At 33.6% G+C, this 144,179-nt stretch overlaps 5 protein-coding genes, 1 long non-coding RNA gene, 1 other non-coding gene and 2 pseudogenes across 15 annotated transcripts; 7 read left to right on the forward strand and 2 right to left on the reverse strand.

The window, feature by feature from the left end:
• The first annotated feature begins 26,446 nt into the window (after window positions 1–26,446).
• On the forward strand, window positions 26,447–26,553 carry LOC121206863 (small nucleolar RNA R71). The gene has a single exon (XR_005902034.1). It is a non-coding gene; the product is annotated as a small nucleolar RNA R71 (small nucleolar RNA).
• Window positions 26,554–30,709: 4,156 nt separating this feature from the next.
• On the forward strand, window positions 30,710–31,971 carry LOC107888964 (uncharacterized). Of its 2 annotated transcripts, none has more exons than XR_005901793.1 (2): window positions 30,710–30,931; window positions 31,206–31,971. It is a non-coding gene; the product is annotated as an uncharacterized lncRNA (long non-coding RNA). The 2 variants fall into 2 exon arrangements; XR_001681583.2 differs by having other exon boundaries at window positions 30,710–30,896.
• Window positions 31,972–32,685: 714 nt separating this feature from the next.
• Window positions 32,686–36,002, forward strand: LOC107888965 (solute carrier family 25 member 44-like; annotated as a pseudogene).
• Window positions 36,003–40,659: 4,657 nt separating this feature from the next.
• On the forward strand, window positions 40,660–53,846 carry LOC107888966 (kinesin-like protein KIN-12C). 3 transcript variants are annotated; one of them, XM_016813242.2, is made up of 34 exons: window positions 40,660–41,318; window positions 41,411–41,566; window positions 41,674–41,757; window positions 41,864–41,983; window positions 42,068–42,181; window positions 42,270–42,362; window positions 42,467–42,627; window positions 42,708–42,782; window positions 43,500–43,587; window positions 43,676–43,734; window positions 43,826–43,889; window positions 44,005–44,070; window positions 44,143–44,304; window positions 44,393–44,497; window positions 44,630–44,865; window positions 44,936–45,005; window positions 45,083–45,136; window positions 45,233–45,291; window positions 45,742–45,808; window positions 45,897–45,956; window positions 46,250–48,158; window positions 48,253–48,314; window positions 48,452–49,744; window positions 49,823–49,930; window positions 50,151–50,314; window positions 50,397–50,484; window positions 50,597–50,671; window positions 51,207–51,446; window positions 51,705–51,803; window positions 51,898–51,972; window positions 52,054–52,112; window positions 52,263–52,374; window positions 53,224–53,322; window positions 53,400–53,846. In XM_016813242.2, the coding sequence occupies exons 1-34, from the start codon at window positions 40,818–40,820 to the stop codon at window positions 53,580–53,582; spliced, it is 6,960 nt and encodes a 2,319-aa protein (XP_016668731.2). In that variant the 5' UTR covers window positions 40,660–40,817; the 3' UTR covers window positions 53,583–53,846. The 3 variants fall into 3 exon arrangements, with proteins under 3 accessions (XP_016668731.2, XP_016668732.2, XP_040933677.1); XM_016813243.2 differs by having other exon boundaries at window positions 53,403–53,846; XM_041077743.1 differs by lacking the exons at window positions 40,660–41,318; window positions 41,411–41,566; window positions 41,674–41,757; window positions 41,864–41,983 and having other exon boundaries at window positions 42,088–42,181; window positions 42,275–42,362.
• A 5,569-nt stretch (window positions 53,847–59,415) lies between these two features.
• On the forward strand, window positions 59,416–67,429 carry LOC107888968 (protein GFS12). 2 transcript variants are annotated; one of them, XM_016813244.2, is made up of 15 exons: window positions 59,416–59,889; window positions 59,988–62,090; window positions 62,279–62,606; window positions 62,692–62,907; window positions 63,032–63,104; window positions 63,196–63,401; window positions 63,495–63,557; window positions 64,134–64,342; window positions 64,427–64,538; window positions 64,663–65,184; window positions 65,697–66,007; window positions 66,116–66,359; window positions 66,440–66,513; window positions 66,652–66,784; window positions 66,949–67,429. In XM_016813244.2, the coding sequence occupies exons 1-15, from the start codon at window positions 59,669–59,671 to the stop codon at window positions 67,096–67,098; spliced, it is 4,965 nt and encodes a 1,654-aa protein (XP_016668733.2). In that variant the 5' UTR covers window positions 59,416–59,668; the 3' UTR covers window positions 67,099–67,429. The 2 variants fall into 2 exon arrangements, 1 of the variants encoding a protein (XP_016668733.2); XR_001681584.2 differs by lacking the exons at window positions 66,652–66,784; window positions 66,949–67,429 and having other exon boundaries at window positions 59,474–59,889; window positions 66,136–66,359.
• A 1,555-nt stretch (window positions 67,430–68,984) lies between these two features.
• LOC107888969 (probable sugar phosphate/phosphate translocator At3g17430) lies at window positions 68,985–73,582 on the forward strand. Of its 5 annotated transcripts, none has more exons than XM_016813248.2 (11): window positions 68,985–69,313; window positions 69,430–69,527; window positions 69,660–69,761; window positions 70,044–70,151; window positions 70,538–70,569; window positions 70,666–70,716; window positions 71,766–71,827; window positions 71,916–72,177; window positions 72,397–72,662; window positions 72,757–72,851; window positions 73,084–73,582. In XM_016813248.2, the coding sequence occupies exons 3-11, from the start codon at window positions 69,678–69,680 to the stop codon at window positions 73,252–73,254; spliced, it is 1,131 nt and encodes a 376-aa protein (XP_016668737.1). In that variant the 5' UTR covers window positions 68,985–69,313; window positions 69,430–69,527; window positions 69,660–69,677; the 3' UTR covers window positions 73,255–73,582. The 5 variants fall into 5 exon arrangements, with proteins under 5 accessions (XP_016668737.1, XP_016668739.1, XP_016668734.1 ...); XM_016813250.2 differs by having other exon boundaries at window positions 69,666–69,761; XM_016813245.2 differs by having other exon boundaries at window positions 68,985–69,197.
• A 5,073-nt stretch (window positions 73,583–78,655) lies between these two features.
• Window positions 78,656–81,466, forward strand: LOC107888973 (mitochondrial outer membrane protein porin of 34 kDa-like; annotated as a pseudogene).
• Window positions 81,467–83,924: 2,458 nt separating this feature from the next.
• LOC107888972 (CBL-interacting serine/threonine-protein kinase 1) lies at window positions 83,925–90,777 on the reverse strand. The gene is made up of 12 exons (XM_016813252.2): window positions 90,094–90,777; window positions 89,884–89,946; window positions 86,824–86,895; window positions 86,609–86,716; window positions 86,416–86,496; window positions 86,146–86,325; window positions 85,854–86,066; window positions 85,651–85,755; window positions 85,440–85,556; window positions 84,531–84,593; window positions 84,353–84,427; window positions 83,925–84,262 (listed from the first exon to the last, which is right to left on the reverse strand). The coding sequence occupies exons 1-12, from the start codon at window positions 90,286–90,288 to the stop codon at window positions 84,194–84,196; spliced, it is 1,341 nt and encodes a 446-aa protein (XP_016668741.2). The 5' UTR covers window positions 90,289–90,777; the 3' UTR covers window positions 83,925–84,193.
• A 3,569-nt stretch (window positions 90,778–94,346) lies between these two features.
• On the reverse strand, window positions 94,347–102,346 carry LOC107888970 (enhancer of mRNA-decapping protein 4). Its single transcript, XM_016813251.2, has 12 exons — window positions 101,129–102,346; window positions 100,977–101,026; window positions 100,740–100,896; window positions 100,386–100,604; window positions 99,762–99,890; window positions 98,068–99,579; window positions 97,551–97,910; window positions 96,874–96,993; window positions 95,963–96,133; window positions 95,126–95,290; window positions 94,912–95,037; window positions 94,347–94,803 (listed from the first exon to the last, which is right to left on the reverse strand). The coding sequence occupies exons 1-12, from the start codon at window positions 101,918–101,920 to the stop codon at window positions 94,498–94,500; spliced, it is 4,107 nt and encodes a 1,368-aa protein (XP_016668740.2). The 5' UTR covers window positions 101,921–102,346; the 3' UTR covers window positions 94,347–94,497.
• Window positions 102,347–144,179: the final 41,833 nt, after the last annotated feature.

The following is a 144,179-nucleotide window of genomic DNA, read 5'->3' on the forward strand; positions in this document are numbered from 1 at the left end:
TAAGTTTTGGTATGAATTGATTTATGAATTGAGATTGGAACTTGTTGATAATGTTAAGTCATGCATAATGTATGTTCTGGTATTGAGATTTGCTGAAATTGGTGTGCAAATATGCTTGTTTTATTGCTTGTAGGTTTGACCCAATTGGGGTGGCAAGTTGGCTATTCCAATGGCCTATTTTTGTCCACACAGGTAGAGACACAAGCGTGTGTCTCAGCTGTGTGCAACACATGGCTATGTTGCACAGCCGTGTGTCCCCTAGGGTACCCTACAATTGTAAGTCAGGCTTGAGCACGGCCAAGGCACACGGGTGTGTGGCTAGCCGTGTGGCCCAAGTCAGTCTCGACCACGGCCAAGGCACACGGGCGTGTCTTGTGGCCGTGTGAGCAAGTCTGTATGTATGCCCTGTTTTAACACGGCCTAGACATATAGGCTTGTCTAATGCCGTGTAAGGCACACGGCCTGTTTACACGGGCGTGTGATCTTTACTTGTTTGAAAAATGTTTAAGTTTTGGAAAAATTTTGTATGTATTCGGTTTAGTCCCGACTCCTTTCTGATGTATGTTTAAGGTCTCGATGACCTATATAAGGGACTCTATTTTGATGTTGATCTCTTATGCTTTGAAGATTATGAAATGAAAGTTAAGTGTTCTGATTCGTCTAGTAATGCCTTTAACCCTAGTCCGGCGACGGATACGGGTTAGGGGTGTTACATCAAGTATATATATACTTTTGATGATTGATTTATAAGTGTTCATGAGTATGTGATATGGTCTTATTGTTATATACTATTAGTGAATGGTTATTCTATGGTGAAATGGACTTCAATGTTGAGTATAAGTAGTAAATTTATTAGGCGTTTATGTGTGATCATGAGATTTATGATTTGTAACTTGGTTGATTAATTGAATTATGGTGTCAATGAGGACACATTGGTTAGGCATTTAGGATGGATGTTTTGAGCTTGTTTAATCATGTTTTGAGTTGGTATAATTGATGGCAATTGTGTTGCTTGTTGTCCAAGTAGGTTAAATATGGTAAACTTGAATTTGAAGGCACATTGTAGAGCACACGGCCTAGGACATAAGATGTCACACGAAACTTACGGATTAACCACATTTAAGCAAAAAAACAAGCTAATTGATTTCTATATAGTCCTTATTCAGCTCACATTTATCAAAATTTCACAATAATTCCAATAGGTTTTACTCTTTTAACAATTTAATACTTTAATATTAAAATTACTAAAAATCACTTTACAAAATAGCCCTATTTATCAACCATGCTTAATAATCTACCACAAAACTCCACAAACACCTTAAACACATCAATGGCATATTCCAAGATGTTTAACATTTTTACAAATTAGTCTCTGGTTAGCTAGATTAAGCTAAAACGAACTCAAAAACATAAAAATCACTAAAAAAGACAATTTAAATACCATGCATCAAAGACAAGCTTGGCCGAATGTTCTTTAAGCTTCAATGGTGGTTTCAATTTTTATAGGCATAAAATGAAGAAGATTTTAACACCCCTAACCTGTATCCGTCACTGGAATAGGTTTACGAGGCATTATCGAAAATCACACACGATTCACATACATTTATACAATCATAATCAAAATCTATTCATATTGTTCTTGTAAGGTCCCACGAGACCTTAAAACATGCTTAGAAGTGGTTTGGGACTAAACTGATAACATTCACAAACTTTAAGAAACTTATAAAATTTTCTAACATTTAAGGGCCACACGCTCGTATGAACAGGCCACGTGCCTCATACAGACACCAGACACGCCCGTGTCACAGACTATGTGAAAACATGGCATACATACTGACTTGCACCACACGACCGAGGACACGCCCGTGTGCCAAGCCGTGTGAAATCTAAAGGGGTTACTGACCTGGGTCACACGGCTGACCACACGCTCATGTGCCAGCCCGTGTGCCACACACTACCAATAGATACGCCCGTGTGTTTAGGCCGCCGTGTCAAGACTGCAGGGTATACTGACTTAAAATCATGTGTCACACATGGTTGAGCCACACGCCCGTGTGCTCAGCCATGTAGAGTGAAAATAGACTTAGTTTAAGTCACATTTCTCACCCTCCTCAAGCATACCTAAACCACATCAAATTGCATCATTTCTAAACATATATATGTGCAATCAAAACATGCCAATTCACTACATATTATACCATCTAATATCAACCATTTCAATTACTCAATTCCACAACCAAAACATGCATATTTCAATCCACAATATCACCAATCAATTTCATATCAAAACCTTTAATGAAATTCAATATCATACCAAAACCTTACCATTTCAACTACCAAATCATACCAAGATGACCATTCACATAAAACTACATATATATATCAATTACATCATTTTTCCATCACATAGTCTATACCAAAATCAATTCCATAATCTCAATCATCTTTATGCCATATCACATGGCAAGAAATACACATAACACATATCATAGCATCACTAGCCTATACATGCCATACATTAATATTTACAATTTCAGAAAAACCAAAATATAGTTTAATAGTGTGACGACGATCCTTGACGATCCCCGAGCTCACGGTAGCTTTGGTAATCTATAAAACAATGAAAAACACACACAAAGTAAGCTTTCTAAAGATTAGTAAGCCATATACAAATAAACTTAACAAATAAGATAAACTTAAACCAATTCAATCCTAGCAAGATCATAAAAATCACAATTTCATTTCATAAATTACATTTAGCTCATTTGTTCATAGTTCACTTGCATATAATCACATTTCATTCTCTTACAATTCATATGTCATCATTTATAACATACTCACCTTTCATTCTTGAATAACATGTACATTTCATACGTACCTGGATCAGATATTCATTCACATATTAATTCCTTCCTCGATAATGCTCGTTGAACCGTTCAGAATTGATAAGGATACTCGGATAGCTCGTAAACTCATACAATGCCAACGTCCCAGACGAGGTCTTACATGTAATCAAATATTGATGTCACTGTCCCAAACAGGGTCTTGTACGAAATCATATACGATGCTAACTTCCCAGACATGGTCTTACACGTAAATCTCAAATCGATGCCAACGTCCCAAACGTGGTCTTACACGAAATCACATATCGGAATCCTATGTCATGACATATGTATCCTATTCCATTCCTATGGTTCGTACGGGACTTTCAGATGTCATATCACTGTCGATGCTTTCTCAGTTTCACATATTCATCTTCCATAGTCATACATTACGCTTCAATATCATATAAACATGAATACAACAATTCAAATACATTTATTTGTATATGAACTTACCTCGTAGTCGGAATAAATAGACAAAATCAACTACTTGTCAACTTTCGATTCCTCCGATCTAAATCTGATTTCTTTCTTTCTTTCAAGATCTATATGTATTCAAAATTAATCTCTTTAACCATCAATTCAAAAAATTTCATCCACAAATGCATAATTTAGCCAATTTTTACTTTGGCCTTAAACTTTTACATTTCTTTCAATTTAGTCCCTAATTCAAAACAACACAAAATACACAAAATTTCAATAAACTCATGTTAGGCCGAATTCTCTTTAGGTCCCTAGCAGCCTATAAATTTCATTTATTTCACAATCTAACCACACATTTTACAGTTTCCACGAATTAGTCCTTTTTATGCAATTTCACTAAAAATCACTTTAAAAAATATAGGTATCTATCATCAAGCTTTCATTTCATCATCAAACAATAAAATCTCAAGCTATCAATAATAGCAAATCACAAAGTCCACAACCAATTCAAAAATTCAAGCATGGGCTAGCTAGTATTCGAAGTGACGATCACAAAAACGTAGAAATCATCAAAAACCGAGGAAAATACATACCTCAATCAAGCAAAATGAGTGCCAAACTTTAAATACCCTAAAATGATTATTTTTCTCTTCAATGTTCGGCCAAATGATGAACAAGCATGGAAATTTTATGTTTTGTTTTATTTTAATAACTTTTATTTCATTAATTACTAATTTAACCTTAGTAATAAAATTAAAATTCCACTATCTCATGTCCATCTATGTCCATTCATTAAAATCATGGTCTAATTACATCATAAGGACCTCACATTTACTAAGACATAACAATGTAGCACTTTAACAAATAGCTAGCCACTTTTACATTTTACGCGATTAAGTTCCTTTATAAAATCAAGCACACAAACAATAAAATTTTCACACAAAATTTTGACACATATCACATATCATGTTATAAACACAAAAAATAATATTAAAATATTTTTCTGACTTAGATTTTTTTTCCCAAAACCACTGTTCCGACTAGAGTCTAGACCGGGCTGTTACAAAGATGATATTAAATTAAGCTTTTGTTTTGCTTAATTTTTGTTTAATTATCAAATTACAACTTTACCTTTTAAAAATTAAAAAAATTTCATGTTAATAGCCACCAAAACCATCTACTAAAAATCTAATTGGTATATTTACCATTTAAGTCTATAAATTTTCATTTCCATAACCATTTAACGCATTTAACTAATATAAACTAACTATTGTAACTTTTACGATTGAGTCCTTTTTACTTGATTAACTATCTAAATGTTAAAATTTCTTAATCGAATTTTAATACGACCTTATAGTAACCCTATAAATAATAAATAATTAATAAAATAATGACAAACTAATCAAAATTTTGGTCCCAAAACCACTATTTTTGACACCACTAAAAATAAGTTGTTACAAGATTTAGATAGCACACTTGTTTAAAGTGGTTTTACCTCTTTAAGATAATATGCTTCTTTAAAGCGAACTTAGATAGATAACATACATCTTTAAAGTGTTTTTAACTCTTTCAAGTAATACACCTCTTTAAAGCAAACTTTGATAGCACACTTCTTTGTAGTGCCTTTACCTCTTTAAGTTAATATGCTTATTTAAGGTGAACTTAAATAGCTCACTTTTTAAAAGTGGCTTGACCTCTTTAAGGTAATAATAAAATGTGTATATATATGTATGCATCTGATTGAGATTTATTTATAAGAATAAACATAATATTTATTTAAATGTCTCACATTCCATGTGCGAGGTACAACTTTATCATCTATCTCAGCTAATCTATAAGCCTCAAAGCCTAGGACCTCTATGACCTTGTATGGTCCTTCCCAAGTTGGTGTATTTTTTTCCTCTTTGTCCAGTTGATTTGCTTGCATCTAAATATTGCATCACCAAGCCTCCAACTTGGAATTTTTTTATTTCTCACTTTGGAATTATAATATCAGGCTATTTTTTTTATTCTTAGCCTCCAATCGAATCCTGATTTGCTCTTAGGTTTCCTATAGTATATCCAAATTGGTCCTCAATAACACATCATTTTTTACAACATTATAATGTATAACTCGATATGTTTGGAGTCTAATTTCTAGTGGTGTTATTTCTTTTGTGTCAAACATCAAATTAAATGGTGTTTCCCTTGTTTCACAACAACATAGTGTAGAATTTCTAAAATCATTGACAATATATTAAATAATTTTGTACCATTAATGACCATATGAAGTTATACCTTACTTGTCCCAATAGAAGATATGGTTTTTAAGGCTAACAATATACCTAACACTCCTTGAAGAATTTTCTTGTTGTTTACATCTACTTGTCCATTAGTTTGTGGAATTTTTTCATAGCTTTAACCCAGCTATATATGCAAATTAGAGCAAAAGCCCTTAAATTTTCCCTGAAACTATGTGCCATTTTCAATGATGATGAGGTTTAGACTTCTTTAATGATAAATAATAGACTTCCAGATAAAGTCTTCCATCTATTTTTCTGTGATTGTAGCTAGCACTTCAACTTCTATCCATTTAGTAAAGTACTCAATAACAACAACAATGAATTTCTTTTGAGCTATTGCCATTAGAAAAGGCCCAAAAATACCAATTCCCCAAGTTGAAAAGGGTCATAGATTAGTAATCAACTAAAGTGATTCTGCCGATTTTTGTGGAACTGATGAAAACCTTTGACATGGTTCACACTTGAGAACCAATTCTACGACATCCTTTTGAATAGGCATTTTCTCTACCCCTTCTTACCCTGAAAAAGCAGGGGCACCTTGCGTCCTTGAACCGATAACCATCTTTCGGCTAACCTAGCCTCCTCCGTCCCTCGGGACCAACAAGGGGTAGTACAGGAATATTCACCTGTTGTCCATCGACTACGCCTTTCGGCCTGATCTTAGGCCCTGACTCACCCTCCGTGGACGAACCTTGCGGAGGAACCCTTGGGTTTTCGGGGCATTGGATTCTCACCAATGTTTGCGTTACTCAAGCCGACATTCTCGCTTCCGCGGCCAATAGTATCATTGATTGAAAACCTTATAGGTCAATGCATGCAGACCTAGATAATGCCCGCATATCCCCTAATGTATCTCCCAAAGTATATAATTTGCTTCTGATGGGGTGAGGCATTTTAAGAGGGCTGGGAATAACCTTTTCTATATAAGGTACTATCTATTTAAATCTACCTGTGCATTATCTTATTACCAAACAAAAACTTATCATAACCATGAATTAAACAACTCAAAATATTTAAAGTTTATTATAGACATATTTGGTTGCTTTTTGTTGAAGTCTTCTTTGTTCTTTCATGTCGTTTGGGAATTCTCCTTTTGCCAGATATTTGAGTATAAGTGTCATCCAAGTCTTACAATCATCAATTTCAAAAAAAATTTGTGTAAGAGTGTAACTTGGATTCTCTTTATATTCCAATAAAAATTTCCCTTCACTTTGGATTTCTAATGGTGTTGCCTACTTGGAGAGAGCATCCGCTTGAACATTAGTTGTCCTTAGTACTTATTGTATCTTATAATATTTGAGTGTAGATAATAGCCCTGTAATACACTAAAAACTTACAAAGGTTAGTTGAATAGGGTTACTAGATATACAGTAACTAAAACGGTCTAGTTTCCAGTGGTGTCGAAAAAGACAATTTTGGGAACCTTGTTTCCGTAAATCGAGTTTATAAATAATTAATAGAGATAATTAATAGAGCAAAATCATAAATTAGCGTATGCTACAGGGACGATTTTGTTTGATCCTAAGCCGTACAGACGATTAATGGGTCGTTTGATTTATTTCACAGTGACCAGATCTAATTTGACATACTCAGTTCATGTCTTATCTTAGTTTATGCATAAGTCGAGGCAGAAGCATTGGGACGCGGCTCTACGTGTTGTATGGTACTTGAAAGGCTCTCCTAGGTAAATGATTCTTTTGAGATATGATAGTGATTTGTCCTTGATAAGGTGGGTGGTGTGATTCAAATTGGGTTACTTGTCCATTAACTCGGCGTTCGCTTACTGGCTGGCTTGTCTTTCTGGGACAATCTCCTATTTCTTGGAAAACTGAGAAACAACATATTGTTTTTTATTCTTTTACTGAGGCTGAGTATAGGTTTATAGCTTCCGTCACTTGTGAGCTCAAGTGGCTAAAGGCATTGCTATTGAGCTCAAGTAATCATCATCCTAAAGCAATTCCTTTATTTTGTGATAGCCAATCTACGTTGCGTATTACACAGAATCCCGTATTTCATGAGCGTACTAAACATATTGAAGTGGATTGTCACTTTGTTAAGGATGCAATCCAAGATGGGTTAATTGCACCTTATTGTATTCCAACCTTCGTTCAATTGGCTGACATTTTTACAAAGGCGTTTGGTAAACTGCAATTTGAATATCTTCTCAATAAGTTAGGCATTTATGATTTGCATGTTCCAACTTGAGCGAGGGTTAGGATATTATTATGGGATATTATCTTTTAGCAATTTGATTCCTAATGGGATATTATGAGATATTATTTTGGAATATTATCTTTTAACAATTTGATTTCTACGTAACTACTACTGTATAGATATATATATACCTTTGAGGTCTATTAATAAAATTTAAGAAATTACTCTATTCTTATCCTGTTGTTACTTAATGTACAAATAAATACATTTATTTCTAATTATTTTCTTTTTCAATAATTATTTTTTTGTGATGGAGAGAGTAAATGAGAGTAATCTAGGTTTCTAAAAAAAATATTAAAGTTGTTAATTTTATTTCACTATTATTCCATTCAATCTAATTATTTCTCTTTCTCTTGAACAGTTATTTTACAAAATTTTTGTGTTAATTATGACTTTTACTTTTTTTTTAGAGGTTATGGTTTTGTGCCTTAAAATTTAATAATTGAATTTATTGTGAATTAATTTCTGTTTGGAGGTTACAATATTGTATTAGTAAATTATTTTAGTGGTTACAATATTATGTTTTCTATAAAAAGTTATTATTTTATGTGTTGGATGTATGGCAACTTATTTCATTTATAACATTTGTTTATATTTTTTTTCATATTTTCGTACATGGTATATTAATTATTTTTATTTTTTATCAGTATCAATGTTTTCATGAGATTTTGTTTTACTTTTTCAATTTGAAGTATGTTCTATTAGTTGCATATATTTCGCAAGTATGACTAACTTCATATTATTAGGATTATTTGCTATTAATAATTTTTCATGATAAAAATAATTTTCCAGCATATATTATCAAAATGAGTAGAAATGATGTGAAATAAATTTTTTTTAGACAAATAAAAAACATATATATTTTCCAAAATGGGCTAGGTCTCGGGTAAGGTATTTTTAGTCCGGGCTTGGCCCGGCCCGAATCACTAAAGGACAAAAAAATCTGCACTTCTTTTATTTTTTAATGTTATTTTTTTGTTGTTTTCTCCTTATTTTGCTATCATTTTACTATTATGTTGCTACTATTTTGTTGTTATTATTTGGATATTGTATAAAACTTATTTTATTGTTAATTTTCTTAATATTTTAAAGGCATTTGTTAATTTTTTTATTATTTTAGAGGCATTTGCTTGTTAAGTTGTATTTATCTTAGTGTTATTTAAGTCTATATTTTTTTAAAATTTATTTTCAATTTCTTGGGAAATATTTATTTCGATGTTTTTAGTATTTTTGATGTATTATATATATTTAAAAATAATATAAAAATAATATAAAAAATTAATACGGGCAGGATAAGCCGAGCCCAGGTTTTAGTATTTTTATCAGGGTCGAGCTTGGGCAAAATTTTAGGCCTATTTTTTGGGCCCGACCTAGCCTGAGCCCAATAAATGGGCATGATTTTTTAGTTGAGCCCGACCCAAACCCGACCCGGCCCGGCCCATGAACATCTCTACTATCAAGTGAGTCTTTTTTTTTCAAAATATTATACCAACAAATTTAAGAAAAAAATTTAACAATGTTAACAATTGGACCTAAATTTTGAAATTTAAAAAATAAATGGACTAAATTCTTAAAAATAAAAATATAGATACAAAATTTCAGATTTATGAAGAATATAAATACTGACATATTTTAATCTTATTTAAATAGTAACATTTTTTAGTAACTTAATGTGTCAAGGAAAATACCATCCTACAAAAGATCCATGCTGGTTAAGATAACTATTTTGTTAAATTCTACTAATAGTCTTTGCACTTTGTGAAAGTTATGGATTTAGTCCTTGAATTTTAATTTGATCAATTTTAGCCTTTGTATTTTTTGAATTTCAAAATTTTAGTTCTGACCCAAATAGTAGCAATTAAATCTCATGTTGTTTGAATCAGACCGGACTGACGAGTTAGACTGGTTGAATTGGGAATCGGCCGGGGTACCGGTCTAAAGAGTAGCTTTAAACCAATTGAATCAGGAATCGATACAAACTGATTAAACTAGTTAAAAATTTATTGAATTGGTGATTGAACCAGTTAAAAACCAATTGAACTGGGATTTTTTATTTTTAATAAGTTTTAATTAGACTAGTTGGACCGGTCGAACCGGTTCGATCATTGGTCTGGTTTAAAAAATATTGATTAAATTCAATTACTAGTCTTGTACTATATGCGCACAATTGAAGATTTAGTCCATATTCTCCAATTGAATCATTCTAAGTCCCTATACTTTTTTTTTTGAAATTTCAGTCTTGACACAAATAATAGTTGTTAATCTAATAACTAGATTTTTATTGAGTAATATGTTAAAATAAAAAGCTAACATGACATTAGGCATATGATAATATATTTGCCTCAATGAATTTCGGAAATAACATAATGAATTTAACAATTATTGTTTGATGATGACTAAAATTTTAAATTTTAAAAAATAATTAAAATATAAAAATTAAATATACAAATTTTGTACAATATGGGGACTAAAAGCAGGATTTAACCTAAACATTTCCACTAAAACTTGTTGGCCTCTCATCATTTAAGTTCAGCACGTCAACATCTCTCTCTCCATTACTCATATTTCCATCATATGCCCATTCTTCTATTGCTTTTTTCAGCCTAAGCCTGGCAACGGGGTGGGCCGTGGGCGGACTGTTCCCCGTCCTGATTTTGGTTCCAAACTTCACCTCTATGCCCCGATCTCGTCTTATAAAGAAAACATTTCTCTAACCCGACCCGACAATTTTATAAAAGGTTCTATTTATTTATGAAATGCATTTGATATTGATAATCTTGCATATTTTGCAGACAAATTTTGTTATGCTTACAAAATATATATTATTATATTAGTTAGGATATAATTTTGAGAGAGCAAGCAGTACATGAGTTTATATTAGTATTTAAAGCTACTGATTACAATGTTGTGTTGACAATGTTGTGTTGTTAATCTAAGTGTATATTAGTATTAATTTAGTAATTAATAGGGACCAACCAAAAGTCCGATCGAAAAGTGAGAGGATTTGAGTAAAATTATAGTCTCAAAAAATGAGTTTTGATAAAAAAACAAAGTTTATTTAAAAATTGGGTCAAACATTGGGTAAAACTTTTTTACTTGAACTCGACCCGGCCCAAATTTGTTAAAAGAATTGTACTATTTTTTACTGTTTTGCTACTATTTTTTTGTTTTCTTACTATTTTTCTATCATTTCACTATTACGTTACTAGTATTTTTTTTGTTATTATTTGGATATTGTATAACTATTGTTTTATTCTTAATTTTGTTACTAATTTAGAGGTATTCACTTGCTAAGTTGTACTTATTTTAGTGTTATTTAAGTATACATATTTTTTTAATTTATTGAAAATTTTATTTTAATGTTTTTAGTATTTTGTATGTATTATATTTTTAAATATATATAATATAAAAAAATTAATATGAGTAGACCGTGTTGAATTTTACAAAATTTTAAACTCATTTTCAAGCAGGATCTAGATCTAAGAACCCGACCCGTTGACACCTTTAATAATATGATTGAAGACTCTATAAATTAAATCTAACTAATATATAAGCAAGAATAATATTATAAATATCTCAAATAAATTGAGGTAGATTTACCATAAACCTAACCCAATCCAACTATTTTTTAAAAATCAATTTAGTCCTGTCGAGTCGAATCGAAACTCATGGATTGGAAGGGTTTTTTTTCATCCTTAACTTGGCATCTTAATAACCCTTCTAAAGGCTCAGTCATGCCAAGTCCATTACGCACATCTCATAGATAATCAAATAAATAAGTTTGATTTTATACCCAAGTTTAAATATCAAAAGATTAGAGTTGAATGGCCCAAAGCCAAACCCATAATCAATTTTAAGTTATCAAAAAGAATTATTGACATCCTCCCTCTTTTCTGGTCAACTTTTTCCTCTTTTAAGTGATACTCTTTCTCTTTTCATATCATCAATTTTAATTTATTAAAAATCCCTTTTTTGTCTTTTCAAAAATGAATATCTTCTATTGACTGTATGCACAATGAACCTTTTGGTTGATATGAATTGTACTATAATATACCCTCACCCTTTGAACCTTGTTGCTAACTTATTTACTTACTTTTTGTCTTCAATTGACTAACAATTTCCCTTCTAAATGGAGCCTCGAGTGAATTTCTTGGTGGCTACAAATTTTGATTTTATAGACTTTTAAAGATATTTTTAATATATTCAAATACCGTATAAATATACGTAATACTTTTTGATTTGGTAATAATGTTTTGAGAGGTTAACCAAAGAATAAAACAAAAGTGTTTATCCTACCAATCCGTTTTTAAAGCAAAACAAATAATAACTTATTTCTCATAGTTGTTTGAACTATATCAAAATTTTTAGATCAAGATATTAGTTCAAAGACAGGTATTAGATTGGATAACTTGAGAATCAGTATAGGTCGGTTCAATCAATTATTTTATTATAAATTTTCTAATGATTTATTTAATTGATTTGAAAGGATTGGTCGAATCAACGAATCAGTAGCTAACCAGTTTAACTAACAATCCGAATATATGAAGATCTTACTTATAAACAAAAGTAAAGATATAGTAAAATTACACTTTGGCTTTTTAATTTTTTTTATTCATTTTTTACCTCAAAACATTTTTCTTGTCTTTACCTCTATTTTTAAGAATAGATTTCTAAGAATTGAAGCAAGAGATTGATCCCTTTAAGTGTAAGGATCAACTTTTCTTATATTAATGCAGCTTTTTCTAAAAACAACCCAACATTGAAAATATTTTTTATATAAAAATCATTCAAATAATAATAAAATTTTATAATATTTAATCTCTGTTTTTTCTTTCACAAATCACACTATTAAGATGTAAAATCATATGAACTAGATTTGAAGGAGCAAAAAGTGACCGAGAAGGGCAATCCAACCCGATGCAATTCTACAAACAAAACTGCATCTAAGGCTGAAAAGAAGATCGACGCGTAAGAAGGAGAAGCTCCGAAAAAACCCAATAAAAAGCCAACCAAAGCTATTGCCACAACTTAAAATGTCTCCCTATTGCTTGATTCATCGATGTGCTTATAATATTTTTTTATGCAATGTCTACTTCTATCTAGAAATCCTTCCAACCATTATCCTAATATTATCCTAATATTTTTTTGTCATGGAATTGAATGTTATTGTCAGCCAATAATATAGGAAAACAACATTATCTATAATGCACCAGCTTGAAATTTGATAATTCTTTTACCGTATTGATTTATTTTTATTTATTTCAATTATTTTTATTTTTATAAATATTTTTCAATGTTATAAAATATCATGTTAGCATGATATACATGTGGCGTACCACATGTATTTACCTACTTGCTATTTCTGTCACATTATCATTTAAATGTAAGAATTGATGATTTTTTTTTTGGTAGAAAGAACAACATTACGCGATTACAATATTAATCATAAACTAAATTATTGAAAGATTATTCATATCCCTTCGCAATAAATCACATATTGAACTTGGCGGCTCTTCATAGTATAGTAATCCTCATACTCCAATAGGAGCATATTTTGCCATGCGGTCTAGGAATATGATGAAATTGAACTTTCCAATTACGGGTTAGTAATTGATGAATTAGATGCAATTCCATCAAGTTACTATTAACGGTGCCACCAGATAAAAGAGTTTCTACAAGGAGTGCATTATCATATTTCATATCCATTTGCCTAAACTTCCTCTCCCAAGTTATGCGTAGCCCGTCTAAAATCGTTCTTGCTTCAACTCAAAACATGAAATCCTTGCCAATCATCATTGAAAACCCATATAATCAATTTTCATTCGAGTCTCTAAACACTCCTCCAATAGAAACATTAGCAACATTAAATGAACTTGCCCCATCTGTATTGAGCTTAACTCAACCACTATCACATGTAGACCGACAATTGCCCATTACCATAGGAATAGAATGTAATATACTGGTGTTCGATCCCATGTAACTCCTCGCCCATGCAACACCTCTATCCACAACCTCATGTATAAAATTGTGGCTATTACAAGAAAAAAATTATTCCGACTTCTCCAAAACAACCAGCACATTATGTGAAATTAGTTTGCCATTCGACATAATTGTTTCTATAATTCCCTTTATTTTGCATATTCCATAGGAACCAATCACTAGTTTGCATTGCAAAGAAAACATTATGAGCTAACCTCGGCACAAAAGATGCCCACATCAACTTTAAGAAAAGACAATCTCAAATTGCATGAATCTCAGATTCCATAGCATGACCACACATTGGGCAATGACTTTCATTAGACATGTTTCTCCTAACCCATTCTCCATTTGTCAATAATCTATTACTCCAGGAGCAACCAAACTCTTTGGGGGGTTAGCCTTCCAAATCAGCCTTCAAGTATTAGAATTTCCTTCATTAACACTAGGATAAAGGCACCTAAACGTTTCGGAAGTGGAAAATCGACCTGCAACCATCCATTTCCAGGCTAGATGATCCGATTTTGCATCTGTAATCGGTGGTATCATAGCTGTTATCTATGTAACAATGTTATCTAGCAATAAAGTCCTTAATATTGTTAAATCCCAAGCACTATTACCATCTGTTACATCACATACATGTAAAGTAACATCAAGTTGTACCATACCCTTATGAAAGGATTAAAGAGGGCCGACATGGCGAAGCCAAACATCATTCCAAAAATTCGTTAGATGTAACTCCCAAAAGACATTATCAATAACCTTATGCCAAACTTGCATCAAGGACCTCTAAATAAAGGAGCACTTACTTTTATTGATGGAGGTTGGCATCACTCCCTAAACATTTTACTTATTCCTCAAAACTCGAACCCACAATGCCTCCGTATTAGTGAGTGTCTGAAATCCCAATTTGAGTAGAAATATTTTATTTTGGTCAGCTAAGTTCCTCAGCCCAAGTCCTTCATTACCAGTCGATTGATAACAGATCTCCCAAGATAATAAAATTGGTTTCCTCGACTCCAAAGTAGAGCCCCAAATAAAATTACGAGCTATTTTTTCAACCTCCCAACACACCAATATAGGTATCGTACCGTGCACATGAAATAGTTAGGGATAGCTAAGAGCATAGATTTTACCAATGTTATTCTGCCCACTATTGACAATGTTTTGGTGTCCCATCTATTGAGTTTATTTCGAACTTTAGAGACTACAAATTCAAAAGTGTTTACCGACACTCTTTTATGGAAGAGAGGCATGCCAAGATACAAATCAAGATCCTCCACAAGTACGAAGCCCATTTCACTACAAATTCCTCTAACTAGATCATCCAGTGTATTAGGCAAAGTAGACTTGTGACTTACTTCAATTCACCTTTTGTCTCAAGAAATGACAGAAAGAACTCAAAATGTTATTAATCATACTCGATTGTTCTCTGTCCACTGGAACGACAAAAATGTGTAAGTATGCACAATCGCAACAAGTAATAAAGTGATAAGTAAATGTCGAGACTCACAGGGACTGTAAAAAGAATTATTTATGAATGCAATTTAAAACACTTTGGTGAAGAAAAATATTTTGATTTGAAGAGGTGATTAAAAACTAAAATTTTAACAAAGTAAAACGAATAAAATAAAATAAAGTTCCAATGTACGATTTCAAAAGATATATTTAATCAAGATGACATAATTGTGTTAGATTAATTACATTTCTTAACTTAGAATTATTAAACTCATGTTTACGTTGTTACGAATAAATTCACGGCAACTCGGTAATTTGCTAACTTATGAACATACTTACCTACCAAAATCCGTTTATCTCTTGACTATATCTTTATGTCAATTCAACCGATTAAACAGATTTTAGTAAACAAATGTGTTAATGCACATACATACTTATGAAATTAAAATAATCTCTTGTACATATCTCTATGCCAATTCAAACAATTAATTCAATCTCATAAGCACATAAAAGATTACGTGAGGTAACAATGTATTCCTACCTTGAAACAGTTTAATCACAATAATCTTACAAGTTATGCAAGGCAAATGTATCGTTAGATACCGTTGCTAATTTAACCCTCAGCTACCTTAGATGATTAAACATGTACTGGTCAAGTATTGTGTCAATTAATTACAATTTCAATCCGTTTAAATAATTATTCATTAGTTACCTTACAATTGTGATGCAAGAATAACTTAGTCGTGGTTTTACTTAATCAAACCGAGGCATATAACAACACAAACACAATTTTAATAAATTAAGTAGACGGAATGCAATCAACCTAACACGAATTAAATTTAAGCCATATCAATTAAATTAAACATTTCAACATCACAAATATTCACAGACATGGTCATCATAACAACAACAAAAATTAAGAGGATAGGGAACAAGAATCATATCCGGTGTTTTTCCGTGGCTTGACTGGTTTGCTCCACTCTTCATTCTCCGCTTCTTCTTGTCGAACCGAGGCTGCCACAAACACTTTAATACTACTCTAAATGGTGGATGAATGACTTTTTTTCAAGAGGTGAAATAGGCAAGACAATAAAGAAAAATGAATGGAAATAAAGAGAGAAAATTGAGAGAGAATAAATGAGATAAGAAAGTTGAGGTGTGTTTTAAATGAGCAACCAAGGGGGTTTTTATGGGTTGAGAGGGCTGCTAAAAATACCCAAAATCAGCAACCAAAGAGCCCTCCCTTGTCCAGCCACACATGTCGCAAGTTTGAAGTTTTCAAACTTGCTATGTTAAGGTAGGGGCAAATCTAGAAAGGCACAAATAGTGAAGGGGTTTGTTTGAAATTTGGAAAATTCTTCAAGGGCCATTTTGCAAGCTAATTAATCAGTCAAGCAAGCTGATTAGGTCAGCATGTGGGATGGTTTTGGGCTACCTAGTACTCGGTCAGTTCGATTTTCTCGGTTCAGCTCAACTAGGCCACTTTTTATAATTAATTAATAGTAATTTATTTAACCTAAATTAAATTGGATATAAATTAAAATTAATAATATTATGACTTAATACACATAATTTGGACCATCTTACGCTGGAAAATTAATTTGCTTTGATGCTTCAAAATTGTTTCTCGGTTTTGCGCTTCTAGCAGTGTTTGCCGAGCCATATTTCGCTCTTTGTGCAAATCTGTCAAAAATAATAAAAATTAATTATGTTAATAATTTAAGTACAAAATAATTATATATTTTTCGACAAGAATTTTATCGAACTTCCATGAATTTGAGTTAAAAAGGGCACGAAAAAGTGTGTATATTTTTGTGTTTCCATTCGCCTCACAGAAGATAAACAAGTCATCAACAAAGAAAAGATGAGATATGGTTGGTCCCTTTCTTGACATTAACGAAGGTTTCCAACTTTTTCGTTCGACAACTTCCTCAATAAAATGTCCCAAATGTTCCATACATAGCACAAACAGATAAGGCGAGAATAAATCCCTTTGTCTTATACCACAAGATGGTCGAAAAGATTCTCTAACTGTGCCACTCCATAGAACATAAAGTGAAGATGAAGATACACAATTTAAAATCACCGTGACCAACAAACATGGTATCCTAGCTTCAACCAAAGTGTCATCCAAATAGTCCTATCTAATCCTATCATAGGTTTTTTCAACATCAGTCTTCAAAGCCATTCCATCTTCCTACCTTTGAAATTCCACATAGAATGAACAACCTCTTGTGCAATTACAATGTTATCCGATATGCACTGCCAGGAACAAAACTTGCTTGGTTCTGTTTATTAAGCAATCCCATCAATGGCCTTAATCGATTAATAATCACCTTTGTGACAACCTTATACAACACCATACACAAGCTTATTAACCAAAATTGCGTAATTCTTTTCGGGCTCTAAACTTTTAGAATGAGTACTAGTAAGGTTTTGTTGATCCATGGGTTCAACTGATTCTCTTCTAAAACTTGCCTGACCGTACTACACACCGAAGCGCTAAGCATGTCCCATTGAACCTGATAAAATCTAGCATGAAACCCATCAAATCCTAATGCTTTCCATGGGGTCATAGCAAAAATTGCCTTGCGAACTTCCTCATCACCAATTCCCACTTCAAGATTAACTTTGTCTATTGAAGAAATCAAAGGAAATCGTCCCCACTAGGAAAAACTCCATTGACTGAATAATTTATGGAATAAAGTTCCTTAAAAAAATACACCAAATGTTGTTACAGGACTACCTCATCGAAACACCATTAACCAACATCTATCTTAAGACCTTTAACCTTTTTTTTTTTGCCTATCCATAGTACGACTATGAAAATACCTTGTATTTCTATCACCACTCATAAGCCATTTCCCTCTTGATTTTTGAAACCATAACAGCTCTTCAAATTTTAAAATGTCCTCAATTTTCAACCTTAGTTCTAACTCACGATCACGAAGCTTTTTCGAGTCTCTAAATTCTAGAATTCTTTGTACACGCTTAAGTTCTGAAATCAACCTCTGCTTACAAACAAAAATAACCCTGAAAACATGCTTGTTCCATTTCTTAACCTCTTTCAAAAAATGCTTTAAGTTCGTACACACATCCAATTCATTATTCCAGTTACTACTAATAAATCATTAAACTCCACATGAACTAACCAACTAGCCAAACAACAAAAGAGTCTTGTACCTCTACTTTACAACGAATTAAGGGAAACCAAAATCAACCGATTTACATGCATTATCAAACCCAAAAACTCCAAGTGAATCGAGGCCGCAAAAACCCAAGTCACAAAGACCATTATCAAATAGGAAAATTTGAAACCCTTGACATCCATTTCTCACGCTCATTGCACCACCTGCCTGTTCCGAGTGCTCAAGAATTAAATTGAAACCTCTTGCTAGAACTCATGATTCCACAATGGTTTTAGCTAGAGAATCCAAATACTCCCATAACTTCTGCCTCGTTGCTGGTTGTGGGCTAGCATATACTACTTAACACAAAAATTTAGAGGATCATTGTCTATTTCTCACCCTCATAAGAATCATTTGTGGATGCAAGTCCAGTATATCAAGGAGAACATTGTCACTCCAAAGAATTCAGATCCCACCAGAAAACCACCTTGCTTAAATTCTAAATGAATTCGTAAAACCAAGTCTTCCTATGATTTCATCCATATGAATACCACTGACCCATGTTTCAAAAAAATTCATTACATCTATGCAAAATTCTCTCCTATACTCATCCATAAAATTATGAAAATAGGGATGCCTTATTCCTCGATAATTATAGAAAAAGAGTTTTAAATCCATAATCTAAATAAAAAAAGACGCCAACAAGTCAACACAAGTTGTACATATAAACTTAACAGCAAATACCATTGTTACCAGAATCATCATCAACCATAACTTCCACAGATGAAAGTAGTACCTTTGTTCGAAGCTCAACATCGGATTCATACTCAATGAGTTGCACAATATCCTCCATTGTTATTGATAACTTGATGTGCGTGATAAGTTTTATATTTATGATTGATCATACATGAAAATTAACTATTATCACGATAAAGGCAAGCGTACCTATCGAACAGTAGTATAGCCTATAGCAAGACCGAAATTTCGAACCCACAGGAACTAAAAGTACTAGTATTAACCTTCTTTTTATTATCTAGCCTAAAAATAAGGGGATTTGTTTTATCTAAACTAATTAACTAAACTAAGAATGCACAGGAAGTAAATGGAGGAAATACTTTTGGGAAAACTGATTGATTTAGACAATACCCAAGGAAGAATCCACCTAGACTTCACTTGTTATTTGACTCTGAATTAGACGATTTATTCACTTGAATCGATCCATAGAAATCCCTAATTTATATTATTATCTCTCTCGAGACTAACAACGTCTAACCCTAAGTTGATTACTTGAAATCTCTTTCTAATTAAAACCCCTAGTGTTGTATTAACTCGATCTATGGATTCTCTTATTAGGTTTGACCCTAATTTGGCAGATTTATGTCGCCCTATGTCTAGGGGTGCAATCAACTCCGCTTAATTATGCTAGATCTACTCTTAGACAGAGACTTTTACTCCTCTGAATAAGCACATCAATACTTGAATCAATATCCTAGAATATTAAAGCAGGAATTAAGGACACATAATTAAGAACAAAGTAAGTGTTTATCATATAATTCAGAAAATAGTAATAAGATTTGTCTTAGGTTTCATCCCCCTTAGGTATTGAGGGAATTTAGTTCATATGTGTAAAAGAAAACATTTCAGAAGAATAATAATAACAAAAATAAAGAAACCCAAAAACCCCTAAAGGAAATTGAAGGGAGATCTTCAGTCTTGAAGGAGAATCCAGTTTCTGAGATGGATCAATCGGTTTTCTTCGAGTAATTCTTTGCCTCCAACTCCGTGTGTGTCCTCTAGATGCCTCATCGGGTGTTTATATAGGCTTTAGAATGCTTCAAAACCCTAAAAAATGGCCTTTTCCGAGTAGAACTACACTTGGGCTCGACAGGGACACAACCGTGTGCCACGCCCGTGTGGGGTGGCTTAGGCTATTTTAAAGTCTGCTAAATAGACAAGGGCATATGGTCTATCCGTGTGAGGAAGTCCAGGCCGTGTTAATTTCTCATGTTGACCCATTTTCTCCGTTTTGGCCTGTTTCTCGCTCTTTTTACTCTCCTATGCTTACTTAAGTATAAAACATGAAAGTAAAAGATTAGGAGCATCAAATTCCACATATCTAATGATAATTCATCCAAAAATGTGCTAAGCATAGGATAAAAATATGTATAAATTATGACTTATCAAATACCCCCACACTTAAGCGTTTGCTTGTCCTCAAGCAAAGTCCTCAATTCACAATTAAGAATTCATTTTTCTCAACTTATAATTCCTATCAATAATATCTCAAAATAATCCATAATTAATCATACATTAAGAATTCAACTAGAAGAACATCAAAGTTTCAAACATTCCAAGTTGAGCATTTTATCATGAAAACATAGGTGTCTCCCCTCATCTAAGTAATCACCTTTGATTCAAAATATTACAGAATTTAACATCCTCACTAAAGATTCACTCAAATCACTTGACGTGTTTAAGGGCAACAAATTTAGCACTCAACAGTCAATATGAAAAGTTATTACCATAGGTGTGCGTGAAAATCAAATCTCCACCACTATATATTGAGATGATACATCAATCAAAAGGTCTTTAGAGGGTTGTAACGTGGCCTTGGTTAAGGGGTGTGGCCACAAGCTGAAATAGAAGGTTAGAATCGAGATTGAATTGAGAAATTACCTAACTGGAAAAATACTAAAACTGACAAATTACGTTCCTGATTAGATGATCCTAGAATTGAGCTTTTCTTCATGGATAATATTGTTTTAATCCAAGCATTACATAATTTCGAAATATGCTAAACGATAAATCTCAATTGCAGTAACTTCAGGTTTTTTTTTTTTAGGAACAAATCAAGTAACATAGAACTTTGCTAACTATCAAAAATAAAACATAGCTAAGCAATTTATTCAAATCAAATCTTGACAAAAATAGGGACCAAATTAATTGAGGGGATTTCAACAAAAATAGGTTATGGGTTAATATTGAGGGTAAATCAATGAATGGCTTGTTAGGCTCAAGGGGGTTCACTAAAGGTTAATTATGAAGGTGGACTTTTATGGAGTGAGTGGGTTAAACCTAAGTGCCTTTATCATCTCAACATATCAAATCAATAGTGTGGTCTTGACATGCATAATCGAAGCAAGTTCTAGAATAACAAATCAATATTGACGCACTATAAAAATAATAAAAGTAAGCATGAAAGAAATAATATATGCTCTAAAGGCTCAAGATCTCACAAAATTTTGGCTTTTTGATGTTAATCCTATGAATTTCGACTTTAAGATAATACCTAAACTTGGGGAAATAACCTAGCAATTTTTAATTCTCAAAAATCAACTTATCATGCGTGATTCTCTAATTACTTAAATTTTAAACAATCAATGCATAAATGCCTATGTTTTAATTCAAGACATATCAATAAAAATCATAAATTAATCAAAATTCATTCTAATAATGATATGAGTGAGTCATGTAAAAATAAGACAAAATTTAGGAATTTTTCTGATAATGATATAAATAATCCCCCCACACTTAAGATGTACATTGTCCTCAAAATACAAAGATAGATTTACTAAAAAATATAGATATAAGATCATAAGATAGGGAGAGAAGTGAAACTTCCTGAATGTTAAATGGAATCCTTGAATTGGAGTCATGGAAAGTAATCGGCTAAGGCAAGGGTGAGATTGGAGAAGGATACTCCAGTGGTGGTAGAGGTTGTTAGTCCACAAGTGCTGTGCCAAAAGAATATTATAACTGGTAGTAGCTATAGTCGTGGTCGAGCAGGGCATAGCAATCGTGGAGGACCTTTTCCAATGGAGTTACAAATTCCTAAGTAATAGTGAGCTTTGGAGCTCGTTATAACTGCGATAGAATCAATAACTCTTTAGGAAATATAAAGTAGCATGATTACTTACAAAGAAATGGCCGAAAACATAAATTACTTAATATAAATTGTAAAACCTAAAGATGAAGTAAAAATAGTATTAAAGAGAAATAAAATAAAAAGTAATTTAAAAAGATAAATAAAGATAAAAGTAAAAAAATAAATAATAAATAAATAAAAGTCTTCAAAAATCTTCATCGCTAGATGGTTCACGAGGTGGGGGTGGCGATGAGATGTAAATGTGCTAACAAATCTGATGTAAGGTTGCATCAATGTGATCAAAGCGCTAAAAACATTGCAGCTCGAATCGAGTGAGACGGTCAGAGATGTCAGAGAGTGAAGTAGCCGCATGAACTGGACAATGAATAGGTGGTGGCTGAGATGGTGGATCTTCGTGAGGTGGAAAGACATCATCAGTAATGTCCTCTGGGTCCTCCAACTCGGCTGACTAGACGAGACAGTACTGAGGAGGATCAAATCCACGTCGTCGCTCGATCATCCTCATATGGAGCATACTCGAGATGTCATGTGGGGACATCTGACCGATGATGGTGAGGGAGGATGATTGCGCTGCCGTGTTGAGGAGACCAAAGTACCGCGCCAGGCGAGTCACATAAGAGCCGATGGAAATGACTCCCTTCCTATGCCACTCTGTCTGATGGCGAATGGTGAGGGTGATAAAATAAGCGAGGTTGAATACGTGCCCATACGCAATGCTCCAAAAAATAGGCGTCGTTAGTGTTGACGATACCGGTACTCTTTTGTCGTCCTGTCATGGTGTGGGCTAGGATGGCGTGTAAGTATCTCAGTGATGGAGCGAGGGTCGATGCCTTGGAGTAGCTAGGGTCATAAGTGGCCGAAGCAGGGACTAGGGCCTTCCAATAATTTGAAGGAGAATAGTGGATGTGGCGATGGAGACTGTCGAAGTCATCGTCGTTCACGAACTCCTCCGTATATATTCCTAATGCAACACCGAACTTAGGTACGCTCAACTGGCAAACAAAACCACCGAGACAGAACTGGACTATTCCAGAATCATCGAACTCTATCAAAACGGGTTGAAGGTGGAAGGTCGAACAGAATTCTAAAGTGAGCTCGAGATATGACGGCTCGACGATCTTGAAGAAGAGCCCCCACGAGTTAGTAGGCAAGAGAGCCCAGACTGCATCAGCGAGTTGGATCTGCTATAGGGTGGTCCAATCAATGCAACAACCCACATCTAGGGGCCGGGCCCGTAGTATCTGGAATAGTTCCTCTTGGGGTCCCGATGGAAATTAGAGGAATATGTGTCGTATCTCGGTGGTAGGACTCGGGGAGCATATTGCTTCTTTTCACTTTTTCGAGGAGGGGACGGAAGTCTTTTTCTCACGAGTATTTGCCATGGTATGCGATTGATGAATGATGGTGGTACTTGACAGAGGAGGGGTGCACGCGCGGTGTGGGTTGGATGACAGCGGTAGTGGTGCTAGTGCGACGATGGGGCTTTGTAGGGTGGAAAAAGAGAGAAGAATGAAGGAATATGTAAGGAAGGGAAGACAAGAGAGAAGATTTTGATGCTTATGGAGGAAAAGGGAGGAGAAATGATGGATTTTGGGGTGATTGTCGGAGCTTAGGTGGTGATGGAAGCGAAGAGAACGGCGGCTAGGGTTAGGGTATTAGAGAAGAGGGTGATCATTAGTGGGGGTTTATACAAATATTAAGGCACACGGCCGTGGGGCACGCCCGTGTCCCTTATTTCAACTCGTGTGTTTCGTGGTTTTCAAATTTGGGCGCGTCTGGAATTCAGCTCAGGCCTATGTTCTTTGGGCATGTTAGTGCACACGGCCGTGTCGCACAACCGTTTCCTGCTTCGTTCCCTTCTCTTACGCCCGTGTATATATGCATATGGCCTTGTTATAGTTTCGACCACGAGTGGTGGGCACAGACGTGTCGCACGCCCGTGTTAATTTGGCAAGATTGCCTACGACAATGTCGCACGACCGTGGCAACGTATCAAATCCCGTGTTTTGGGAAAAATTTTACTCTATTTTCACACGGTCGTATCCCAAGGCCGTGTCACCGCCCGTGGTATGAGCACGACCTAAGGCACGCCCGTGTGCCTAGTCGTGTGGATTTAAAAAACCTATTTTTAAGGATTCAGTTAATGATTTAGATGTTAAAAACTAAAATTTAAAGAAATCAACACCGTTAGTGCTCGGGTTACCTCCCGAGAAACGCTTATTTAGAGTTTAAGCTCGACTTACCTCTCTGTTGCGTGGTCATAGTGGTGCGAGGAGTTTAAACTCCTCTTTTCTGCTATCATTCTTAACAAAATAAGGTTTAAGTCGAGTACTGTTTACCTTGAAAGTACCGACTTTGGGATGTGTTACCTCGGCTCTTCCATTAGGTTCAAAAGTGGTAATACGAGGGTCTACTGCATCTAATAGTACTTTGTCTCCAACCTTAAGTTGATTTGTTAAAACATTAAGTCTTTCATGGCATGGTGTTGGTTTATCGTGTGTTCTCGATTTCTGTGTCCGCCATTCATCTAGTTCATCGATATGTAGCGTTTGTTCTTCATAGATGGGTCCTTTGTTGTTACTTGAACATGGCTCATGTATGCTCTTCGAACGTGTTTCCTGCAAAGAAAGTTGCACCACATGGTCAGTATTAGTAGCATGATTTATACAACCACCCTCAATATTTGATGTGTTACTCGAATTACGAGCTTGAAGAATGATTGCTTCATCACCCACATGAAATGTGAGTTCACCTGTACCAACATTAATAATAGTTCTAGCAGTTGCTAAAAAGGGCCTTCCTAAAATCAAAGGTATGTCACTATCATTTTCTATGTCTAGAACAACAAAATTAATTGGAAATATAAATTTATCGATTTTGACAAGTACGTCTTCAATGATACCCCTAGGAAATCTAATGGTTTTATCTCCTAACTGAATGTTCATCCTAGTTTGTTTGGGTTTCCCAAGACCTAGTTGTTTAAACATTTTATAGGGCATGACATTAATTTTTGCCCCTAAATCAGCCAATGCATTGTTGACATCTAAACTACCAATTACATAAGGAATCGTAAAACTCCCTGGATCTTTCAATTTGTTGGGTAGCTTATTCTGTAGAATGGCTGAGCAAACTGCGCTTAACTCCACATGCGACGCCTCATCCAATTTCCGTTTATTTGCTAAAAGCTCCTTTAAAAATTTAACTGCGTTCAGCATTTGTGAAAGAGCTTCAATAAATGGTAAGTTAATATGTAATTTCTTTAGTAATTTAAGGAATTTACCAAATTGTTCGTCTGTGTGGTCTTTCCTTATCGCAATAGGGTATGGCACACGAGGTTTATAATCTCTACTTACCAATTTTTGCTCACTGTGGTCCACCTCGCCCTTACCTTTACTTACCGCAATTTTTTACCTCAGTTCTGGTTCAGGTTCAACTAACCCTTCCTCATGTCGAACGGTAATCACATTAAGTTGTTCCCTTGGGTTAGATTCAGTATTACTCGGCAAGTTACCTTGTGCTCATTCAGAAATCAACTTAGCAAGCTAGCCTATCTGAGTTTCAAGCCCTTGGATCGAAGCTTGTTGATTCTTAAGTGCCGTTTCGGTATTCTAAAAATGAGTTTCTGACACCGAGATGAATTTCATTAACATCTCCTCAAGGTTCGGCTTCTTTTCCTGCTGATAAAGTGCTTGTTGAAAACCTGGGGGATGTTGTGGCCTTTGATTTCCTTAGCCACCCCACGGAAAGTTGGGATGGTTCCTCCAACCTGTATTATAAGTGTTACTGTGTGGGTTATTTTGAGATCTAGAATTATTATTACCCATATATTGAACTTGTTCCTCCTCGTTGCTAAGGTTGAAGGATTGATATTCTATTTGTACTCTTCCTCTATTTGAATCACACCTCATCATTGGATGTACCTGAGTAGAACTATACAAACTGTCAATCTTTTTATTTAAAAGTTCTATCTGGTTAGATATCATAGTAACCGCATAGAAGTTGAAAACACCGGTTGCTTTTGTTGGCTTTATTCTCATGACTTGCCACTGATAGTTATTCAGTGACATCTCTTCAATAAATTCATAAGCCTCTTTAGGTGTTTTGTTGTTTAAAGTTCCACTGGCGGCTGCGTCGATCAGTTGCCTTGTTGAGGAGTTCACACTGCTGTAAAAAGTCTGAACCTGTAACCATAAAGGTAACCCATGGTAAGCACACCTTCTCAATAGGTCCTTGTATCTGTCTCATGCATCATAAAGATTTTCTAGATCCATTTGCATAAAAGAAGAGATATCATTCCTCAATTTAGCCGTTTTAACCAGCGAAAAATATTTAAGTAAAAATTTTCAGTTATTTGTTCCCAAGTAGTGATTGAGCCTCATGGTAACGAGTTCAACCACTGTTTAGCCTTATTCTTTAATGAAAAGGGGAATAACTGAAGGTGAATGGCATCATCAGAAACGTCATTGATTTTAAATGTGTCGTAGAGTTCCAGAAAATTCGCTAAATGAGTGTTTGGATCCTCGTCCTACAAACCATCAAACTGAACAAACTGTTGTATCATTTGAATCGTGTTAAGTTTCAGTTCAAAATTATTTACAGCAACAGCAGGTCTAACTATACTCGATTCAGTTCCTTTCAAATTAGGTTTAGCATAATCATACATAGTACGAGGAGCAGGATTCTGATTTACTGGATCTGCAGCAGCCACAGGAGGTAGCGGATTATTATGATTATCAGCCATCTCCTCTATTGTGATTTGAATATCATCCTCTTGCCATTTCTCTATGTATCGTAGGCTTTGCCTTATCTCTCTTTGGTTTCTACGAGCTGTGCTTTCGATCTCACTATCAAAAAGTAGAGGTCCTGACGGGTTTCTTCTAGTCATAAACTATAAAAACCTGCTAGAAATATATAAAATAAAATTTAGCGATATAAACAAAATTAAAATAAAAATTAAATTGCAATAAAATAAATGGCTAAAGTAATAAAAATTAAGCGTTCCTAATACCTTAGTTCCCCTGCAACGGCGCCAAAAACTTGATGTGCGTGATAAATTTTATAGTTATGATTGATCGTACTTGAAAACTAACTATTATCAAGATAAAGGCAAGTGCACCTATCGAACAGTAGTATAGCTTATAGCAAGACCGAAATGTTGAATCCATAGGAACTAAAAGTACTAGTATTAACCTTCTTTTTATTATCTAGCCTAAAAATAAGTGGATTTGCTTTATCTAAACTAATTAACTAAACTAAGAATGCATAGGAAGTAAATAGGGGAAATACTTTTGGAAAAACTAATTGATTTAGACAATACCCAAGGAAAAATCCACCTAGACTTCACTTGTTTATTCACTTGACTTGATCTGTAGAAATCCCTAATTTATATTATTATCTCTCTCGAGACTAACAACGTCTAACCCTAAGTTGATTAATTGAAATCTCTTTCTAATTAAAACCCCTAGTGTTGCATTAACTCGATCTATGGATTCCTTTATTAGGTTTGACCCTAATCCAGCAGATTTATGTTGCCATATGTCTAGGGGTGCAATCAACTCCGCTTAATGATGCTAGATCTACTTTTAGACAGGGACTTTTACTCCTCTGAATAAGTACATCAATACTTGAACCAATATCCTGGAATATTAAAGCAAGAATTAAGGAACATAATTAAGAACAAATCAAGTATTTATCATATAATTCAGAAAATAGTAACAAGATTTGTCTTAAGTTTCATCCCCCTTAGGTATTGAGGGAATTTAGTTCATATGTGTAAAAGAAAACATCTCAGAAGAATTATAATAACAAAACATAAAGAAACCCAAAAACCCTTGAAGGAAATTGAACGGAGATCTTCAATCTTGAAGGAGAATCCGGCTTCTGAGATAGATCAATCGGCTTTCTTGGAGTAATTCCTTGCCTCTCACTCCGTGTGTGTCCTCTAGGTGCCTCATCGGGTGTTTATATAGGCTTGAGAATGCTTCAAAACCCTCAAAAGTGACTTTTTCCGAGTAGAACTAGACTTGGGCTCGACAAGGACACGGTCGTGTGCCATGCCCGTGTGGGGTGGCTTAGGCCGTGTTAAAGTATGCTAATAGACACAGATGTGTGGTCTACCCGTGTGAGGAAGTCCAAGCCATGTTGATTTCTCACGTTGACCCATTTTCTCTGTTTTTGGCCCGTTTCTTGCTCTTTTTACTCTCCTATGCTCACCTAAGTATAAAACATGAAATTAAAGGTTTAGGAGCATCAAATTCCAAAAATGTGTTAAGCATGGGATAAAAATATGTATAAATTACGACTTATCATAACTCCACCATTGAGTTCGTTGCAACTCTTTGTTCACAATTAGGAGGTTTATTTCGTTTCACATTACTGTTCTTATAATTTTGCACCATTATGTTTGAGCACCCAATACTCGACTCACCAAATTGAAAAACTCTATTTTCTTTACCTTTCGGAACATTAAATTCTCCAATTTCAATATCTGAATAGCCTCATGTTTATTTCTGTCCAATTTCAATTGGAAATACATAGGCAAAAAATTAAAGTTTCTATCCATAGGATTTTGGAAAAACGGACTTATTCCAGAACCATCATTAGACCCATTTCCCCCATTATTAGCAGATGACCCAATATTAGAATTAGTGGGCCTTTGTACATTTGGACTTGTTCTAAGCCTGCCTCAAATCACAATTCTTTTCCCAATATTTTTAGACGTCCCTTCTTTCCCCGCAAATGGATCTTTTTGATCAACTTTCCCAACCTTAGCCAAACTAGATCTCCTTAAATCACGCCCTTCAAACTAAACAGGTTGGCTTCCTCTTTCCATAGCATTGATTTCAGAATTTGATTCACCATGATCTGTCGTTAGGGATGAAAACCGTGATACCCCTGTTCCGTTCCCAATGCTGTAAAATTTTTTGTTTCTGTATTCCGACCCTTTCCTCTTTGCTATTTTTCACAAGCATTCATGGGTTATATGGTTCATCTTCCTCACCTCATTGATCATCCATTTTTTTTATTGTTGATTCTCGCCCGCCGACACCCTTTACACATATCAGAATTATGTCCAAATATCCCGCAATTAAAACAAACAATCGGAAGTGATTCATACTCAATTCTCTGAATATGACCATTGATCTTGATCTTCGACACTAGTGGTTTCCTTAAGTCCACACACACTGCCAACCTAACGAAGCGTCCTCGCCTTCCACTGCTCGTATGAACATCAAGCTTGACCACCAACCTTATGGCTTGACTAATAGCACGAAGTAATCAATTTGAGTAGTAGTTTTCTGACAGATTAAGTAATCTAACCCAAGCCACTTGAACATCCACTTTATTTTCCCATGTTGAAATATCTGGCAACCATGGCCGTACAGCCAAGTATTGGCCAAAAATCACCCAAGGACCCCTAACCAAGATAACTAGTATAGACTGGTTCGATCGAACAAATAATCGGATGATCTTGAGAGTCAGTACTGATTGGTTGAATTGAATTTTTAATATATATTATTTTTATGAATTTTTTAATGATTTATTTAACTGAACTAGACGGATCGATCGGACTAGTTGAATTGATGAATTGATAACTTGATTATTTCAACCACCGATCCATTTCTAAAATCTTAATTTTGAATGATTGGTTAAATAAGTTGAATTGGAAATAGCTTATCTGGTATGAATGGTATATAAGAATTCATTAATGTTGAACTAGTAAAAACTACGTAAAAATCAATAAAATTTTTGATTGAATGATTTAATCAGATGAATTGGAATTACACCAAGGTATATATGAATTCAATGAATGTTGAACAAATCAAAAATTGGTTTGGATTTCGGATTGAACAGTTCTAAGTGACACAAGTTCAATTGGTAAAAATCAGATTGGACTGATTTATATGCAATTGAAAATCAATGGAATTGTTCTATCTAATATAGATATGAATTGGTAAAAAAAACATGTTTAATATAAAAAGAAAATTGTATTGAACCAATAAATTATTTTCTTTTCAATTTCATTGGTGGGCTCCTTTAAGAAATGTTTTTGAAATGTGGTTGGATAGATAATCAATCAAAAACTCAACAATTAAAAAGTATATTGTCCCATATCAGGGTTTTATCTTTAGCTCTATGCAGAATCATATATGATTTATAGAGAGACACTTCAGTGGTACTTGCAAGATTAGGAAAATGTGTCAGTAATTTATTATAATTTATGTATAATTTAAAATAAAATAATATTAATCATCTATCGATTTTCAAACTATTTTTTAAAGAAGGTGAGTAGGAAAATGAAAGTTAAAAGAAAAAGAATTAAATTGATAAAAAGGAAAAAAATATAGGGATTAGATGTGAAATTTGACTTAAATTTATCAAAAGGAAAAAGTATGGGGAATTAAATACTATTTTTAAAATTTTTAACAAGGAAAAACAGTCAGACATTAAAGCGGCGTCGTTTCCATCTGTCTATTAAAGCCAAACCTGGCCGCATTCCTTTTCTATTTTATCAATCTTGCTTAGGGTTTTCATTCTCAGATTTGCTTTAATTTTGTTGTCCTACCGTTTGAAAACATGATTTCGAAGCGCTTTCCATTTTTTTACTATCTTTTCTGCTTGATTTGATGATGAAAGAAATGGACGGGTGATGATCTACGCTACGTTCTTTCTGATTCAAATGTTCTCTCTAATTCTTTTTCGATATTTCCTTTATTTTTTTTTAATCTTAATTTCCTAGTTGAATTTTTTTTTCCTTCTTTTCTTTATTCATTTGAACTTTTCTTTTTCATTTTCAGATTTTGAAAATATATGATGCATTTATGTAGAATGTGTTCTGAACTTAGTTTTTTTTTTTAATTTCAATCCCCAATAATTACATTTAGAATTTTTCCTTACATTAATAATAATCTTTCTTATACCCTCTTAACCTTTCAGTTTAATTTTTTTTTGAAAGATCCGAAACATGATCTTCAACGGTAGCAAGATCGGAAACATGATCTTCAACGGTAACAAGCTTGGCGGTGAAGTTTGAAATATACGAAGCATGATCTTCAACGGTAACAAGATCCGAAACATGATCTTCAGCGGTAACAAGCTTGGCGGTGAAGTTTGAAATATCCGAAGCATGATCTTCAACGGTAACAAGCTTGGCGGTGAAGCTCCAACGGCTAGATTTTGGGATACCCACTCCCATCTATCTATAAATAAGCATCACCGGTAGGTTCATCATCTATCTAAGCTTTTCAGCATCCTCTTCTCTGTCCTTTTGCTTTTAATTTTTTGTGCTTTGATTCATTCTTTAAACCATGGAATCAAATTCACGAAAGAGAAAGGGATTTCTCCACCCTTTGAGAAATCCCATTTCCAACTCCAGGGAATGGAGAGCTCGGAAGATGCAAGAAATTTCTCTAATGAAACCCATCTCTAATGGGGATCAATGGTGGGAATTAATCAGGGAGGATGATTTGCCAAGTCTCGACCAAGAGACAGATCCTGATCTGCTGCTGCTGCTCCTCAAATACAAGGTCCATATCTTGTTGGAGATGATGAAGCTTTTCACCAATGGCAGTCCGAAATAGCTCGTTTTGGTATTTAGGATATATAGGAGATTAGTATGATTTATCCTAAACTTAAGGATAATTTAGTTTTGTAATTTTCCATATTTTCTTTATATAGAAATTCAACTTTGTTAAATGGATAAGGAATGCTCTGTTTCTCTTTCTTAACGGCTCTGTTTCCAAGTTTAATTTTGCTTCCGCGGCTGCTCTATCATTCGCGCCTTCTTCTTCTTAACCCAGAATGGGTTTATGAGAAATTAAAATTTTAATAAAAAATGATATAACATGCAAAAACATTTAGGCATTGGAGGGGTTGAGACCCAAATATGAGCACTATAAACTTCGGTAATCTCTATTTTTATTAAATATGACTTCATCATTCACATCTATGATTTGTCAAATTTTAGGGCGATAATTTTTTTTTTAAAACAAATAACTAGGGTTAAGCTTATAATAATTCTGAATTTGAGATTTAATGCCCAATATTATTTTTAATAAAAAATTCAACTTTTTTTTTATGAACCTCTCAGTTATAACCTTTAATAAAAATGTTGGTCTAAACCTTTAATATATAAAAGTGGAATTTGACATGTGAAAAATAGTCTTATACTTTATATTTTAATTTACATGTTAAAAATTATTCTTATTAATTTTATTTTAATATACTAAATTTTTAATAAAATTTTTAATGAAATAATTAATTTAATTACTTTTGAAGTGAATGATAAAAAATACAATTAAAGGGATCTTAGTAATATTTAACTGCCGTGTACAATATTATTACCTCTAAAATTTAATCTTAAAAGGTGTGTTGCACCAAACCACTATTGATTCTAAATTGATTAAAATCAATCATAAGAAAGTGCGAGTGTTTTCTTTCCCACAAAATAAGAGGGAAACGGTGCAATATTTTGATTGCCCCCCGACCAGACCAGCGGACGTCAACGCTTCCACCTTCAAATCCAACATTTCTCGAAATTTCTACCCTTTTCCTTACGTTTCTCACTTCAAACCCATTAAAACCTCACCACTCTGCCATTGCCATTCATGTCCACTAATCCCACCAATGGCTTTGGAAACTGAGTCTGTCTCTCGGGACAAACTATCCCTTGCCGATACTGAGATCGATTGGGCCAGGTAAATTACAAAACACTTTCAACTATTCTCATTAATGAAACCCAAACAAAAATAAAAACTGGGTTTTCTTTTTCATCTTATATGTTGTTGTGGGTTATTCAGGTTGGACAAGACAATATTTCATATTATTGGGGCTGTCCTGTTTACTGTACAGCAAGCATTAATACATCCAACAGCGGTTGTTAAAACAAGAATGCAGGTAGCTGATTATCGGTTGGCTCATATGCCTGGAATGGTGGTCTTTAAGGATATATTGAGAAACGATGGTATCCCTGGGGTTTTTCGTGGTTTTGGAACTTCTGCTATTGGATCATTGCCTGGTAGGGTTCTGGCTTTGACGTCTCTTGAAATGTCGAAAGATATGATGTTGAAGTATACACAAGGTTTGAATATGCCTGAAACAACACGTATCGGTGTTGCTAATGGTGTGGCAGGCATGTTTTCGAACTTGATTTCTTCCTTGTACATTGTGCCATTGGAAGTGGTAAGTTATTTGATCCTTTTAGGCATCAAATGAGAATATAAATTTTGACTAATTTGTGTGTTTTTGTTAATTAATGTTGCATTCCTAGATATGCCAGAGACTTATAGTGCAAGGGCTGCCTGGTGCAACATTTTACACTGACCCTTTTGATGTTGCCCGTAAAGTGATAAAAGCCGAAGGATTTCGCGGACTGTATCGAGGTTTCGGATTAACAGCTTTGACTAACTCGCCGGCAGTTGCACTTTGGTGAGGGGCTTATGGTGCTGCCCAACGTATCATTTGGAGGTAAAAACTGAACATTGGAAAACAACCAGCATTAAGTTTTATATTGACTCTGTTTATGCCAACTGAAGTATTATTTTTTTGAAGTGTAACAAGTAAGTATAGTTTAAACTTTACAAACGGATTGTCCAAGTAACTATCAAGTAGAACCATACAATTACAGCACAAATGGATCAAACTAGGACTAACTGAACTAAAACTCTCAAATATGATAGGGCTCAAAGATCTATGCATATAATTGCACATGGTAGGTCTCGAACTTGGATACTTAAGACTCAGACCTTCCGCCTTTGCCAACTGAGCTGAGGCCTCGTTGGCACCAACTGAAGTATTATTAAATGAACACTCGTTGTTGGAGATTATAGAGAGTATTATTAAAAGAACTGACATTAACTATTATATTGACTAGCTTATGCCGACTGAAGTATTGTTGAATGAACTCTCATTTATAGGAGCCTTGGTTATAGAGATGACTCAGAGAAGAAGCCCTCTCATATGGAGATGATGGCCGTACAGGCCACTGCAGGAATGGTTGCTGGTGCTTGTTCCTCTGTTATCACCACCCCCATTGACACTGTAAAGACACGGCTGCAGGTAACGTTTTGTCTGCTTATATTGAATTGCTACATCCTTCAAAGGGAAATTAAGAGAGATATGAACTTTGTCTATCTTGGGTATATGATGCAACTGGCTTCTTTTTATTGAAATATTATGATGATTTTGGATATCAGTTATTAGTCCATTGGCCTTTTTTCTTATATCACCTCTCCTATTGATACTGTAAAGACACTCCCAATGCAAACATTTTGTCTATTTTTATCGAATCCCTACATCCTTTAGAGGGTAATTAAGAGAGATGTGAACTTTGTCTGTCTTGGCTATATGATGCAACTGGTTTCTTTTTATTGAAATATTATGACTGATTTTAGACATCGGTTATTTGTCCTTTGGCCCTTCTCTGTCCAAGGTCATTGATGATTATGGTGTTGCAAGACCATCAGTACTGAGGACTACAAAGATACTCTTGAAAGAAGATGGGTGGTGGGGCTTCTACAGGGGGTTCGGTCCCCGGTTCCTAAATATGTCCCTTTATGGAACTACAATGATTGTTACTTATGAACTGATAAGTATGTCAACCTTCCTATCATCTCTTTTTGATTATTTCCATTCCAGAACTCGACTGCAGGCATGTGTTTTCATTTTGCACCCTTCCATGTTATAGTAATTTGAAGCAACTTCATGTTTTATTGATAGAACTTGGCATTTTGAATATAAATCTAATATGGATATTGTTTCTACTGGGGTTACTTACAGCCCCCGGTTCCTAAATATGTCACTTTATGGAACTATAGTGACTGTTACTTGTGAACTGATAAGTATGTCAATATCCTTATTTTCAGTTTTTGATTATTAACACTCCAGAACTTGACTGCAAGCATGCATTTTTATTTTGCATCCTGTCATGTTACGGTAATATGAAGCAACTTCATGTTTTATTGATAAAAACTTGGCATTTTGAATGTCAATATATTATACATATTGTTTCTACAGGGGGTACAGCCCCCGGTTGCTAACTACATAAACTGTGTCAACTTTCTTATCATCACTTTTTGAATTTTGGCAATCCAGAACTTGATTGCATGCATGTGTTTTTGTTTTACTAACTGCCATGTTACAGTAATTTGAAGCAACTTCATGTTTTATCAATAATAACTCGGCATTTGAATATCAGGCTGTTATTGTTCCCGAGCTCTGTCCTTTTCTTCCTTAACCAAATTAATGGAAAGAGGAAAGGATGGTGAATTTTGTTTCTTATTGTTTCGGGAGTCGTTAGTTGTAATCAGCCCGTTGAAAGCATGTTTCGGCATTGGCTAATCTGTCTGTCTCTTTGTTTTTTTTAAATGTCATTTTAGCAGAGAGGTTATCTGTAAAGCACATTTGATGTTCTTCAACTGAGGAGGTACTAGTTTGATATATTTACTTCTCCAAACTCGGGGAATCTGATCCCACGGACTCCAATTTATTTAACATCAGACATGGAATCAAAGGTTAGTTTGTATTCTTTTGAATTACTTTCAATTTTTTGAGCTGACTTGTCATTGTATTGAAAAGAAAATCAAGCGGAATGGCAAATGATGGCAATACCATGAGTCTTTGGAATTTTGATGAGTTTGACAATGGAGCTCCAAATGATGCCATTAATATTATATCTGTTAGATCTAGTATTATATTTTTTTTTGTATATTTGTGTTTTTCGAATAAATTGGTTTAATAAAAATATTTATTGATTGCATTAATTCCTTTTATATATTATCCTCGATTATTTTTGCATGTAAAGCAAAATGGAAGCAAATATTAGCTCATTGGTTATCTAACGTTTAACTATAATAAGTGGTATTATGTGATTGGATCGTAATACGGATACATATTTTGTATTAGTAGGTGAACTTAAACATGTCCTTAGTTTAATCGAAAATGAGCAAATCGATTGAAAAATTAATATCTTTTGAGATATTAATTATAAGGTTAAAATAAAAGTTTAAAAATTCAAGGAATTAAAATGGGGATTTTACAAAATTTAAAGTGATTGGGTGCTTGCTAGTGCTCCTAAATTTGCCTCTATGTATAAGTATCTAATTCAACATAAGTATGTGTTCTGCTTGTAGGTAAAACAATAGAGTTGAGCCTCTGAACATTGGTGACGATTTCGATTTATCTATCAGTTTATGAGATGATAGGAAATGCTTGTGTAAGTTAAGCTTGTTATAATAAAAACAATTCTTGTCAAAATTCACTCATGAAAAAGACATCGCAACTTAAATAATTAATCAAGGAATATCATGAAACTAGACAATTTTCTTATAAAAGAATTTTAGTCTTAATAACAAAAGGGGATATTCAAGCTATAAAATGACCGTATTAATTGTATGATGTATCTATCCATCGCTACATCGTGAGGACCCATAGCCATGTTGAGATCATCTTTGAAGCTCATCTGCCATATTGAAAGGATTCTTAACCAGGGGAGGAGTTAGGATATTTTGATTATGTGGTCGAGTTTCGAAAAAAATAAAATATTTAAAAAAATTATATGAATTAATGCATATGATGATTAAAATTATATTATTAGTATTAGATTAATAGTAATTTATAAAGTTAAATCTTCTACTCAATAGGGACAAATAAATTCATTTTTTATGCATACTATTTTTATCACAAGAAGATCTCATTTTTGTAATTCTCGATGGTAGTTATAGGATAAATATAATTTCCTTCACAACAATGAAAGTTAGTTCAATATTTTTTGGTGCTATGAGAATGCAATATGTAAAATACAAAGATGCACAAAATCACATCAGTAATATACAAGATTAAACAAACAATCGAGCTTAATTTTTTCAAAGATTTGTATTAATGTTGTCTAAAAAATATAAATCGATCAAGATATCAATGATCTCATACAAAATCACTACCCCAAAATCATTCCATCAATAAAAACTTAATCTTACATAAAAATCATAATTTAGAACAAGTAAAGCCACAAATTTAATTTTTTAGAGATGAAAGCTTGAAAAGAAAGAAAAATAGTTACCTAATTAGATAAATCTACTTAAAAAGCATTGAAAGATTGATAATCTATTTTGCAAAAATTATGGAGAAAATGTGAGAGAATAAGAAAATTTTGAGGAAAAAAACTGATGAATGTTGAAAGAAAATAAGAAAAAATTAAAGATTTTTTATTTTTAGTTGGTGCTTTTCAAATAATTTTTGTGGGTCAATAACTCAACTTACTCCTTATATTTTTTTATAAAATAATTTTTTTGAAATTTTTTATTGGCCCCACAACCCAACACAGGACTCCGGCACTGTTTATAACCACGTTAATATCATCTTTGAGATCCCTTCTAAAGTTTATCTTTTATTTTGAGGAGGATCGTTATCTTTCTAAGATTATCTTGGATGTTCTCGTCATCTTAGAGATCATCTTCAGTATGTTTTTCCTTCACTCTCTCACTTATCGACATTTCTTCACTTTTGAGATCAATCACTCTCGATATTGTAGCTCAAAAACTTTTAAGTAGTTAACAAGATCATTTTTAAATTCGAATTGTTGACTTTTTATGATAAAATCAATTTAGTTAGATGAAAATAGTTTTAAGTTTAATCACAATCTTCCACTCTTTTAGCTAAAATTGCTGCTAAAGAAGGAAATTTAACTGTATAAGACGTTGAGATCATATTTTGGTGGCTTGGCAGATTCCATTTTCCAAATTGTGTAATTAAATTTGTGTGTAAAAATAGAAATTGATTGATGAAATTATAATTTTGTTTGCAAGAAGGGAAAAGAGGCGCGCCCTTTGTGATGATGAGGATGACCCACGTTTTTCAACTTTCCTACTACTCACTGTAATTATTCTATCCACTCCCAATACATTACAGTGAATTTTTTTTTAAATATTAACGTGTTAAGAAAAAAAGTTAATTTTTTTTAAAAAAGAAAGTATTAGAAAACTTTAAAAAAATCATAAATATATAAAATCCAAAAAAAATCTTAAAACCTAGAAAATTATAAAAAAATCACAATCCATTTCTGAAAATTATTAAAAATTAAAAATATATGTATATAAATAAACGAAACTTCAAAAATAAATTTTAGAAATTTCATAGTATTCAAAAAAATTTGTTTGTTTGGAATTTTAGGTTTTGTTAGAAATTTTAAAATTTTATGGCCTTTTTAGAAATTTGGTTTTTTTTTTTTGAAAATTTGGGATTTTTTTTGTAATTTTAATAGGTAAAATAACCTTGGTTGTTCTCTATTTTGAACCTGAGCAAATTGGTTCCTCTTAAAAAAATTGAACTAATTTAAGCCCATCAATATCGAAAGTGAGTAACTAATAACAGTTAAGCATGATGTTAATGTCTTCAATCAATTGTATGTAATTTTGATTGGTATAGCAACAAATTTAGCCTTTGATATTTACTTATTTTGTCATTTTAACCTTAATTTTAATAAATTTAATAAATTCAACCTCAACATTTATACATTTACACAAATGTTTGTGGGATAAAATTGTTAAATTATGACCAATTTGATAAAATGTGTAAAATTTGAAGGCTAAATTTGACAAATTAAAAAGGACTGGTGAGGTATTTTTACCATTTTTATGAGACTTTTGATATTTTTAAGGGACTTCGAAGTTTTTTTCCAGTGGCAGCATTTGCTTGGATGGAGTATTTTTTAACAGAGAAGATATATGTATACATGAAACTTTGATTTTGTTTCAATTGCAAAAAATTAAAGAAATAGATGCATACATTTATTTTCACATCGAATTAATGTAATTGTTAGTATATATGATATATCAATGTAAAATGATGCTAATTTGATAATGTTGTTAGTAATTTTATGATAATTGAATGAAATCAAAATTATATATATAAAATCACACAAAATCAAAGTTTATATATAACATTACACGTTGATCAAAATTTATGTATAATTTTTATATTTATCCATTTATAATAATCACACTTTAGACTCACTTATAAATTTTTTTTTATCATATCAGTAGTGTATAAAATAATAATATAAAGATAATTATTTGATTAACATAAATTGAAAATTTTTAATTCTAAAAAACTAAAACATCGGATTTATAAAATAAATAATATATATATATATATACCAAATAATCAATTGTTTTCAAATTCAATTAAGTATAATAATATTTTGAAAGGGTATACTCATAATTTGTTAGTACAGTAAGGCATCATCATTAACATCATCTTCAAAATTTAAACGCTAACTTTCATTCAAAATCAAAATCAAAACCAAATCGTAAGATATTGATTCCTTTTTTCATATGGTCTGATAGCAGGCATGCCCCATTTGGATTTTTTTAATTTTCATTCGCTTTTACCATTTGTTTTTTCACTAAAATTTATGGCCCATTTGGACCCATTCACACCAATTTAACATTCTCTTTTCAAACAAACTTCCCATTCCCAAGTTTGAATTTCATTTTTGGGATAAAATAACTTTTGCGCCCTAATTTTGGTATTCTTTTCAAGTTAGTCTCTTAATTTTTTTTGTCTACATTAATATTGAATTTGACAACTTTTTTTAATTTTTTATCCTTGTGAGTACATAACATCTGAGGTCGTGTCACGCCAAACCCTAATTTTTTATATAAATTATATATTTTTAGGTTATGGACAAAAATGAAAAAAATTGTTTAGTTTGAAGACTAATGTAGATAATTTTTTTTAAAGACTAAAGAAAAGTTATCAAGTTCAAGAATTAAATATTGCATTATTCATTTATTTTTTAAAAATAAATCTATTTTTCGAAGAATTAAATAGGAGTGATCATCCTAATACATAAAAATAAATTCTTCTAAATTCTAATGATTTGAGGAAAGAAAATTAGAGATATATATATCTTAGTTCAAAATTAGGCATTTTTTTTCAAATGTTTTATTTTCTTTCTTACCACGAAATCTTATAAAAAAATATTTTTCTATCTCTAATTTTTAACCTCTTTAATTTTCCAATCTTTCCAATAAAGCAAAGCCTAAATGTCTCAAATTATAAAACAAAATTTTAAAATGATGCTAAACATTTGAAGTGATTTCATCAGCATAGTCCATTTAATGTCGGTTTGGGTTTTACATGCTTAAAAAAATTTTTTTTTTAACCTATATGTGTTAAAAAAAACTTTATAAAATCCAAACTGGCATTTAACACAATGACTGAGGGCTGCTAAGCTGAAAAAGGAATTTGATTGGTAGGATACTTTAGTTAAAGGATTCAATTGAAATATTTTGAAGTTTAATATCAATATAGAATTTAACCCATAGTTTGAGGACGTCTATGCAATTGACTCAAAATCTTTTCAATTTCAAAAAACGAGCGGCACTTTTTTTTGTCTCCGTTTCAAGCTAAAGCAAAAGCTCAAGTTCAAGCTCAAGCAGCGTAGTCTTCTACTGTATCATTGATTATCACTGCGAATCCTAAATCCAGAGCCATGAATTCATCTTTTTATCTATTTTTGAGTGATTAAATCGTTTTCTTTTGTTGTAATTTTATCTTCCACGTTTCAACAATGTCGAGAGACGTTTCCAGCTTTGGTTTCATCTCTAAAAACGCAAACGAGAACGATTTCGAGACCTCCTCGAGTTCGGCTCATTTCCCTCCTCCAAGAACTCCGCTCAACTCAATTCCAGATCCATCACAATACCAGAAAGAATCGCGGAATCAAGATGAACAGGATGTTGTCGATTCCAAAGACAAATCGGAATCTCTCAGAGCACTTCATAAAACCCCGAGGGTTACAAATCGCCATGGGAGGTTACATTCAGAGTCCAACTCTGCTCAAAGTACTCCTTCAAGGACTGCTCCCCGGTTTTCGCTTGGCGGCGGCGCTGGACCTTGTTTTACCAGTAAAGTTACTCAAGGTTTCGGAGGAAGATGTGGATTGAGCTCCGCTTCTTCTTCAAGGGTTCCGAGAAGGGTTTCGATGATCGATGGTACCAATTTCTCGGTCGAAGCTCCACAGTTCGAGCTCGTTGAGGATCCTTCCTTTTGGAGAGATCGGAATGTGCAGGTATTTGTGCATGCATCTAATTGTTGTTTAATTTGGGAATAGTGCAATTACTATTTCCATTTGTTTATTCATGTTGAGTTGTTGACTCTCAGGTGCTGATAAGAATTCGGCCACTGAGTACGATGGAGAGGGTTTCACAAGGGTACGGTCGGTGTTTGAAGCAAGAGAGCGCTCAAACTTTACTGTGGCTTGGACATGCCGAGAGCAGATTTACCTTTGACCATGTAGCTTGCGAGACCATATCGCAGGTTCCATCTTAACATAAGAACTAGTAATCTCGTTTTGCTATCTAGAAGGAGAATTATGTATAATTTGCATGCAGAGTTATGTGGATATTTTCTTGAATTTGGTGTAGGAAAAGCTGTTCAGAGTAGTTGGAGTACCCATGGTGGAGAATTGCATGTCTGGGTATAATAGCTGTATGTTTGCTTATGGTCAGGTAAGTTACTATTATTTTATTTAAAGATTTTTCATAAAGTAATTGGCATTGGGGATGAATGAAAATTGGGATTTCTATTGTGCATGCTGAAAAATTTTACCTGCAGACTGGTAGTGGCAAAACATATACTATGATGGGCGACATATATGAGGTGGAAAGTCAGCTCAGTGAAGATTGTGGACTAACTCCTCGTATATTCGAATATTTATTTTCAAGGATTAGAATGGTGAGAATGTTATTCCTGATTCTGTTAAAATTACTTTCTTTTTATACTTTTGTAGGAAATGTTTGTTGAAATTTGTATTTGTAGGAAGAAGAGAGCAGGAAGGATGAGAAATTGAGGTTCAGTTGCAAATGTTCCTTTCTAGAAATATATAATGAGCAAATAACGGATCTTCTGGACCCTTCATCAACTAATCTGCAAGTAATTGAAATATTTTCTTATTGATTCATGTTTGAAATCCATATAAATTACACCATAATAGATCATAAAACTGATTTCCCTGCTGTAGCTCAGAGAAGACTTGAAGAAAGGCGTATATGTGGAAAACCTTATGGAGTATAATGTGCGGAATGTTGATGATGTTCTCAAGCTTCTATTGCAGGTAATAAATATATAATGGAAAATTGTACTTCTTCGCTATTTACCTTATATAGAGATTAGGACTATGAAAATAATTGCTTCTATTTTTTATTTTCCTACATACAGGGTGCTTCAAACAGAAGAATGGCAGCAACCAATATGAACAGTGAGAGCAGCCGATCCCATAGTGTTTTCACTTGTATCATCGAAAGCCATTGGGAGAAAGATTCTATGACACACTTCAGATTTGCAAGGTTAAATTTAGTGGATTTAGCTGGCTCTGAAAGGTAACATGCTCAAGGAATCCTTTTTTTTTTTTTTCAATTAAGTTGTTTTGAATACCTAGATAATTGGCTTGAAAATTTAGGCAGAAGAGCTCCGGTGCAGAAGGAGATCGTCTGAAAGAAGCAGCAAACATAAACAAATCTTTGTCTACTCTTGGGTAATTAACCTCAGTTCTTTTACTCAGTATAGTTGCTCTGAAGATGTTGCAGCTTCCTAACTTATTTGTTGCAACATATTCCATGCAATGCAATGTTATCTTTTCTACGCTTTATTTCATTCTTAGTCATTTTGGTCAGTGCAAAAAGGCATCACATTATGTGGTTCTTCTACTGCCTCTGAGGCAGCTTTAAACTAGCTTTCATGGGGACTCTTTTTGATATGGTTCTTAGGCCAGATCTTTACAAACTGCCACTCATGGATGTCTTTGTACAATATAATCCCACGAAAATTATTCTGCACACTGATGTTCTTGGTGATTGAAAGCGCAGTGGTATTCACAAAACATAAAACTACAATTTCCATTAGGGGACGATTCAGATTTTCACTGGTTAGCATATTCTTGACATTAGTTTTGATTGCCGAATTACCTTAAATGTATGGTAGACAGCAAGGAAGCAGTTAAGCTTCTCTCAAACACAATTTTTTACTTTTGGACAGTTGATCAATGAGTTTTCCCCAACCACCTTCTGGATTTGATCTTGACAGTAATAGTATATGTTGTATGAACGCCTAATTTTAGTATAAGATGGTTGCTTATCATGAACAAATCATATGTTCAAACTAAATCCAGAAGGGGTTATTTTATTTTATGTTTTGATGTATTCTAAACAGAAGGTGTGTTTGAAATGTATTTACTTCATGGTCTGCTGTTTAGCCTTGTAATAATGTCTCTGGTGGATCTGGCACATGGGAAACATAGACATGTTCCGTACAGAGATTCTCGGCTAACATTTCTGCTTCAGGTTAGATAATGAAAGCTCTCAATTGAGACAATTTCATTGTCTTGGTACCTTGCTTAAAGGTTTCACCTAACCATGATATGTAATGCAGGATTCCCTAGGTGGAAACTCAAAAACAACAATGATAGCAAATGTCAGCCCATCCATTTGGTCTGTTTAACAATTCATTTTTCTTTGTGATTTCATAAAACTTTTGTTGTTCAGCTTCTTACTTGACTTGGTTTTTTTTTGTTTCTCGCAGTGCTGCAAATGAAACTCTAAGCACACTGAAGTTTGCTCAGCGAGCCAAGCTTATTCAGAATAATGTATGTACTTTATATGCTTGCAACTAAAGAAATCAAAATTCCTCATATCTATTCATGTCTATCATGTAAAGTTACAAATTGTTGACGATCTTCTTAACCTTTTTATTTTTTCCAGGCAAAAGTGAATGAAGATGCTTCTGGTGATGTTAATGCACTGCAGCAACAAATCGAACAACTAAAGGTATGGACTAGCTGCAGTTGTCTTCCTCAATGCTCTAAAATTGTGAACCTGAATTGTTTACCATCTCAATAGGGCCAGTTGTCCTCCTTGTTGAAGCATCATAACTTCCCAAACTCTCCAAATAGCTGTGTGCCAAGTTATGAAGAACTGAAAATAGGAGACTACTCGAGGAAAAATGAATACACTAGTGAAAAGGTTGCAGATTGTAAGATACAAAACATCAATAGTAACAAGGTCACCTTTTATGGCCATTTTATTAACTTATGTTTGTGAGGGTAATATGAGAATTTGGTAGTTAATCATTGCTAATAAAGTCTAGCAGATGAGACGCATGGAGGCTACTTTAGCTGGTTCCTTGAGGAGAGAAAAGATGGCAGAAACTGCAAACCAGAAATTAGAGGCAGAAATTGAGCAAATGAACCGCTTGGTATGTCTAAGGATCAATTCTTAATTCTTTATATGGGATGGACTTCAAGAATTCTTTTATCAGTTCTGGTAAAGCAGTAACAATAAGAACTGTCTATATGGGGTTACTGAACACTCAAGTCGTTTCCGACAGGTTTGCCAAAAGGAAGAAGATGTTCAGCGTACTAAAATGATGCTTAGGTTTCGGGAGGAGAAGATAAAAAATCTTGAATCGTTGGCAACTGGTCTTGTATCAACTGAGGAGTATCTCATGGAGGAAAATCAAGCTTTGAAGGCAGAAATTCAATTGCTTCGGACAAAGATTGACAGAAATCCAGAATTGACACGTTTTGCTTTAGAGAATATTAGACTTATTGAACAGCTGCAAATGTAAACCTCTTATTGTCACTCTGTCCCCTCTTTTTATTCCAGTGACTGACTTTACATATTTTTATGCCAGATTTCAAAATTTTTATGAGCAAGGAGAGCGAGAAATATTGCTGGGTGAAATTTCAGAACTGCGGGACGAGGTTTGGGCAGCGTAATTTTATTGAAAATTTGATTTTGGGCTGTTGAAAACAGACTGAAACTTTTTCTTGACATGCAGCTTCAGGAAGTTCTTGAAGGAATGAACAGATTCTCCTCTAGATATGAGAATCAGGTTGGAATGCACTATCATATTATTTATGTTATGAATGGTACTACTGGTCTGTACTTTATCTTTTATAATTCCAAAATGATGATGCATGAATCACAGGATGGGAACACTGTGAAGGAGTTGGAAGATTGCAGGAATATGAATTCCAAGTTGATGAGGTATTTAATAAATTAATTCACTTTATTCTAGGTGTTGCTTTTTGGTTTGCAGTGCATGTGTGGGATTTTATTTTCTACTTGGCTCCTACTGGATTGAAAATGAAGCCTTTGGCAGCAACACTAATTTTATGTTCATGATATTTGAAAATGAAAAGGTTGAAAAGGAAAGGAAACAAATTACTTGTGGTTTTATCAGTTGAGCATGTGCAAATGGTACTCTTTTTAATGACTATTTGGGCATATGAGTTGTATCAGCCCTTTATATGATTTATGCAAGGTGGACCAATTGCCTCAACTTGTATCTACAGTTTTCACAGTGTTCTTTCTCTTCTATTTACTCTTTCTTATGAATTGAGTGGTGGCCTAAAATATGGCTTCTATTTGTCTTTTCTTTGAAGAAGTATTTCCTACTCTGTTGCATGGAATCTCAATAAAGGTTTTTGTCTTCAGGGAAGTAGAAGAGTTACAAATGGAACTGAGTAAATACTTGAACTGTAGTCATGGAGCATTTGATTCTGTAAGAACACCTATGAACTAGTGAATGAAGGGTTGAGATAGGTTAATGTATGTCCTAAGGTGGCTTATACAAGTTCCATCCTTTATAGGTTGGTGGTTTTCCCTCCAAGGATCACAAGGAATGCAGGCAAACAAATAAATGTTCATTGGTAAGAAAAATCCAGTTTTCTATTGCTCCATGTTAATTTATTAATGGTATATTTTGTTGCAAAATAGGTATCTTGCTATTGTATTTAGGTTCTGTTTCCTTCAGAGCTTAAGGTTATTCATACTGGTAGATGCATTAAAGAGAAAGGCCACAATAAGTTCTGTGTAAAGGAAAATCTGTACTCAGATGTAGAAGCATACACCAACATGAACAACAGAAGCATATAGATATGTATTATAAGTAACAAAATTTTTAACATTTAATATTTCTTTTCGAATGGAAACTATCTTACAGGTTGAAATTATATCAATCCATAGTGACTCTGGAGATGAGGTAGCATCCTGTTCAAGGGAGAATGATGTGGCGTTAGAAAATCAAAATGAGCAGAGTGTAAGTGTTGCTTCAGTTATGCAGCATAGTGCCACTGAAAAGGAGTTGATAGAAGCAAGATTGTTACTTAAGGCAATGGAAGCTGAGCATATCCATCTATTTAATGAGCTGCAGCATCTCCAGGAAGAGAACAGAAGATACATGGAAATGATAAGCAATGAAGGCAAGCTGGAAATTGAATCTGTTCATAAACTTAAAATTCATTGCCTTGAGCAAGATCACTTAGCATCTAAAAAGGAAGGCCAGATCATGGAGAGTGAACTAACTAATGTAAAGGGTTTACACGACAAGTTGGATATATTGACTAAAGACTTGGAGAATGCCAAATTACTTAATTGTCAATATCAACAGGTTCAAGCATCACAATTATCTTGTCAGCATGAGGCTGATTTAGTCCATGAACAGGTTGAAATGGAAACAGCTAGGACAATCCTTCATTTGCAGGAAGAGGTTGCTGCACTTCAGTTAGAACTTAATGAGAAACTAGCTTCCATTACTCAAGAAAATACAAGGCTAAGAGATACTATCACGGCTAAAGAGGAAGAAATGAAGTCAATTTGTGCCGATTGGGAAAGGGCAACTCTAGAACTCACTAGCTTCCTTCTAGACGGTTCTAAATCCCTCAAAGATGCCTCTCGGCTGGTAGAAAACATTTCTTGTTCATTTCCTCAAATTAATGTTTGGATTGGTGAAAATGTTGAGAGGGCTGCAAGAGTTTGCATTGAAAAAGAAGAAAGAATTCTACTTCTGCAGAGAAGCTTGGAAGACGCACAGAGAATGATAGTGGAAATGGAGATGAAGTTAAGTTCCTTGAAGGGAGCAACAATTGCTTTTAATGAGTTTCAGGATTCAGGTACTGATGTGGAAACAGAAGAGGCAGCCCATTTAAGCATCTTATTTAACGATGAGACAGATTTGCAAAAAGTTCTAGCAAATGAACTCAAAGTTAAGGAGGATCAGCTTATCATGGCAGAAAAAAGGGCCAATGCTGCTTTCTTGATTGCAAAATGGCTTGTAGATTGTGACAAGGTTGCTTATGGAGATCATGCTGAGATGGACATTCCAGTAGCCACTTCTGAGGGAATGCAAAGCAATGTAATGGCAGGAATGATGGCTCATATGAAGTTTCCAACAACAGATAATCTTAAGGCTCAAGTGGAGTTGGCAAAGTTAGTAATATTGGAGTCTGAGAATGTTATCAATACATCTTATGACGATGCAGAAGCCCATTTATCCACCCTCAAAACAGACATTTCTGAAACTTGTTCAGTTTTTAAGGAGTCACTTCAGGATTTGCAGAGAGAAATTCTTGACATAAAAGAGAACTGTAAAGGTTTTCAGACTTCTAGAACCGAACTGCAATCAGTGGCAGCAGCTAAGTCTTTGAAGTCTCACCTTCTTGATCAAATAAAATGTGAAATTGCTGATGCAAATCAAAGTCTTAAATCAATTAAAGATTGCATTAAAACAAAAGCTAGTATGCCTGTCCACCTGCCAGATGACGAAGATGCGATTGAAAAGGCCAGTTGGAGTTCTCTTTCTTTAACATCAAGCTCTGATTATTCAATAGAAAGTATTGCTTCTGGAAACAATTTGATTGGATCACACTGTTCTGTGAAGATGACTGAGGTGGTGGATGATACAAAACTTGAAGAAGTCTCACTTCAATCTGATTCAGGATTCTCAGAAAGTTCAGGCAAATTTGGCCTAAGAAACGAGTTGTGGATGCAATTGGATGTTTTCCATAAATTATACGTTTGGTTAACAACAATCCTCAATGAGAGTGATATTGGAGAACATTCTCATACTGAAGGTACAAATTTATCTGGATTTTATGTATGTAAAAGAAAAAACTTAATGAAATAAATATATACCTGAATATAAACCAACAAACTTAATGATGGCAGAGCTTCTTTCCTTGGGGTTGACAATGGAGATTTATGATGCAGCATCCCAGAATAATATAGAGGTATGCTTTACTAAACATTTTTTTGTTCCAATGGGAAAACTGGTGCATACGAAATGTCTTCATTAACTAAACATTATACTTTTTAAAACACGTGAAAATTTTATCTTTAATTTTAGGCAATGTTTTCTGATATGCAGGCACTTCCTGATGATACTAGTCCTGCCAAAAGTTTCTTTAAAAAATTTGAGGAAGCCCATGCTACCATGAAGGAAGCTGATTATGCATTAAAAGCACTGCTGAAAGCAAATGAAAATGCACAAGTTTTGAATAATATATGGAAGCAAGCGAGTGAAGAATTGATGGTAGAGAAATCAAACTTGATTGATGAACTTGAAAAGCTCAGATACTCAATCAGTTTGAAAGAAAGAGAGAATGAATTGTTGCAGGATCAAATACATTATACTTTGGTTGAAACAGCTGACTCAATATCTTTACTTGAAGGGTGTTTCAAGCAAATGCAAAGACAAATTGAGGACAAGTTTAAGGTTTTATACTCTGATGCCTTATCTATGAGTCAGGAGATGCTTTTCACGATTTGCAACTCAAGATCATCACTAGAAGATATTTGTTCTGAGGCGATAAAGAAAGAACTCTCTCTATTTGTTTTGTATCACTGCCATTTTGGAGACTTTGTCCACAAAACTTTAAACTTGAGCAGTGAATTATATTCTCATCCATCGCAAAGACCAGAACTTCACTCTGTTATAAATACTTTAGTAAAGAGTCCCTCCATTAGTCAAGGTGAAAATGTGGATCATCCTAAGAAAAGTACAGAGGGTGAAGATGGACGTAAGCAACTTAAACATTTAGAAGATCAAGATCAAGATCTCTCACAGAATGATTTGATATATGAAAATTTCTCTCTGAAGAAAGAATTGAAAAGGAAAGAAGATTTGTTGGAGGGTTTGCTTTTTGATCTTCACTTGTTGCAAGAATCAGCCTCCAATAGCCAGGAAATCAAAGATGAAAGTGAAAAGTTAATGTTGGGTTTGAAGGAAGTTTGCCATGAGCTAGAGATAAAAACAAATGAAGTTGATGACTTGTTGGTTCAGCACAGCAAACTTGAAAATCGTCTAAGTGATGCTGAAAATGCTCTGGAGCAGGCTAAACAAACAATAGATTCTCTCTTAGATGAAAATGCTGAGATGAGAATGCTTTTAGAAGACCTCTATCACAAGAAATCTGAGGCTGAAGAAGGACTGGAAGAACAGAAGGAGGTGGTGAAAGAATTGGAAAAAGAAATTCTTCATTTGAATTATTCATTGGAAAAGGACTTACTGTCATCCATTAAAGGCATTGAAGAGGACTTGAGAAAGGTCACTAGCGACAGAGATGAGCTCCGTGAAGAAATTTTCTCTCTAAATGATCAGCTTGAGATGGTCCGTGCACTGGCAGATGAAAATGAAGCTATCGCAGTTGAAGCTCGTCAGGTACATATTAGTTTATCATCTTATCAAATAATATAGGCAGTGTTCCTTATAGTTACCTTGGATTTTTCTTTTCTATAGGAGTCAGAAGCAAGTAAAATATATGCTGAACAAAAGGAGGAGGAGGTCAAGATCCTTGAGCATTCTGTTGAGGAACTTGAATCTACTGTAAATGTATTGGAGAAAAAGGTTAGGAATTTTTCACCTCTATATGAACTGACATTGCTGAATTAATAGGGATCAGATATTATATTGTCACTTAAGTATTTTCTTCCTTATAGCAAGTATGCAACTTGGCTTTGTAATAATCGTGTTCCATTTTGTTCCCTTAATGCCTTCTGCTGTCTTGGTTACTAAATAATCTTTTCCTACTGTAACTGAAAGGTCTGACTTGTTGCCTTACTCCTAGGTATATGAATTGGATGAGGAGGTAGAGAGGCATCGGTTCATCAGAATTTCATTGGAGCATGAACTCCAATTTCTTAGAGATAGATTATCAAAAGTAGATAGCTTTGTTGATGTTGTGCATTCAGTCAACTCAAAGGCTGAACAAACTAAAGATCTTTTTCCTAGGTCAAGACCACTATATGCTTTTTCATTGTGATTCGGGTTCTGCTGCTTTTCTTTAGTGATTCAGGAAAAGGTTTTGATGCAGGAAAATGCATGATAAGTTGCTCCAACTCCATGAGGCACACGATCAGATAAGGATTCTAGAGAGGGAAAAAGAAGAGCTGAGTATAGAGGTGGATTCCTATTGACTGCATTCAAATTGGATAAGTTTCTGAAAAGTAGAACATTTATTACAATTCATCCCCTTTTATTGTATTTTAATGGACTTTTTGAATTGCGTTGTAGATCAAACAATGCAAAGAGTACATCTCGGAAATTTTATTACATTCTGAAGCCCAGGCATCACAGTACCAACAGAAGGTATCACTTATACTCTTTGCTGTGAACACTAGTGTTTACAAATTGTATTGTGCCAGTTTGTATTATGCATAAGATTCTAAAGCAGGAGTCCACTTAGATAATTAATTCTGTGAGATTTTAAAGTGTTTACTTGGGATCTTTCATTCCTTAATATCATAATACTTGAGCAATTTGGAAATAGGAAATGCCGTATCATAAATTTCTATTAACCTCTCTCCACCGGAAAGAAAGGGATTATGACCTTTCAAAGGGGTAGAACACTTTTCCTGATATTTGGCACCAGTCTAATTCTCAAAACATATCATGCTTACAAGCCCAATACTTTTACGTCCTATCATCAATAAGAATTGCCATAACAAAAAAGAAAAACAACACCTGTTGCCTCATTTGCTTTAGACAAAATGTAATAACAGCCTCCTATTCTTATAAGTACTGTTAATCCTTATTGTCTTCTCCGTTCTTTTCTAATTATAGAATGTCTTCCATGTCAAACTTGTTATACTGCATCTTTTTCACCTTTTTTTTTCGGTAACAGTACAAGACGTTGGAAGCCATGATTCGTGAATTGAAAACAGATTTGCCAACTTCAACCTCAACAGTACCAATATCGGACAAAAATGAGAAGACATCAACAAGAAGCAGGGGTTCAAGCTCACCATTCCGGTGCATTTCAAGTTTGGTACAACAAATGAATTCGGAGAAGGATCAAGAATTATCAAATGCCAGACTTCGTATTGAAGAACTGGAAGCACTGTCAGCTAGTCGGCAAAAAGAGGTATTCTCATTTTGTGCCTTTTAAGGAGACTTTCTGACCCTATCATTGATGTACAGTGAGAAATAACATGTTTATGTCTACTTCAATCTTGCTAGCAATGTTGTCTTACACCGGTCTAGTCATTACTTCTATGGCATCTTTCCTTCTCACATCATGTGAAACAGGTGGCTAAGCCCACTTGCATACATCTTTCTCTGCTGGTAGTTGGATTACTTGTGACTAATCATTAAGTTTCTAACTTGTTCTTTACTGAATCAGATATATATGCTAAACGCTAGGCTAGCTGCAGCTGAAAGCATGACCCATGATGTCATCAGGGATTTACTTGGTGTCAAATTGGACATGACTAATTATGCGGTAAGACTCAGAAACTCTGATTACTGCGTAATTAAACATGAATATTTCAAGGCATATTGCTCATTTAAGTATTATACTTGCCTGCATGTTCCAGAACTTAATAGATCAGCACCAGGTTCAAAAATTGTTGAAGGAGGCTAATCAGCAAGCAGAAGAGTTCCTTGCAAAGGTATGCATGATTGAAAGTTATTCATAATTTTTCTGACTATACTTAGTAGTCTTAACGTAAATTTCATTTCATTTTTTTTAGGAGCAAGAAATTCTCAACTTAAGAAAGCTGGTCACTAATCTCATGGAGGAAAAAGAGAGGTTAGACTCCCCTTTTTTATGAGTAAAAGCACTATGTACAAGAGTAGAAAAATTGAAATGGTTGTGAAAAGATTATATTTTTGAAGATCTGCATCAGCTCTTTATGGATTTTCTCTTAATGTGTTGTTGAATATGTATTTTGTGCTTCAGTTGCTTGCAAGAAATAAATAAGAAAGATGCAGATATACTCAATGCACAACTGACTTTAGAGCAACTTCAACAAAGAGATCAGTTGCTTTCTGCACAGAATGAAATGTTAAAGGTAATTTCAGTCAAATTATACTCGACTAAGGATTTAGTCCTATACTTTGATTTGACATATTTTGGTACTCTTATTATTATTAGGTTAAAATATGCTATAGGTCCCTGTACTCTTTGTAAATTTGAAATTAGTCCTCTTACTTCTATTTCAAGGAATTTCAGTCAAATTATACTCGACTAAGGATTTAGTCCTATACTTTGATTTGACATATTTTGGTACTCTTATTATTATTAGGTTAAAATATGCTATAGGTCCCTGTACTCTTTGTAAATTTGAAATTAGTCCTCTTACTTCTATTTCAAGGAATTTAGTTCTACTTTTAGGATTTAAAAATACAAGTCCAATTGTTAAAACTATTAAAATTTTTCTGTTAAATTCAGGTTCGTTATGTCTTTTCTTTTGTTACATGACTATCAAGCAAGTATTTTTATATTTCAAAATGTCAAATCAGCAAATTTAATTGAAGAACTTTAATAGAATTAGCAATTGGACTTGAATTTTGAAATCTGAAAAATAAATGAATAAATTTCTAGAAATAAAAGTAGAGGGACTAAATTTCAAATATACAAAAGAGTACTGAGACTCTGAGCATATTTTAACCTTATTATTATTAATGATATTTAGTCGGGTAATGTACAATGTGTTGTAAGACATTTCATATTAGGACGTTGAGTTAATTTTTTTAATTATGAAAAATAACTATTTTAATAACCATAATAGTAGGAGGCAAATTAGGCCAAATTATTAAATCCCCAAATTGAGTATAATAGAGGAAGTAAACCGTCATTTGAGCAGTAATTTCTGATGATGTTTAAGTTTGTAATCAAGTTCTACTGTTTCTCCCCGCAGATGGATAAGAGCAATTTGATACAGAAGGTTGCAGAATTGGATGATTTGATAACAACATCAAGTAAAGAGAAGCAAATAAACCAGACATTACAGATTAAGGTTTGAGCTTTTGTATCATCAGTGCAAGTTTTTACTGCTTATAAATGTTAAAAGACTTAAAAAGACCCCATTTATAGCAGGAGAATGGTTCATTAAACCTTGGAAGTGTCAATTTGAACAATAAGAGGCTACCACATTCTGAAAGGCTTGTTTCTCGAATGAATAATGAAATGGGTCAATTTCGTAAAACTAATGGACGGCTTCAACATCATGATAAAACATGTGGATCAACACAAGGGTTTGATGCAAAATATAGGTAGGTAAGTGGTTGTGTTGGGTTTTGTCAGATTTTTATGATGAGAATTTAATTTGTGATTTTGGTTAATAGAAGGATTAGATCAATGTGCGTTAACATTGTGTGATTACATCAATTTGTTCTTTCCTGGGAAAAATCTACATTATATATTTGTATCGTTATTCCCGTTATTTATCTTTCCTGGGAAAATTCCACGGAGAGAGAGATTCATGTAAATTTAGTGAAGCCTTTGATTTTATTGTGTAAATAAATTTCGTTTTGTTTTGTTTGGATTGGATTTTTATCGCTCTGAATATTATGGACTGAAATGTTTGGTTTGCCTTTTTTTTTTCTTTTTTTTTAAATTTAAATTATTTTCAATATTTAAATTAATTTTTATAAATTTTAAATTGAAGGTTTATATTTCAATCATCATTTATTAGCATTTATGGATTTTTTTTATTTTTATGATTCTTTTGTCAAGTATTTTTGAAATTTTTAATTTTTTTTAAAAAGATTAATTTGAATTGAAATTAATTGTTTTCCCGATTCCATTATTGGTTTGGTTTTTAAAATATTTAATATTTTTAAATTTTTAAATTTTTTAAAAATTTTAATTTTGAATTAAGAATTGGTGGTCCGACTAATTTGATTATATTAAAAAATAGGTACTAATTATTACTATTTATACTTATAATATATTAAAAATTTGATTAAATTGATGCCACTAATAACTAAGTCTATTTAAATATTAAATTATCAAAAATTCATTTCAAAATATATGTGAACTCAAATATCATAAGTTTTGTTATTTTAATTTTGCTAAGTTATATTTAATTTTTATATAATTTCTTCTATAAATTTTGTTGGAATTCCTTAAATTAAGCAGATTTTTTACCTTAGTTTTAGGAATTTTTTTGTACTAGTAGTCATAATCTAATTACTATTTTTTAGGAATAGACTAATTTCTATAGATTATTTCCTTTTTTATTTCTCCTGCTATTCTTTAAAAGGATGTATTCAGATTAGAAGAAATAAGAATTATTATTCTTCTTAAATTTGTTCATGGTATCAGAGCATTTGGAATCCAGTTGATCCTACTCTTTCTTCTATTTTCTTGTTCTGTTTTCTCTGTTAGAAACCCTACTCCCATGGGTGACACCAAAAATTTCTCTGAGACTGAAATCTCACAAATAATTCAAAATCACAGCTAAGGAATCCCACAAGGTGATCTTAACTCTTCTCTTATAATCACAAATCATCAATTAGATGTAAAAAATTTCCTGCAATGGTCACAATCTGTCCTTATGGTTCTTCGTGGCCCAGGAAAAATTGGGTATATTAATGGACAAATTCCTCGACCAACATCAACAAACTCTGGTTATACGACTTGGGAGTTTAATAACTCAATGGTTATGGCTTGGCTTATAAATTCGATGGAAGGTCATATAATCCGAACGTATCTTTTTTTCAAAACTGCCAAAGGAATGTGAGATGCAATCAAGGAGAATTACTCGGATCTTGGAAATGCTTCCCCAGTATTCGAGTTCAAATTAAAGTTGAAAGATATTCGACAAGAAACACTTGAAGTCACTCAATATTACAACAACCTAAAGATCTTATGGCAAGAGTTAAACATGTATTATGAAGCTGATTAGGGTGAGGGCTCGGAACATACCAAATTTATGGATCATCTTAACAAAGAGCGTCTCTATGAGTTCCTAGCGGGACTAAATCGTGATCTTGATAAGGTCCGAGGACGAATACTAGGCAGAACCACACTGCCAACCATAGGAGAAGCATTTGCTGAAGTAAGGAGGGAAGAGACACGGCGTCTTATTATGTTGGGAGACACAAGAGAACTAAAACCATTGACCATAGCTAGTCATCGTCCTTCTGAGAACTCTGCCCTTATTTCAAGAGGCCCACAATCTAAAAGGTTCAAAGATAAAATTGATTCTGGTTCAAATAGGCCATGGTGTAGCCACTGTAATCGGGTTGGGCATACCAAGGAGAAATGCTTCAAACTCCATGGCTATCTTGAAAAAAAATAAGGAAAAACTCAGGGGCTTCGTGTATACTCTCGGAGACATCAGTTGCTCGAGACCGAAATAGCAGTGCCAATCCCATCTTTACCCAAGGACTGTCCTAAGGAAGAAGTTTCACCTTCTTCATTTTTCATCTATCTTACAATTCTAGTAAGAAAGGGTACTAGGAGCTGCACTCAACATCCCATTTTTCGGTTTGTATCCTATGGAAACTTGTTTAAATCCTACAATGCTTTTGTTTCTAATATTGACTCTATAAAAACTCCAAAGAACATAGAAAAGGCTCTTAAGTCAACCAAATGGGAGCAACCTGTGTTGGAAGAAATAAAGGCTCTTGAATACAATGGAACTTGGGAAATATCTACCTACTGGGAAGAAGACCGTGGGTTGTAAGTGGATTTTTACCACAAAATTTAAACCAGATGGGAGCATTGATCGATACAAGGCTAAACTTGTGGCCAGGGGTTTCACTCAAACATATGGGTTGGATTATGAGGAAACATTTGCACCAGTGGCCAAACTGAATACTATTCGAGTGCTTCTCTTAATTATTGTTAACTTAGAATGACCTTTGATCCAATTGGATGTAAAGAACGCTTTTCTTAATGGAGAATTAAACGAAGAAGTCTACATGGATTTTTCGCCTGGATTCGAAGGAAGCAAGGGCCAAGTATGCAAGTTGAAGAAGTCCTTGTATAGACTAAAGCAATCCCTTAGGGCTTGGTTTAATCGTTTTGCCAAAGCCATGACTAGTAGACATTATACTCAAGGTCAAGTTGATCACACCTTATTCTACAAACACTCGGATAATGGGAAGTGCTGTATTCTCATTGTCTATGTAAATGACATAATATTGACAGGGGATGATTCTATTGAAATTGAAAGACTAAAAGAGTTCTTAAGTCTTGAATTTCAACTTAAAGACTTGGGGAATCTTCGATATTTTCTTCGAATGGAGATAGCAAGGTCAAAGGCAGGTATTTCAATCTGTCAAAGAAAGTATGTTCTTGATCTACTTTCTGAAGTCGGACTGTTGGGTTGCAAACCAGCCAAGACTCCCATGGAACCCAACCTTAAATTAGGAACTGATAAGGATGGAGAAGAAGTAGACAGGGGGAGATATCAATTGTTAGTGGGAAAACTTATCTATCTTTCTTACACTCATCCAGGCATAGCTTTTGGAGTAAGTGTTATTAGTCAATTTATGCATGCTCCTAGGGAGAAACATTTGGAAGCTGCCTACAGGATATTGAGATACTTAAAAGGGACTCCTGGTAAGGGGTTGCATTTCAAGAAAGATGTAAATCGAAGCATAGAAGTCTACACTGATGCAAACTAGGCAGGGGCAGTTAATGACAGGTGCTCCACAAGCGGTTACTGCAGCTATGTTTGGGGTAATCTCGTGACATAGAGGAGTAAAAAGCAGTCTGTTGTGGCACACAGCAATGCTGAAGCTAAATATCGAGCTTTTTCCCACGGTATATGTGAAGGAATGTGGTTACAACGGCTAATGGGAGAACTAAACTTATCCTATACAAAACCTATAACATTATACTGTGACAACTAAGCATCAGTTAGCATAGCTCATAACCTTGTACAACATGACCGTACCAAGCATGTGGAAATAAATCGCCACTTTATTACGGAGAAAATTAACAAAGGGGAAGTTTGTGTTTCATATCTACTTACAAGACAACAAGTAGCAGACGTGTTAACCAAAAGCTTGAGCAAAAAAATGTTCAAAGAAATTATGGGCAAGCTGGGTTTGATTAATATCTACACTCTAGCTTGAGGGGGAGTGTTGGAATTCCTTAAATTAAGCAAATTTTCTACTTTAGTTCTAGGAATTTCCTTGTACTATTAGCCATAAAAAATAATAATTATTTTTTAGGGTTTGATTATTTCTTTTTTTATTTCTCCTGTTATTCTTTAAAAGGCTGTATTTAGATTAGAAGAAATAAGAATTATTCTTCTTCCTAAATTTGTTCAAATTTATTACAGAAGTTTTTTTTTTTATCTACGGCATAGTTGTGTATAAATCTCATATATAAAATCAAGATCAACTATTAAAAATAAAATTAGTTGTGGTTTACAAGGGAAGAAAAGAACAAAATAAAATAAAACTAATATGATTCTCACCCAAAGCGGTAAATATTTATTTTTTTGTTAATTAAGTTATTGTAGTATTTATATATTTAGAATTTAGTCTTTATATTTTTATTTCTAGAAATTTAGATTCTTTATTTTTCAAGTTTAAAAATGTAGATCGATTTTTTAATTTTGTTAAAATACATTTATTAAATTTTTTGGTGTGACAATTTAAAATTAAAAAGAATACTTACTTGGTATGCATGTAACACATTATAATGGACTTGAATTTATTAGAGAATTTTAATAGTGTTAACAATTCTTTAAAAAAATCATATAAATATTTTAATTGAAATAAAATATTTAAACTAACTAATATCATTATAAGAGTTGAGGTACTAAATTATTTCAAAATTAAAGTATATAAATTAAATAATTTGAACCAAGTATAAAAATCAAAGTTGAAAATTAACTATTCTTATATATCTAAAAATCAAAGTTGAAATTAACTATTCTTAAATTTTTGTACTTTTTACTACTTTAAAATTTGTATTTGTATTTTTATTTTTTAAAAAATAATTTTTTTATTTTAAAAAAGTAAGGTTAATATATTTAAAAAAATATCCTTAAACTAATACACCTTGTTTAAATGAGTCATTATACTTTTTTGTAGTTAAACAAGTCCCTAACCTATAATTTTTACCTATAACGATCCTTAATTTAATATTAAAGTAAAAATAATTTTTTTTAAAAAAGTAAAAATATTTTGAATTTTTAAGCTAATTTATATTTTATGCTAACATGAATTTGATGAGAATAATTTATTAAATAAAAATAAAATAATATTTTTTAAAATTAAAACAAAATAATAAATTTTTTTGACAATGCTTATATATATATATATATGATATACTTAAACACTCTTTTGATTTTTTTTAATTGTTATGTTAAATTCTATGTTGATGTTAAAAGTATATATGATTTATATTGTATCAATAAAAAATTAAGAAATTAAAAATAATTTTAATATTAAAAGCAAGGACTTCTACCGGTAAAATAATAGCATAGCAGCTTATTTAACTAAAAAAATCAGTTTAAGGGCTTGTTTAAACATGTAGTATTTCAAAGGCTTTTTTTAGTATATTAGCTAAAATGTAAACACAATAGTTTATATTATTTTTAGGCTTATATATTAAAAAACCCCCTTAAATAAGTAAGTCCTTAAAGTATTTTTGTATCTAAAGAAGCCCTTAAACTTTTTTTTACACCTAAATAAGCCCTTAAACTATAATGACTTGTTTAAATAAACCCTTAAATCCAGTTCATTCTTCCATAGTTTCATATATTTTTAAGCCTAGAAATTTTAAAGATGCATCTCAAGGTGTGTCAAAACTTAGAAAAACTTGTTACTAATTTTTTTTTTGAATATTAGGTTAAAATAATATTAATAAGCTCCATCCTTTACTGCCATTAGATTTGTGATCAAATTTAAAAATAAAGAATTTTTTTACTTATATGTTTATCTAAATCAACATCTTTTTTCATGTAATTTATTAATTTTAATTCCTTCTCATTAAAAAAAGTCCAAGTAAGGGCTTTTATGAGTAGAGAATAAAGAAAAGGGGCTCATTTAAATACAAAAATACTATAAGGGTTTATTTAAGCAAGTCATTATAGTTTGAGTGCTCTATAAATATATAAGCCTATTTTTTATTTCAAAATATTGTAGTAATAAATTGAACAAAATAAAAATAGAGGGAGTAAATTATAAATTTACGCAAGGCACAACTTTGAGTCGAAAGAGGCAAAGAGCGTAGCCATTTGTTATGCATAGCAGAGGCTATCTGTAGAAGACTATCAGCAAATCAATTGCCGAACCAAATTAGTTTCATCAACTAATCGCAACCAAAATCATAACCCATGGAGTAGATCGTTATTGAAACCAAAACAAACGCAAAAGGTAGAGATTTTGATTATGGAAGAAAAGGAAACGTGCTTTGAATGCCTTGAACGCCGAATCAAGTCTGATTGGTCGGATCAGCTACAGTTTTGTTATGGCATCTCCGATTCTCCTCTCCCCTTTGGCTCCTCCGCTATCGTTCAATTCTCTCTTTCTAATTCTTCACCTTCACCCACCTCTCAATTCATTTTGTCCTATCTACCCACTTATTCACACCATTGCTTCTCCAAAAACATGTAAGTTCATCAATTTCTTTATGTATTTTGCTTAATTTCTGGTGTTTCTCAGTTGATGATATAGAAATTAAAAGCTGTTTGATTTTGTGGCTTTTTAGAGATCAATATACTTTGCAAAATGGAGAAGAAACAGAGGTTAGTTCTGGAACTGGTACTGGCAGTACTTATTTATCAGATACTTTAATGGGTGAATCTCAGTTTTTGTCTAATGGAATGGGATATGAATGTTGTGCTTGTAACCGTTGTGGTAAATTCTCTTGTTTAAGAACAATTACTGCTTTGGCCCCTCTTGCTTATGTTGGTATTTCATCTTATTCTGGTTTTCGAGAACATGCTTCTAGTTTCCTATCTGGGACTTTGGAAGATCATATATTGTCCTCGATTAATCTTCTTATTCAAGGAAAAGCTTCTGGGAGAGATGCTGTTAATTATATGCGTCTACTTGGGGTTCCATCATTTGATGAGAATAGTATCCCAGGTTGTCTCAGGCATCCCAATATAGCACCTGTTCTTGGGTTATTGAAAACACCTGGATATATCAATTTGTTGCTCCCTAGAACTCCATATACTTTGGAGAATATTCTTCATTACAGCCCGAATGCTTTGAAGTCCGATTGGCATATCAGGTTTTTGATGTATCAGCTGCTGTCTGCCCTTACTTACTTGCATGGATTAGGGGTTCACCATGGTAATCTATGCCCATCAAATGTGATGCTTACTGATTCATGCTGGGCTTGGCTGCGCATTTGGGATTACCATAGGCTAGGATTCAATTTATGTTTCGAACATGGGAAATCCAACAGTAGCCATATTCCTTCTAGAGTAGCTTGCTCTGTAGAAGATTGTTCTTCTCAAGGATTATATGCTGATTTGAAGCTCTCCCCACCTTTAGATTGGAATTCTCAATTCAATAGGTGGTGGAGGGGAGAGCTGAGTAATTTTGAGTATTTGCTTTTCTTAAACAAACTGGTTGGCAGAAGGTGGGGGGATCACACCTTTCATCCAGTAATGCCATGGGTAATAGATTTTAGCACAAAACCAAATGAGGATTCTGATTCTGGGTGGCGGGATTTAAGCAAGAGTAAATGGAGGTTGGCAAAAGGTGATGAACAGTTGGATTTTACATATTCATCATCTGAAGTTCCACACCATGTCTCAGATGAGTGTCTATCAGAATTAGCTGTTTGCAGCTATAAAGCGAGGAGGTTGCCTTTAAGTGTTTTGCGGATGGCTGTTCGCTCTGTCTATGAACCTAATGAGTACCCTTCAACTATGCAAAGACTTTATCAATGGACACCTGATGAGTGCATCCCTGAATTTTACTGTGATCCTCGAATATTTTATTCTCAACATTCTGGTATGACTGATTTGGCTGTTCCATCATGGGCGGGTAGTCCTGAAGAATTCATTAAATTGCACCGAGAGGCTTTAGAGAGTAACCGAGTCTCATGTCAAATCCATCATTGGATTGATATAAACTTTGGATATAAAATGTCGGGGCCAGCAGCTGTTGCCGCAAAGAATGTTATGCTGTCTTCATCAGAGCCTGCAAAGCCAAGGTCAATTGGACGGCGCCAGCTCTTTACTAAACCACACCCTTCACGTCAAGTTTCTATGCAGGGAATACAAGACAGAATGAAAGAGTCAGCTGTTGGTCAGCACCAAGCACATGAAGTAGAAACTGAGAAATCTTTTCTCTATAAAAGTACCTGTTTACAAGAATTGGAACAAGCATCTTCATTTTCTGAACATGCCCAACATTTAAGTCCAGTCTATTATTGCCATGCCCAACAAAACCTTCTGAAGCAAAACCCTTTTTTCAAAGAGTCTCAAACTGAGAATCTGGAGAGAAGTGCTTCAAATCCACATGATATTAGCAATTACTGCAGGTTTTCACCCGATGTTGATTTGAATTATCTTCTTGAGCATATAGATATGCAGGATGACGATTCCACAGGCTATCAAGAATTATTGCTTTGGAGGAAGAAATCATGTTTATCAAGAACTTCCTCCAAAGAGGTTGCAGAGGACATATTTTCTGTTGGTTGTCTCTTGGCTGAACTTTACTTGAGGAGGCCACTTTTTTGTTCAACTTCATTAGGCATGTACTTGGAAAGTGGTGTTTTTCCTGGACTTATGCAGGAGCTTCCATCTCATATTAAAATACTAGTTGAAGCTTGTATTGAGAAGGACTCAACGAGGTATTGCTTTTCTTTTTTAGTTTTACGTTTCCTTTGATATTTTGTTCTAATTAAGTTGATTTAATTATGCTTCTATTGATTCCTTTTCTATGTTATTCTATTAATTTTGTTAGGTCTGTCCATCAACTATTTGCATTTGTTTAGCTAAACTACCTTTTTTTTCTTTATTTAAAACTTACAATAACCAGGAGGCCATCTGCCAAAAGTCTATTGGAATCTCCATTTTTTCCTTCAACAGTGAAATCAGTATACTTGTTTACTGCCCCGCTTCAACTTATGGCAACAAATGGATCCCGACTTCAATATGCAGCTAATTTTGCAAAGCAAGGGGCACTAAAAGCAATGGGAACTCTTGCAGCTGAAATGTGTGCTCCATACTGTTTGTCACTTGCTTCAGCTCCTTTATCTGATGCTGAAGCTGAATGGGCTTACTTACTGCTGAAAGAATTCATAAAATGTTTGACCCCAAAAGCAGTGAAGGCATCAGTTTTACCTGTTATCCAGAAGATTCTGCAGGCTAGTTACAAACTTTGTTCTTCTGCCCTTGCTTCCATATTAAAATACATATTTGACTCCATGCAGATGAACATGTTTGTTGCAGACCACAGGTTATTCTCATTTGAAAGTTTCTCTTCTTCAAGACTCATTTGTTCGAGAGATATGGAACCAAATTGGTAAACAAGCATATGTGGAAACGATACATTCTTTGGTCATATCAAATCTATATATTTCTCCTCACAAGATTTCAGCAGCTGCTGCTTCTGTGCTGCTTATTTGCTCAAGTGAAGAGCTTGGTGTGCCTATTACTGTTCATCAGGTTAACCTCTTTCCAAGGTTCTTGGTTTTGTTTAGAAGAAAATAAAGTTTGGCCATACGGTTTTGTGGGTAATAAATTCATTTCTCTTTGAGATTATAACAATGAAGTTTGATTCTTAATGTAGACAATCCTGCCTCTGATTCACTGCTTTGGGAAGGGACTATGCCCTGATGGAATTGATGTGCTGGTCAGGATTGGTAGTTACAGTTCATCGGGGTTTTTTGACTAATGTCTGTTATAGAAATGGCATGTTTACTATGAACTTACTGTCATTCTTTTACAATTCAGGTGGTCTTTTGGGAGAGACCTTTATTCTCAAACAGATGCTACCACTGCTTAAACATGTTGCTCATTCTTGTATTGGTGTTTCTTCTATGAATAAGCCTGAGCCTATGCATAGTTGGTGTAGTTCAGCACTTGTTGATTGTCTAATGACATTGGATGGTCTTGTAGCTTTCTTACCAAGGGAAGCTATTGTAAAAGACCTGATTGTGGTACGCACTTGGTTCTCAAATCACTGTTTCCCTGTGCTTTATATTCAATCTTGGATGTTGTTATTATTAAATGCATCTCCTATTATCGTGCAGGATCAGAGTTGTCTACATGTTCTGGCTCTTACGCAAACGAATTTAGAGATCACAGTGCTTCAGGTGATTTAAAATTTCTATTTTCACTTCACCGCATTGCAGTTAACCATATTCAGCATTGAAGAATTAAACACATAACAAAATAGAGTACACGTAGCAGGGAATAGGTTCTTACTGTTTATTATTTTTTGACGTCTAATATTATGGTTTTATAATTTTTGTCTTGCTAAAAGTGAAGTTTGTCTCTATACTGAAGCATCATGGATCTACATACTCATTATGAATCTACGTGAAAACACATTCTTCTAAGCACTTACAAGGAATAGGACAGCTTTTACTTGCACTATTTCTCTGCTAGTTGCCTTGTAATTTCGAAGCCTGCGTGAGTGTCTTAGAATGTGTAATCGGTCTTAATTAATTAGCAGGGGAAAAAAATAAAGCTTATTACCTCTATCATTTGTAACTAATTAGCAGGAAAAAGCTTAGTTGCTGTTGTTATTGTTGGCTGTCTTTTCATTTATGTTTAATAACAATTTTTGGTTCTAGGGCTAGTTGTATGTATCTTTTCTATGTCACACATCTCAAATTACAGCAAGGTATTTGAAGTTTTCTTAATTCCCTATGCGGTGTGCCGGTCAGGTTGCTGCTACAACTTTAATGGCAATTTGTCAGCGGATTGGACCGGAGTTGACCGCATTGCATGTCCTGCCACAACTCAAGGTTCTTTTTGATGAGCTGGCCTTCTCACAAGAAAGTTCCAATGGATCTGGTTCTCTTGGTAAAAGCTTGAAGGTTTCAAAATCAAAAGTTAATGGAGAGTTTCAATTAGAGAGTCGCATGGATCTTGTGTGGGTGATAATCTGTTCTCTCTAGGTAGAAACCAAGTTGGCATGAATTACTTTACCTCATCATATGTTCTTTCCTGAATTCAGGTTGCTTCTATATCCTTCTTTTTGTTCTCTGCTTGGAATAGAGAAACTTCGTCAGTGTTGCACTACATGGTTGCTTCTTGAGCAGTTTCTTTTACGGTTTCACAATTGGAAGGTATGGAGGCTTTGCTTTTGAAGAGTGGTGTGGTACTCATTTGTTTTTATGTGAAGATTCATCTCAATTGCTCTACCATGCAAACATTTTTGCATATCATTTTTCTGAACATATTGTTGTTCAGTGGGAATATACAGGGGAATCACCTCGAAGTGGTGTAGAGAATGTAATTGCTAAAGTGCCTTTATTGAGCAAGGGGTCAACATCTGATTACAGTCCTGCTAAACTGTTACTTAATGGTGTTGGCTGGTCAATTCCACAATCACAGGGAATTAGAAGCTCCAAAAACTTAATGCCTCAGAGACGTTTGGCCAATGCTCATCAGAGTTCTGTCCAAACATATGAATCAGCTTCAAACCATTTCAAGACTGAACCCTGGTTTTGGTTCCCAAGTCCAGCTGCCAGCTGGGATGGTTCCGACCACCTTGGACGCTTTGTGAGTCCTAAAGATGAATTTCCATGGAAGATAAGAGCATCTATTTTATCCTCAGTTCGTGCACATCAAGGGGCATTGAGATCATTAGCAGTTTGCCAAGATGAAAATACAGTTTTCACTGCAGGCATTGGTCCTGGGTTCAAAGGAACTGTTCAGAAATGGGACTTGACTAGAATAAATTGTGTATCTGGATATTATGGTCATGAGGAGGTTGGTTATTCTGTAATTATGTTCAAAGGACCTCATATATTCCCTGTTCTTTGTGTTAATATGTTGGTGTCTAGTAAGTTTTCTGATTGATATCCCTTATTTCGTCGCGTCTACAGGGATTTAATACTATATAAGAGATATGAGATAGAATGCATAGGTTTAGGTATAGGTTTAGCTAAATATCTACTGTAATACAGGCAATATACAGTCTTCATATCTAGTCATGCTATAGTATGCAAGTAATTTATTAATTTGTTAGGCTATCCTCTCTTTGAATGTGATGTTACCATTTTGCTATATTATACTGACCATGTTTTGATGAGTCATATTCAACTAACAATTGGTGAAAAAGCTGAAGAGACTAAGTTTCTATTACATTTCTATCTATATTCTTTGGCTAAGCTTGTTTTATTTTCACTCTTTACATGATACATTAATTAGCTAAGTGTGGCTATGCTTTAGGTACTAAGTGTGGTTATGCTGATTTCTGTAATTGCTTGTGGAACTTTCAGGTTGTAAATGACATATGCATCTTATCATTGAGCGGAAGAGTAGCATCTTGTGATGGAATGATACATGTTTGGGATAGCCAAACAGGGAAGCTGATATCCGTATTCTCAGAACCATCCACAGATTCCCTGCATCTTGTGAGCCCTTTATCTTCTGCAACAAAGATCGGTGCTGATCATGTTGACATGTTGAACTCAAACACTTCTTCAAGTGGAGTGCTTAGTAGTCCATTTGATGAAAGCTTGTACACTTGTATGCATTATTTAGAGGAGGTTGAAAAGCTCGTGGTTGGCACTGGAAATGGTTCTCTCAGGTAGCTACTTATAAATAAGAGTGAGACAGTCAATTGTTAAATCAAGCTTATTTATGCAAAGAATCTTGTTATAATGCCCTTCTTTTTGTGTACTACTACATGACACAGATTCCTTGATGTTTCTCAAGGTCGAAAGCTTCATTTATGGAAAGGTGAATTCAGTGAATCTGCTTTTCCTTCTCTTGTCTCTGCCATATGCTCATGTGGGTCTAACAAAGAGCAAGGGAACGGAGCTTCCGCTTCACCAAGTTGGATTGCCGCTGGATTAAGTTCCGGTCACTGTAGGTTATTTGATGTGAGGAGTGGATGTGTTACTGCTTGTTGGCGGGCCCATGATGGATATGTGACTAAGGTATATGTTCAATTCACCAAATTAGAGGGACAAAATAACTTAATATGTACTTACATTACATTACATTTACATACATGCAGTTGGCTGCCCCAGAAGATCATCTGCTAGTTTCAAGCTCTCTTGACAGGACTTTGAAAATCTGGGACTTGAGAAGGTAATTATTGAAATTGAAAATGAAAATTTATGAGTTAGAATACTCAAAATAGAAATGCATGAGGTTTTATAAGAAATGTTGTGCACTTGGGGTTAGTTATCCATGTATTTTGATAGTTTCCCTAATTGTTTCTTGTAGAAACATACCGACAGCTGTCACTTTCAAGGGACATACCGATGGAGTATCCAGTTTCTCAGTTTGGGGACAGGATGTTATTTCAATATCTAGAAATAAGATTGGACTTTCCTCGTTAGCTAATTCCGCTGATGAGGTATGTAAACAACAATATACTCTCATTTGCATAAGCGTTTGGTTTTTCTTGGATTGGTAGTGGATGCCTGCCTCCTCTTTGCCATATATCTCCTTGTTTGGTGCTATACATACATATGTGTATATATATATATTCCCATAGTGAAAGTGAAAAGCATGTGGCAGGATGGGCAACATCGGATTATACCTCAGAAACTGTATTCATCAGATCATGGAAGTCGAAACGTGTCGGTGCTGTCGAGCATAAGTATAATACCCTTCTCAAGACTGTTTCTAGTTGGGACCGAAGATGGTTATCTCAGAATCTGTTGTTAGATGGGAGATGCCTCCATGAATCATCAATGTCTGTAATTAGTGAGATGCAATGATGAATGTTTCATTCGAAAATGGTTCTTTTTGGCAGAATTTCTGGTGCCAGCTCTGAATTAAAGTTCCAAATTGTTAATCATGTTAGGTATAGGAGCACAAAAATTAGACAAATTACATATATATTTTTTGGGGGGCGGGGGGTATTCTTGTCATTGTGAGACACAGAGTTGCTAATTGTAACTAATGATAGTGTGTTGAGATTCATCACATTCATGTAATAGTAGTTATTTAAAGTCATAATATCAAATTTAGCCTCCAATGTTTATATTTTTGTCAATCAGGCTCTTGTCTTTTTTTAGCTAAATTTGTTTCTCAACATTTTAAAAAAAATTCAAATTCACCCATCAACATTTTAAAAATAGCTGAATTTAGGTTTTTTTAAACAGAAATATTGACTAAAATTAAAATCTTCAATTATGATAGCTTGCATTGCAATTTACATATATTTCATGTCAATTTTTTATTTTTTACTAAACTTTTTTTTTAAATTTCAAATTATTTGTTAATATAGCATATGAAATAACTAGTGTCATGTTAATATGAAGTACATGTGGATTATCACATGATTTGTTAAGCTAGTATTGCTAAAAATTAATGTTTTAATTGGGATTTATGTTAAAAAAGTGATTTGATTGTTTTTGAAAGGTTTATGGTCAAATTTAGCTAAAAAAATAGAGATCAAATTGATAAAAAATGTACATATTCAAGGCTAAAGTTGAAATTATGCCTTACTTAAAATTCATGATGAGTGGCAAAAGGGTATATAGTTGTCCCCTTCTTAAGTTAATAATTGGATCATATAATGACAAAAGAAAGCGTAAAGCCGCCTTTACCTTTTATGGCAAATTCCCCATGCAATTTGATAAAGTTGTTTTTTTTGGGGGTTAATTTTGAAATTTTAACAAAAAAATATTTTTTCCAATTTATTTTTTATCCTTAGTATTTTATAAATATAATAGTAATTTTTTATTTTAAAATATTTTTACATTTCCAAATTATTATTAATTTATATATATTTTAAAATAATTGGTGATCTAATTCATCAGATTGAATTTAACTCAAAAGTTGAATCAGATCAATATTTGATTCAATTTTTTCAAATTCTAACTATGATGTTAGCTTCAAGTTTAGACATAATTTTTGATAAAAATATAACTATAATTACAAGTAATATATGTCTAAAACACAATAGATCAAAAATTGAATTATATTCAAACTTAAATTAAAATAAATAAATAAAAACTAAAATATGAGAGAGAATGTACACATAATTTTGGTGCAATATAACCCAAACTTGAGAACTCCAAAACTAATTAACAATTTTGTTTTTATTTTCTCTCTTTTTCTGAATGTTGTTAGAATATAAAAGGACTGGTTGGTCAAGTCTATTAGATCAAAAATTGATTGAAATATCAATTCAAAAAAAGGTTTTAAACTGATTAATTCAAAAATTGATACAAAATGATTGGATCGAACAAAAAATTAATTAAAGTGGGCAGTTTAATAAGATTTATTTATTTATTTTTAAATAATTTTTTAATTGAACCAATTGAATTGATTAAACTAATCAAACCGACAATCTAATTTATTCGACTACCAATTTAATTTAAAAAAAATTAAAGTATTACTATTGATATTCGAATTGGACCGGTAAGAATACAGTAGTTTTCATTGGTTATCTCTATGCTATATATACATATTATCTGATCTATATTTTAGGTATTTGAGTGTGTTGATATCATTTATGGGAATTGTAAAATTAATAAAAAATGATATTGTTTTGAAAAATAATTTTATATATACTAAAAATATATATTAATTACAACTGGAACTCAATTAATTACAGCTCTTTGAATATTCAAATCCTTGTTCCTTCCTTCCTTCTTCAATCTTCTCTTTTTGGTCATTTCTTTTTCCGATCAAATTCATGCAATCACAAATACTCCACTTCCCTTAACCTAATTCCTTCACTTTGATCATCAATTCACCCAATTTAGCTATTTCAGTTTTGCAGGACACAACAGCTCCTTGCATTATATTGTATTGTAACAATTCTCTCCCTCCCTCCCTCTTTCCTTTTTTTTTTCTTATATCAGAACCGATCTCAGCCTCCCCCATTCTGTTCTTTTTATATTTATAAAGATTTTTTTTAGCTAATTAGGTCAAATACGATCTACTTCACTCTTTTTTCTTTCACTACGAACTTAGATTTAATTTATTATGAATGCTTTCTGCATTTTTTTTCGCTTTCTAATTTCTTGGATTTATCATTTTCAGGTAATAATGGTATACTACTATTAGCACTAATTGCTTTGGACGCACGCCCAACATAATTTGCATTGCTTTCTGATTTAGTACACCGCAAGCAAAAGCTAGTGAGTATTCTTATCTTTTTTTCGGCTTTTTATATATTCTCAGTGTTTAAGAACTTGGGATGATGATGGTTCGCTGAACAGTTAAAGAGTTCTTTTTTAAATAATAATTTTTTAAATTTATTTTGGTGAAAGGAACAGAAAGCAGCAGAAATGATAAACAAGCCGCTTGTATTGACTTATCTCTGCCTATTGATTTACGTTTTGCTTTCTTCCGGAGTTATACTGTACAACAAGGTACCGCCGCCTTCCTCCATTTCTCTGTTCTTTTCTCTGTTTGTCTATGTGTGTGTTTATTTATGTCAATGTAATTGTTGCTTGCTTTTTTGGTTTCTGTAATTTGTGAGTTGGAGTAGGTTTCAGTGGTATCATACTAAAAAACCCAAAATTGATCAAGCCTTTTTGAAACTTTTGTTGTAATGGTTAGGCTGCAACTGAAATAAACTATGAGTTTCCTGCTTAATTTTAGCAAGGGACCATTCATTTTTATGTAATTCGTCGGTTTCACTTTTACTGCAGTGGGTTCTCTCTCCCAAGTACTTCAATTTCCCGTTCCCTATAACGTTGACAATGTTTCACATGGCGTTCTCCGGACTCTTTGCGTTTTTTCTTATCCGTGTTTTCAAGGTATGACTAAATTCAGCGTTTCTCTCCTCGTCATTTCCCTCATCCATCTATTTTTCCTTTTTCTTCAAATGTTGCTAAGTATTCTATCCTAAGGAATATCTTAATGATAAACTGGTCAATTCTTAACTACACCCTCCACATCATCTCCCATCTCGTCATTATATGCAAATAACTATAGAAAAAGAAAACTAAGTAGTGTTTGTTGATGGCATTATCCTCATTTCTTGGAGATAGTAGCATCTCAATGTATTGGAATTGGACTATAGGTCCTTTCTTTTTAGTGGTTATGTTACTACAGACTATTATTATATTTCTTTGCAAGCTTCATTTTCATAGTTGTGCTTAGCTTGATAAAGAAGTTTCTTCTCTTCAATCTCGACATGCAGGTTGTAGCTCCTGTTAAAATGACATTTGAAATGTAAGTGCATTCTTTATCTGAATTTACATGATCATTCTTTATTCTTGCTACAGTGTTCATCTTTGCTTTCTTAAACAAATTTTCTTGGTGTTGCAGATATGCAACATGTGTAGTACCCATAAGTGCCTTCTTTGCATCAAGTCTTTGGTAAGCAGTTAATTATGATTGAACTTGTTTGTTGTGTGATATAGTGTTTTCCTCATTAAGATGGTATGATTTGTCTTGCGTAATTAGTCATTTCTATGGGTCACAAGCGCAAGCACATTGCTTGAGAACCCTGCTCATCATTTTTGAGTAATTTGTTCTAGGTATTTGTTATGCAGCTTGTATCATTGAGCTAGGGGTGAGCAAAATCCGATTCGATTCAAAAAACTTGATAAAAAATTCAAAATTTGAAGTAAATAGTTCGAGTTATTCAGATAAACTTAAATAATAAAAAAATCAAATTTTTTAGTTTAACTTGAATATGAATTACACAATTCAAATTATCCAAAAATCCAAATAAGAAAAGGCAAAACTACGTTGTTTTGATAAATGTTTACCTTTTCTAAAGTTAAAAGTCAAAACCATTAGTCGTTTTGATAAATGTTTACCTATGTAGTTAAATAATCTAGTACTTCGTCTACTAGTTAAATAATTAGTCCATGTAAATGCAACATTAAGTATAAATATTAGGATCCGTTAACTCAACTCGACTCGAAATTTTGACTCGATTTGAAAAAATTTCAAATTGAGTTCGATTGCTAAAATAAGATTCGTCAACTTGACTAACTCGAAATTTTTTTACTCGATTTGACTCGACTTAATTGAATGCTCACCCCTACATTGAGCAACCCCCTGTTTGATGTGTTAGACCTTTTTTTTATTATTAATATTATTGATCCAGAATGGATCTGTTTGCTTGTCTTTTCTAGAATTTGTCAAGGAGTTACCACAACTAAAGTAGTTAGGTTGATGTGAATTTGTTAGTATTCGAAGTTAAACTTTAACCCACTAAACCTAGATGATTAGTTTTTAGGTCATACACTTATTCTATTTAGTTTCCTAAAGGTTTCTGCTATAGACTGCAGATTGCTTAAAATAGAGCTTGTTGTAAGTTTGCTGTAAAGAATGTTGACAGCTTTCTTATGTTTCTTCACTCTGGATAGTGTTATGTATGTGCTCAGCATCACTTTTTCTTCCTATGGTCCATACAGGTTTGGCAACACTGCCTATTTGTATATATCTGTGGCTTTTATCCAGATGCTCAAAGCTCTAAGTAAGTTGAAACAAAGTGCATTATTTAATTTCACTGCACAAACTCACTCCAGTTCTAATGACTGGCTATTTGTGTTTCTATGTTACAGTGCCAGTGGCAACCTTTTCCATGGGTGTTCTGTGTGGCACTGACAAACCAAGGTGCGATGTGTTCTTAAACATGGTGCTGGTCAGCGTTGGAGTTGTCATTTCCTCATATGGGGAAATTCATTTTAATATAGTTGGCACAGTTTATCAGGTCACGGGCATCTTTGCTGAAGCTCTTAGGCTTGTCTTAACTCAAGTACTCCTGCAAAAGAAGGGCTTGACTCTAAATCCAATTACCAGTTTATATTACATTGCACCATGCAGGTACACTTATGTATTCCCCTTGTTTTTTTTCTATTTTTACTTTCACTATCTGCAACTTGTACTTCTTCCAAGAGACATGTTTTAGCACATGACTGACTTCCCTTACATATAATATTTAATGTTGGATATATGAGCAATTATTGCTCAACTGATGTTTTATGCATGACAGCAAGAGACGATATAAGATCCTTTTCTCTATTCTTTTTTTTCTTTTTGCAGTTTTGTATTTCTTTTTGTGCCTTGGTGTTTACTGGAGAAGCCTGGGATGGCAGTTTCACTGATACAGTTCAATTTTTGGATCTTCTTCTCCAATGCTCTTTGTGCTCTAGCTCTGAACTTGTCAACATTCTTAGTAATTGGAAGAACTGGAGCTGTCACCATCAGGGTGGCTGGTGTTCTAAAAGACTGGATACTGATTGCCCTTTCCACTGTTATTTTTCCAGAGTCTACCATAACTGGGCTCAATATAATTGGATATGCCATTGGTACTTCTCAACTCAGTATCATGCTGGTTTTTTTTTTTTTTTCGCTTTTTTTTAGCAGTTAGTTTAATGAAAACTCTTTTTGTTCTCTGCCCAGCTCTCTGTGGCGTTGTCATGTATAATTACATAAAGGTTAAGGATGGTCGTGCTTCTCAGCTACCTTCAGATAGTATCCCAGAGAGATTCACGAAGGTTAGTCGTCTCAAAAATCCTTGATATAATGCTTTATTTCTTGGGAGTAGAACCTATTCTAATAAAAGATAATACTAGTAAACCTACCTGCTTAAGCAATATGAAGTGCAGATTTGAGATTGAGATAAATGAGCAAGTTATAGAATAAAGATAATATTAAGTCAACAGTTTATAAGGTTAGAAAGAAAGAACATCTCACATCCATCATCTCTTTATATGCTGTTAAATAAAGGATCGGGATTGGAAGTTGGAGAAGAAATCATCAGCCATAATCAACCCCAATAGCAATGGTGATAGCAATGAGGGGAACTTCAATGGGTCAGAAATGAATGATGAAGAAGCGCCTCTAGTTTCATCAAGGCTATCACATTTTGGACGTTCATTCAGCAACCATACCAAATGAGTGACGACATGAAGGCTCTAGTCTAGTGCACCACCAACGAATGTGGAGAGCAAATTATTTGGACAGCAAAAGGATATGTGAAATTGAAGCAGTTGGCAAGGGCCTGCCTTTCTCACTTAAAAGGTAAGGTAAGGTAAGGTAAGGGAGATAATCCTTTTTTCAGAAGAGGTACTGATCATTTCGCATTAAAAGTGATTTTACAGTAATATAGCAGTTGATGCATATTTTGATAGAATTGCATTCTTTGACCTCTGTTCTGCTAATTGACAGACGGTGATGCTGAAACTTTCTATGGATTTAGAAATGGTAGCGATATTTATTATCTTCATCAAGTTGATAGTCTGTCTTTCCCTCTCTTTTTTCTTTTCCTTCAAAAAGAATCACTGTCATCTCATGCATGCATGATTAAAACTCCCATATCAATACTTTGTAGGCTCACCCACATTAGCAGATTTGGTTGTGATTATGGTTCATTTAGCAACTGAGATTGCAATTGCATGGCTTCTAACTGAAGAGATGGAAATTCATGCATAATGTGTGTATATATAAGGTGAAAATTATACTAAAAAGTCCCTAAACTCATTGTACATTTGAGTTTAGCCTCTCTATGATTATTTTCAAGAACTTAGTCCCTCTACTTTTCAAAATTTAAAATTCAGGTTTAATTGTTAACATTGTTAAAATTATCTGTTAAATATTTTGAAATAAATAAAATACTCTGTAGTCATGTAACAGAAAAATGTGACATTGTACTGAATTGCTTTTTTAAATCCGAAAAGTAGAGGGATTAAATTTCTTAAAATAAAAGGGATTGAATTTCAAATGTATGAAGAGTTCAGGCACTTGAGCATATTTTAACCTATATATAATATATCATATGTAACCCTATATTTCCTTCCACAATCTTTTCAGATTCTAAAATGATTGGTTACGAAAAACATTTGTAAAGGAACTTTCTGATTGTGGACTAATTTATATTTATAAGAAATTAGTAATCTATGCATTCTCCTTGGGTGGTTACATTATCACAAATAGTTGGATGGGACGGTTAAATTATCTGGCATGTCATTGTAATATAGGTTTTAGAGTAAATTAATGTCTACATTGACATTACAAAAAAGCCAGTATCTTAGTCTTTATATTTAGGTAAAACTTTAAACAATGTAATACATTTCAACATTAAAAAAACACTGATTTGTCATATTTTAAAATAATATGAAAAAGAAAGAAAAATAAAAAAATGTTTTTTTTAATCACAAATATAATTTGTTTTATGGTATAAGGTTTTTTATGCAACATAAAAACACAAGTCACGAGTATTTTTTATGGTACATTAAAATAGGGCTTTTCCTTTTATAAGAGTGAATTTTTAAAGGCAAACTAAGGGAAAAAAACCAAAAGGAAAAAAAAAAAGCATAAAAAGGTGAGGATCCAAACCCTTTCCGTGGGTAGAGTAATGTAAATTTTTTTAGGAGAAGGTATTATATTGCCTTAGATAAGTTTATTCTTATACGAGGATCACTAAATTTATCTTTTAAAAATAATCTTCTAGTATAATGAGGGAATATCAATAGTAGCTAGGGGAACATGTTCTTGCTAACCAACTAGCAGCCATGTTTCTTTCCTGTTCAAAAATTGAAATTGATAGACGCAAATTATCAAAACATTGTCTTTATTTTCCTGACAAGAGTTATTAAAGGTGTACTTTCCAATCAATCTCTAATTATTTGTTTCAATAATATCGTTGTTGTGGCCTCTAACCTATGCTATTTCTAAGCTACGTCGAGTTATTCGAATCATTCATAACTTTGAATTCACAGTGAATTTCATTCCAGTAAAGAGTAATTTAATTTTTGTTAATTTTAAAAGTGAACAATTAAAAATAATTAATCACAAAAATTAATGTTTCCCATTAATATATAATTTTGATTGATATAATAATGAATTTGGCCTTTAATATTTATATATTTTATCAATTGTCTTATTTTAAAAATTATTTGAAAAAATATATAAAAGAATTTCAAAAAGGATATGTATAAAAACTTTAGCTTCAAATATATGTATAATAGACAGAATGTATAAACTTTGATGGCTAAATTTGTTATTATATTAATTAAAATTATGTAAAATTGATGAAAAATATTAATGATATGATTAATTTTTCCTAGGGTACACTTTCAAAATTGAAAGAAATTAAATTGCTCCAATTTTTCTTAGAGAGACCAATTTACTAAAAATCGAAATTGAGAGAGATCAAAGAGGTTTTTTTTTACTAATTTAGATGCATAAGATTCTAAGCTATGTAAGTTAGAGGTTGCACTTAGGTATGTTTGGTACTTTCCTATAAAAAGATTTCAATGAAATGTGATTATCATATTATGATTCTAATAAAAGGTGATTGAAGGAAAAATTACTATTCAATGTTTGGTGTGCAATGAAAATTATTGATTTAAGTTTCATGAAAGTTGTTAACACATTGGGCTCACTAAATACTTTTTTGAGAATTTGATGATAATATATAAAAGGCTTAAGCTCTTCCTTTTTTTTTTCACTCAATTGAGCACTTGATCTTTCAAAATACATCAAAAAGATCCTCAAACTTCTTAAAAAAAAAACAAGTAAGTACATTTTTTTCACTAAATTCGGTACTTGAACTTTCAAAATGCATAAAAAAGACCCTCAAAATTTTTCAAAAAAGCAATTAAGCCATGATCTTATTAAAAATTAGAAAAAAAACTTATAAATAATAATAAATAATAAATTTTAGTATTATTAAATTTTAATAGAAATAAAAAATTTTAAAATTATATTTTTTTATAAAAAACGTAAAAAATAAAAAAATGTAAAATTTTATAAAAATAATAAAAAATTATAAAATGCAAAAAAAAAATATTTTTAACAATTAACTTTAACTATTGATTGTTAAAGTTAACGACCCCTAGTTTTTTTCAATTAAAGTCATCGCGTGTTGCAACATAGTGTGATATGTGGCAAAAAATGATAATAAAAAAATCAATAAAAGTTATAGAAAAATTATGAAATGGTTCTTTTGGTATGATAATTTTTATAAATTTTTTCTTAACAATTAGCTTTAATTGTTGATCGTTAAAGTTAATGACCTCTTTTTTTTAAAATTAAAGTCATCACGTGTCACAACATAGCGTGACATGTAGTGAAAAATGATAAAAAAAATAAAAATCAATAAAAGTTATAGAAAAATTGTAAAATTTTTTGGTACAATAATTTTTATAATTTTTTTACGAAATTTATATTTCTTTACATTTTCTATAATTTTCTTTCGACTTTATAAAATTTTATAATTTTTTTATATTTCTATATATTTTATAATCTTTTACGATTTTTATAAAAATTTACCATTTTTTATATTTTTCTAATTTTTAAGAAAATTTTAATATTTGAATTTTTTTTTAAAATTTAATAATATTTATAGATTTTAATTTTTTTATAAATTTTTTCTAATTTTTAATAAAATCAGGGTCTTAATTACTTTTTTTGAAAAAGTTTGAGGGTCTTTTTTGATACATTTTGAAAGTTCAAGTATCCAATTGAGTTAAAAAAAAGTAGTAATTACTTCTTTTTTAAAAATGTTTGAGGGTATTTTCGATGCATTTTGAAATTTCAAGTACCCAAATTAGTGCAAAAAAAAGGGACTTAATTGCTTTTTTCGAAACAATTTGAGGGGTTTTTTTCACCCTTAAGCTTTTATAAAATTATGGTTATTAATTAAAATATAATAATAATGTATTTTAATATTTTTAATAGTTTAATTATTAATAAATATTTGTATTAAATATATTTTAATTGATAATTTTAAAAATTATCAATTTAACTTTATAATTTTATTTGACAACATTTCTTTATCATTCTATTTTTCTTGCACGTGATAAATAAACATATGTATACTTTTTAAATATAACCATATATGTTTATATATTTTAAAAATAATGCAGAGTAATTTTGCCACTAATAATATTTTTAATTATTAAACTAAAGAAATTAATATTGTAAATAATTTTGCCAACTATATTTTTATTTACTTTTCATCTACGTGGAAAATGTGGAAAAGTAATTTTCCCATCTATTATCAAGAGAACTACTTTCCATTGTTTGTGAGAAATAACTCCAAAGGTAATGTTACATTCTAAGAAAAGCAAAGAAATTTTCACATTCCAACAAATTAAATTTGTTCAAAAGTTAAAATTTTTCTTCATATCAAACTCCTTTAAAGTCATGATCTATCTTGATCTTTTAATCGTTTATAGATCTCAACCACTAGAACTTGCGTATTGCGTTGGCAATGGTATTACTTGTTTTCACATGTAGAAAGATGAGCATATGTATAAACTATTTACATCATTAAGCACAATAACAAAAGAAAAAAATATTTAAGTAATATCTTCTCATAAAGCTGAAGACCCTCTTCTCCATAAAAAAAAAAACGTTAGATTTGCATCGAAGGCAATTCGAGTCTGCCCATCGTTCTCACTATCAAAGTCTAAAATTTTTCACTTTGCTTCATGAATTATGATGCAGATATGTTTTAATGCTTTATCATTTGGAATGGGTTTACGCTTAGTCCAACTGAGTTTCTTTATTTCATTCTTTTATATTTTATTTTGTAATACGTACTTGTCACCAATAATCTCCAATAGGGGAAGAGAGAGAGAGATGTTAATGTTTGAATGATGACAGGAAATATACACAAGTACTTTCAGTTATTCTAAAATTCTCCCTATTTTGTTTCTCCTTTCTTATTCTCTCAAAAATCATTCTGATTCTTCCTTTTGAAAAATATCCTACATCAAGTTGGTATCAGACAACAATCTTGACACCATCTCTGACAAAATTACAAAATGTTCATCAAACTCAGCAAGACCTAGCATGTCCCTAAATAGGCCTCAAACAACTTGATGAGAAGGTGAATGCTCTAAGGTTGAAGGTGAGGTCAAAGTTCAAGAAATATTTTAAGCTTATGACTAGTTGAATTCTAAGGGATTCATCTACCCATGAAGATTCCTCTCATGGCGGCTTGGGCAAAGAAACAATTATAATGAATAAGTTTTCTCCTACAATTGTAAGCCTAATCTATTCAAGTACCCATATTCCAGACCTTACAAATGGGAATGCATAAAATTTAACGATAGAGATTTCAAAGGATAACTAGTAAAAATTGAGCAATACTTTGTGAAAGAGAAGATACTTGAAAATTCTAACGTGAGAGTGTTGATGCTCCATAATATCCTATCCCCAATATAACAAACACTTACAACTGAGCCAATACCTTACACCTTTACTAATTGTTAGGAGACCCTTTTAAGGCAACTTCAACTACTTATCCTAAGCCAACCTCTAAAGGATTTAATAGTGCTAAAATGGAGGATAGAAGGAAACGCTGACTCTGTTATTGATGTGGAAAACAAGTCCATTGTCTTCCATTATTGTGTGAAATCACAATTATATCAATTTCTTACCGAACAAGATGAAGATGACAAGGAACATCAGGTGTTCTCTGATTGTGTTAAGCGTTTGGAAAAATTGATAGCTCATGACCATGTTCTTGAGCAACTCATTCTATATTTGAATGTTATGTTTGGCATTACAATATTTCAAACAATGAAGATCCAATGCACGACTGGCAAGCGTTCCCTAGAGCATGTTTGGTTGGGAGGAATAGGAATAGATTACAGCCCGATTCGATGGCCCCACCACCAAACTAATGTTTGGTTGGCTGTAATGCTTATTACGGCCTACATTGAATCTGTTCCCATTCAGGGAAGAGGCTGCTTAGTCATTCTCTTCCCTCACCACTGAATAGGCGTTGAATAGAATTTGTTTTTTTGCCTTTTCAATTTTTGCCCTCACCTTTACCTTCCTCCTTCAACCCAATAGCCTTTTTCAATTTCTAGATTCTCCTATTTATTTTATTCACCTCTATGGTTTTGAGCTTCATTTCTTTTTCCTTTCTTTATCACTGAAATTCGAAGCAAAAAACAAAATATCATGGGCAAGGGTCTTGGCCTTTACACTGAAAATCGGCAAGAAAGCCAGAGGTATAAAATTACCATTTTTTTTAAAACAAGAAAGCTTTAAAGTTGTAATATTTATGTCTAATTTTTTAATTTTTGGGATTTTATAGATCTTCTTTACAAGGATTATCAGACTGACCAAAAGTTCACTTTGACCACTAGCTCTCCCACTGGTGTGGTAAGTTTGGTTCATATTTTCTAGGTTTGTTTAATTTTTTTTTGTCTAGATTATTTTTTCTTTAATTATTATTAAAGAATACATTTGAGATGCTTTGTCCTGTGAAATTTAAGATTTGATTTTTGCCATATTTAATTTTATATAAAATGCATGTCTTATTGTAAAATTATGTTAATTACAAAAAAGAATGTTTAATTTAAGCTAAAATTAAAGGTAAGGTGTATGCTTTTCAAACATGTGTGTGTGTGTGTTCAATTTTTGAAGTATAATAACAGCTATTTTTCTTGAATTTCATCATGGTTATCTCAATCTTTTAACTGCAATGTATCATGGAAGATGTTCGATTTCTCAATCTGCTATGAGAACTTGAATTAATTTGGCCTTGTTTTGTTGTTTTTCCCTTTATTTTCAGGCAATTACCTCTGCCAGAACGAAGAAAGGTGATATTTTCTTGGCTGATGTTAATACCCAACTGAATTTTAGGAATGTTACAATTGTTTTGAAAGTGGACACCAGCTCCAATGTAAGTACTTCATTTGCTCCTTCTGTCGGTTTCTAGTTTTATGTATAAGTTTGAATTCTTGGTCGAAATTTCTCTTTTCAAGTTAGATACAATGCTCTTTCCTCCATTATATATTCTTTGGCCTTCATCCAACTTCTATTATAATAAAATTAGTAATCATGTCTTGTCCCCTCTATGTTTGAAACTCGAGCTTTAACTAGGAGAATTTCTGCTTGATAACATTGTTTAGAACATCATACTGCTTGGGACCTGTCCTATTTGGCAGAAATGCTTTTCAATTGAAGGATCTCTTTGGTTGAGTTCGTAATTCTTTTTTTACCTTCTTATATTCCTTTATTGTTGATATATATGTTTGCCATCTTTTGTAAGCCTTTTTGAAAATCGTTTGTTGTACTAAAGCACATTATGTTTATCAGTTATTTACCACCATAACAGTTGATGAACCTGCACCCGTGCTAAATGCAATCTTTGGCTTCAAAGTCCCTGATCAGAGGTCTGACAAGGTACAAAATTCTATCTCATATTTCAATTTGTATCCTTCAAAACTTCCTTCTTGTTTTGGCTTTTGTGACGAGAACATGTTACTTAGAATGTGTTTGAGATGCTGTTGGACATGTCTGTTTTTTCACTTTTGTGTATACCAGATTGAACTCCAGTAATTGCATGAGTATGTTGGGATAAGCTCAAGCATTAGATTGACTGTCAACCCGGTAGTTAACTTCTCAGGTGTGCTTGGAACAAATGTAATTGCACTAGGTACCAATATCTAATTCAACATGAAGACTGGGAATTTCACCAAATGCAACGCGTGATTGAGCTTCACCAATGCAGTCCTCATTGCTTCTTTGGCTTTGCATGTGGTTATGTTCTATATACCTATCTACAGTTGAACATTCCAAATGATATAATCTCAAGTTTAATACTTTGTTTGTCAATGCACGAATGAAAAGGGTGATGCAGTTAACACATCTTACTACCATATTGTAAATTCATCGACCAACACTGCTGTTGGTGCTAAGGTGACCCATAGCTTCTCTACCAATGTGAACATCATCACCGTGGGTACACAACATGCATTAGATCCATTAACCACAATCAAGGCACGGGTGAACAATGTTGACAACGCGAGCGCACTCATCTAGCACGAGTGGCACTCAAAATCCCTCTTTACCATTTCTGGAGAGGTTGATACAGAGTCCAACGATAAGAGCCCCAAGGTCGGCACTCAAGCCTTGAGAGCTTGAAAAAAAAAAAAAAGAAGAAGCTCATTTTAGTAAGATTATGGTAGGCTTAAAAAGATTTTTGAAGTTTTAGTTTGTTGTTGACTTTCATGGTGTTGCCATCTTCCCTTTTACGTCAATGGTTTTTCATTTTAAAAAACGAATAAAGTGAAAAAAAATGTGATAATTGTTTTTAGTCATTCCTTGTTTAATTGAAGTGAAGTACCTTTGGTTTGCCCCATAATTTTTTTTAGAGGCTCTCTTTGTTTTTTCATGGATTTGCTAATAAAGGAAAATAAGGGTTGTACCTTTTCTTTGTTGAGGACAATTTTTACTTGGTATAGAACTTGGTAACAGGTATAGGCATAAAGTCTAACATTGGACCGGCTTATAAAACTTGGCCATGGAAAGCTTTCATTATTGGTGGTGAGATTGCCTAAATGTAGAACTATCATGGAGGCTCTTATATTATGAGTCGGATTGTATTTTGATCTCTATTTAAGAAATAGACAAATTAGTATATTTATGTTAAAGTAAAGAGCAATTGTTTTTTTACGGCACAATTCGGAATAATGGTATTACAAAAGAGGACTAATACTTTAAAGAATTTAGTTTAAAAAGTGTTTATTTTGCTATCAAAAAGTAGTTTTGATAGATAAAATGTTTACTTTTGACGTGATGTTATGATATAAAATATGTATTTATATAATGTTTAAATTCATTAATATTATATTTTTTTAGTAAGGATACAAAAAAATAATTTATTATTGGCTCGTTATTAATATTTTGATATATAAAATATAAAATTTAAATTTTTTTAACAATTAATATTAATTATTTTTAAAAGCAAAAGGAAGGTGTAAATAGTAAGAATAAAATGTATATATTTTAAAAAAATAAAATTAGATTGAAAAAGGGATAAAGATATGAATTTTTCGAATCTAAAAATATTTTTAAAAATTTTGAATTCATTAATAATTAAGTTTTTAGAATGTATTTGTTGTCTATTAACTATAATGAACATAGAAGCAATGGATTCAAATAATAGTGTATTATTTTAAAATGTAGTAAATAAAATATTTTAAATATTTTAATATAATTTTATATCAAAATAAAAAATATTTAATATAATTTATTATAAAAGTAATTATATTAAGAATGTTATTAAATTATATTTGGTAATATATTAAAATATAATTAAAATATTTTTTATTTAATATTTAATAATAATCCTAATAAAATTTAATAACAATAAACATCTATCTAAAAAAATTCTATTGTATTCTGGTCATTTTAGCTTTTTTCTTATGCTATTAGAAATCTATTTCATTCAACCAAACACAAGAATACTATTACAATTCTATTCCATTCTATTCAACTAAACAATTTAATTATTAATTACAACTCTATTTCATTATAACTCTATTTTATTCCAATAAACCAAACCTACCATTAATGTTTTGGTTGACTCATGAAGCACCAATAACTTCATTGATAGGGACCTTGCTAAGGCACTAAGAAAAATACATCCCATGTGGCAAGGACGCAAGCTTAATGTTACCATTATGAGCGGAGGCATTCTTTATACTTAGGAAAAATGTCAGAATATTCCTTAGAAAGTGCACAAGTCCAACTATACGTTGTAAATTTATAGTGTAGTCTTTCACAGGGTGTGATTTAGTCCTAGGCATGCAATGGTTGGCTACCCTAGGACCCATCATGTGGGATTTTGTTAGTTCCAGCGGAATGGTGATGGCTTACTTGGCAGGGAATAAATCCTTATACAGCTCAACTAATTCCTTCCGAACAAGCTTCTCCATTGTTACTTGTCCTTAACGACTAGGAAGGAGCATAAACCTTGTGCAAAGGTTTTTAGAATTAAATCAGTAGTTTACTGATTAGGTCACTTATTCTCAGTCCAGTTTCAATTAAATAGATTATTGAAAAATTATAAAATATGGTTTAACCATCGGCTCAATCGATTTTTTTATTCCAGTTTAAAGTGGTTTATGATCCAACCAATTTAATCCCTTTGTTCGTGCTGGTATATCGATTGATTCTCGGTCTAACCGTTGGTCTGATTCCAACAACTATGGCCTTGTAATGATCCCCAACTCGGTTAGTAAACAAATTTCTACCACCATTGAAAGGGAATGCTACTAATTTAGATTAGTTGCTAGAGGAATTTAAGGAGCTGTTTCGAGCCACAAGGACTTTATACTAATAGGCCAAAAAACCAAAAAATTCGTTTGAAGGTTTATAAGAATTTTGACCCCATAAATATCCTGTCATACAAAATAATGAAATAGAAAGATTGGTTTAGAGAGATGGTCGGATTAGGGTTTAGGTCTTCTGCATCACCTACAGTAATGGTTAAGGAAGAGGATATGAGTTGCAGATTGTGTGTGAACTAATGACAACTCAATCAACTCACCATATCCCTCTAATAGGGCATGTCAATTATTTAAGTTCGGGCTACCATAAAAATCTAATGCATGAAGATAACAACTTTTAAAACACATTAAGGGCAGTATGAATTCTTGGTCATGCGCCCTTCAACCTTTCAAAGCTTAATATTTGAGGATGTTTATATTGGTGCTCTTCAACAATAAGTTGGCTTATTTAGCTACATGATTTTAAGAAAATTTATTAAACAAAAAAAAATATTTTATATAAAATTTTTCAAACATCAGAAAATAACCTTTTTCAAAAAATTGAAAATTATTTCCAATAAAACATAAGCAATCTAATATGAACATGCGGAAAGCAGTCTCTAGAGCATAAACTGCTGCTTCCTCGACATAAATACTATTACTTTGAATCTCTGTTTTGTGAAAGAAGTTCAAAATAAAAAGTAAAAAACATCACCTATACCATAAAATATATAGCCTAAATAAATTCATCCCCTCTAAGGCTCACAGATCTAACTGAGATCCTTAAATGTTGGTGGAGCCAACCCAACCTGTGTCACTCAAGCTTCTGTGGACACCAGGCCTTGGCCCTGAGGATCGCCTAAGTCATTAAATAGCTTTGTACATAACTGCAAATTATAAACATAATAAATGTCACATCTTAATTTTATTTAAATATGTGGTTAAAGCAGAGCAAAATACTGTATACTTTCGTGTACCTGTCTATAAACTGTAGAATCGCCATATGATTTTCTTAATTCAACTACGTACAATGACGGACTTATCTCAAACACCTGGCGTGCATAATTTAATCACATGATTACACTCTGATATAGTGAATTTTGAATCAAAAGCTCACAACGAATTTTGCTCGTATTTTAGCACGAGAATTTGTACCTCAGCTGCAACTGAAAGACTGGCAAGGCGTTTTTGGACCGTGTGCTCTTGCGTTGCTTTCAACTGAAATCAACATAAAATTTTATAGTGTTATTGTTGCCGTTACCATCAAGCATATATACCAAATTAGATTATAGCACATGTATGATTGGGTCAACCATAAAATTACATAATAAATATATTTATAAAAAAATTAATATAAATAATAATTAAAGTTTCGGTTAATCATAAGTATAAATGTAAAAAAACTAAAAAAATATAGATTCAAAATTCTATTATCTTTTTTAGTTTTCTTTTACAAGTTAAAATTATACTCTCTCTCAATTAAAAACTTTATAATAAATATAGGTATATGTAATATATGATTGAAGCTAGACCATCTAAGAGGTGTTTAATTTATATTGGAAAAAACATATGAAGTAGTACTTTTGGCTATCAAAATTCAAAAAAGTGCAGCCGAAGTATTAAACAAGATGAATTTATCATCCAAAACTCGTGCTTCTTGAACCAAAAGCAAAAGCTGTAAAAAGACGCGCTTTTTGCTGTTGACATAAAGACTTTTTGAATGTTTAATGATTTTTTATATTCATTAAATAATCACATGTTTAACTTTTGATGATAATATTAAAAACAAAAGAATTGTTAGAATGAAAGAATTTTTTAAAGAAAATCTAAAACTATATTTTTACATAAATTTTCACAACATATTTATATATTTATAATGCTAATAATTTATTCAATTACTATTAAAAATAATCTAATACAGTACCAGTTTTAACATAATGGTTCTTTTCAAACAATTTATATGTGCATTATCCACCAAACTAAGCCTCACAATTATGCATTTAATTTGTAAACAGAGAAATGCAGTGCATTAAGCAAAGCAACTATATAAATCAGTTTACTAACCTTTCCGTTTCTCATTTGGACTCGAAATCCCATCTCTGTCACCGTGTCTTGGATCTTTGCAAGCAAATCTTTACCCGAACGATTCGAGGTAAATCTGATCTTCCTTTCAGATACATCCTGCATATTCATAACAACTAGTTGCTATCAGATATAATTGCATGATACAATGCTTACATTAAAGAAAGGAGGCCTTAATTAGTTTGGCTGGTACCTCCTTCTCAAAGAAACCAGAAAGGTCTAGGCACGATGACATTCCTATCAACTGAAAAGCATTAATGAGAGTAGGTGATTCTTGAGTCCTACCTCCATCACAACCCTTCATCAAAATAGTGTTTCTCTCCGTTATGTTCAAAACTTGCAAACAAAGGACTCATCAAAGATTATATAGATTGAAGGGGGGGGGGTTGTACATACCACTTCACACATTGAGAAAGCTTCATCATCAATATATATATCTTCTTCCTCATCATCAGGTACAGCAGGAGTATAGTCTTGCTGGAACCATTCATCTTCCTTGATACCCGCCATTGTTATCCTGGTTTCAGGGTTTGGGTCAAGAATCCTTCTTATCATGTTCCGAGCCCCAGGTGACAACCATTTCGGGATCTGAGGATCCCCTTTGAAAATCTGAAATCCAAATCTCACAAAAGGGTTACCCATAAAGGAAATTAATATTTTTTTAAAGAAAAAAGCACAATCCGATTACCTTTTGATAAAGAACTGCAAGGTTTCTATCATCAAAAGGGAGATAACCGGTGAGAATGACATATAAGATGACACCACATGACCATATGTCTGAAGTGGCACCATCATACCCTCTATTTGCCAAAATCTCTGGCGCGACGTAGTTTGGACTTCCACATGTTGTATGCAGTAAGCCATCCCCCTGAAAATATTTTGAAAACGAAATTAAAAATAGAAGTATATCATTATTTTTGGGTGATTTTCATTTTTAGATGATGAGCACTTTACGTACCCTAATATGTTGAGGCAATGCACTAAGGCCAAAATCAGATATCTTTATGTTCCCTTTATCATCAATCAGAACATTTTCCAGCTGAAATAAATAAACATATATATTAATAATGGAAAGAAGAGGTGATGAAAGGACCTTTGTTTAATGCTTTAACAAATCAAATATATGATAGGTTTAGAGGTAATGAAAGGACCTTAAGATCCCTGTGGAAAACACCTTTGTTGTGACAATAACTAACACCATCAATTAATTGCTGGAAGAACTTTCTTCCTTCTGCTTCTGATAGCTTCCCTTTGGATGCCTGTACATGATACAAAAAAAGCAGCTAAGCAAAACAAATCAATGTAAACTAAATAATATTATTGCAGCAGAAAGGACCCCTAAAAGTAATTTCATCAAGTCCCTTACAATTCTGACAAACAATTCCCCTCCAGTTGCGTACTCTAGGACCATGTAAATCTTGGTTTTGCTTGCCAACACCTGCATGTTTATTATAAAGCAAAGGCATCATTACAGCATTAGGACAAATATCACATACATTGTCAACTCTAGAAGCAAAACATTAGGATTAAAGGGTCGGTTCTTTTCGATGATTTAACAAGTTGACCTTTTTCCCTTTCTTATTGACTAATGGAATAGCATGGAATACTTAGATTTTTACGTAAATCATATGAACCTAAATCACATTCTATGATTTTAGCATTGGTTTTGCAACAAATTAATCAATGAATTCTTATTGTTCTTCCTGGTGGAAATGTAAATAAAATAACAACATAGAGCCTAGGATATGTTGTAAAAATTAACCAAGAAAACAAGTGAAGAAAATGACACCCATTATGAAAAAGCCTACCACTTGCAAAATTGGTGAGTTCAAATACATAATTGCTGCCCCCAAAATTCGATTTAATGATTCTAATTATTTTGTTATTTACCGTGTAGACAAATAGAAATTGCCCAGAAAAAAAAAAGTGGTGGTTGTTGCGGGCTACCAGCTGGTGGGGGAATTTAAAAGGTGAAAATGAAGGGAAGCAGTTTGAAGTGTCTAATTATGAATCCACTATTGAGAAATTAATAGTATATTTTAATTTGTTTCATCCTCGTATTTTATAAAATTTAAAATGTTAATCCAATTATTGATAATATATGAATTCAACTGATGATATATTAATTTATTATATATAAATTATTGAAATACAATTTTTTACTAATTTAACAGTAAGATTTAGTGGTGTTACTTAAAGGGATTAATTTTTCAATTTTCGTAAAGTATGATATCAGATACTATTAATTAAGCTAATTGAGTCAATTGGCTCTGTTATTTTTACAACAAAAGGAAGAATATGGATTCAAATGTGTTTAAGTACATATTATCTTCTTATTTATGAGTAGTAATAGGAATTATATGAAAAATTTTCTAAAAAACAGAGTAGAAAAGTTTTATATAGAAAGTTTTGTAACTTATATTCAATACTTAATCTTTCAAGACTTAATAGTCAATTTAATTAAATCTATACTTTAATTGACCGATTAATTTAGATCTTAACTGATTTAACCAACCTGGTTTAATATTGATTAGTTAAATAAATTAAAAGTTGAATTTGAATTTTGATTAAAATTTTATATTTTATATATTTAAAAAAAATATGCATACATATTAAAAGTTAATCGGACCAGTTGATTCTATCATCTATTAGAAAATTTTATAATCAATAATTAATTTTAATTGTATACAAAACTTCCCTATATGGCATTTCAATTAAACTCCACTTCCCCCCCCCCCAACCAAAAAAAAATTCCAGTTAGACTCGTTTAGAATAAGTCTGAAATTGACCAGTAGTTGGCTAGTTTATGTTGCTACGAATGTATTGTACCAGATATTATTTACGCTGCTTTATATTTAAATACAAACAGTTCCATTAGAAGCTATTAAGAAATTTGATGTTTTCATAAAGTACAGGAATCAAAGTCATGAGAAAACGTGTAACTGGATATATGTGAAAATAATAATTATAACGAGAGAAATGGGCCCCACTTGACCTGCTGGCCATTCTCCTATTGGCTATTTCCTATTTAAAAATTAAAGAGTATTAATGTTGTTAGGTTTTAAATATGTGGCTAGCGCTTGCGTATCTCACCGTCACGTATTTGTGATTCATAGTAAAAACAGCGACGGTAGCAAAAAAAAATAATATAGATTAAAAAAATAGTAACTAACCGACCAGATTTTATGGGTATGAGGTTTAGATGAGACATGTAGTTCACGTGCATAACTAGAACGTGATGTAACTTGCTTTACACGTGGCTTAATTTGAGTGGGCGATAATTTTGTTTAGTTGGTCAGGGAAAAAAAAAAAGAAAAATGATCGTGTGGTAAAGTGGATTAAGACGGAAGAATGGTCCAATTTGATACCCCGTCAAATATAGTCGAGGCAATCCAATTCTTATTTGGTGCAGGTTGTGTGGTCAAGGCTTGTATCATATGAGTGCGATTGTTATGATTAGAAAAAATAAAATAAAAATCAAATCATAGGATTAGATTTTTATTTTTCTATTTAATTGATTTGATCGATGGATTAGAATGGTTTAATAAACTTTAGAAATTTAAAATATATATTAATAATAATTAAAAATAATAATTTTTTGAATAAAATAATCTAATAAGTTCAATCATTTAGACGAATTTGAAACATACATTAATAACGGGGTGTAAAAGGGGCAGGCAGGCCCCAAAAAAATTAAAACATCAAATTGATGTTCTTTAACTTTTCATTAAATAAAAGAATGACATTTTTAGTTTTTATGTAAAATTAATAATTTACTTTAAGCTATTTTAAGACATTTGTTTTTAATTTTATAATTATATCTACACGCTTTAAATGAAATTCCTAGTTTCACTTTGATTAATAATAATTTTAAAAAATCGACTTTAAAGTGGGAAAATTAAAACTTTCAACCATTTGGGAAAAAAAAATTGCATAAATGAATAATAATTATAAAATTTAATAATAAATAAATAAAAATCGGAAATTTTAATGAAAAAAAAAACCAATATGCAACTCAAATTCCTTTTGTCAAAAATTCCAAAATTCATAATAAAAGAAAAAACAAAGATGTTGATTATATCTATTTTTAACCGGTTCTTTAATTTTTTTATTAAATTTATATAACTTTATTGGACGGTCCATTTTTTATTTTTTTAAAATCCATGGTTCTGCATTTCCGGTTATAGGTGGTGGAAGTTGTTTGGATACAAACTTCAATACAAAATTGAAGTTTGAAAGCAGAGTACTAATGGATTCTTATCCATCAAAATTACGGCACAAAATCAGGAATTAATTTAATCTTTTTAACCACGTAATCAAAAGTCCAAACAAGAACATGCGTTTATCACAGAGAGTAAAATAATAAATTAATCGGCATTCAACAACACCACAAATGATTGAGATATGATAAACAAAAAGGACATACCTCGTGTAAGCGAACCACGTTAGGATGTTTGAGGAGTTTCAAAGTAGCGATTTCTCTCTTTATCTGCGCAAGTTCCCAGATTCAAGATTTTTCGAAATTTGTAATTTGAAAAATGCCATAAACAGAAATCATAGAACACAATCACAAGCAGAAATTAACCAAAACAAACATCAATCGGAAGGAAATTGAAAGAAAGGAGAAAAAAGGTACCTGATCGGCGATGCTGAGTTGAATGAGCTTAGACTTTTCGAGGATCTTAACGGCGAAAGTGAGGCCGGAATGGAGATTCTTAGCCAATTTAACTTTGCCGAAATTTCCTTCGCCGAGATTCCTCCCTAATTCGTAATTTCCTAATTGCAAAATTCCTTTCTTCTTGTTCTCCTCCGCTGTTCTCTTGCTGCCCATTCACTCCTCTTTTGATCTCTGTAAATCTAAATCTATAATAAAAAAACTATCAATCAATCAAAAATCTCTCTCTCTCTCTCTCTCTCTCTGTTTGTCTCTCGCACTGTTATCTAATTTCTTGTTATAAACGAACGTCTATGAGAAAAATGAATATATAAATGGAAAAAAAATACTGGTCTAAGCTACGAGTAGGAAAAGTAATACTGGTAAACGAAGGAAGCCTTGAAAGAGAAGATAATGGAGGAGAGAAAGGGGAAGAGGAGTTTAGACGCCAAAAATATTGTTCTTGTAACTTATGAAACCGTTGAAACCTTCCTTTTTATGCTTCCCCTCCTCGTTTAAAATATTCTATTACATCCTTAAACAAAACATTTTAATATAAAAGTATGTCTAATTCTGGTTTAGTCCTTCTACTATACTAAAATTTGAGTTCTGATCCCTCCATTTCCTTTAATTTATACAAAACCTAAACTCCATCCATGATGTTGCATGCTTAAGTGCACTCGAAGTCATAATCTTTATATTATTGTAACAGTAACAATGTCAGTTGAACTAATATTCAAATGACTAATCTCTACTTTAATTTGACATAATTTGGTTCCTGCCTCCTTTTTTTATGAGGGAAAGGGTAAGTATTTTCAAAACAGATTGAACTAAGGACCAATGATTTGATCAATTAAACTAGTGGTATATAACTAACTATAAAGTAAATTGCTATCAATTAGCAAAAATTGAAAATTGAGAAAAAAAATAGAGGGTTGAATCGATTTTTTATCTAATTATTGTTGAATAGGTGGTTTAATGGTGTAATTGTTCAACCATCACTTCGATCTTACAAAATTATTGTTCAATGATTAAATCCAAAATTAGTGTCAATTGAATACTTGGTATCAAGTCCTTCCCCACATCCACCCAACATTCAATAGATGATTCCTTTACTTCTATAACTTTACTAGTAGGTCCAATTTGATAGTATTGTTAATTGCTTTCATTAAAGTGTTGACATGGATTTTTTTAGAAAAAAAAGTATTTAACTGATATGTAAATTTATTAATAATTAAATACGGTTGATCAAGTTTTCATCTAACCCTGACTAAGATTGAATAAAAAAAATTTAAATTTTCAATTTAACTACGGGAACTAACAATACATTATAAACATAAAGGATCAAATTATGTCAAATTAAAATAGTAGAGTTAAATCCAAATTTTCAGTATAATAGAAGAATTAAAATCAGAATTAGACCATGGATATAGGACAAAAAGGCCAAGCCCACGTTTAAATGCTTGCTCACCGATTTTGGTAGCTTTTCAGCAACGGAAAGAACAACGGTGGTACTGTTACATAATAATTGCATACTTATCCTAATTATTCCAGCTTTTCGTCAATCACTTACCAAAAGATCAAACTTATATGCTATGCATTTGTTGTTGCTGTTGGAAAAAATAATATTGGGTCCGCAATTTTTGATCCATAGATATAGATTTGGATTTAATTTTAAATGATTTTATGGTCTATTTGGAGGAAAAAAAATATTGAATTTTGATTTACTAAATCAAAATTTTGTTTTGACGACAAAATAAAATTATAAAACGCAACAAACTAATATTCGGAATCAAACCAAAATAGATCTCAGGCGATGACCCACCTATAGTGGGATTTAAGCCGGGATAAATCTAGACATAATTTGTGTAGGATGGAAGTCAAACCTAGAGTATTTAGATTTTAGGACCTCAGCCATTATTGATAGTGCTAAGACCTCACAGACTATTTTGATGAGTTTGTGGATTTATGTTGTATTTATTTTTGTTATTCGGTGTTTTAATTATTTTCGTATGTTATATAATTACATTCAGGGGTGGCACCTGGAAAAATATTACATTCACCTATTTATATGTTATAAGGTTATAAATGAGTAAATAGATAAATTGTACTTTATCTTCAAAATTATAAAGAAATAAGCTAATAGAATGATAAAATTACATATTATCTCTTAAAAAAATACATAATTCAATTTCAACCTCCCAAAGATAATTTTTAACTTGGTCGCTAATTACATTATACCTGAAAATATAAAATTATTTGTCGATGGATTCATATTATTTTGCGTCATAATTGTTTTTAGGGTAAGATATTTATCTAAAATTTTAATAATTCCTTTTAAGTATATTTCAGCACATTTATTTATCCTTATCATACTTTAATTATTAAATGTTTGGCTTAAAATATTTCAAATTAAATACAAAAAGAAAAGGTTAGTATAAAAAAAAATAAAATAAAAACAGAGAATGAAGACACCTTGACCTGTGATATGGCCAAAAATGAATGAGACAATTAGACAAAGATTGGTGAGCAGCCAGCAGTTGGTGTGGCTGCTTAAGTTTATATTTGATAGACAAATGAAAATTGAGTGCACACAACTTAAAATATTGTCTATTAAAATCCTATTTTAGGTTGGCATTGCCCAAACCACCCTTAGCCATATCTTAATTTTTAAATTAATATTTAAACTATAATCTAATTTCACTTTTTTATTGACCACTGTTTTTTTAAATACCTCAAATACCATTATGAAAATTGGGTATAATTTGGAAATCAATTAGGTAATAAAGCGTTATTATTATTATTATTATTATTATTTGATCCATTATTGGTGCATACGTCTCATGTAGATACATTAGGAGTAAGCAAAATTCGATTCAATTCGAAAAATTAAAAAAATCGAATTTCGAGTTGATCAAGTTTTTCGATTTTTTTAAGTCAACTCGAGTTTGAGTTGAGTTGAGTTTTACAATTCGAGCAACAGATTGGTATTAATACCCTTTTAATCCCTAACAATTTTGAAAATGAGCAAATTAGTCTCTCTTACAAAAATTCAAAAAAAAGAAAGACAAAATAATTTTCAAAATTTCAAAATATTTATGAAAATTCTAAAATTTATATTTAAAAAAATATAAAAAACATTAATTTTTTAAAGAACATATAAAGAAAGTTAAAATTTTTAAAAATTTCTAAAACAATAATTTTGGAACCTAAATAAGTAAAGTAATGATTTCAAATTTCTAAAACAATAATTTTAGAACCTAAACAATATATATGGTTTCAAATTTATGTGCTCTAATATAAAGTTGGTTATATTGTAAGAAAATTTTAATTTGACATGCTTAATTTTTTAAATTTAACTCGAATAATTTCATTTGATTTGACTCAACTTGAATTTCATTTCACTCCACTTGATTCAAAAAAAGGATGATAAATAGGACTTGTTAACTCGATTAACTCAAATTTTTTTCACTTGATTTGATGGAACGCTCACCCTAGACACATCAATCATTAGAGTAAAATTTAAAAAAAAAAATTGAAGAACTTGAAAATAAATACATTTAGCTTTATTTACACATAATTTAATATTAATTATAATTATTTTATTTCTCTTTCGGGTTGTAGGATTGATTTAATATTTATTATTAATATTTATTTTCAAAATAAAGTTATTTATATTGATTTTTAAAGTCTTCAATATTTTTTATTCTATACCAGTAATGATGTATCATTTTATTATTAACTAACTAATGGTGCATAAAATCTATGCACTAATGGTGCATCAAATATTATTATATCAATGCATGTGCATAGGCCACATTTTATAACCAAACTGGATCAATCGGTTGAATGGCTCGAGAACCTATTAAGGTACAAATTTGAAATAAAAAGTTGGATCGACGAACCTACAAATTGATTGAACTAATTTGTCAAATCGATTAAATTGAGTTAAAAAAATCAATTAAACCAATAATCACACCCATTGAGCTGATTTTCTCTACTTTTTAAATATATATAATTTATTTAATTAGACAAATCAATCAAATTAGGAACCGATCATCTGCATCTGCCTAGTTTGGACACTAATTTACTTTTAAAACCTTGGCATAGACTTAATAGAATCCAAAAAAACCCAAATCCAAAAAAAGAAAGAACCTGAATCCTAAGCACGAAAAGAATCAAACCTGAGAAAATATCAAAACTCGAAAAAACTTGAACATGAAAAGGCCAGAATCTGAAAATTGATAAACAAATAAACTCAACTATTTCACACATTGAAACATACAACTGAATTTACGAAATATCCACCTTTTTCACCGTATGTTCCTAGATTTATATATGTAAAGGGGGAAAAAAGGGAAAATCTTGCAAAAATTAGCACAAAAATCATTTACAGTTCAACACACTGTTTATGACAAACTTAAGAATCCGGATGCTGCCGGTTTCTGAGGCAGATGTCGTGGACATGCTTTGTAAATGATCCACAATCTGAGACACCTGTCTAAATATTGGTACCACATGCATGGCTATTGTCGGATCAGAGGGGATTATGGCAACAGCTACATCAGTCATCCATACAAGCTTTCTACTAGTTTCCTTGTTGACATCAAAAGCCAGTTGCTGAAAAAGTGACAGCAATACTCCTTGGCTCAGTGGACATGGTTTCATTGACAATATCCCTTGCAGATTAACCTGGTTAATTTAGATCAGACCAATGTCAGGTCTCAAAGTAGTTTTCTTGTCATGCACAACAAGGGTTGTTGGAAAATAATGTCAAGAGTACTAGTTATTGGAACTTACCTGAGAACACAACCAGGAAACTATAGAGACATCGCTTCTATTCAGGGCTGAGGTGAATGCTTCTTCATATTTCTTTTCAGCTATCATTCTTGCTAACTCTTTAGTTGGATCTAAGTGTACCTCAGGCTGCGGTACACGTATAACATCGGAGTGAGGCAGATAAACATGAATAGTGATCGTCAGATTCATGAGAAACAGAGAGAGGGGAGCATACCATCTCATGCAGATGAGTCAGTGGTCCATTACTCAATTGTGAAACCAAGGGATTTCCTGCATTGGAGTTGCCACCTGCAGCTGCTCTAGCTAGAAGATTTCGTTGCGCGTTGGCCAGTTCGCCACTTAAGGTTTGTGTGATTGAAGTTGCAGATTTAATAGCTTCCTGCAAATATAAAGCAGGTCATCTTAAAAGAGTCAGCTGTACCAGCAAAGTCAGTAATACAGGCAAAAACTTTGCATAAATGGGAAAAGTTGCCTTTGTACATTTCATCATATTGGACGTCATTAAAGCTGGCTGGTAACAACATTATATTCCCGAAACAATCATCCATTAATGATGTAAAGTTCTTGGGAACAAAGAAGTCTAGTACCCTAAAGCCTAATTCTCTCCATAAATATTAAAGGCCATCCTTCTATGGTTCAGTTCTATGCATGTCAGTTTAAAAGAACCATGTTATGATACTATATTCCTAGAATCTCCCATTCAGAATTTATCTTGGTAGCACACATGGTTAAGCTGGCAATAAGATTTTCCCAAATTATGTTCGGTTAAAGGCACCTCTATTACTGTATGCAACTCATTATGCAAAATCATACAATCTTAGCTATAAAGAAAAAGGGCTAAAATACTCTCATGCAACTTGTCCAAGAAAAGATATTAAGTTGGCAACTGTAACCAAGCCCAGTAAAATTAGTATATAAAATCAGAAGGATATGTAATTATATTTTATCATAGTTATGCAACAAGAAAGGTAACCTTTGACATTTTTAATACATTAAAGTGGGAATTAAGTCACAATGAGAGAAACCACCGAACTGTCAACATCTACCATACCTGTAGAGCAGCAGCAAGGGAAGAATGTGAATTTTCAAATTGCTGCTGAGCAGTTGCTGTGTGTTCTATTAGCCCTTTATGAAATGTGACATCAATTTGCTCAAACATTGATTTGCATGACATCTCAAATGCTGGAATAACAGAAGTTTCCAGGCTAGATCTCAGTGCATCCTGTGGACAAGTCCAGAATTTCTCTAATCAGCAGAACAACATTATCCAACTTTAAATATTAAGATATATGAACATTCATTCCAATCAAAAAAGTTAGCAGAATGTCACTAAGGAGGATGACCATTAGAGACACTGAAAACAAAAAGAAATAACTAGAAAACTCAGCACAGTTTTTGGACATTCATCTGATGGATTCTAAAGCCAAAAAGTTTTCCGTAGGAGACACTAGGCAGGTATCTATTCCCCCACCCCACCCACCTCTCTTATCAACTATTCAACTTTAAATTCAGAGTAGTCTAAGTTCAACCACCTGTATCAACATAAACTAGAGGGAAAAATAGGAACAGGAATTTTATGCAGAATGGAATTTAGAGTTGCTAACAGTCCATAAGGGAAGCTCATACAATTAGTAAGGTAAAATTGATCTATTGAATTTGGTGATATTGGCCAGTACATGTAATTGCATTTTACAATAAAGGTAGACATCCCTATGAAAGTTTATGAATTACTTTTAGAACTGTCCATAAGAAATTTGAATGCTTATTTGCCAAACAAGAATACAGTCACCAATCCTATCGATCTAAATTCTTATAAATAAACCTTTATCATCTAGAAATAAATTATTCTTCATTATCAAGATAAAAAAGAGGGAAAAAGAAAAGCATGGCAAGGTTCAAATCAGCTTAATAATGAAAAACAACCAACTACATAAGAAAGAAAATAGTTGAACAAGAAATCACCTGAAGTGCTTGCTTTCCAGTAGTTTGAAATTGTGCTTGGATTTGCCTGGCCACTGTTGCTTCAAGTTTTGAACTGACTGACTTCTCCAGATGATTCACTGCCCTCTCCCCAATGCCTTTCTGCAAAATACCCAATTAAAAACCCCATTAATATAACAAACACAGTTTTAGTGGCTTAAGGCAATTGAATACCACATTTTACTGCATTTAGAACAAAATTCACTCTTATGAATGAAGCTGAAAGATGAACAGCAACATATTGTGTAGAAACATTTGAGGCTTCACCAAAATTTACCCAGAAACAAGGTAGAAGATAGGACAAGAAAGAACTTTACAGCATATTTTCAATAATAAGATCAGCTCTATTTAAGATCAGTTAAAGTGTTATTTAGCATGTGTTTCCCCAAACAAAAGAGTGTTTAGGTATATTTTACTTTAACGCATCAGTATCATCAAATTCAACAGAAAACAATATATTAAACACAAAATTCTTACTATAAATATCACATTGACCCATGCCAAAAGGCACCTGTTAACATTTCCCATAAGATATAATTGCTGCATTTCCTATCATGCCATCGTTTATAATGGTGCTCTGTCCAAATAAATGACCACTGCAGTCTTATGGGACACCAAACAATCGGATATGTCAACAGAATTTGGATTTTTGTTTTTACCTGGAATGACTCTGTAATAGCAGAAGATATACTTTTCTCCAGAGTGGGACTAATAGCACGAGCCACAACAGGGCCAACTGCAGCTATATCCTTCTTTAAGGATTTCTCAAACATGACTGGCAAGTCCTTATTTAAACAGTTGGTGATCAAATTTGTTATCTGCTGCATGCGGTCTCTCTCTAACTTCTCTTGTTTTGCATTTTCATCTTGGATACGGGCCCACAAAGCATCTGTGTTTGCCTTTACAGCTTTCTCAATGCTCCTGCCCAAGGATGCTTCCAGTCTTTTCCCTTCTTTGTAAACAGGAGCAGAGACAATTGCGTTCATCTGCTTCTGCATTTCCTTCTGCACGCTAAGGGACTGCTTGGTGCAACAAAAACATTATATTAAGAAGACTATACCACAAACATTAACACACACAAACAAGCGTGTATAAAGAGGAGATTCTTCAATTTTATTCTAAGAGAAACAATTCTTTCTTCGAAAAGTTGTTTATTGTATTTTTTTTAAAAACTACCTGCCCAAGCATATCCCGCATGGCCAGCAATTGGGGGAAATTAGCATCAGCTGACAGAGCCCCGGAACTGCAACCTGGTTCATTAGATGAATCCGTGGAATTATATGGGCTAGCTGAAGGGGAAGATGGGACAGATTCTTGAGAATTTTTCTTCTTCTGCTTTTTCCCTTTAGCAGAAGCGGGAGATGGGGAACCAGTGATGGCAGTGTCTGTTTCACCAACCTTTGGAGGGGCATTTTTAATCACATTCTGCTCATCCCCATCACCAGAATTAGTAAGTCTATCTGCTTGAACCAAAACACCCATGTGATTAGCTTGTTGAGCTCCCTCAACGCCATAAGTTTCTGCACAAAAATCTCTAGCCATCTGAACGCCAAGATCTGATGCCTGTGAGTAGAAGGCCTTTTCTTTGTTATCTCCAACTGTAGTATGAGAGCCTTGTGAATATTTAGTCTCACCAAGAACATCAACTTCTACCTCTACGCTTTCAGCATCATTCTTGACCACATCTTTGATTGTTGCCTCACCCTCATTAATAACCTGACTGATTTGTGCATTTTCTGTCGATGAAGACACGGTAGACAATATCTCTGATGGTGTTACCAGATGGGTTGGATGTTTGAACACTGCAATATCTTCAACTTTCTGCAAGTTCTCACCTGCATAGGACACTTCAACATTATTCTCTTTAACCGTGTCTACTTTGTGATCAACAGAATGATCAGGTGCTGAGCGGTTAACATGATCAACATTTGATGGATTTCCAAAACCAGAAGACTTCTGTGATAACCTTGGACTTAATGGAAGTGGAGGTGTTGCAGTGTGCACATTTTCAGCACTACTACCAGACAGCAAAGCACTTGGCTTACTTTCCATGCCAGACACAGCACTCTCAGATATGAATTTAACCTCTGAAGAAGCTACATTTTGTGGACAGCTTGCCATGGCAGCACTTTCAGAGCTACCGTAGTTTATAGTCTTCTCAGTTGGTTTATATCCATGAGATAATTCCTGAGAAGCAGAACCATCAGAGTTCATGGCATCAGAAACATGAGCAACATTGGAATCAGTTTTATCCAAGTCTGTGTTTTCCAGGGGTGGTGGCAGGCACTGAGACAAGTCCAAAGCATATTGCTGAATAGCCTGTGTTTGAACACAGTAGACTTGGACAGTATATTCTCCACCTGGCAAACTATCACTTGTTCCCGTGAGACTCAATATAGGCATTGTGACAGTAAATTCAGCTATGTAATCCATGCAGGTAGCTGCAGGATTAGGCCCATATTCTATGTGAACAGCATATATAGCATTCTTCTTGGCATTTGCAAGCAGAAACAGGCCTGCACGGGGCAGTGCCACAACTTGATTAAAGAATGCATTGTCAACCTCAGACTCAGCAGAACACCTCAATTCCAATGTCTGCATACACTGCCATGATTCACCATCACTGGGCAACAACCAGCCCTCTTCACCTGAAGAGGCCCATATCTTCACTTCACAGTTTAGTGGGCCCTATAGGTAAAAAGACAATAGAAAATTAGACACTTGGCATAATGAGAAGAGAATTTATGCCACATTACCAACACAAAAGCAGAAGTAATTTTCTGTTGAAATCACAAAGCTTCATATGGTCATAGAAAATGTTTATAAAAAAGGTAAAGACAATCTAAAAAGGAAAAGAAACAGAGGCCTACTCCTGTGATAAGAACAATATGATCAGGGCGATGTGGGCCAGTCAAGAATGTTGCCGAGTAAACAGGATGTCCATCATGTGGCCTCAACACTGCAAGTGGTATGGGCTTACGATCTTCCCAAATTTTCACCTGTCACAGAAATTTACAGTTTCCTAAATATCATTACCTAATTGAATAATGAATACATATGGCCTGCTGTGAATCTAAGCATACTTCTTAATGGAACAACTGGCACATGTCGGACCAAAATCTTTAATTTTCTGGGCCTTAAAATTTCAATAGCTGTCAGGTACTTGATTTGCAGTATTGCCGCATTAATAGTAGTTTATAGTCAAAATGAGAAAATCGCTTTGGACAACCAAAAACCTTTTACATGCATTAAAATGGCTCAACATGCATCACTACAACCATCATGTTAGATGGAAATAAAACATTATCAGGTTTACATGTCAAGTTCTGTCATGGTAGGAAAACCATTGAACTTCAAAGAGGTTGTCTGTGTTAGAGATATGACAATCATTCAACTTCCAATTTTTCCTTCTTTATTTTTTTCCAGAAGCAACTGTATTAAGAACTAAAATAGAGAGAATAAATCAGTAAATAAGGAGAAGAGTAAGTACAAACCGTGCCATCTACTGAAGCTGAAGCTAAACGGGTAGTCAACCATTGGCACATTGACAACTCAGTAATCTCACCATCATGTTTGCCAACAAACTGAACCCCATCAATAAGCTTATCAACAGAGCAATTAAGAGGTTCCTCTGCTGAAAATCCATCAAGTTTTCCAACTTTGATTGTATCAATTTTCAGGATACGATTTCCGATAGCAACCATCAAAATCTCCTGTTAGATAATATTTGTTGAACATTTACAACAAGGAAAAAAATATGGACAGGAAAAGCACGACTATAGAAGAAATACAAAGACTTGGCATAATAGTTACTATCTGATAACATCAAATACAAACCGATTTATTACTTGTTTGTGAGGATGCCAGCAGACTCGTGGATGTTTTGATGATTCTTGCCCTACGATCTGAAGCGCAATAACAACTTTGCCAAAAATTTGCGGCTTATCTTCATCATCAGGTCCCTCATTGATCCTCCATACAAAAACCCGGCCATCAACACTTGCACTGCAGAAAATGTAAGATGAGCACTTTTCGATGACACAAATGAAGTCAATTTATCCCATGAAATAAGTAGAAAGGAATACCTGGCCAAAAGGTGGACATCCTCAGCAAAAAAAGCCATATCTGTTACTCTCTATATTTGGAGAAACAAAGTGAATGAAAAGGTTGAGCTGGTAATGAGATGTTTCACATTAGGAACTTGATAATAGAAAAGTGGGTATAAAGATATATATACCTGAGTGTGGCCACGAAGCAAGGACCGGAGGGCAGTGTTGATGTTGAGGATACGTATATTCCCAAGCTTGAGACCATAGCAAATGTAATTCCTATTAACAGCAATCTGACGACCAAGAACAAGGCCAGGATCAGATGCATACTTGGTAATGGGAGTGACCTCAAGTTGGGGTTGTACTTCACTGGGTAGCCTGACATGAATATCGTAAAGGAGATTGGTCCCAGAGAGATGCCTGCCCTTCGGGACCTTGCTGCTCAACAGTCGGGCAGGTGAGGGAGAGGGCGAAGGAGCAGATGGGGTGACACTCATATTAAGAGGCGGGGCAGAAGGGACAGGGGCAGGAGCTAGTGACTGAGCTTGAGTGCCAAAGAAGGCCATCAAAATGTCGTTTCCGCAAGTAGGAGGGGTGGGGAGTTGGGGTTGGGGATGATAAGGAATAGGTCCAGTAGGATTAGGATAAGGATGCAAAGGGTGTTGGGGTTGAGGAGGAGGAGGGTAAGGAACGTAGTGGTGGAAAGGGTAAGGCCCAGTAGGCGGAGGGTAAGAGGAAGAAGGCGTCAAATAGGGCGGTGGAGGCGGCGTTGAGGATTGGGCTGGGAAAGATGGGGATGTAGTAAGGTTTGAAGTGCTAGGACTTGGAGTTGGACTTGGAGAAGTTGCTGTCACGTTCACGTTCTGAAGATGCTGATGCTGCAACATAGGGCTAGAACTGGGTTTAAACAGCTTGTTCAAATCAAACCCACCGCTGCCACCACCGCCACTTTGCGGTTGAGGATTGGGATTTGAAGCCATCCAATCCCAAATCCAAAAAAGAGAAAATAAAAAGAAAACGATGAAATCAAAGGCTTGTTGAGATCTTACTTTATGTGAAACACAAGGAACAAGAGGGTTTCATGGATCTGCTCGCTTCGATTCAGATCAGAATCCAAGTTTTTAGATTATATCGAATCTTGAATCTCTTGCTCCCCACTTTCTTCTCCTTTGGGTGGCCCAGACTGGATGATGACTCGAAGACGCCAATAAACTATATAAAAATGAAAAACACCAAAAGGGGAGGCTTTCAGTTTTATTAGTTAAGTAATTTTATTAGTAGACCATTTCAGGACTGTACAAAACCAGGGATGAACGCTACTACACCCAAAGTGATATCAAGTAAGCAATTTCGATACTACATCCAAAATGTTAAATATCATATAATCAAGTTATTTCAATTCTAAATTTCCAAGTTACGTTGCTAGTTAAAACTCAATGATTTAAAGCTCAAATGAAACATTCAATGGCTTAGGATTTTGGGCAATGTCCCCCCTTTTTTAGGTTTAATCAATTCAATCAATTCAATTAAATATTTAAAAATTTAGCTCAGTCAAATTTTTTGTTCAATTTTTTCTGTTTATATCGATTTTCAAGTCAATTTTTCTTGTTTATATCGATTTTCAAGTCAGTTGATTTAAAATTCTTCTCAAAACTAATATTTGGATTGATTCTTTATCCAACCAATTGATTTGATTCGATTCATATAACATTAATTTTGAATCGAGATTTAAGGTTTAAGGGAAAGAGTTTTTTATTATTATTTTGATTTAATAAAAATAATTAAATTATAAATTTTGGGTCAAAATATTTTTATCATTCTTTTATATATAAAAATACTAAAATATTTTAAAAAATAGAAGACAATACGAAAGGATGAAAATGGATCCTACCTTACCTCCTTCCTTATACATTGTCTAAAGATATAATGTTAGGGTCAAAAGTTGAGGTTTGGAATGGAAATAGGGTTATTAGTTGAACTTTTAAGTTTGAGTTTAGGGTTTTATGTTTGAGATTTTTATTTAGGATTTAAATTTTAGGTTCAAAGCTAGAGGGTTGAAGATAGGTGTTTGAGGTTCATCAGTTGCATTCAAAGCTCGGTGTTGAAGTTTAAAATTAAGTTCGAGACTTAAGTCGATGTTCAAGGGTCAAGACTTAAAGTATTAAAGTATTGTGTTCATTTCCATATTTGAGGCTTATAGTCTAACCTTTACAATATGCCTTAACTAAGGTTAATGATTTCGAGGTTGTAGTTGAAGATGATAACTCTCAGAGAGTTATTTAGTATAATTTTCATAATATATTAAGAGTACTTTCTAGCTTTTAGGTTAGTTTTTATATTTTTTTGGTTAATTATATTTTATTTATTTATTATCATTTTAGGGTTAGGTCAAAATTAATTATTATTTTCTATTTTCTTTTCCATTGTAGGCTCGAAATGAAGAATGAAAGAGATAGAATATAAACTAAAAGATGGTGAAAAGAAGTCTTTTATTCCACCAATCAAATTAGTGTTGGAGCTTTTTAGTATTTTAGAAAATTTGGTAGTAAATAACCCATTCCACTACAATTATTTATTCAATGGAGCACCACAATGAAAGAAAGAATTTAAGGTTTTGTGATTAAAAACTTTAAAGAAAAATAAGAGTAAGAACTTCCTTGGAGGTAAAAAGAAAACTTTTTCACGTAAAGGGAAACTTTAAGCTTGTAAAGACATGAAAAAAGGGGAGCCGGAGAGTTCAATACAAATTCTTTATATATTTTCTCTTTAGATTCTCTCTTTTACATTTTATTAATGCAAGATTGTTATGAGTATCTCTTTGCGATATTTTCTCAACTTCAAATGAACTAAATTATATTTTCCTCGGATGATGATGGATCTTACATATTAGTTAATTGATTATTTATCTTTTCAATTTTTTATTTATGTTAATTATTTATTCAGTTTTGTATTTAATTAATTTGCATGTTTGATCATCAGGTCATATTAATTTGATTACCTTAATTTATCTAAGGATTAAGGTTAAGTTCTAAAAGGAATAGATTAGAGTCGATGAACGAGTTAATTTGTGACTAGGATAAAAATATACCCGGTGCCCTAATCAATATGATAGAATTATTCTTAATGACTTAACCAAATTACCTGCGTAGTATAGGACTACAACTAGTGTGTCACATCCCGAATTTGGGTTTAGAAGTTTCGAGGGTAATTTTGAAATTATGGCACAAAATGAGTTTGGAATTTGGAATGTGGTAACCCAAAAACTTCTTCGTCTATGGCTTTTTGAAAGTTAAATCAATTTTTGAAAATGATATAGAAAAGACATTTAATTTTAAAATATGGATTATTTTGGAAAGGGGCTAAAATTAAGAGTACCACAAAGGTAAATATACCAAAGTTTAAAAATTGCCCTGTTTTCTTTCCCCCACCTAAAGTAAACTCACTAAAACTATTCCCTCCATCTTTCCAAACTTCAATTCTGTTGATTTTCATCATCTTCCAAGTATTAAACCTTCCTAAAATTCCAAGAAAAGCATAAAAAATCACTAATTTTACCATTTTTCAACTTGTGGGTTTTTCAGATTGACAACCAAACGCTCGTTTTTCTCTTAACGAAGGTAATATTTCATTAATATTTCATTTTTCTATTAGTTGCTAATGATATCTAGCCTTTTAAATTGAGTTTTTATTCATTGGATCAAAAGTTTTGAATAGATGTCAAAATATTGGTTGTTAATGGTGGAATTCAGGATTTTAAATGAGTAGTTTAGAGTGGTTTGAAGGTTGAGAATCATCCTTAGATAAATAATTAGATGATTAGAATCAACTGTAAGCATTGAGAACTAGTAGGAATTAAGATATTTGAGTTTCGAATTTGCAAGTCGAAAATTTCAATTCCAAGAGAAAGAAACCTTAAACTTGTGTTTTCGATTGTTTAGGTGTGTATGTTTGTTGTGTGGTCAATTTTGGTGAAGATTTGGAGCTATTGGAGCCTTTAACGAGCAAGGAAAAAGGAAAGGAAAGCTAGTTTAGGCTTTCGGCGTCTAGGCGAAAGGGTGAATGGTGAGTGTTTGGAATCACTGCTTGTAGACACGATTCATAGTTTTGATTGGGAGCTTAGGAATAGCCTAAACCCCTATCCTAAGTTCCGAGTGTAAGCTTTCTTATACCCCTCGTTTAATGTAAAGTATGTGATATTGTGAAGTTGATTGAGTATTAAGTTGTGATAATGTGACATGTGATTTATATTATGATTGCTCTTGTGAATGTGTTAGTTGTGGGCATATTAAACATGCCGAATGACAGTGATGATGTTGTGTTAGCAATATAAATGTGCAATGAAAGTGTACAGAAAACGATAAGTACATATGTGTTGAATTGTTGAATGTAATGATGATGTGACAGGTAAAGTAAGTGAATATTGGTATGTGGTATGTGATAATCTGATTTTTAATGCATTCTTATGTAAACAGCTATGTGATGGCACAATGAGCAAAGTTGTGACACTTACAGTGAAATTAAATGTGAATCCAATAATTGTGCTATGTGTACAAATTGTGATGTGAATTGATGTTTATGAACAGAGATTAAATGCATAAGAACATTAATTAAATGTGTGTATTTGTGGATACTTTGGCCTTGTGATATCGTGAAACCGTTGGATATAGTTGGCATGCCATAGGATTTTGAGTACTTACCCTTGTGTTTTGTGATTTGGGCATTGAGGCCCTAAAACAAATTGGAGGGATAAGGGAAGGTCGAGCCAAGCTCCATTTACTAAGATATGTTGGTGTGTTGGAGAGTGTTTAGCTTAATGCTACACTTATGGGATATGTTAGACTCTTTGAGTAATTGGTGTGATGGAGATACGTGTATCTAATATGTGGTATAGATCCCACTTTTATGTTTCATGTATCCAAGTTGCGAAATTATCATTAATTGATTAATATATGAAAATATTGTGTGTAATATATAAGCTAGACTTATGAGTCATTGAAACATGAATACGTTGTTTTGTCTTAATGAATTTTTGTTAAATGGATTATATATATATCAATTGAGTGTAATTGCATGAGAGAGTATATACTAGTTTTATGATTTAATTAAGCATCAATATGTTATTTTGACTTGGTTAGAATATGGTTGTGAATGTGTTGTAGTATACTCTTGTTTAACCTTTGATATTATGTATACTTTGTGGTTATTTCGACATTCACTGGGCTTGTTTAAGCTCACCCACTCTTTCTGACCATTGCAGATATTTAGCATTCATGGTGTGTGGTGCGGTTCGAAGGAAGTGATCCAAGTTAGGCTTTAGATTTTAAGTAGGTGATATTATTATTATTTGTTGAACTGTGGAAACAAAGGCAATGTGGTTAAAACTTTGGCTTGTTATTATTATGTTCTTGTTGGTTTAGTATGATTGTGAACTTTTATAATTTTTGTTGGTAATTATTACTATTTTTAATTGTTATTATCATGATTTGGATCGACAAGGTAAAGATGTTGTGTTGGATGATGTTTTGGGTAAATTTGATGCTTCATACTATGATGATTAATGCATGTTAGAATAAATATATGTTGAACATGTTTAATACTCTATTTTGCTTTGTTTTTGTGAATCTGAGCAAAGGTGTTGATACTTAGGACATAAAATCGATACCTCAGAGTGGAATTGTATCCTTATGAAGTCAGTAGCATAATTTGGTATCTATACCTAATCACAAGTATCGATACTTGGAGTGAAAATACCAATATCTTTGCCCATGTATCGATAAAATACATTTGTTTAAAATTCGACAGGATCTAGTTTGGTATCGATTTTCTTACTAGTATTGATACTTATCTTCTAAAATATCGATACCTGTGATGACGTATCAAATGATCCGTATGCATTCTTTTTAAGTTATTTCTAATGTTGACTAAGGTATGTTAAGTCATTTTAAATGTTGCCTAAGATGATTAAGACTCATTACTCCTCTAAATATTTGAAAGTGATGATGATTGCATGTATTTGAGACTGTGTGAATATGTAATAGTTCGATGTTTGATGTAGTGTCTTGTTACTTGGGCTCAACGACCGGACCGGGTATAGGGTGTTACATAGTAAGGAAGGGAGATTAACTTAGATACAAAAGGGTCTAACTAATGTCATTGGATTTTAGGTTATTAATGACATAGATTAAACAATTGAATAATGGATGATTGATTAACAAAATTAAGTGAATTTAGATTCCCAAATTCAAAAAATAATAAGAATCTCAAAAGATTTCATTGGCTTTAGCTTGTAAAATCCTTATAATTTGCTTAGTTTAATTTTAGTAATAATTATAATTTAGTTTTTTTTTAATTTCTCAAGGTATTTACCAGAGTGAGTCCAATAACTAACCCTCCACATTCTATAGGCTCATTATAAGGTAGATGTTGGCCACGAGTTTTAAAACTGCTCCATACCCGAGGCGAGGATCGAACCCTCGACCACTGGTTTCTTTATATTGTTTGATTGACATGTTCATTTGCGTATACAAATTTAGTCATCATAGGTCTAGGGTATAATGTTAAGGGTCAAATGTTGAGGTTTAAAGTTCAAAATAAAGGCAAGGGATCAAGTTTTAGGTTTGAGTTTGGGGTTCGATGTTCAAGGTTTAAGTTTTAGGTTCAATAACAAGATTCAATGGTTGATATGGAAGGATATGTGTTTTAGCTTTAGGGTTTGAGTTGTGAAATTTGAGGTTTAATACTAGGGTTTGGTTCGGGTAGAAAATGACTTTATATAAGGACCTTGAAGGCAATTTACTATATTTTCATCCTAATTTATATGGTAATGGAACAAAATGACTTAATATTGTGACCTAGTAGGGAGTTTACTCTTTGTTTAAAGGATATGATCATTTTATCTTCAAATGAACAAATATTTTCATTTTATTTTTTCTAGTTGTAAAGGTGAAATAAAATTTATAATTATATGTCAAAAGCTTCTCGAATTAACTTTTAGTGTTAAGTGTTCCAAGAGTTAATAAGTGATGTTGGGTGGGTATTGCACATGTGTAATTTCCTTCTCGGCGTGTTAGGTTTTTTTTCTTCACTCGATCTTGTTATCTTATTTTCTTTGTTGGTTATGTAATTCCCAATCAAATGTAAGGAATTCAACATGGAATACACTATATGAAAATCAATGTATTTGTTAATATTTCATGCATGATTCAGCATCCGAAACCCATCATGCAATTTGCTATACATAAATAAGTTTATTTGTTAATTATTAATACTTTTTCAGAGAAAAAATCTTTTATTGCAAAACTTTTATATATTACAATTTATACATTAGTAAAAAAAATTAAGGTAATACACATTCTTTGGTATTAAAAAGGATTATCAACATTGGTTCATCTAGTTTTGTCCATTTTGCTTTTTATTCCTTCCATTTGATATGTAATTTGCTTTCTGTCTGAGGAAACTTAATCATTCTATTTTTCTAATAGTGATGAAAACTATCATATTATGTAAGAGTCCCAACAAGTAATTTTCTATTGTATTTGGATTTTTTTAATCGTTTTGGTATTGTGAGTTATATCGAAAGACTCAAGAAATATAAAGAAGATCAAGAATGTAGAAAGCCATTAAAGAGTCTATTTATTGATTGGTTTAGAAAAAATAACATAAATTTGAGTTTCTAGTATCTAAAATTTTTATGATGTAATAATTCATTTTTATTGTTGTTTCGTATTGAATTTGTGAATTTTGTCCATTTATTAGGATTTTTTTCCTTTTTAGAGAAAAATAATAAAGAAATTATTTGGCTTGTTTCTTTGGTTTCAGATTTTTTTTCTTACAACAAGGGTGAAAGTACACCTAAATTATTCAACATAAAACCTTTAATTTTTGCAAGTGTGCGAATCATTGTCAAGTAATGAATACAATGAAAATGCTTTTTAAGGAAAAAATCGAGGATTTAACCCAAGGGATGGATGTCGAGAGATAAATTTAAAGGATAATTCGTCTAATTAACTTCAGTGAAGCTTTATGTCGAAACCATTTTTTAAAAGAGATGTTTGAAAAAATGGGGATCGACTTTTGAAAAACGAAAACGAGAGTCGCCACCAACCTTTTTAGGTGTGATTGGATCACCTTATAAAACGTTTTGGTCTACGAAAATTAAGAAAACAGGTTCGGGAGTCGATTACGTACGAGGAAGGATTAGCACCCTCGCAACGCTCAAAATTGGTACCAAATTGAATAGTTTTCTGTCTTAATGTAAAAAATTTGAAAGGATTTAAAAATAGGATCCCTTTTTTAAAACCAGAATTATTTAAGTTGAAAAATCGAGATTCCTTAGCTCCGAAAGAATACAAACATCACATCCAGCATGATAGGGTACAATATTCTTAAACTCTCGTAACTGAAATCATCTCGTGATTTACAAAATCTATTTAAAAAGATACTTTAGGCATTTAGACAAACGGGAAATCGCAACCCAACATGTTAGGGCACTATTTCCCGAATTCCTAAATACGAAAAACATTGCCTCATTTTAGAAAAAATTTTGGATAAAATATGACAATTAAATGAAATATATTTTTTTTAAAAATAATGATTTGAATAAAATTTTAAAAAATAATTCACTAAGAGTAATACTAAAAAAAAATTATTAAAAAATGAAAGAGTTTGATATGATACTAAAATTATTTAAAAAAATTAAAATATATAAAAAATAGGGAAACATGGATTAAATCAAAATAAAAAGGGTTGAAAAACGAAGATGAATAAAGAATAAAATAAGAACAAACCGTAGAAAATAAGAACGTAAGAGGAAGAGAAATTTGAGTGAAAGCTCTCAAAAATTTTTATTGTTTCCCAAAACTCCAGTGTGTTTACAATGAAGGGAGAGGCCTCTATTTATAGTTGAACCTCCTCAAATCCAACGGTACAGATCAATTACATCAACGGTTAAGATTAAAAGGTATCTACAAATTAAATCTCTAAGATTACAAAATCATATCTTCTAAGATTGCATATCATATCTAAGATTGCAATCATATCTAAGATTGTATCATATCTAAGATTGCATATCATATCTAAGATTGCATATCATTGAAGATTATATTTCCATATGAGTCAAGCTTGTAGATAGACCTTAAATCTTTTCAAGTAATGGGCCATTCTGATCGGGCCAAATTATATTTGTAATTCTGGACTGAACTTGGACTTCGTTTTTTTTTGGGTTTATTATTTTTGTTTTTGGACTTATTTCTGGGCCTGGGCAAAATTGTGTGTCTACAGCTGCCCCTCTTTGCTCATTGCTCTGTAACAGGAATAGAGCAAAGACTATAAAAAGGACCAATTTTGCCAGGCTCGCCGAGTCTTGAGTTCTTGATCCTTGATCTTCTTTAAATGGTCTCTTGACGGCTTCAATCTGCTTCACTGCAACTCAAGAAGGCGATATCTGCTATCTTTGATTTGCTCCCCGTCTAATACAGAGATGCCAAATCTGCTTCTTCAATCTGCTCCCCATATAATATAGAGATGCCAAATCTGTTATCTTCGATTTGCTCTCCGTCTAATACAGAGAGGCCAAATTTTTCATCTTGGATCTGCCTCGATGTAAACACATGGAGGTTAGATCTGCTATGTCTTCGATCTGCTCCCCGTCTAATACAGAGATGCCAAATCATCTTTGATCTGCTTCAATGAAGGTCATATCTGCTGTGTCTTCGATCTGCTCCCCGTCTAATACAGAGATGCCAAATCATCTTAGATCTGCTTTAATGAAGGTCAGATCTGCTATGTTTTCGATCTGCTCTCCGTCGAATATGGAGATGCCAAATCTGTTTCTTTGATTTGTTCTCTGACAGTACAGAGATGCCAAATCATCTTAGATCTGCTTCAGCGTAAACAGGTGAAAGCCAAATCTGCTATGTCTTCGATCTGCTCCTTTTCAACGTAAGGATGCCAAATCATCTTGGATCTACTTCGATGTGAAAACATCCAAAGGTTAGATCTGCTATGTCTTCGATCTGCTCCCCGTCTAATACAGAGATGCCAAATTATCTTGGATCTGCTTCAATGAAGGTCCAATCTGTTATGTCTTCGATCTGCTCCCCGTCTAATACAGAGATGCCAAATCACCTTGGATCTGCTTCAATGAAGGTCAGATCTGCTGTGTCTTCGATCTGTTCCCCGTCTAATACAGAGATGCCAAATCATCTTGGATTTGCTTCAATGAATGTCAGATCTGCTGTGTCTTCGATCTGCTCCCCGTCTAATACAGAGATCCCAAATCATCTTGGATCTGCTTCGATAAAGGTCAGATCTGCTATGTCTTCGATCTGCTCTCCGTCGAATATGGAGATGCCAAATCTGTTTCTTCGATTTGTTCTCTGATAGTACAGAGATGCCAAATCATCTTAGATCTGCTTCAGCGTAAACACGTGAAAGCCAAATCTGCTATGTCTTCGATCTGCTCCTTGTCAACACAAGGATGCCAAATCATCTTGGATCTACTTCGATGTGAAAACATCTGAAGGTTAGATCTGCTATGTCTTCGATCTGCTCTCCGTCGAATATGGAGATGCCAAATCTGTTTCTTTGATTTGTTCTCTGACAATATAGAGATGTAACATCTTGGATCCGCTTCAGCGTAAACACCTGAAGGTCAAATCTGCTATGCTTTAGCTTGTTACCCTACTGCTTAGGGGGTTAAGGCGCATCAATCTTCATTGTCCCTTGAAGGACATAACCTGTATAATGTGTATGAGTTCATGCCTAATGATTAGAATGCTATGATCGAAGTGAGTCAAATGCTCCTAATTAAACCTGTTATAATGCAAAATGCTTATGAATATGACCCCTATTCCAGACGTCACCACTCATTCTTTCGTCGAAGTTTATCCTTATTTCTCTTGAAGTATCATTCCTACCGTTTGTACCATTCTTCAAATGCTATGACCCACCAAAAATGTCTGTAAGATGATCCTCTCTTAGGATCGAATCGTTTGATTTGTCCAATCATCATTTTGGACTAAAGAAAGAATTTCCTCGAGTTCTTTCAAACCTCACTTACGAATTCTTCTAACAATTGTTTTGTTTTAGTTTCTTGTATTATCTAGAAATTTCCAGAGTAATGAGTAAAACTTCATTTGTGAAAATTATTTAGTTCATCTATCATTATTTTAATGCAACATACTTTAAGAATAATGGAAGATGAATTTAATCTTGAGAATAATTAGATTTGAATAAATTTGTCAAAAATACAAAGGAAATTAATCTGAAAGCCTATCTTTGAGATGAAAAAGAATCTAAAGATAGCAAACAGGACAAAAGTTAGATGCCCTAGATATCGCCGTTTGAGCGTTTATATGCCAGCTCCATGAAGACTTTCTTGAATTCAACATGTGTTTAAAAGATCCAAAGTACTTTGTTGATGCCCTGATATGCAACGAGCTTCACTCTTTGTTGAATCAGATATAGCAAGATTACCATGTCCTCTTCAAAATTTGAGCTGCCCTTTCGGGTTTTCAACTCAAAACCCTTTTAGTTACAAGGCGCCTTTTGCGGGTTTTCACCTTTGCCTCTCTATTGTTTTTTTCAAAAACTCAAGGCACCCTTTGCGGGTTTTCACCCTAAATTCTTCTCTCCTTTAGACAAAGTACTTTTTGACTGAGTCTGAATTCACTGGATTGGGCAAACTCTTCCTATCCATTTCCGTTATGATCAATGCACCCCCAGAGAAGGCCTTCTTCACGATATACGGCTCTTCCCAATTTGTCATCCATTTTCCTCTAAAGTCCTTCTGAATAGGGAGGATCTTTTTCAGTACAAGATTCCCCTCGTGGAATTCTCTTGGTCCCACTTTCTTGTCGTAAGCTCGCATCATTCGCTTCTGATATATCTGACCATGATGAATGGCCTTTAGCCTCTTTTCCTCAATCAAGTTCAACTGATCATATCGCGATTGTATCAATTTAGCTTCATTCAACTTTATCTCTGACAAGACTTGAAAAGACGGTATTTCCACTTCAATGGGTAACACTGCTTCCATCCCATAAACCAACGAGAAAGGAGTTGCCCTGGTAGAGGTTCCGAAAGACGTTCGGTAAGCTAAGAGTGCAAATGGTAACTTCTCATACCAGTCTCTGTAGGTTTTAGTCATTTTCCCCACTATCTTCTTGATGTTTTTGTTAGCAGCTTCCACTGCCCCATTCATCTTTGGGCGATACGGCGAAGAGTTATGATGCTTAATCCTGAACTGACTGCAAACTTCTGCTATCGTTTTGTTGTTCAAGTTCAGTGCATTGTCTGATATGATCCTTTCAGGCATCCTATACCTACAAATAATCTCTTTTTTCAAGAAACGACTTACAGCTGACTTAGTAACATTCGTATAAGAAGCAGCCTCTACCCACTTCGTGAAGTAATCAATGACCACAAAAATAAAGCGATGCCCATTTGAAGCTTTTGGTGATATTGGCCCAATGACATCCATGCCCCACATAGAAAAAGGCCATGGAGAAGTCATAACGTGTAGAGGTAAAGGTGGTACATGAATCTTGTCTCCATAAATCTGACATTTATGGCATTTTTTGGCATAGTTGATACAATCCCCTTCCAAAGTAGACCAATAATATCCAAACCTCATGATTTGTCTAGCCATCGTGAAACCATTAGCGTGCGTCCCACAAACACCCTCGTGAACTTCTTCCAAGATTAACTTAGCTTCCACGGCGTCAACACATCTCAACAGTACTTGGTCCTTTCTTCTTTTGTACAAGATGTCCCCATCCAAAATGTAGTCGCAGGCTAATCTCCTTAAAGTTCGCTTATCATTTTCAGTTGCCTGTTCTGGGTATTTACGATCTCTCACATATCGCAATATATCCTGATACCAAGGGTTATCATCCTTTTCTTCTTCCTCAATGTTACAACAGTGAGCTGGAGCCTCGAAGATACTCATCTAAATGGGTCTCATCTCCTCGTCTTTATTCACTTTAATCATTGAAGCCAAGGTTGCTAGAGCATCTGCCATCTGGTTTTCGTCTCATGGGATATAATTGAAAGTGATGTCATCGAACTCCTCAAGTAACCCTAAAACTACCTTGTGATAATTGATCAATTTAGGATCTCGTGTCTCCCATTCACCTTTAAGCTGGTAAATTATCAACACGGAGTCTCCATAAACTTTTAAGGTTCTTATTCTTTTCTCTATAGCCACTCGGAATCCCATGATGCACGCTTCATACTTGGCTATATTGTTTGTGCAATCAAAATCCAACTTGCATGTGAATGGATAATAATCACCATTTGGGGATACCAAGACTACCCTAAATTTCCCACTGCATTGGATGCCCCATTAAAGCTCAACTTCCAAGGATAATCCTCTGTAGCTGTTACACACATCAACTCCTCATCAAAATTCAACGGCTCATAGTCTTCTAGAGCTCTACTAGCCAGAAATTCTGCTATCGCACTTCCTTTTATAGCCTTCTGGCTCACATAAACTATGTCGAACTCTAAAAGCAGAATTTGCCACCTCGCCATTCTTCCATTCAAAGCTGTTGACTCCATCATATACTTTAGAGGATCAAGTTTTAAAATAAGCCAAGTAGTATGATACAACATATATTGCCTCAACCTTCGAGTCGTCCAGATTAAAGCACAGCACAATTTCTCAATTGGCGAATATCTCATCTCACACTCTGTGAATTTCTTGCTGAGGTAGTATATCGCCTTCTCTTTCTTCCCGACTCGTCATGTTGGCCAAGCACACATCCCATAGAATTGCTAAACACTGATAAGTACAGAATTAATGGTCTACCTGGATTAGGTGGAGATAACACAGGAACATTTAACAAGTATTGCTTAACCTTATCGAAAACACTCTGGCATTCCTCATCCCAAGTACCTTGGTTGTGTTTTCTAAAGAGGCGAAATATAGGGTCACATTTCTCAGTTAATTGTGAAATAAACCGAGCAATATAATTCAACCTTCCAAGAAAACCCCGAACTTCTTTCTGAGTACGCGGTGAAGGCAAATCTTGTATGGCTCTAACTTTGTCTGAATCAACTTCTATTCCTTTTTCATTGGCCACAAAACCTAGTAACTTCCCCGACCTAGCTCTGAAAGTGCATTTTGCCGGATTAAGTTTTAACTGAAACTTCCTTAATATCAAGAATAGTTTCTTTAAAACCTCAATATGTTCCTCCTCTGTTTGAGATTTGGCAATCATATCATCAACATACACCTCAATTTCCTTGTGCATCATATTGTGAAATAAGGTCACCATAGACCTTTGGTATGTTGCCCCTACATTCTTTAGCCCAAAGGGCATTACCTTGTAACAGAAAGTCTCCCACAAAGTTATGAAGGTGATTTTGTCCATGTCTTCAGGATGCATCTTTATCTGATTGTACCCTGAAAAACCATCTATGAAGGAGAACAACGAATATCCCGCTGTGTTGTCTACCAAAGTGTCTATGTGAGGCAGAGGGAAATTATCTTTTGGGCTAGCTTTGTTCAAATCCCTGTAATCAACACACATTCATACCTTCCCATCCTTCTTAGGAACTGGTACAACGTTAGCTACCCATTCAGAATATTTCACCTATTGTAAGAATCCTGTATTGAACTATTTCTTAACTTCATCCTTTATTTTTAATACGATATCTGGTCTCATTCTTCGCAACTTCTGTTGAACTGGTTTACAATCCTGTCTTATTGGAAGACGATGCACCACAATATCAGTATTTAACCCTGGCATATCTTGATAGGACCATGAGAAGATATCCTTGAACTCACGTAACAACTCAATCAGTCCTTGCCTTATATCATTAGCAATATGCGTGCCAATTTTCACCTCTTTCCCTTCCTCTAGGGCTATATTCTCTATTGCCTGTTTCTCATGTGGCATGATTTGTTTCTCCTCTTGTTTCACCATCCTCAAAAGATCTAGAGACACATCACAATCCTGGACATCTTCAAAATCCTGTGATTCCTTTAAACACATGTCTTGCTCACGAGAGAAATCAGGATTTGTAATATCAATGCTCATGTCATTGATATCTAGGGATCTGTGAAGTATAAAAAATATACAAAGAATGAATGAATTTAAGAATGATTATTTATGTGCTATGAACGAAAGAATAAGAAATGCCAAAATTTAACGGAATATTGTTTGATAAAAATGAAACAATACTCGTTCAAATTGATAAAAGTTATGCTTTATTAAAAAATAATAGATGATTGTAAGCCCATTTCACAAATGAAATCCTATTACTCCTAGGCTCTAGAGTAACAAGAATGTTTCGAGAATTACTCTGAAAAATTCCTAAAGACTACAGGAAGTTCCTCCGCAGTCCAATTGTTCAGAGAGCTTCCTGGTTCGTAAGGGCGAATGCCCTCAAGGTTTCCTTAATCAGTCCCTTCTTCATGTATGGCATTAATGGAATGATTTTCATTTCCAAACACCCCCATTTCCAGGTAAGCTATCCCTCCTGATACAAAAGTCTAGGATATGTAAGGGAGCGTCTTCTTTTTGCTCAGCCGTGACCCTCTTCTCTCTTTCTTTCTCTTTTTAACCTTAATTAGGGTCTTTTTATGGATTTAAATGCATGTGATGTGATGCAATGCAAATGAATAATGCAAAAGAAAAGGAGATGTTGATCTTGAATTCAATTCCATTAGAATAACTTTTCTAGAAAACAAATTTCTGTACATGAAAATAGATTACATATGCGGTCTTGCCCTTCATAGTCCAAGTAAACGCTGATCTTTTCTTCATGGTCGAATCCTGTAAATTCTCCAAAAGATGCCTTTGCTAGCTCCTTGCTGCTTAATCTGAGCTTCGATCTCTTGCTCGCTTATCTCCATGATACTCATAAAAAAGTGCCAGCTCTTGGATAATCTTCGTTGGCAATTAAATCAAGTCATGTATTCCTTCGTGGACTTCCGGCTTTCTCTCGTCATGCCTTTGTTGGCTTGAATCTCTGGCAATTACATCATGTATTCCTCTGTAGACTACCAGTTTCTCTCATCGTGTTTACTTAGACTATATTCAGACGACCGCACTATAATCCACTTTATCAAGAAATTTGTTTCCTTATGACAAACTATTCTATTTAGGAATCAAATTTCGAATCAACACCTTCTTTTCTTTGATGTAATGTAATGCAAATGCATGAATGCAAAAAGGTATCGATCTCGATTCAGTTTCATTTTAGAAAACGTTATTTAAGGAACAAAAGTCTTTTCATAAAACAGATTACAAATACGCTTTCGCTCGTAGGCCCTGAGTCTTAACCCTATCTAATTACAAAGCTAACTCTCGACCTTTATCTGAACTGCCCCACTTTATATTACTTTAGGATGAGTAATGGTGCATAGCCAATGACTCCCCAAATCCCAGGAAGAGGTACCCAATCAAAACTGTCGTAGCAATAAAGGACTTCATTAGGAGTCATCCAATGTACTTTCCACAAAACCTCCTCCTCTCGAAGATTCTGAAGAATATCCATCCACCTTTCTTCTGTAATATTGTCTCTTCTTGGTGTAGTTGCTGCTTCCTTTAAGGGGGAATAACCCTCAAAGAATACTCGGCAAGGAACCTTATCAAGCTTCCAAAAATGACCGTGGAACCAAACCAACAGCAACTGTGCACATCCAATGAATCTACCTTCGCCGTCTCTCCGACATGCACTCAAAGATCTAAATGTCTCAGCTAGGATTGCTGGTACCGGTGTATCCTGCTTACCAACGCGGTCGAACAAATCCGCAACTGCCTCATCTATGTGCCCCAACGCCTTTGGGAAAATCACCATGCTGTAAATACTCAAAGTCAGGACGTCGACCCTTTTCTTTACGTCTGGATGTGTCGATATCAATTCCCTCAAAACGGCCCATGGAACGCATTTACTATCACCCTTTTACTGCACACGAGCTACATCCCACTGCTCACTCATCCCAGAAATCATCACCAACTTTTTTACAAAAGTTGGAAGACTAGCAGGCCTAACATAAACCTTATGACCCTGAATCCTCGGGCAACGCAGTAAAGTCGTATACTCCTCCAGAGTAGGTACAAGATCAACATCACCAAATGTAAAGCAACTATAAACAGGGTTGTAGAACTATACCATAGCTCGAAACAAGTGCCTATCTACTTTGACGTTTAGCAAATAGGGAAGGTCTCCATAATTCTGATAGAAAAGCTGCTTAGCCTCGTCATCCCATTGGGGCCCAAATGTCTCTCAACTCCTGAAACTCATTCTGCGTCGAATTAATACGGGTGAAGTCCCATAACTCTGATGTATGCCCCTTAGTGACACTATCTCCTTTCTCTAATTGGGTTTTCTCTGACCAGGTACAGACAGAGGCATTGTCCTCCACTTTATCAAGATATTCATTCCCCATTACAAAACTTTCTAACTTAGAAATCAGACCGTGAATCGACACCTTTAAATACCAAATGACATGCAATGACAGCAAAATAAAAATAGATCAGTATAAAAAAAATGATAAACAAGTACTTACAAGGGTAGCTTACTAAAGGCTATCATTATCTTTCCTAGGGTAAGCTCTTTAAAGTTCACTATATGAGTTTTAGTTCTAAAGTAAGGGTACCTGAACCAGTAGATTCCTTGGTCTTCACCCATTATAGGCTCATGTAGACCAAGTTCAGTTCAGGGGGACACATTTCTCTATGGCCATACGGAGATGAAAATCTCACGAAGACATAGGTACAGTATCCCGGAAGCAATCCACTAGCTCATACGAAGGTGAAAACGTTACGAAAGCGTAGCTTCTCACTCCCACTTAAGGGTGTGACCACAACGGTCATGCAAATGCAATGTACAGCAGTAAGGTAACAAACATATGCAGCAAACACATGTAAAAAGGATCCAATTTTAAATTTTCCAAACTTCCGACATTAAGACAGAAAATACTCAATTTCTTGGCTTGACTCTCTTAAGTCCCCAACGGAGTCGCCAAGCTGTTTAAACAAGGGTGAAAGTACACCTAAATTATTCAACATAAAACCTTTAATTTTTGCAAGTGTGCGAATCATTGTCAAGTAATGAATACAATGAAAATGCTTTTTAAGGAAAAAAATCGAGGATTTAACCCAAGGGATGGATGTCGAGAGATAAATTTAAAAGATAATTCGTCCAATTAACTTTGGTGAAGCTTTATGTTGAAACCATTTTTTAAAAGGGATGTTTGAAAAAATGGGGATTGACTTTTAAAAAACGAAAACGGGAGTCGCCACCAACCTTTTTAGGTGTGATTGGATCACCTTATAAAACATTTTGATCTACGAAAATTAAGAAAACAGGTTCGGGAGTCAGTTACGTACGAGGAAGGATTAGCACCCTCGCAACGCCCAAAATTGGTACCAAATTGAATAGTTTTCTGTCTTAATGTAAAAAAATTTGAAAGGATTTAAAAATAGGATCCCTTTTTTAAAACCAGAATTATTTAAGTTGAAAAATCGAGATTCCTTAGCTCCGAAAGAATACAAACATCACATCTAGCATGATAGGACACGATATTCTTAAACTCTCATAACTGAAATCATCTCGTGATTTACAAAATCTATTTAGAAGGATACTTTAGGCATTTAGACAAACAGGAAATCGCAACCCAGCATGTTAGGACACTATTTCCCGAATTCCTAAATACGAAAAACATTGCCTCATTTTAGAAAAACTTTTGGATAAAATATGACAATGAAATAAAATATATATTTTTAAAAATAATGATTTGAATAAAATTTTAAAAAATAATTTACTAAGAGTAATACTAAAAAAAATTATTAAAAAATGAAAGAGTTTGGTATGATACTAAAATTATTTAAAAAAATTAAAAAATATATAAAAAAATCAGGGAAACATGGATTAAATCAAAATAAAAAGGGTTGAAAAACGAAGATGAACAAAGAATAAAATAAGAACAAACTGTAGAAAATAAGAACGTAAGAGGGAGAGAAATTTGAGTGAAAGCTCTCAAAAATTTTTATTGTTTCCCAAAACTCCAGTGTGTTTACAATGAAGAGAGAGGCCTCTATTTATAGTTGAACCTCCTCAAATCCAACGGTACAGATCAATTACATCAACGGTTAAGATTAAAAGGTATCTACAAATTAAATCTTTAAGATTACAAAATCATATCTTCTAAGATTGCATATCATATCTAAGATTGCAATCATATCTAAGATTGTATCATATCTAAGATTGCATATCATATCTAAGATTGCATATCATTGAAAATTATATTTCCATATGAGTCAAGCTTATAGATGGACTTTAAATCTTTTCAAGTAATGGGCCATTCCGATCGAGCCAAATTATATTTGTAATTCTGGATTGAACTTGGACTTCGTTTTTTTTTGGGTTTATTATTTTTGTTTTTGGACTTATTTCTGGGCCCAGACAAAATTGAGTGTCTACACTTTAAATTAGTGATCAATTAACTTTTCCATGTAGGAGTTTAACTAAGAAAATTCATGATTTGCTAAACTGTTCAGCGCATTAGCTCTCTCAATGCTCTTAGGCTCTCAACTAAGCTATTGGGCTAAGTTTACACCCTAACCCCGATGTTCCTAGAGTAGTTAGGTCAAATAATCTAGGTTTCCCTCTTGTTGCATCTCTCACTTGTAGACTAGACAATCATTAGCTCCCTCAATACTTGTGACACCCCTTGCCTGTTTCGATCATCAAGTCCAAGCTATACGATACCATATTCATTGTAATCTGCCACAATTTTTTGTGGCAACTTAGAATATTTTTGGCACTTAATGAGCTTGTTTTTGAGCCATTTTATGATTATTTCGATTAGTTTTCCAATTTAGTAGTTTAGATGTAATTTTAGTAAAATAAGCATTTTTACGCATATTTTGGTGTTATGATGACCCATTGGGCCAATATATGCCTAGGGTAGGACTGACGAGCCAATTTAGTGTGCAAGACACCAATTTTAGGCAAAGGAACATTAAGGGAAACACTAGTGTCGCGACACCAGCATGCAGTGTCACAACCTCACATTTCGAAGCAAGAAAAGTCCATGTGAAGTTTAGTGTTGTGAGACCTGTCTTGTGGTGTTGTGACATCATTGTGACGAAGATCAAAATATTGCTGAAGGTGTTTTCATCTACACAATGTATTTTATTTAGGTTAATGGCCTATATTTGATCTAATTAGGGTAGAAACAATTGCCTATATATAATACTGTTTAGGTATTAGCTAGGGGTTGTTTTTTAGAGTAGATTTAGATATTTAATTTTAGTTCCATGTTAGTTTCAATTTAGTTTTATATTCTCGATAGGATTTCTAGTTTTGTTTCAGACTTGGATTCAACTTGGTTCCAAGCTTTCGTTTCTTTAGTAATTTATAGTTTTTCTTTGGTTTTCACTTGCAATTGACGTTATATTGACAACTGTAAAAGTGTTTTTGACTTCCAAGTGCATCCCATATCAAAATGGATCAATTTCTCTTTTCCCTTCTCTTTAGTTTAATATTTTCTTTGCACGTTTAATTACATTTAGGAAATCTTGTATTTTGATTCATGAGTAGTTAAACCAATAGGAATTAGAGGTGGGATTAATTAACAGAAGAATTATGGTTTACTTAAGAACTAGTTGGCTTGAATTATGTATGCTCAAACACTAGGAAGCAATCTAGGTAAATAAGGTCGAGAATAATTTATCGAGCACCTCTTAATTTAACGTAGTTTAAACTGTAAGGTCAGGATTATGAACATTGATGTGAGTTAATATTCTATCTGTCGATTGAGTGAATTTCGATTGTTATTTTTATTTGATTTATGCTATCTTTGTTGTTTACTTTTGATTTGGTTTTTCGTACTATAATTTTAGATTATTATTGTTTAGCCCTATTAGTGTAGAAAGTAGTTTTTGGCTTGACTCAACCTTTATTGGGTATGATCCTCGGAATACTTCCCGAAATGTTTCATTGTAAACTTTACTATATTACAATTTAACCCGTATACTTGCAGACACTGAAGTCTATTTTATATCTTTTTGTTGTAGTATTTCCAAGGTAGATGTTTGTACTTTTGGCAGCAGTCAAATTGCCGAAGAAACTACAATAAATTTCAATACAATTCAACAATTCTAGCGTGCTTTCAAGTAGAAAACACATCCTTGATATGTTGTAAAATATTTTTAGGTCTTATAAGAGCTTATGAAAGCTCTTTTGCTAACCCAAGGTTGGTTAATGACTTAACAAAAAAGTTTTCAAATTTATTAGTTGATGTCACAACATCACGACTTTCATATCACGATTTCATCAATTATTGAGTGTCGTCATGACTTCAGGAAACTCTACATCTCAACGCCACTCACTATTGATCTAAGTTGCGACGTATACTTACGAATACCGCTATTTTAATTCTTTATCTTTTGTAGTAGTATTTCCAGTCCAAATGTTTGCATGTTTGGCAGTGATCAAGTTGTTGGCGCCGTTGTCGGGGAGGTTTCCACATAAAAATTAATTTTATTTTCTACAATTAGTAGGATAAATAGGAAAATTTAAAATTATAGATATGGTTTTTATCATTTTTAATTTTAATTTCAATTTCTATTTACTGATTTTTCTACTATCTCTGATTTCAGTATATGACCCAAAATGGAAGCTCTCCAATCGAGTCATATCCTAATTCAAAGTGATTTCTGAGATGTAATCATCAATTGATGCAAAACGATCCACCCGTGGTAGCTAACTTACCTCAGAAAAATCCTTTGTTTAATGATCCACTTGAACCACAAGTACATATTCGTGGAGGGCTATTGATAGCTGAACAAATGACATTATGTGACTACGCATTACTGATAGTTGATGCAGTACGAGGAAGTATTGAGCGATCGACAATCAACACTAATAATTTTGATATCAAAACGACTACAATATAAATGATTCAAAACACCTCATAATTCCGAGGGAACACGATGGAGGACCCAAACCAATATATAAAAAAATTTCTTCAACTTTGTGACATTTTTAAATATAACATGGTAACCGATGATGCTATTCATATTTGATTATTCCCCTTTTCATAATGTGATAATGCAATTGATTGGTTGGGTTCATTAGAGCCAAGTTCCATAACCACATGGGACGATTTAGCGAGGAAATTTCTATAGAATTTTTTTTCCTGTAAGCAGATTCATCTAGCTCAGATGTGATATTGTGAATTTTAAGCAAATCGAAGGAGAAAATTTGTACAAGGCTTAAGAGCGATTTAATTCATTGTTAAGGAAGTTTCTCTACCACAGAATGCAAGAATGGATCCAAATGCAAATATTCTATAATGGTTTGGACAGTAATATGTGGTCCAGATTAGATGGCGCTCCTAGAAGAGCCCTTATGAATCACATGTATGAGTGAGCCTATCAAATAATTGATGACATGGCTATGAACTCATATATATGGCCCATTGAGAGATTTTCTTATAACCCAAAACCACCAACGATGAAAGCTATCTACGAAGGGGACAAATATCAACAAATACTAGAAAAGCTGAACCATTTGGAAACAACCATTAAACAATCCTTGAGGGAGCCAACTCAAAGTTATGTATCATTGTAACACCTTGTACTCGGTCCAGTCATCGGACCCAAGCCATATGATGCTACAACAGTAAATTGGAGCATTCAAAAGCAATTTATTCAATAATACTTAATAATCAATAAATACAAACTAATTCCATGTTAAACATGCATTATAATCAAAATCAAGTCTTAGTCAGGCTTACAAAAAACTTTGAGCAAATTCAGAACTAAATCAGGACCAATCTAAAACAATTAAAAATAAACGGGCATAAAGGCAAAATAAGGTCACATTGTGACACCCTATTCCTGGTGCAATTGCCCGACTTGAGCTATAAGGTTTTACGATAATAATATTTGAAAAAGTTTCATAAAAGTATTTAATAACAATCACATAATTCATTATCAATCATTTCTAGGCTAACTAATCAATCTGGGTTTTAATCGAGCTTACGAAACATTTAAAACAAACTGGGATCAAATCTAGGTTAAAATGAAAATTCTACAAAAAATTAAGTAAAATGTGTAAACAGGGGTCACACGGCTGTGTGAAAGAGACTAGCCCGTGTGGCCCCAAGCTTGACTGTGTGGCTACTCCACACGCCCGTGTACTCAGACTATGTACAATTCGAATATAGGGTCACATGGCCGTGTCGCTAGACCGTGTAACAACATATGCCCATGTGGAAAAACCTACACCAAAATTAAATAGGCGACATGGCCGTGGAGTGACCGTGTGTGGAAAACCGTGTTGAAAGCCGTGTGCACCTAAAATACCTTAAAAAACAAGCCATTTTCTCAATCATTCCTTAGAACTCAAGTTATATCATTTGCAACCATTTTCACATATTCAAAAAACATTGACATACTTAAAACAATCCAAATCATACAACCTAAATGCCTAACCAACATGCCCACAATGGCACCACAATACGACCATGAAACAACTACCATCCAAATCATTTAACTTATTAATTCTAGCATAAAAAATTAGAAATAGTCATACCAAAACTTGCTATCATATAAACTTTTCTTATAACAACCCATTACCAAAATACCAAATATGCATTAGGCAATACATACATCAAATTTACATATAAATTCATTCATAAACAAGGTACCAAAACATGATCATTACTTGTAAAATAAACATCCTATATACATGCTAAAAGTAACCACACTTTTAAAGTTCAAAATCTACCGAGTCAAAAGATGGTAGGTGTGAGCTCCCGTTGATCCGATCGACACGTTCAGAGTATCCAAAATCTACAAAACAAAATAACAAAAATAAGTATATAAAATACTTAGTAAGCTCATATAATTCAATTCAATACTTACCATACTAATTTCATAGTTAAATGTAATGGTTATAGTATTTTCTCTATCATCAGTTCAACAAATCCAGGTCAATAAATAATGAACATGCATATATTTAAGTTCATATCTCATCCACATTAACATTACAAATTCACACTGTATATCCTTTAATTTATAGATGGAAGTTTGTAAAAGAACTTAATATAAAAGTTTGGGAAGCATTTAATGCTCGTTCGAGCTAGTCGGGTATAGAAATACATGGGTCAGGTTACCCACCGGGGCTAAACCATTGACAACATAGAAAAATAGCTTGGCTAGGGCTATATATACATGTAGGGTTACTAATCCAGACTAAATCTTTAAAACGACAACATATTACAAGTTCAGGCTAAATCTGTGTCATATGTATATCCAATTCTGCAACAAATGCTGGAGCTTGTTCCAGAACGAGAATCATTTAGAAACCTCATGTGTGAGACTTTTACTTAGTCCATCAGAATTATCTCAGAATTCAATTTATTACCACATAGTTTTATTTTGATTTCAACAATTTATATACAAATAATTAATCACATTTAATAATAAATTGTAACTGCAGAAGATGGTATGAACTTACATGACAAAACCATAGTAGTTTAGCTAATAGGGACTATTGAACAATTTTCCATTTTTTTCCAAAGTTAGCAACTTGATCTATATAATAGTTAAGATTCAAAATATCAATACCAATCTCATAATAATACTCAAGTTCTTGCTTATAAACTTTTAATTTCATTTTACACAATTTCCCGTAACTTTTACATTTTATTCAATTTAGTTCCTAAAATCAAACTTATCATAACTTCCAAATTTGGACTTCAAACTTTGTACCAATTTCAAATACATTCAATTATAGCCACCTACTATAAAAAATCATAGAAAATACATATCAATTTTAAGATATTAACAATTTAGTCCTTACGTTCAAAATTAACAAAAATGACTTTATAAAATAGTCCTTAAACATTTCATAGCTTCCAAATCTACCATTTTCTATCAAGAACATCTAAGATTCATTAATGGTAAGTTTTAAAATCTTTAAAAATTTTGAAAACGGAGATACGAGTTAGCGAGACCTAATTGAAACGATATAAAAAATATAGTAATTACAAGAAACGGGATTGAAATCACTTACCAATTTAGGGATTTTATGCATCAACGTGACCAATGGTTTTCTCCTTTCTTACATTCGGCCTTTCATAAGAAAAAGATGTAGAGCATGTTTGTTTTCTTTTTAAATTTAACTTATATATTATGATTAACTTATTAATTAATTATAATTAAATCATTAATTCATTAACATTAATCTTAATTAACACTTTTGGCGGGTGATAGTTGGCTGTCACCACCGTTTGACCATTTACCAATGGTCTAATTACTCATTCGGTCCTCCAATTAATTAAGATTTCATAGTGATTAACTTCTACCACTTTTACAATTTAGTCCTTATACTAAAATTAACCATCCAATCACTAAAATTTTCAGACCAAACTTTAATTCACCTATATAGTATTAAATATGTACAGGCTCGATTTACAAAAACGAGGTCCCGATTTTTCAAAATCACTTGACTTTTAGGTCGAACCATTTTTACTTAACTAATTATCCAATTAAATAAAAATTCACTATATCATAATACTTGAATCGTAAATATTAAATAATAATATTTATAGAACCACTCATCAGAATTGTTGTCACAAAACCATTATTTCTGACATCACTAAAAAATGAGTTGTTACAATCATGCTTTGAGAGTCATTCGGAAGATGTAAATTACTTGCGTAATAAGGGTGGAAACCCCTAGTCAAACAATTATAACCCTGGCTGAAAAGATCACCCAAACCTTAAGTGGGGAGGTAACCAAGGAGGTATAAACCTAGTGCAATATCAGACGAATCCCCCGTACCAACCTCCACACTTACAAAGATCTTAGGACAAACCTATGGGGAACGACCATATTGCATGTGGTCAAAGGCTTGACAAATTAGAAGGGGAGATGCAAACATGAAAATGAAGATTCGACAAGTCCACTCCATGTGTGGCCAACTCGAATACTGAATGGATAGCTTTTAGGAAAAAAATGAGCTAGAAGATGAAAATGATTAGTAACATTTAATGTAAAATTGATACTGGAATTCTTAGCAACACGAAGAATAATCCTCAGAAGGATGTGTAACACCCTTACCCCGTATCCAACGCCGGAATAGGGTTACGAGGCATTACCAGACAATACATCTCATTTACATACATTTATACAATCAAAAACAAAATTCATTCACAATGTCCCTTATGAGGCCTTACAAGACCTTAAAACATGCTTAAGAGTGGTTCGGGACTAAACCGATCACATATAAAAATTTACAAACACTTGGAAAAATTTCATGAAATCATAGGTCACACGCCCGTATGGACAGGCCGTGTGCCTCACACGGCCACCGCACATGCCCGTGGCATAGACAGTGTGAAAACAGGGCATACATACTGACTTGTACCACACGGCCAAGGACACGCCCGTGTGCCAGGCCGTGTGAAATCTAAGGGGGTTACTGACTTGGGTCACACGGTCGACCACACGCCCATGTGCCGGCCAGTGTGCCACACTCGGCCAGTAGACATGCCCTGTAACACCCCTTACCCATGTCCGATGCCGGGACAAGTTACGAGGCATTACTGGACTTAAACATTCACATACATACAAAAATTGGGCCATAAAATTTCTTTTTAATTCAAAAATTTTCATACACATGCATAATGTCCCATACACGGGCCTACGATGCCCTAAACATTCATTGAAAGTAGTTAGGGACTAAATCGAGAACCTTAGAAAGTTTTGAGAAAACTTGGAAAATTTACTTCCATGAAACAGGGTCACACACCCGTGTGGGTATAGGGACACGCCCGTGTCCTCAGGCTATGTAACTCTCTAACTATGATGTCAGCAAACAGAATTTAACCACACGGCCAAACCACACACTTGTGTGCTAGGCCGTGTCATCCACACGGCTGAGACACACGGCCGTGTCTCTATCTGTGTGGCTAACACTTAGGCTATTTTCCAAGCCTTTTGTTACCATTAATCCCTCACATCTTTACACACATCAAAGTTATATATCATGGCATCATTTTAATAATTTAGCAGACTTCACTAAAGTGTATTCTTAACTTTAACATGCTGTCATTCACAAGTTTCACATACTCATATAATATCAAGTCTGGACACATTAATCCATATTCATTGACCTTGTCAGGTGACCTTATTTAAATATTAAGCATTCATGTTCAATCATCATCGTCTTATTTCTATACCATATAATTACTTCATGGCTATAAACATTTTGATTGGTCATGAAACATTTATCATACACACGTCTTAACACCAATCATGCCTGTCCCATAAGCATAAAAACATCATCGCATTGCAAGCATTAGAACTTATCATGAATAACTAGGCTTACAAGCCACAATCATTATAAGCCACATCTCATGGCTATATACAATTAATCAATATAAGCCAATACATTTGGCTAATTATAACAACATCTATCGTAAAAACTAAGTCCCTATACATGCCACTCACTTGAAGGTGCTTAATACACATATGTTAATACTCCAAAGGTGACGGCTTGATAGTGTGATATTGCCTCCGACGATCTCCAACCCTGAGCTAACCTGATAACACTAAAGAAATGGAAAGGAGAGGGTAATCTTTATAGCTTAGTAATACCGTATGAAAATAATAAGAAACTTATCAACTTGCTTCTCAAGGTAATACAACCCTATTTGCATTTTTACTTATGTTCCAGTCAAGTTATTTTCTCGAGTCATGGTCACTAAATTATTTATATCTGGAGCTACGGAACTCCAAATTAAGATCTTCTAATTTTTCCTAAAACTAGACTCATATATATTCTTACCATAAAATTTTAAGAATTTTTGGTCTAGCCAATAAGTACAATTTATTCCTCAATGTTACCCCTTTTTCACTGTCTAACAGTTTCGACCCTTCTTCACTAAAAATTAATTATCTCATAATACGGGATTTGGATGATGTTCCTATTTATTTTAATTTAAAATTGACACATTAATAATTCTAAGAATATAAATTATAACCAATAACTATTTTATACAATTTCCAATGATTTTCTCAAATCAGAACAGGGGATTTCGAAATCATTCTGACTCTATCTCACAACAATTTAAATTTTTCATAGTATGAAATTCCTTTGCTTACACCGTTTCTTCTATGTGAAACTAGACTCATTAAGTTTTAATTTATTTTATTCAAATTTTAACTCAATTTCCACAATTTTTGGTAGATTTTCAAAGTCGGACTGCTGCTGCTGCTGTCCAAAACTGTTTTAGTGTAAATTTATGATACTAAGTTTATCACCCTTATTAATTCATTTTCACAAAAGTTTATGCATACTTCTTTCACAAAAGTTGTTTATTACACAACCAAGACACATTTTCTTCCATAAAAATTTAGAAAACAACATAAATGCTCTCATGGAAAAACCCTAGATTTTCAACCATTTTGTAAAATAGTCCCCCCATTAGCTAGCTCATGCTACAAGGGTCCCAAAAGTGTAAAAATCATCAAGAAAAGTCATCAAAATCACTTACTTGCAAGAGAACAAAGTGGCTGAAAGCTTAAGCTTTTAAAACCCCATTGTTTGCTATCATTTTAGGTGGAGAAGAAGAAAGATAAAAAGATGATACCTTTTGTTTTGTTTTATTCTATTTCTAGTCAAAATTAAGTCACCAACCACGCCAAATTTTGACTTCTCTACTTTCTTTCACTTTATGGCCGGCCAAGCACCTTTTTTAGGGTCAATTTTCACTTTAAACACCCCAAATTTTGATTCTCTACCTATTTAACATATTTAGCTAGCAAAACAAAACTTTTGCCCTTTATGCGATTTAGTCCTTTTCAAAATTAAGCATGGAATTGCTAAAATTATTTCACCAAAAATTTCATGCACTCATATAATCATTCTATAACACATAAAATAACATTAGAAATAATTTCCCTGGCCCCAAAATAGTGGTTTTGAAACCACTATTTCGACTAGGCCCAAAATCAGCCTGTTACACGCCCGTGTGTCTAGGCCGTGTCAAAACTGTAGGGTATACTGACTTTAAATCGAAGGATATCCCAGGGGACACTCAGCCGTATACATGACCGTGTGTCACACATGGCTGAGAAACACGCCCGTATTTCTGCTCATGTAGACAAAAACAGGTCATTTGCAAAGCCAATTTGCCACCTTTTCTCATGCTCACAATTAAACCTAAATGGTACCATTTCAACACCTATATGAGCAACCAAAAACCAGCCAATTTGTACACATAATATGCCATTTAGACATAATCATTTCCTCTACTCAATTCTATAACCAAAACATGCCATTTCAATATGCTAAAATCATCAAATTTGTATAGCTTAAAAATGCATTTCATCATCATCTTAACACCTGTTACATACCATAGAACTTTCTCTTTCAACATCCCATAATCAATCCATCACATAAGCATTATTTACATCATATAACTTACTAATCAAACATAACATTTAGGCCAACTTAAGTGACCAAATATATATAACAACATTTACAAACCAAAACACATAGTTAAAAATCAAGTCTCCAAAACATATCACAAAGACACTAGCCTATACATGCCATATATCATATATACAAGTTTTAAAAGTACCAACAAAATGATCAATAGTGTGATAACGTTTCCCAGTGATCCCCTAGTCCGAGCTAGCTTTGATTATCTATAAAATATAGGCAAATAACACATAGTAAGCTTCATAGCTTAGTAAGTTCGTAAGTAAATAACTCAATCCATCAAATAATATAGTTCAAACATTTGCACATTACTAAATCAACATTACATTAATACAAACCTTATTCATGTCTCAAACATGAGTAAATACCATTTCATTAAACTTTCTCAATATAGTATTTGTATGAGTTCTATACATACCCGTACCACATCGTACTAACCTCTATCTCAACCATGACATTCCTTTATCCATTGAACCATTAGGGATAGAAATTGGATACTCAAGAATCATAATCGATAAGTACCTATACCATGGCCCGTAGCCAAATCAAGGTAACTTATCTCGGAGCACCTATATCACGGCCCGTAGCCGAATCAAGGTAACTCCTTTCAAAATACCTATATCATGGCCCGTAGAAAAATCAAGGTATTATTCATACCCGAAGTGCCAATATTATGGCCCTAAGCCAATGCATTAGCTTAATGACATTACATTATCATTATAACAGCACTTAAGGTTTAACCGAGAAGTTTCGCTTATCTATTTCATTGTCGAACACTTTTGATTAGTCGTATTCACAATTAAAACGTTATCCGCAATCTCATAAACACATTTTATGCAATATCAACATATAACATTCATTTATAATGAAATTAACACTTACGAACTTACCTTGGTCGTAGAAACAACGAAACTAGCCGATTAATCGAGTACTTTGTTCTTGCCTCGATCTAAGTCCGAGTTCTTTCTTTCAGGATTTATATAAATTCAAAATTAACTCTTTTATTCCTCAATTCATTCAATCATATCCAAAGCACACAATTTGGGGCATTTTACATTTCTTACAATTTAGTCCCTATTTCAAAACAACTCAAAATACATAAAATTTAAGCATGCTCATGTTAGAAAAAATTTTCCTTTGGTCCCTAGCAGCCCATTAATTCCATTTATTTCACATTTAGACCCCTAAATTTTCAAATTTCATAATTTAGTCACAATAGGCATTTTTATCAAAAATCACTTAATTAAACATGTATATCAAACACCAAGCTTGCATAATCCATCATTAAACATCACAAAACTCAAGCATTCATCAATCAAAACTTTCAAAATCATCAAAATTTTCAAAAATTGAAGCACGGGCTAGCTAGAACACGAAGCTACGATCACAAAAACGTATAAATCATTAAAAATAGAACAAAAAACGAACCTTCAATTGATCATCAACATGGCCGAACCCTAAAGCTTCATATTTTCTTTCTTCCTCCTTTAATTTCTGTCAAAAAGATGAATAAAGATGAACATTTGACTTTGTTTTACTTTAATTATCTTTTAATTAATAAATTACCTAAATAACCTTATATAATAACATTTAAAAACACATAATGGATGGCTATTTATGTCAATTTCCACTATTCATGGTCTATTTACAACATAAGGACTTCATATTTAATAAGCCATACCAAATAGACACATTTATCATGTAGAATGCAACTTTTGCATTTTACGCGATTTAGTCATTTTTCTCAAATTGAGCTATTAAACAAGAAAATTAGTTTACGAAATTTTCACGCATACATATTCACATGCTGTAATCACATAAAATAATATTAAAATAATTTTACGACCTCATATTTGTGGTTCAAAAACCACTATTCTGATTTAGCTAAAAATCGGGTTGTTACAACTCTCCCCCTTAGGGATTTTTGTCCTCGAAAATTTTACCAGTGAATATGTTTGGATATTGCTTTCTCATAGCTTCTTCGGGTTCCCACGTAGCTTCTTCAACCCCGTGTCGATGCCACAATACTTTCACTAATGCAATTTTCTTATTTCTCAGCTCTTTGATTTCACGAGCCAGAATTCGGATCTATTCTTCACTGTACGATAAATCTGACTAAATCTCAACTTCGGTCGGGGAAATAACATGCGAAGAATCAGATTTATATCTTCGAAGCATTGATACGTGAACACGTTATGAATCTTTTCTAACACATATGGTAATTCTAGCCGATAAGCAACCGGTCCAACTCGTTCGATAATCTCATATGGCCCAAAGAATCTCGGACTTCATTTGCCTTTACGACCAAATCAAAGTATTTTCTTCCACGGTGAAACTTTTAGAAACATTCTATTTTCAATTTGAAACTCAATATCTTTTCGTTTCAAATCTACGTATGATTTCTGTCGATCCAATGCTGCTTTCAAACTATCACGGATCACTTTCAATTTTTCTTCAGTTTATCTAATTAGATCAACCCCGTGAATCTTATTCTCACTTAGCTCAGTCCAGTATAAAGGTGTTCTACATTTCTGACCTTATAAAGCTTCGTATGGTGCCATCTTTATACTCGATTGGTGTAACACTCCTTACCCGTATCCAACGCCAGGATAGGGTACGAGGCATTACCAAACTTGTACTCCTACAATCATGCAAAAAGGCGGGCTATAATTTTTTTTCTTTAAAACAACTTCATTCATACATACACAAATTTTACTTAATATGGGCCTACGAGGCCCCAAAACAACCATCAGAAAAGAATCAGGACTAAATCGGGAACTTTTAGAAATGTTTGAGAAATTTTTCCTAGTACAGATCCACATGCTCGTGTGAGACAGGGGACATGCCCGTGTACTCTCTACATGTTCGTGTCCTCCGGCCATGTAACTCTCAGACTATGATGTCAGCACCAATTTAGGGTCACACGGCCGCATCACACGCCCCTGTGGCCAGACCGTGTGGTCATTTAAAGTTAAATGAATTTTTCATAAAAAGGTGCAGACTTCACATGGCTAGAGGACACGCCCATGTGGGTAGGCCGTATCACTCACACGGCCAAGACACACGCCTGTGTCTTAGCCCGTGTGTTTACTACTGAGCATATTGACATGCAAAAATAGGGTACAGGGGACACACGGCCATTCCACACACCCATGGGACAGACCGTGTATCACACACGGCCTAGACACATGCCCGTGTATCTGCCCATGTGGACAATTTGTAGGCTATTTTCCAAGCGAATTGCCACCCTTAATCACTCATGCACTTAAGCAAATTTCATACCATGCAACAAGTCATACTTAGATACTTAATACTCAACACCATAGTACTTTCACATCTTTATAATTTCATCCCATTGCACATTACCTTAATCACACCATTTGGAAGCATTTTATACAAACATCATGCAAATCAACCTAATTATCAAAGTTTCAAGTTGCACATTTATAACTATTGTCATCTTAGGTTATTAAACCATTCTTTATCTCTTAGTATATAATCCATACATCTTCATACATCCATCAAGCAATCGTATTCCACATCATTAAGACAATATCTCATCATATATCCATCACACAACCACATAAAACATCATCAATACATCAACACATGCATGCATGAACAATTAGATATTACAACCCAAGAATCAATCATGAGCCATATCACATGGCTATTACAAAATGAATCAACAACATCACAGGCCTTCACAATTTGGCCAAATAGCATGACACATACCACAAAATGACCAAGTCCGCTATACATGCCATACTCCAAATAACAAATTCACTATACCCAATGTTCTTTTGATAGTGTGATTGAATGCTCCGATAACTTTCGATTCCCGAGGTAGCTTGGCGGAACTATAGAGGATGGAAAAGAGAGGGGAGTAAGCATTTAATCTTTGTAAGTCTACATGCAAATAATATGCAATATTAATAAACCATAATCATGCAAGACATAATAGCATAACCGCCAAGATTATTCATGATTCAAGCATTCTAGCTCATTTATCAAGTGTTCATATATATATATATATGAATATACTTTCTCATCACATACCATCCTTTAACAAGGCATCATTCATAAGTATAATGTACGTACCTGTACATATCGGTAGCATATCAAATAACTTTACCTTCATTACCATGCCATCTTGGGGCTTTCATTGCATCATTTATTATAATACCTGTTGAACACTCGGAATACTATTGGATACACAGAAACTTGCACATAAGTGCCACATAAACATACGTAGCTGAAGCTACCTTATATCATACAACGCTCCCCATGGAGCTACTCTCAAGCTTGTTTATATAAGCTATCGATCAAGGTGTAACTACACGGGCTACTCACAAAAGCTGTCAAGTATCCGACCACTCAAGGATTACCTAGCCACTGGTAGGACACACAAGACCATTTCCCGGAAGTCAATCACATGTATCACATCCATAATGAACTCAGATGCCGTATATATCACGAACCTGAACCATTCAACGAGTTCAGACTTCTTAATTCCTAGTGACATGTCACTTGTATCCTAAACTATTCCTAAGGTTCAAACGGGGTTTTTCTCACTTGCATATTGCACCTCTATTGCACTTGCTCGTGACATCGTAGATAGCGACCATAATATCATTCATGCTTACAATAGCACCATTAAACATAGCATGCATAATAGCAATAAAATAATTATAATATAATGCTAACACAACATAACATACCACATTGTCACATTATTTACACATGTACTTACCTCGGTACAAAACCGATGGTAATCGAGCCTAATCGTCTTATACTTTATTCTTTCCTCGATCAAGACTCGGTTCACATTTTTCTTGATCTATAATGCCAAATTTAACTTATTTATTAATCACATTACGCAAAATGATCCATAATGCATGCTTTGGTAAAATTACCTTTTTACCCCTATCTTTCCATTTATTTACGATTTAGTCCCTAGGCTCGTAAAATGAAATACATGCATTTTCTTGGTTACCCAAGCCTAGCTGAACTTTTACTATGCTCATATCAGCCTATATTTTCCTTTATTTCACATTGTTACTACCCACTTTTACACTTTTACACTTTTACAAACAAGTCCCTTTTTTAGGTGTTTTCACTAAAAATCACCTAGTAAAAGATGTTTATCTTGCATCAAACATTCATATTCCTCCATTAATCAACAAAATACATGCATGTTACACATGTTTTAAATTTCATACATGAACCTTAGCTGAAAATATAGCTAGAAAAGGGTAGATTATGCTTCAAAGACTTCAAAAATACAAAGAACATTAAAAACGGGGCTAGGGAGGACTTACAATCAAGCTTGGAAATGTTGAACAAAACCCTAGCTATGGCTATTGAGAAATTTGGCTAGCACATGGAGAAGATGGAAACATTTTTGCTTTGATTTTTCCTTTTTATTCTTTTAATTACCAAATGACTAAAATGCCCTTAGGGTTTTTCTTTCAAGTTTTTCCTATGCATGTCCATTTTTGTCCAAAATTATAGAAATTGGTCAAATTGCTAATTAGGACACTTTAATTCATAATCTAAAGCAATTTCATGCTTAAAGCTTCTAGAATGCAAGTTTTGCATGTTATTCATTTTGGTCTTTAAAGTTCAATTAGACATTTTATGCATGAAATTTCTTCATGAAACTTTTACATAAGCATGCATTCATATCACAGACCTCATAAGAATAATATAATAATTATTTCTATCTCAGATTTGTGGTCTCGAAACCACTATTCTAACTAGGCCCTAATTCGAGATGTTATAACTCTCCCCCTTTAGGGATTTTCGTCCCCGAAAATCTTACCAGTAAAAAGGTTTGGGTACTGTTTTCTCATAGCCTCCTCGGGCTCCCATGTAGCCTCTTCAACCCCATGTCTTTGCCATAAAACTTTCACAAGAGAAACACTTTTGTTTCTCAATTGCTTGACTTCCTGAGCCAAGATCTTAACAGGTTCCTCACCATTAAGTCATATCCGGTCTGATTTCAACCTCTGTCGGCACAATCACATGTGAAGGATCCGACCTATATCGGCGCAACATGGACACATGAAACACATCGTGAATCTTTTCTAACTCAGTAGGCAAAGCCAATCGGTAAGCAACAGGACCTATCCTTTCGGTAATCTCATACAGTCCAATAAAATGAGAACTCAACTTGCCCTTTCTACTGAATCTCAAAACCTTTTTCCTTGGAGATACTTTCAAGAATACCTTATCACTGACTTGATACTCAATTTCTTTCCTTTTTAAATCCCATGCGGCTTTTGTCTATCCGATGCTGCTTTTAAACAATCACGAATTACTTTCACCTTTTCCTTGTTTCCTTAATCAAATCTATTCTATGAATCTTATTCTCCTTAAGCTCAGTCCAATACAATGGTGTACGACATTTATGTCCATACAATGCCTCATAAGGTGCCATTTTCAAACTCGTTTGATAACTGTTGTTATTGGAAAATTCAACCGAAGTTAAGTACTTTTCCCAACTACCTTGGAATTCAAGAACACAACATCTGAGCATATCTTCAAGTATCTGAATTATATCTTCAAGTATCTGAATTACTCTATGGGATTGTCCATCAATTTGTGGATGAAAAGCGGTACTAAAATTCAGCTTTTGTACCCAAAGCTTCTTGTAACTTCTTCCAAAATCGAGAAGTGAACCTCAGATCTCTATCTGAAATAATCGGTAAAGGTACTCCATGAAGTTTTACAATCTCAGAAATATACAATTCAGCTAACTTATCAAGTGAATAATCAACGTGTACCGGTATAAAATGAGCCAATTTAGTTAATTTGTTAACCACAACCCATACGGTATCTTTCTTTCTTGGCGTCAATGGTAAGCCTGTCACAAAGTCCATAGTAATTCGGTCCCATTTCCATTCGGGAACTAAAATAGGCTGGAGTAAACCTGAAGGTACCTGGTGTTCGGCCTTTACTTGTTGGCAAATCAAGCACCTCAATATGAACTCAGATATATCTCTTTTCATACCATTCCACCAATACATTTTCTTTAAATCATTGTACATTTTACTACTACCTGGGTGAACTAACATACCTCCGTTATGAGCCTTATGAAAAATATTCTGAATCAACTCAGCATTCTTCAGAATACAAATCCTTCCATGGAACTTCAGAAAACCATTAGAATCTCTCTAAAAATCTAATTGACTGCCCAACTCACACTGAGCTTTCTCAGCTTGTAACTCTTTATCAACTTCTTGAGCATCACAAATATATTGAAGAAAATTCGGTCTAGCTCTTAACTCTGCTAGAATTGTACCATTATGTGATAGGGATTGCTATGTGTTCATAGCTCTCAAAGCAAATAAAGACTTTCTGTTCAAGGCATCGGCAACCACGTTAGCCTTAACGAGGTAATAATCAATCAAAAGTTCATAGTGTTTTAACAATTACAGCTATCTTCGTTGCCTTAAATTCAAGTCCTTTTGAGTCATCATGTACTTAAGACTTTTATGGTCTGTATAGACATGGCACTTCTCCCTGAATAGGTAATGTCGCCAAATCTTCAAAACAAATAAAATGGTGGCTAATTCTAGATCGTGCGCAGGATAGTTTTTCTCATGGGGCTTCAATTGCTTCGAAGCATAAGCTACTACCTTGCCTTCTTGCATAAGCACACAACCTAGTCCAGTCAAGGACACATCACTGTAAATCACAAACTCTTTCCCTGATTTCGATTGCACTAACACTGGTGCCTCGATCAATAACATTTTCAACTTCTCAAAACTCTGTTGGCGCTTCTCTGTCCATTCAAACTTAACATCCTTTTGTAACAACCTTGTCATTGGAGTGGCAATAGTCGAAAATCCCTTCACAAACTGCCTGTAGTATCTGACCAAACCCAAAAAGCTCCTAACTTCAGTTACATTCCTTGGTGACTTCCATTCGTCAATAGCAGAAATCTTACTAGGATCAACTCGTATACCATCTCTTGAAACAATATGGCCTAAGAACCCGACCTCTCGAAGTCAAAACTCGCTTTTACTAAACTTGGCATATAACTATATATCCCTCAAAGTCTGTAACACTGTTCTTAAGTGCTCAGCATGGTTTGCTTCATCTGTAAACTAAATCAGAATATCATCGATGAACACCACAACAAACTTATCCAAATATGGCTGAAAAATTTGGTTCATTAAATCCATAAATATGGCAGGAGCATTCGTTAATCCAAATGGCATAACAAGAAACTTATAGTGGCCATACCTTGTTCTAAAGGCAGTCTTAGGTACATTTGACTCTTTAACTTGTAACTGGTAATATCTGGACCTAAAGTCTATCTTAGAGAACCATGTCTCTCCTTTCAGCTGGTCAAACTAGTCATCAATCCTTGGAAGAGGATACTTATTTTTGATTGTCACCTTATTGAGTTGCTGGTAGTTAATGCATAATCTCATGGAACCGTCCTTCTTTTTTACGAATAATACGGGAGCACCCTATGGCGAAAAGCTCGGTCTCGCAAAACCTTTGTCAGTTAATTCCTGCAACTGTGACTTCAATTCTTTTAGCTTAGTCAGGGCCATACTATACGGAGCAATAGAGATAGTTGCTGTCCCTAGCATTAACTCAATACCGAATTCAACTTCTCTAATTGGAGGTAAACCTGGCAATTCCTCAAGGAATACATCCGCATACTCGCATACAACTGGCACTGATTATATTTTTGATTTGGATTCCTTTGTATTCAATATGTATACCAAATAAGCTTCATACCCTTTCCTCATACATCTCTGAGCTATCATTGAAGAAATTACCATCGACGACTTACTACATCAACTAATTCAACCTGAAGAATCTCGCCATTTTCACATTTCAATTCCATAACTTTTTTGTCTACAATTCTTTATAGCATCATGTAGTGTCAACCAATCATACCCAGTATGACATCAAATTCATCAAAAGGCAACAACATCAAGTAGGCTGGAAAACAATGACCTTTAACCATCAAAGGGCATTTCTTACATACTTTATCAACTATTACATGCTTTTCTAACGAGTTTGACACCTTAATCATAAATTCTGTAGACTCGACAGGTATATTCATATTAGATGCCAATTTCATACACACATATGCATGAGTAGAGCCAGGGCCTATCAAAGTAATAACATTAGTATCATAGAGAGAAATTACTAGTGATCACATCAGGAGAAGTTGCGTCTTTACGTGCGCGTATGGCATAGGCCATAGCTGGAGCCCTAGCTTCAGATCTCACTGCTATATCTTGTGTCAAATTCTTACTACCGGACCCATTCCTGACATTTCTCGAGGCTCTTCCTTTAGAAGCTGCGCCACTCGGTCTTGGAGTCTAAAATCTTTCTTTTTCCATCATCTAGAACAATCCTTAATAAAGTGGTCTAGGGAACCACATCTAAAACAAGATCCTTCACTCACCCTACAGTTTCTAGAATGACGTCTACCACATTGCTGGCATTCGACCTTGGAAGGTTTAGCATTACCCACACTTGCCACAGACGTAGCTTGAGATCTAAAATCCAAATTCTGCTTTCTACGATTCCCGTATGAGTGTCCAGCCGATAGATGTGAACGGGGGTACATCTCTTTAGGTTTCTTAGATTGAGATGGCAACAACTTACTCTAATATCTCTTTCTTATGTCTCCGGCCATAGACTCCACTTTCTTCTTTTCTTTGACCAATTCTTTGGCTTTACAAGCCCTCTCAACGAGTACCACAAATTCTTTCAACTCAAGAATACCCACTAATGTCTTAATATCCTCATTAAGTCCATCTTCAAATCTTCTGCACATCTTATCTTTGGCGGATACACACTCCCAAGCATATTTGCTGAGTCTGACGAATTCTCCCACACACTTACTAACTGTCATGTGACCCTATTTCAAATCTAAAAATTCCTTACGCTTTTGATCAATGAACCTTTCACTAATGTATTTCTTTCGAAATTCCTCTTGAAAGAATTTCCAAGTAACCCTCTCCGGTGGTACCATAGATATCAGCGTTCTCTATTGGTGATACGCCACATCTCTCAACAAAGATATGGTACATTTTAGGCACTCCTCGGTTGTACAAGATAATTCATCAAATACCCGCATCGAGTTCTCTAACAAGAACTCTGCTTTCTCAGGATCATCATTAGCATTTTCCCTAAATTCCTTAACACCTTGCTTTCAAATTTTATCAACTGGTGTTCTAGAGAATCTCATAAAATCTATACCTTGAGGCATCAAGGGTGTGGGTTAAGGATTTGGGGAAGGTTGAGCATTCGGGTTCGTTCAAACGAACTCTGTATACCATGCGTTAATTATGTGGAGAAAGGTTTCTCTGCCTCCTTCTCCTCTACTGATAGTTTCGAGTCTACTCTCGGGTGGCACCACTCCTTCAGCTGGAGTAGGAGCGTTACTTTCTACATCATCTGCCACTACTTTGTCGGTATCCATTTGCTATATGAAAACATATTTTAATATTTTCAGGAGTCATCACACTATCATTATACGTATACGTATGGCATGTATAGCTAGACTCAAATATGCTAGGTTAGTCTGAGAATAGACTAAACCATAGCTCTGATGCCACTAAATATAACACCCTTTACCCGTATCCAACGCCGGGATAGGGTACGAGGCGTTACCAAACTTGTACTCATACATTCATGCAAAAAGTCGGGCTATAAAATTTTTTCTTTAAAACAACTTCATTCATACATACACAAATTGTACTTAATATGAGCCTACGAGGCCCCAAAATAGCCATCGAAAAAGAATCAGGACTAAATCGGGAACTTTTAGAAAATTTTGAGAAAATTTCCCTAGTACAGAGCCATACGTCCGTGTGAGACAGGGGACACACCCGTGTGTTCTCTACACGCACGTGTCCTCTGGCCATGTAACTCTCTGGTTATGACGTCAGCACCAATTTAGGGTCACATGGCCACAATACACGCCCCTGTGGCCAGACAGTATGGTCAATTAAAATTAAATGATTTTTTCATAAAAAGGTACAGACTTCACACGGCCAGAGTACACGCCCATATGGGTAGGCCGTGTCCCTCACACGGCCAAGACACACGCCCATGTCTTAGGTCGTGTGTTTACTACTGAGCATACTGACATGAAAAAATAGGGTACAGGGGACACACGGCCATTCCGCACGCCTGTGGGACAGACCGTGTGTTACGCACGGCCTAGACACATACCTGTGTGTCTACCCGTGTGGACAATTTGTAGGCTATTTTCCAAGCCAATTGCCACCCTTAATCACTCATGCACTTAAGCAAATTTCATACTTAGACACTTAATACTCAACACCATAGCACTTTCACATCTTTATAATTTCATCCTATTGCACCTTACCTTAATCACACCATTTGGAAGCATTTTATACAAATATCATGCAAATCAACCTAATTATCAAAATTTCGAGTTGCACATTTATAACTATTGTAATCTTAGGTTATTAAACCATTCTTTATCTCCTAATATATAATCCATACATCTTCATACATCAATCAAACAATCGTATTCCACATGATCAAGACAATATCTCATCATATATCCATCACACAACCACATAAAACATCATCAAAGCATCAACACATGCATGCATGAACAATTAGATATTACAACCCAAGAATCAATCATGAGCCATATCACATGGCTATTACGAAACAAATCATCAACATCATAGGTCTTCACAATTTGGCCAAATAGCATGACACATACCACAAAATGACCAAGTCCCCTATACATGCCATACTCCAAATAACAAATTCACTACACCCAATGTTCTTTTGATAATGTGATCGAATGCTTCGACAACTTTTGATCCCCGAGGTAGCTTGGCGGAACTACAAAGGATGGAAAAGAGAGAGGAGTAAGCATTTAAGCTTAGTAAGTCCACATGCAAATAATATGCAATATTAATAAACCATAATCATGCAAGACATAATAGCATAACCACCAAGATTATTCATCATTCAAGCATTCTAGCTCATTTATCAAGTGTTCATATATATATATGAATATACTTTCTTGTCAAATACCATCCTTGAACAAGGCATCATTCATGAGTATAACGTACGTACCTGTACATATCCGTAGCATATCAAATAACTTTACCTTCATTACCATACCATCTTGGGACTTTCATCGCATCATTTATTATAATACTCGTTGAACACTCGAAATACTATTGGATACATAGAAACTTGCACATAAGTGCCACATAAACATACATAGCTGAAGCTACCTCATATCATGCAACGCTCACCATGGAGATACTCAAGGGCTTGCTCATATAAGCTATCGATCAAGGTGTAACTACACGGGCTGCTCACAAAAGCTGTCAGGTATCCGACCACTCAAGGATTACCTAGCCACCGGTAGGACACACAAGACCATTGCCCGAAAGTCAATCTCATGTACCGAATCCATAATGAACTTGGACCACTCAACGAGCTCAGATGCTTGCATCCATAATAAATTCGGACCACTCAACGAGCTCGGATGCCACATATATCATGAACCCAGACCACTCAATGAGTTCGGACTTCTTAATTCCTAGTGACATGTCACTTGTGTCCTAAAATATTCCTAAGGTTCAAATGGGGTTTTTCTCACTTGCACATTGCACCATCGTGGATAGCGACCATAATATTATTCATGCTTACAATAGCACCATTAAACATAGCATACATAATAGAAATAAAATAATTATCACATAATGTTAACACAACATAACGTACCACATTGTCACATTATTTACACATGTACTTACCTCAGTAAAAAAAATGATGGTAATTGAGCCTAATTGTCGTATGCTTTATTCTTCCCTCGATCAAGACTCAGTTCACATTTTTCTTGATCTATAATGCCATATTTAACTTGTTTATTAATCACATTACGCAAATCGATCCATAATCCATGCTTTAGTAAAATTACCTTTTTACCCCTATCTTTCTATTTATTTATGATTTAGTCCCTAGGCTCGTAAAATGAAATGCATGCATTTTCTTGGTTACCCAAGGCTAGCCGAACCTTTACTATGCTCATATCAGCCCATATTTTCCTTTATTTCATATTGTTACTACCCACTTTTACACTTCTACAAACAAGTCCCTTTTTTAGGTGTTTTCACTAAAAATTACCTAGTAAAAGATGTTTATCATGCATCAAACATTCATATTCCTCCATTAATAAAAAAAATACATGCATGTTACACATGGTTCTAATTTCATACATGAACCCTAGCTCAAAGTGTAGCTAGAAATGGGTAGATCATGCTTCAAAGACTTCAAAAATACAAAAAGCATTAAAAACGGGGCTAGGGAGCACTTACAATCAAGCTTGGAAATGTTGAACAAAACCCCAGCTATGGCTATTGAGAAATTCGGCAAGCACATAGAGAAGATGGACACATTTTTGCTTTGATTTTTCCTTTTTATTCTTTTAATTACCGAATGACCAAAATGCCCTTAGGGTTTTCCTTTCAAGTTTTTCCTATGCATGTCCATTTTTGTCCAAAATTATGGAAATTGGTCAAATTGCTAATTAGGACCCTCTAATTCAAATCTAAAGCAATTTCATGCTTAAAGCTTCTAGAATGCAAGGTTTGCATCATATTCAATATGGTCCTTAAAGTTCAATTGGACTTTTTTTGCATAGAATTTCTTCACGAAACTTTCACATAAGCATGCATTCATATCATAAACCTCATAAGAATCATATAAAAATTATT

The sequence above is a fragment of the Gossypium hirsutum genome, chromosome A09 (genome assembly GCF_007990345.1).
Source record: "Gossypium hirsutum isolate 1008001.06 chromosome A09, Gossypium_hirsutum_v2.1, whole genome shotgun sequence".
In the NCBI taxonomy this organism is placed as follows: Eukaryota; Viridiplantae; Streptophyta; class Magnoliopsida; order Malvales; family Malvaceae; genus Gossypium; species Gossypium hirsutum.

Bases quoted from the DNA above. Each gene is read 5' to 3' on its own strand.
- LOC107888966 (XM_016813242.2), top strand. From the start codon at position 40,818: ATGTCGAGAGACGTTTCCAGCTTTGGTTTCATCTCTAAAAACGCAAAC. The intron at 41,984-42,067 runs GTGAGAATGTTA...TTGTATTTGTAG, and splicing joins TATTTTCAAGGATTAGAATG to GAAGAAGAGAGCAGGAAGGA. The intron at 42,363-42,466 runs GTAATAAATATA...TCCTACATACAG, and splicing joins TTCTCAAGCTTCTATTGCAG to GGTGCTTCAAACAGAAGAAT.
- LOC107888968 (XM_016813244.2), top strand. From the start codon at position 59,669: ATGGAAGAAAAGGAAACGTGCTTTGAATGCCTTGAACGCCGAATCAAG. The intron at 62,091-62,278 runs GTATTGCTTTTC...TACAATAACCAG, and splicing joins ATTGAGAAGGACTCAACGAG to GAGGCCATCTGCCAAAAGTC. The intron at 62,607-62,691 runs GCTAGTTACAAA...TGTTTGTTGCAG, and splicing joins TTATCCAGAAGATTCTGCAG to ACCACAGGTTATTCTCATTT.
- LOC107888969 (XM_016813248.2), top strand. From the start codon at position 69,678: ATGATAAACAAGCCGCTTGTATTGACTTATCTCTGCCTATTGATTTAC. The intron at 70,152-70,537 runs GTATGACTAAAT...CTCGACATGCAG, and splicing joins TTCTTATCCGTGTTTTCAAG to GTTGTAGCTCCTGTTAAAAT. The intron at 70,570-70,665 runs GTAAGTGCATTC...TTGGTGTTGCAG, and splicing joins GTTAAAATGACATTTGAAAT to ATATGCAACATGTGTAGTAC.
- LOC107888972 (XM_016813252.2), bottom strand. From the start codon at position 90,288: ATGGGCAGCAAGAGAACAGCGGAGGAGAACAAGAAGAAAGGAATTTTG. The intron at 85,756-85,853 runs GTATGTACAACC...ATTTTGATGAAG, and splicing joins CTTTCTCAATGTGTGAAGTG to GGTTGTGATGGAGGTAGGAC. The intron at 84,594-85,439 runs GTTAGTAAACTG...TGTTGATTTCAG, and splicing joins TCCAAATGAGAAACGGAAAG to TTGAAAGCAACGCAAGAGCA.
- LOC107888970 (XM_016813251.2), bottom strand. From the start codon at position 101,920: ATGGCTTCAAATCCCAATCCTCAACCGCAAAGTGGCGGTGGTGGCAGC. The intron at 97,911-98,067 runs GTAGTTTTTAAA...TGCACCAAGCAG, and splicing joins TGCGGGATATGCTTGGGCAG to TCCCTTAGCGTGCAGAAGGA. The intron at 96,134-96,873 runs GTGATTTCTTGT...ACTTGTCCACAG, and splicing joins CTGGAAAGCAAGCACTTCAG to GATGCACTGAGATCTAGCCT.